The following is a 144179-nucleotide window of genomic DNA, read 5'->3' as shown; positions in this document are numbered from 1 at the left end:
AATGTTGAAAACAAAGAAGCGATCGAGAAGTCAGGGAGAATTTCTTCCCCTTGACTCTGACAAAAGATGGAAGAAGGTTTTTTGGGCCACTGATAGTCTCTCGAGCCTTCGTGTGAGCAATTCATCGCTACACATCGAGATAACATGATGAATCTCGCGACTAAAACCCGGAAAATCTTTGCAATATACGTCGACGCTAGCTTAGTGCTATACTTCCGCATTGGAGTGCTGGCAAGATCTGATGTAAGTGACGCCATCCGGTAGCAGCCGGCAGCGAGGCATGTCCCTCGTTGCTAATGTGTTGCTATGGCAGTAACTAAAAAACCACGAGGTCAATTCAAATGCTTTTTGTAATGTGAGTTTTGACACAGCGGATGATGCATTCAATACTCTTCAACCAAATAAAACACTCAAGGATTGAGCTCTTCTTCTGCCCTTTAATTAAGAAAAAATGGCTGCCCTCATGTCGGGAGGCCACTTCCTGGAAATCCACAATACGGCATTCTGTTTTTTTCAATTTATCAAACAAGATTTTTTCAGTTCAGATGCTCATAGTATAGGTGTTCTCTTTCCCTTTAAGAAATGCGATGTGGTACATTTCCACAACTACTGTACTGTGGTATGAAAAAGTAACTGAGCCTTTTGGAATTTCTCACATTTATGCATAAAATCACCATCAAATGTGATATGATCTTTATCAAAATCACACGGATGAAAAAACAGTGTCTTAAATAAAACTACCCAAACATTTATTTAAAGGTTTTCATATTTTAATGAGGATAGCATGCAAACAATGACAGAAGGGGGAAAAATAAGTAAGTGAACCCTCTTCCTAAGGAGACTTAAAGAGCAATTGAAACCAATTTTTACCAAATATTTTAAGTCAGGTGTGTGCCGTATCACTGATGAGTGGTTTAAAACTGCCCTGTCCACTATAAAATACACACCTGGTAATAATTGTCTTGATGAGAATCACTGTCTGATGTGCATCATGGCTCGGTTCGGTCAAAAGAGCTGTCTGAAGACCTGCGATCAAGGATTGATAATTTGTATAAAGCTGGGAAAGGATGCAAAATCAAATCTAAAAGTCTGGATGTTCTTCAATCGACAGTCAGAGAGGTTGTCTACAAATGGAGAGAGTTTGGCACTGTTGCTTCTCTCCCAAGGAGTGGCCGTCCATCAAAGATGATGCCAAGAGTTCAGCGCAGAATACTCAGAGACGTAAAAAAGAACCATAGAGTCTGCTAAAGACTTAGAGAAATCACTGGCACAGTCCAATATCTCTGTGCACACATCAACTGTATGTAAAACTATGGCCAAGAATGGTGTTCATGGGACGACTCCATGGAGGAAGCCACTGCTGTCTAAAAAAACAAAACAAAACATTGTTGCTTATTTAATGTTCGCAAATAGGCACTTGTACACGCCACAGAAGGTTTTGCAAACATATTTTGTGGACAGATGAAACCAAAGTTGAATTGTTTGGCAGTAACACACAGCGTCATGTGTGGAGGAAAAAATGAAACGGCTCACCAACATCAACACCTCATCCCCACCGTGAAGCTTGGTGGAGGGAATATCATGATTTGGGGCTGTTTGCTGCCTCAGCGCCTGGACAACTTGTATTCATTAATGGAAGAATGAACTCAAAAGTTTGTCAGGATGTTTTGCAGGAAAACCTGAGCCCGTCTGTCAGACAGTTGAAGCTAAAAAGAGGATGGACGCTGCAACAAGACAATGATCCAAAACACAGAAATAAATCAATTTAGAATGGTTTCAGAAGAAATTACACGTTCTGGAGTGGCCAAGTCAAAGTCCAGACTTGAACCCCACTGACCTGACCTAAAGACAGCGATTCATGCCAGACAGCCCAGGAATCTCACTGAACTACAGCAGTTTTGTAGAGAAGAATGGGCCAAGATTAGTCCTGATCAATGTGCCAGACTGATCTGCAGCTACAGGAAGCATTTGGTTGAAGTTATTGCTGCCAAAGGGGGGGGGGGGGGGGGGGCACTAAATATTAAATGTGATGGTTCACTTATTCCCCCCCCCCCCTGTCATTGTTTGCATAGTATCCTCATTGAAATATGAAAACCTATACAGTAAATGTTTGAGAAGTTTTAGTTAAAGCACTTTTTTTCATCTGTGTGATTTTGTCAAAGATCAGATCACATTTAATGGTGATTTTAGGCAAAAATGTGAGAAATTCCAAAAGGTTCAGATACTTTTTCATACCACTGTAGATGTCTCTGCATATTTTCAGAAATTATCATACATGTCATGCATTTAGAAAGAAATTTTTGAATTTGTTTTTAATAGGTTATTGTATTTTAGGAAACTACAAAAAATAAGTAGTTACTTTAACATCCATCTACTATTGAGACAAATTAGTCTTAAAATGAACATTTATTTCACATATTTCAGAGTAAACACACTTTGTTGTATGAGCCAGCATCCTCATACTCACTCATACTCACACTTGTAGCCACAGTGTAATCCTTACATACCATGAATTATTTCTGAATCTTGTAATGTCATACTAGAGAAGATGTACCACTTACACAGTCACCCCTACTGATTCAAAGATTCTGACTTCTGAGAGCAAAGCAACGTTTTGTGTGTGTGTGTTGGTTGCTTTTCATGTAGCAAGATGGAGAAGAACTAGAGTATCATGAAAGAGAAGCACACGGGTCATTCTGATCATTATTTCGGAACATCTCCATAAGGCACGTGTCAGATGGACTATTACACAAGAGTGTGAACACACACACACCTACACTCTCACATAACAGAATCCACACGTGCATAAAAACACACATGGGGTGTCCAAATGGCCCATACTTTGCAGTTCTGTCCTATGGGGTCTTTTTAAGTGGGTGATTATGTGTAAATGTTCATGTAATGATGTGTTACCTTACATTAATGTCCCTATCGAGCACTGGATGGATTCTAGGGAGCTGTATCCCCTAAGACATCATAATGGACAAGCCTTCATTGGTCCTCTGAACAGAAGGGTAATGTGAATGTGGCGCAATAGGGAGTGAATCATGCAAAGGAAGCAATTATTTTTGGTAAAACTGTTCTGAATAAACCACAAGATAGTTTAATCAACCCAGTGGCTTGATTTCTTATCCTGGTTTTATTAACTATTAAATTTGTTGCTGAAAGTGAAACGTTTCAAGCATTCTAGGACATTTTAATGCAATAGCGTGGACAGCTATAGGAGATTATAGCTACTGTACGTCATCTTGTAACTGAACAAATGTGACTACGGTCGATGTGTGGCATGCACTTGTGGGTGGCAGACTCTTTCCCCCAGATCAAACTGCTGTTTTTTTTTCTGCAGCCCTTTGTACTACACACACAGCTAGAGTGAAAAGGAGACATTTCAGCCTTTTTACTTAAAGATTTATTGAAGAATGGTTGACATGTAGTGACAGATTTGAGCCTCATCAGCTTCGTTTTGTCAGTGGCCATTATTATTATCTTCTTTTTCAAATCTAGAAGTAGCAACAATTTTACCTATAAATATTTTATCACAATATTGTGGGGGGGAAAAAAGCTAAAATACGTTCATATTGGGGGTGGTTTGGTCTTGGAACTGGAAAGTGCAAGGAAATCTCATAAGTGCAAAGGTGTTCTACAATGATGAACATGATTCACAGTGTTAAAAGGTTTGGTAACAGCCCCAGGTCAACTGTTTTCCACCAGGAACTATAATATGACAATGGGAAGGTGTTCAAATTATCACTGTACATACAAATATGCCACAAAAGATAATAGAAGTGTCTAAACCATTGCTTTTCTCACTAATGATGCGAGCGGATACGAGTTCAAATAGGTCTGTTATTTTCCTTTAGTTTAGTGCGTTTGACGTACGTGTTGCAGAACAGCCCCCCCCCCTCCCCCACACACATCTATAACTCCTGCTTCAGCTGAAGCCATTAATCTACTACCAACAAAGTAAAAAAAGATGTGGGTGCAGCAGGATATGCACACCAAAATGAGAACTTGGGTCAGCACTGCAGCACAAATTATCTTTTGAAGTTAAGTAACATCAATAAAAGTGTTCTCTTTATTTTTTTATTGAAGGAAACTTTCGAAGTTGTTTGACTTTTAATATATATTTATAACGATCCACAGGATAACAGAAATATAAAGCATTTTTATTTTCCTTTGAATGCATAAGTCTGACAGTGTAAAGGAAAGTAATTTTAGGTTTTTCATTTAAACATTTAAAGACTGGGCAGTGTTGTCACAGATTACTTGAAAAAGTAATTTAATTACTGATTACTGATTACACCTAAAAAAAGTAATGAAGTTACTTTACTGATTACTTTATGATCAAAGTAGCGAAGTTACTTTAAAAGTAATTTATCAGTTACTTTTTACCAATTCTTCTCCCTTTGATGCCTTAACAGATTAATAACAACAGAAAAATGTGATCGCATGTAATTGACTCTCCGATGATTGAATTTAAAGGGGAAGATCAGAATTTTTCACATAAGGCACTCTTCGAGTTAGCGGGGGGTTTAATTTGTCGATGGAGTTTATTTCAACCACCATCTCTAGCTTATCCACTCAGGAGCCCTAAAACTAACAAATAACTAGCTAACTCGAAGATGAAGTCTAATGTAAAAAATTCTGAACTTCGTTTAGGGTTTAAGGGTTAACAGCATATCAGTGCAAATGTAAAACAATGCAAATTGACTGCACAATAATCAACAACCTACAAATGAATTGCACAGTGTAATAAATATAAAGATGGGGGAGGGCGCGGATGCGGGCGCACAACCTGGAAATACACCATACACATACGCGGTCAATTTGGCCATAAAACGTTGTGGCAACTAAGCACTTTACACTCAATCAGACTTACAACGTATCCCAAAGATGCTAAACAAACATGTCACCTCACGGAATAATTGTGCAACACAACTATGATGTAAACAACGCTTGCCAACTTGGAGTGATGACTACACGGCGTTGCAACCGCAAAGCTACGAAATGGCCGCACATGTAGGGGGTCCAAAAATACTCACTTTCATTCATGGATGTACACAGATCAACATTCCCTCGCACATCTCAATAGGTGGCTGCACTCGGCTCGAATGTGTAGCCTTGTTGGCACAGGCCTTTCTCGGTCCCAAAAAACTTGCGCGTGTGACTCGATACCAAAACAGGAAGTAACTGTGAGCTGTTACCATGGAAATGAACACTTAGCAGACACCTTTCTCGCATTTTCTATTCAAAATGCTCTTCGTACATGACCATCTCCATTCTACATAGATTATGAGGTAATAAGAAAATAGTAGCGCACAGACACTAAGGAAACTAATCAAATTACTGGTTGGGAAAAATGAATGCGTCAGATCGTTACTGAAGAAAGTAATCGGATTACAGGAGCGCTTTACTTAGTAATGTGTTAGTGACAATGCTGCTGGTGGTCCAACTTTGGCAACTCTGCTGTGAACTAATAATCACCTGTGCATTCATTCATCCATTCATTTTCCGAGCCACTTATCCTCACGAGGGTCACGTGAGTGCTGGAGCCAATCCCAGTAACTATGGATAGTAAGTGGGGTACACCCTGAATCGGTTGCCAGCCAATCGCTTGGCAGGGAGATAAACAACCATTCGCGCACACACTCATACCTAGAGACAATTTAGAGTGTCAGCCTACCATGCATGTTTTGGGGATGTGGGGGGAAACCGTAATACCCGGAGAAAACCCACGCAGGCATTGGGAGAACATGCAAACTCCACATACTGTAGGAAGGCCGTAGCTCAGGATTAAATCCCTAATCTCAGAACTGCGAAGCGGACATGCTAACTACTCTGCCACCATGCTGCCACCCATGTATTCAATTGCAAGAAAATGTGAACCTTTTGGAATGACCTGGATTTTTAGATGGATTGGTCATGTGGTATGATCTTCATTTAAGTCACAACACACAGTGTTTTTAAATACTGGGTAGTGAAAGTTTGTAAACCTTTGAAGGTTGCAGATCAGACTTGTACAATGGTAAATGCAACTTATGGACCCATTATCTTCACAAAACTGTTCCTGTAAAATAATATTATTATGTTGTCTGTTGGGAATTGAGCTACTTTACTGGAAGCCAGTGTAACAATTTCAAAACCGGTGTGATGTGGTCCAGTTTCCTTTTATTTGTGAGGACTGTGGCTGCAGCATTCTGTACTAGCTGCAGCTTCCTGACTGATTTTTTATCAGGACTTTAAATACACCGTTGCAATAGTCCAATCTACTAAAAATGAATGCATGCATGAGTTTTTCCATGTCTTGTTGAGTCAGAAGCCCCTTAATTCTGGCTATATTTTTAGGTGGTAATAAGCAGATTCAGTGATGGACTTTAGATGGCTATATAATTTTAATTCTGAGTCAATAATAAAGCCAAGATTTCTGACTTGATTTGTAGTAATGGAACAACCTCCCATGATCTCCATTCTTGTTAAATATTTTATTATATAAAACCCTGGTACCTGCTCACATTTCTGTAGACAAATCTACTAGTCTGACACTCCGGGATTCTTCTTCACCCCATTAAGTATTCTGCGCAGCTGGCTTGCTGTCATCTTGACAGTATGGCCACTCTTGGTAAACAACAACAGGAACAGCAACAACGCAGATCTCCATTTATGGAAAACATTTCTTAAGTCAGACTGATTAACATCATGGCTTGTGGATTCATGCAAGCCAAGATTTCTCAATTGTGAGTCTTCTGAGAGCTGTTTTGTGAGAAGCATGATTCACATCAAGCAATAAATGTAGCTTAAAATTGATGTGTGTTTGTTACTGGGCAGCTGCTGCAAACAACACCTCCAATTTTGTTACTGATTGGACTACAGGTTGCCAGTCTCGTGACTCTAAATAGCTCTTGGAAAGTTGTCTTTGTATTATGTAGCAGAATTGATGCTTTCTGGCATTATGTTTTCTTTCACAGGTTAATCTTTGTACTTTTGGAGACATCTGGTTTGGAGGAGGAGATACAATTTTCATTCGAGATAGTGCCATGCGTGGCATGTTGGTAATCTCTCGTACATTATAAAAGCACACAGATGCCATTTTTTTCCCACAAATATTGGTTAAGATTAAGACTCAGCCACCAGGCTTTAAGGGCATTCATGTTTGTGTGTGAAATGTTCAAAAGGATGTAGACGAAAAAGTACGCCAGAGATGAGCTACCACCTGTGTGCGTATCCCAGCCATATGGCTTCTGGTGTAGCTTGATGATTGGGCCTGCAAGTGCAGGTTATAAAGAGTTGCAGTGAGATCCAGAGATTAACTGGAACATGTGAAGTATGAGAGCCATCTGGTCATCGGTAACCAATCTCCACCCCCTCAATTTTGGTGCTGAGAAAGGAAAGAGATTCAGGCATTGCAGATGGTGCAAACAAATAGATTTGCATTCCTCCATAAAGTATACTTTTTTTGTCTGCATTTTTATGTATGGTTTAAGTGACGACAAATAGAAAAAACAATGGAACCAAAAGTTGCAATTTTAATGTTGCAGAATTTTAATGTTGGTAACGTTGAGTATTCTTTGACGCGATGTGTGGAAGAAAAAGTTTGAACCAACGATTCAAAGCGTAAGTAAGTAAAACCTAAATATTCTCAGTCAAACTTCGTAAGACCACACTGGCAGAGGTGGGTAGTGTCAGGGAAGCTCATGTTTGAACTCCAAGACAAGTGTTACCTCCATAGCAGAAATGAATCAGACCCAACAAAAGATTGCCTGCTTCGAAGACTTTAAATAAAAACTTGATATATCAAGGAAACAATGGCGTGATCAGGCAAGGAGCCGTGAACACGCAAGAGTACAAAGAAGCACAACAGAGGCTGGAGATTTATACAGTTGAAAGGGCGTTACCCAAGGATGCTTACTGTGAAACGATACTTATGAAAACGAAAGTGAAACAAGTATCAACTCTGGTGGAAAATATCAACTCTGGTGGGTTTCCACAGAAAAACATCGTGACTTACAACCTTGAGAACCTGGCCGTGGCTGGCACCAAAAGGGAGTTAAAATCTGATAAGACAGTCAACAGAACCTCTTTGTATTATGATCAAAGAAATACAACACACGAACCTGGATGAATAGTCTAACAAATGAATATAGTATCACACCAGTTATGTGTTTTAAAAGCATGAATAAAATTTCTTTCACAGGTAGTAACGCATTACATTTCCTTGAGTAGATTTGTGAAGAAGAAACGCTACTCTTACTCTGCTAGTTTGGTTTACACTAGTTGTTCCATTTTTCCTTTTTAATCTACATATTACATTTTACTTTTTTTTGTTGTTGCCAAAGATGGCAACAGTGGTGCTGCCAGTTTCACCAATGATTTCACCATTCTATGATCACGCCGGCCAGTTCAATCACGTAGCGTCTTTAACGCACCGTAAAAAATTAAGTATTTGACATAGAGCGCTGCCGTTAACATGACTCAAAAGCACGGATTTTAACCTCTCTCCCAGTTTTTATTTGGCACCGATTGACCACGGAAAAACGGAGATATGATCCTTTTGGTTTCATAATAGGAAATATCTTTTCTCCACTAGAGGACACTCATGGTCTTTGGACGAATGATGCTTCATTTCTGTATTTTTTTCTCTCTCGCTGGAATTCAGTGATATTTTTTTCTTGTATTTCTTTGGCTTTATGTGGTTATGTAGTTTGTTAGTCTTCTTCTTCAAAGTATAATAATAATAGTTTATATAGATAACTGTGCTGAGAAAAAAAAATACCATTGTTAAAACTAAGAAAAATCAAACATCATAAGAAGTAACTCATTATTTGAGTATTATTTTCGCCAAATACGTTTGTAATTGTACTTGAGTACACTTTTTCGATGATTAATTTTGCTAACTTTAAGTAACGCTACTCTTACTTGAGTAAAATTTTTGGCTACTCTACCCACCTCTGTACACTGGCGGGGGGGGGGGGGGGGTGCTTGAGCCCCTGCCCCTTTGCCCCTACATGCCCAAAGTGCCCCTTTTGACTGGGCTTTTTTTTTTTTTGTGCGTATGTGTGTGCTGGCTGACTCTGCAGGCAGGCCACCGAGTACTTAATTGAACACCAAACACCTTTAAAAAAAGCAGCCATAACCCTCTTCTTTATTATTAGGTGCTAGAATTGTCAAACATAGATAATAATGAAATAATAGTTTTGAAAAAATTGCTGATGATGGCTCAGTGACCATCTTATGTGGTTTGTTCTCAGATGAACAACAAGTTGAGGAAGGAAGTTTTGATGTAGAGGCTGAAGGAAGAAAAGAGGCAAAGACTGAGTCACAGACAGAAAGTGTTGATGACAGTGTTGATTTCTAATCAGTATTCCCCATCCCAATTAAAGTCTGTCACAGTCAGAGCCAATTTTACTGTACAGCTGATTAAAATGGAAGTTATGTTGTTTTAAAGTGTATTAAATACTTGTTCATGTGCCCCTTTTGATCTATGAGCCCCTTCCCCATCTATCTTTCTCTGCACGGCCCTGCTTGAAAATAATGCTAACAATTTATTAAACAAATGAATGAATACATTTAAAAATCACAAAGTATCATGTTGTATCCCTGAGAATTATTGCGTCTATTGGGAATTTTTAATAGAATTGTTGTAATAAAATGCCCATTACGAGTCCCACAATTGTATTAAATGTTGGTCCTTTCACCTGTAAGTCATCTCTTTTTACTGATTTCATGCTTGAATAAATTACCCTCCAACCTATATCAACATCATTCACACGGGAAATCTTTATCAAGCAAACTGAAAGTTCAAAGTCATTCATAACCAAACCATGCCCTTCAAACGGCTTATGTAGTGACTCCTCTTTTGTGTGATGGTTTGCTCCTCCTCTCTCCTTGAACTCATCTCTCTTAATTTTCATTTTATTTGAGCAATGATTGTGCAGAGTTGCAGATATGACATTCTTTTTTTCAATATAATTTCAAATCCACAAGTTGATTTCGAGTAGCGGGACTTCTCTTTTTCTATTCAACACCAAAGCTGACGAAAATTGAATTATTCATCAAGGTTGGTCTTTAATTGGGAAATAAGAGGCTGAATAAGAAAAATGTTCTGTTCAACATTTATCACAATCTGTAAGCCTTCGCCGCAGCCATATATTTGTCAAAAAAGTGGAAAAACAACTCCATAGAGGCTTTCATTGCAAATTATTTCCTTAATTAATCTCGCACAACCTTGAAATATTTGCATGTTTAATTTGTTGCCTTTAAATAGTTTTGAAATAAGCGACATTTTCACTTTAACCTTTTTTAACATATTCCTGATTAGGTGCAGCTGTCTGATGTCGGCAAAATTCTACCTTTTGCTTTTTTTCGTATTACAATTAGGGCTGCAGCTATCGAATATTTTAGTAATTAAGTATTCTACTGAAAATTCCATCGATTAATTGAGTTATCGGATAAAACATTTTTCTGAGAGCAATTTTAAATATACATGCAAAAACAAGACATTTGACCTAATATTGAACCGTTTTTAGACAATCAATGTCTTTATTTTAGATGTATTGTTGAAAACAGCCAACAATCGCATGTCAGATGTGACTAGAAAATAAACAGCAAATTCACTGCTTTCACTCAAAAAACTTATATACTTATATATATATATATATATATATATATATATATATATCTTATTTCTTACCGAAAAATGTCATTACTCTTGAGAACACACATTACTTAAAAGTTAGGTGTTTTCCCCACGTGTTTCAATTGCATTTCCATTTGTGTCAAGATGTTTTTAAGTGTAAATTGTAAGTCCTGATAGGATTTTGAGTTTTTGCAGTGTATGATATGTATGCAATGTATGATACCCATAAGCGGATTTTACGGGGCCCCCTAGTGGCCGAAAAGTGTTATTGCATGTAATTGACTTTCCTATAGTATATGATTTTAAAATTAAGAATTTTCCGGTAAAATATTGTCTATTGGTGTAAAGCAATAAAACAAACAACAAAAATGAAATTATTATTATTATTATTTTTTTAATAATGAGTCAAAATTATTTTTCAAACATCATGTGACTATTGTAATTATATGAGCAAATCGTATCTGCATGTTCGATTAGTAATGTCTGCTGGTCACAGCACACGGAAGTCAGAGATATGCAGCGAGCTCGAGACAGCTGATAAAAAGCCTGCCAGTGGATAGTTAATGTTGATGATGCCTCTTTTCTGTTCTGTAACTAAAGATCTGTCAGTAAAAAACGTCAACCCTTTCAGTAAGTTCTCTTATTCAAGAAACTCACAAAGTAACACAACTAGCACCTTAGACGGTCATTTGCTTTGCTTAGCCAAAACCACCTGAGGAACGAATAGGCAAGATGGATATACGTAACTTTTTCAAACCTAAGCTTTCAAAAGCGACAACTACTGAGCAAGAACCAAGGATTAAAAATAAGGACCATGAAAAGCAAGAGAGCAACGCCAAAATGGTGAGCGGAGTTTCAATTTGCCCCACTAAAGACAACAAATTTTGCACCCTTATAATATTTTGCTCCCAAAGCTGTTGTGGCGGTGAATAAGACCTATTTTACATTCAATTGGATTCTCAATGTTATTCACAGGTGTTAAATAAACAAGTAACATCGTAAACATACGTTCCACACGAATATGGTGTAAAATAATGCTTAACTACACGGCGAATACGTAAACAGAGAGCGGCCTGCAGTTGTTGTATGCAGCTAACATGTGTCTGAGGAGAACTTTTCTACATGTCCGTCCATGATCAAACATAAGCAAATCTTCCTTTATTTAAAGAAAGTTTTTTAGTGTTTACTTTGTAACTGCTGTATTCGTGGCCATTTTTAACAGTTGCAAGTTGCAATTTCTGATGGGGTTTAAAATTTAACAGAACACCCATTAACATCAATTTATCAGTTTTAGCCATCAATGACTACCAAGCTAAAATTGACAGTTAGCTTTATTATGTTTTTATTTTACACCCTTATCACTCTACAGTGCTGTGTTTTTACACATTAAATAAAACCTGTATGAAAGACACGTTAGCTACGCATCGACAGTAGTCATGATCAATAGAAACTTAGCCCTCCGCAGGGCTAACGTTATGTTTGATAGGTACAGTAACGTTATTCTTATTTTTTAGTGCTACGTTAACTTAATTCTACCTTGTCCTGAGTATAGCTCCTCTGCTCTCGGAGTAAACGGAATGCCTTAGTTGGCCCCCCGGACCGGTGTCATGTTATGCAAGCGCTGTCTTACAATGAATACATGAAACGGTGGTCACTAGCTTGAAATGTTCACACACTTTTGACATTTTCTGCTTTTTCTTGGTGCCTTTCTCTTCGCTTTCGTGTGCTTCTTCGTCGTTACCTCTATATTCATACGGCTAACGTTACGTTTTCAGGGTAAAGGGATGTTAATCTTATTTATTAACGTTACGTTAACTTAATTTTACCTTGTCCCGAGTATAGCTCCTACCCTCTTGGAGCAAACGGGGTGCCTTTGGTGGAGCGAGGGTTAGGTGTGCGGTTTCGCGCGGTAGCACTGGGCCTGGGCTTCGGGGGTGGTCATCGGTCGCGGGATCCAGCCGGGGATGCAGAAGCATCAGTGGGGCCGCAGGTAGCAGGGGTTGGGCGGGTGTAGTGTTATGCAAGCGCTGTCTTACAGTGAATACATGAAACAGTGGTCTCCAGCTTGAAATGCTCCCACACTTTTGATATTTTCTGCTTTTTCTTGGTGCCTTTCTCTTCGCTTTCGTTGGCTTCTCCGTCGGTACCTCTATATTCATACGTGCTTGAAATCAAATATATCCGCCGCCTCACTCTTCTTCCTGTACGCAAGTGACGTCAGCGCGTTGTGCCGCATTAAAAGTAGTCAGGGCAAAACGTCTTGCTTAAAGCTGGCAAAATTAAACGATTCCTCAAGGCGGAGAAAATTCCTCAATTTTAAAAAATCGATTTACTCCAATTATTCGAGTAATCGTTTCAGCTCTAATTACAATATACAAATACTTGTCAATAAAAGTTTTATAAGCATGCTTTCAACATTACAAAAAACCTAAAAATGTTATGCACAACCATCATAGTGTGGTGAGAAACTGAATAGCAAAATAACCCAAGCTATAGAACTTATCAAAAAGTTCAGCAAAACTCCTTTCTAACACCAATGTATGAACACGTGCAATGAGCTGCACTCTTTAAAATTTACATTAGACATTTTTAATGCCTCACTTAGGAAATTGAAAGCCTATCTAAATCAACCTCTTGAGTAAATACACAAGCATTTTAGCGCATGAGCTGTCAGTCATTTTGATACTATACACATACACTGAAAAAGTAAGTGGCAGGGCACAGCTTGATCCAAACACATATACACATACTTACAGGCTACTTCTTAATCCACCCCCTGATCCATCTGCTTAACTGGCATTAACATGGTGAATGAAATTTGATCCATAATCTCTCCTGACCGGCTGTACACCATCTGACTGTCTTTCCTGTCACATGCACACATGCACCACCCCTAAACAATAAAATGAATGGGCATTGACGTATGATTGTGTAGTTATGAAGTTAGTCAAACAATATTTGCTTCGGGATAAAGTAGTATAGGGCATAAAGACAAGTTTCCTGAGCGAAACATGGGCAGCGCCATCTTTGACATTTTCTGCTACAGACGTCCAGTTTAGACAGAAAAACATGAAGTGCAGTTGATGTGGTGTGCAGACTAAACTGAAAAATTCAACCAGAGGAACCCACTGATTCTCCAAAAACCGATTCAGCACGACGTAGATGAGGCGCCGTGAGTTTTTGTGCTGTGTGTGGTTGTGTGAACTCATAAAAGCGCCTGTATATATGGTTGGAAGAGGGAGGTTTTGACCAGCTACAGGATGTGGCTCGCTGCTTTAAACCTGGAGGATTGTTTGTTCTTATCACTTCGTTGATCGTTCGTGGACAAAATTCTACCAACTATGCACCCCGTGTTAACATGAGGCGTAGACTGATACCCCGGCCACTTGAATGACCAAAATGAGGTGAAATTACGAATAATATTACAGTTGCCGAATGCAGAAGGGCTGACAAGGATTTTGTTGTTACAAGGAAATGCTGCAAGGTATTTTTCATCTGGTTAGATTATAGTTATGGTACTATGAGCTCATCACACATGTACATATAAACGCAAATAGTATGTCATTCTTTTTTATTGCAGCTATATATCGCAATAAAACTTTTGGACAACATGATTCCGTTTCTTGCTTTAATAAAAACTTTTGGTGCGTTTGCAAAACAGGGAAATTAATCACAATTTATAGAATAATTAGCAAAATATTAACAAAGGTGGAGCATAAATCAAGTCTTCCATCATTAAGGTAGAATGCACGTATTCTTGATGTATGTCATCAACATAAGTGTTGTTGTGTGGCACATCAAGTTGTCCTCTTTCACCTGTAAACAAACGAACAAAAAATGTATAACACTTGCATTTATGGATTTAGGGTAAAAATCCCGTGTATGACTTGTAGTAGATGAGTGCTTGTTTCCCTTTTTTTTTTTTTTTCCCTTTTTCTTTTCTTTTTTTTAATCGTTGAAGGTAATGCAAAGCTAATGATGTCTCAGCTGTGACGCAACACACAAAAATGTAGTCAAACTGAACATAATTGTACTAGGGCTGTCAAAATTTTTCGCGTTAACGGGCGCTAATTAATTTTTTAAATTAATCACGTTAAAATATTTAACGCATTTAACGCATGCGCGGAACGACCCACTCATGCATTGTCGCAAACAGACTACAATGACGCCGTTTTATGTATATTGAGAACTAAGAGGCAGAGACAAGCGAGTGGACTGGACACAGGCATTCATTGGGGCTGCGCTATTTATTAGCATAAGCTTTGGCATCTCTTCCACAACAATTATAACTATTGTGGCGGGCGACGTGGGGAAGAATGACAGGAAATGATCTTTTTCTTATCACCCTGTACCACCACGCAGAACATACTGTATTAGGGATGTCCCGATCCAGGTTTTTGCACTTCCGATCCGATATCGATATTGTTTTGCATTTCCGATCCGATACTGGCCTATACCGACCTATCTGAGCATGTGTTAAATTTTAAAGTTATTTAGCCTCCTTACTTACTTGTCAAACTCATGTTGAAAAAGGTTTTAGTACCCTTGATAACAACTAGCCAGCTGAATTAGGTGAGTTTGGATAACACACAACGGTTGGTAAAAGGAAACTGCCCTGTTTATTCAGTGACAAACACAAAACATTATAAATAACAAACAGAAATGGCATAGTCAGTCAGTAAAACGTGCAAATGATATTGTAAACTGTCTTAAAAAAGCAAAACACACCAACAACCTCAGTGGAAAATCCCACAAATCCCCCAAGCTATTAGATGCCTTTAATGTTTCATCCATTAGTTACAAAAATTGTATAAAAAGCCTCTCAGGTTTAAATAAACGACTATTTCAGTATCACGTTAACATTTTAAAACAGTAAATAAAATACTCAAGTCCCCATTCTGTATCAGCAGCTTTAAACTACATTCAATTCATTTAATTTTGCGAATCAACTGTTAAAGTTGTTAAAATTGCTCCCGTTATTCCATAATTTCCCTTCTGTCTACTTTCGACATGTGAAAGTTTTAAAACTGTTTTGAAGATAGATTCAAGATTTTGCCGATTTAGGAGTATTTTAGATAAAAAGTTAATTAGGTTCGCTTGGAAGGTTCACAACAGCCTACTAGGGAAGTCTTCTGCTTTAAGATGGCGGCTGTTTACTAACGCATCTGGTTTTCAATACTTCAATGTTGCTAACGCAGTCGAGTCTGTCGTGTAGCATCTGGTTCTATATACATATGATATCTATTATCTCCAGTAAAACGACGTTGACGTAATTTGTAGCGGCTGTCAGCAGAAGTCAGGTATTGTTGTGTTTTTTATCCAGCGGCATGAGTTGAGCTGAAGCCATGAGTTGAGCATTGGCATTACCCGGGTCTAAGACAAGTTATGTTTACTTTCGGGATGCAATGCGGTCAGTTTCTCATTGCGTCCCGAAGACCGCGCTGTGTATTAGTTCAGCTTTACTTGACATATTTCAATAATCGGAATTTGGATGTTTGTGAATCGTTCTCGAATCTTCAGCGGCCGAATCGCGTGTTGGATGGTGCGTCTTTACTCACGTGAGATAATGGCTCGTCATCCAGAATGAATTCTTCGGCAATGACTCTTGTTATTCCCTGGGCCTTGGGACTGTCGAGTGCCAGTTTGTCACGCATAGCAAAAGTTTCTGCCAGTGTTCGTTGCGTAGGACCTTTCTTTTTGTCTTCGGTTTTCTTAACATACTCCTCATATTGTTTGTGGTGGTATTTCGCTAAATGGTTGATTAGGTTGGTTGCATTAAAACTTCTTACAGCTTTATTATGGCATATGTTGCTCTCTGCCTCTTTGTCTTTGTCGTCCTTTAAGGTGAAATGATCCCACACAGCTGACATTATTACCGATAAAGTCTCTCGGTAAATTGGGAGACGGTAATATAAATGTAGTGTGTTGAAGGTGTGCCGTAAAACGCGGACAGGATTTTAGGGAAACCGAAGCAAAAACTGGAATGGATTATGTAAAATGGTGCGCTGGAAAACCCGGACCAGATTAAAAAAAAACTGGATCGGAAGTCTGGATCGGAATTTTTCCCGTGTTCCGATCCGATACCGATGCACATTTTTTTGCCCATTTCGGCGTCTGATCCGATCCAAATATCGGATCGGGACATCTCTATACTGTATACCATTTGCAGCCACCACTGACAGCCATGGTTGCCCAACTTCCCAACATGCATTTGGGCGGAACAGTTATGTCGCTACAGTATCATTTACTGAAAGCACAACAAAAATACTATTCCTATCTTTCAAAAAAAAAATAATGTTCACAAAAAGAAATGCGCTCAATGCAAAGAGAACTGGCATTCCCAATCAAAATAGCTATGCAAAATAATACTCAGACTTTGGTCAAACTCTATTCAAACATTTCATTTAGCTCAACAAATACACTAGATGACAATATTTAGTCACAATATACAAACTATCAGAGGTCTTGTACGTTGTGAAGTCAACACTCAAATGAACGTAAGGTACAATGAACTCGGAAACTACCATGTCAGTCGACGGGCAAAACGCATTAGAAAAACTTGGGTAGATCTCTAATTAATTTAAAACTCGCCCTTGACACCTTGTGGTGTACTTATCAATCACTACCTTCCACAATGGCAAGCTATTAGTTTATTTTTTGATTGAAAATTTTACAAATTTTATTAAAACAAAAACATGCAGAGGGCTTTTAATTAGGGCTGTCAAAATGATCGTGTTAACGGGCAGTAATTAATTTTTTAAATTAATCACGTTAAAATATTTGAAGCATTTATTGCACATGCCCCGCTCAAACAGATTAAAATGACAGCACAGTGTCATGTCCATTTGTTACTAGTGTTTTTTGGTGTTTTGTCACCCTCTCCTGGCACTTGGGTGCGACTGATTTTATGGGTTTCAGCACCATGAGCATTGTGTAATTATTGACATCAACAATGGCGAGCTACTAGTTTATTTTTTGTTTAAAAATTTAACAAATTTTATTAAAACGAAAACATTAACAGGGGTTTTAATATAAATTTGATATAACTTGTATTAACATTTATCTTGAAGAACTACAAGTCTTTCCATCCATGGATCACTTGTTAATAATGTTAATGCCATCTTGTTGATTTATTGTTATCATAAACAAATACAGTACTTATGTACAGTATGTTGAATGTTTATGTCCGTCTTGTGTCTTTCCATACCAACCATAATTTAGAGTAAAATATGGCATATTTTATAGATGATTTGAATTGCGATTAATTACGATGAATTTATTTTTAAGCTGTGATTAACTCGATTAAAATTTTTAATCATTTGACCGCCCTAGTGTTATTTATAAAATTACTATAACTTCTACTCACATTTATCTTTTAAGAATTACAAGTCCTTCTATCCGTCGATCCCTTTCACAGAAAGAATGTTAATAATGTTAATGCCATCTTGTGAATTTATTTTTATAATAAACAAATACAGTATATATGTAAAGTATGTTGAATGTATATATCCGTCTTGTCTTATCTTTCCATTCCAACAATAATTGACGGAAAAATATGGCATATTTTAGAGATGGTTCGAATTGCGATTAATTATGATTAATTAATTTTTAAGCTGTGATTAACTCGATTAAAAATTTTAATCGTTTGACAGCCCTAAATTGTACCTGTTATTGCTTTGTGGTGGCACTGTCTTGGTTCCACATCTGCCGTCATGAACACAAAATTCCAGTATTCGCGTATTAGGACAAATTCAACTTTGTTGCTGTGCTGGATGCCTCGGCGCTTTTCAGGTTCCTGATTGGGTTTTCATCCACTGCCATTGAATCAATAAAATACAAATTATTTTGGTTGTGGTGACTCTTAGCCATTTCTCTATGTTGTCCTCCTATGTCGTGATGATGGCAGATGGACGCTGCATTTCCAAATGGTCTTTTTTTAGGGATTATGTTGAGTAATGCCGCTCCAGCTCCATTGTTGTTTTGGTTGGAGAACATGTAAAACGGAAGTCGTGAGCAGAAAAGTAAAGCGGAAGTACCTTGGAAACATGTCTATAGGATTCATTCTTGTGCAGGGTTCCTCAACCATTTTTGGACTGGTGTGATGTGAGCCTTTTTTCACGGACCAGCAATGTGTGGAAGAAAAATAGAGGAAATATAAAAAATAGACAACGAGGCTAAAAACAAATGTTAAGGCCAAGGAATTTACCTCTCTATACGTTCATTCAGTAGGAACTTGTTACATTGAAACAAAATGGTCCCATCTATGTGTGATGGGAGTTTGGCAAATACTGCAAATATCCTTGGTCGCAGTCATAATAATTTCTTCTCCATACGTGAAAGGGTTCTTGGCTTTAGCAATACAGCCCGCCACAAGATATGATGCTCTTAGTACAGTCGCTTTGTTTACATCGTGGCCCTGAGTAATTGTTTCTGTCCTTCGTGCTCGCGCTTTTTTTCTTTCAAAAACTTCAAAAGTGTTCCAGGGTGCTTAGTCTCTTATGTACTGAAGCAGCTTTGAAGGCTTCATTGCCTCATTTGCTGGCTTTTGGCCACATACTATGCAGAGCGGACTGTAGACGGATTCTTGGTAATGTCTGTTAAAAGACGTTTTCGTTTTCTTCACGGTTGTAGGCTCTTCTTCTGGCTCCTCGGGTGGCTTTTTCCCTGCAAAAAATGCTGTCTACAGATGTCTGTTTTTCAGTCATCTTCGCTAGCTAGCTTATTATTATAACAAATCTGATCTGCCTACGTTATCAAAGAGCCAGTGCATATACATATATAAAAAAAATAATAGATGCTAGTTCCAATGAATTTATCCATTTTTATTACTATATCCATAGCAGGGGTCCTCAAATACAAATCTTGAAGGTCCACAATTATTTTTTTCATACAAGCATGGGTCAATTTATTAATGTCGGTCAGGTACAAGGCAGGTCGAAGGTGGTAAACGTGGTTTTCTTTTGACCCGAACAAAAATACAATGAACATTCTTATTAAATAAAAATTAATTAACAAAACATTTTTTTTGACTTAAAATAAAAATACAGAATAAAACATGCAAGTACAATGTTTACACATGTACACTAAATAATTAACAAGATCTGTCATTAAGGTGCAAAAAATAACTATTGACAGTGCATTTTGTAGCTGTAAAACACTGCTGGACAAAAACGAAAATATGCAAGTAGTACAGTATATGTTCACTTGTTCAGAACATAAATGACAAGCTCTGTCATTAAGGTGCAAACATAACAATCATTGACAGTAACTTTAACTGTAAAACACTGCTCAATGAGAGAAATGGCATTTGGGGGTCACAAAGCTGTTTACTCACATCATCAGCCAGTACTTTAGTGCGTCTTGTGGTTGATGAATCCAAGAGTGAGATTTGTTTGATTGTTTTGTTGTCATTTCCTCCTTTTCTTTACCTTTGAACATTGCTGTCATCACTTCAGTCGTACACTCTTTTATTATTTATCCATCAGAAAACGGCTTCTTATGTTTGGCCAAAACCCACGATGCTCTGAGTGAGTGCTCCGTTGCAATTTGTTGTTGTCATAGATTTAACCATAACCTTGCTTGAGTCTTGACATGACTGCTTCGACCTGTTAATTTTTTGCCTTCTCAATTCTGATTTAGGAGGAAACTTCTCTTCAAAAGAGCTGTGCTTTTTCACATAATGGCGTTTCACATTTTCGCTTTTTATCAGAGCAACTGTCTTTAAGCATATAAAGCACATAGGTTTGGTACTTGCGGTTGGTAAAATGGACGCATATTTGTCATTCCATTCCTCATTCAAACGGCGATTCTCGTTGTCCGCTTTTTTTCTATTGGTCAACTTTGAGCATGCCATTTTGTTTGATTCAGTCTTCTACAGATTGCAAAGTGCCGGGTGCGACTCGAGTTTCACACTGCTGTGGTCCGTCCACGCTAGCTAGCAGCATGCAGAATCTCTCAGCCAATCAGCGCATCCATGCACGCTCTCTCAGCCAATCAGCGCATCAATGCACGCTCTCAAGTGGGAACTTGGAAGATATTTCACTAAAAATGGAACAGAATTTAATGATAGAATAATAGCGCATAACGATAGATTGGCGATTCATACAAATGATATATGTTGAAAAATATATATTTTTTGTTTTTTATTTGTTTTTTTCGTTCGTCTGTAGATCCACAGAGAGGTGTGCTGTGGTCTGGTCGTGGACTGCGGTCTGCTAATTGAGGACCCCGGATCTATAGAGTAAACAAGCCTATCAATATGTAATGAGAATGACATCATTCTGGCCGAATTAAATGATAATTTCTGTGCGTCCTGGTAGCAAATGACCCATGGACCAGTACCTCCAACCTGCTCTAGAGTCTAGACCAGGTGTCTCCAAACCGGTCCTCAAAGGCAGCTGTGGGTCCTGGGTTTTGTTCCGACCGATTCAGCACTGACAATTAGCCCAATGAGGTTTCTGCTAAAACCAGCAGCACATGACTGCAAGCAAATGATTACACTTGGAAGACACCAGATTGGTGAAAAGTTGTTGTCTTGTTTGGTTGAAATGAAATTGTGCACCCAATGCGGTCCTATGTGGAATAGTTTGAAGACTCCTGCTCTAGACCAGTCAAAAACAAAACTCCAGGGACAGCAGAGCATGGTTTTTGACAAAAATTGTGATTGCTGCAGAATCCTGCTTTCTAAATAACAAAAACAGTCAAAATATTAGCTCCCAGCAATGGCTGGACATGTCAGCACATGTGAGAAGCCAAATACAAAAGAAATCATACCATAATTTGAAGCTTCTTTTTGTCATCTCATGACAAGCCAGTCAAGCCACTTCAATAGGAAAGTGTGTTAGTAAAGCACATACCATGTACTAGCTTGCCAATGTCAATATGTGTTTGCAAAGCCCATTGGGAGGAGAGCGTAAACATCGTTTCATCAAAAAAAGCTTACAGCAGGTTTTTGTTCTTGTTTTAATCAAGAAGTTATGTGTTGCACTGATAAAACCGCTGCTATTGCAAAACCCACACTAATCTCTTTGGGGGTCCCCACTAGCTTACCACAATTACGTCTTACTTCGTTGACATGGTTAGTCTTTTCATTATTTGATGAGCAACAATCTTGTATTTTTTTGAGCTAACACAAAGCCAGCAGTATTTTTAGTGCAACCTTTAACAGGAACATAACACAATTGTCTTGTGAACACCGTGTAGTATGCGCCTCATATGTAACTCCCGTGGGTTCACTACTATTTACTATATGACTTTTAATATACAATATTTGACTTTTTTTCATGTATCAGTTTAACAATTTAAAATGATTGACAACAAACAGCATGGTGCAAAAAAGTGACAAGATGCACTCAGGACTACATTAAAAAGTGTTTCTTGGTAATAATAGGTGTAATTTATTTACAGTGGCACATTGACATACAATGGTTTTGACACACAATCTTTTCGACATCCGACTTAAAATTTGACTCGCCATTTGTTTCTACATGCTCGACATGCTCGAAATACGACGATTTATGCCAGCGCTGCAGTTTCTTTGTTTTCAACATAAAAAATCAACATGGGTTCCAAGTACGTTAGTGCAGGTGGTGAAAAAAGGAACAAAGACGCTTACAAATGAAGATGGAAATGATCGAAAAATATAAGCGTGGTGTGCACATCCGTAAACTGGCTCGACAATACAGCCATAGAATCTCCACTATCTCGACGGTCATTCTCCGACCTCCATTCACCAGTCTTTATAAGTTAAGGTCACAATTATTACTGTGGTAACATCACCAAAGAAACCGCGAGCTTCGTCAGGTTTTTAATCATTTATATCAGATCTTGTGCAACAAAACACGCCTACTTTCTGCCAAAAACAACAGGACATTAAAAGTGAAAGTAAAATCTCTATCTTATCGTTCAGGTACAGCACGCAAAACACATCCGCTACATTAGAACCTGATTTGTTACATTATTACAGGAATTATTAGCATTATTATTAATGCTGCACAGATACCAGTATCGGCAGGGGGCGCCGATCCGGCCCGAAATGGTGGTATCGATATCGGCGTGTACCAACAAATAGGGTGCCGATACCATTTACTGGCATCACTTGAACAAAGGTGTACTGTCCTCACCAAGACGCTATGGCTCAGTCCTGTTATACAGCGAGCTAAGCTCCCAAATGACGATGCAGGACATCGGTATGATTTTTTTTTTACTTTATTTTGCCGTTGTTCTTAACGTCATAAAGATAGAATTAAACAAACAACTTTGTCCTCAGTAACAAACATGTTTGCAACAACGCCAATCCGCAATGATTAGCTGCTAATACAATTATGAAAATCACAAATTACTGAGGACGAAGTTGATTGTTTCATTTCTATTTTTAGTTTCATTTTTCAAGTGATTAAGTGTCACGAGTGGAAACACACAGCAACAATACAAAAGACGATACATATAGGCGTTGCTTCTGTAGATATTTTACAAGCATAAAAAATGCAGTTAAGGTCACAGCTGTGTTTTCCTTTCTCGCTCACTCGCTCGGACGCTTCGTATCTGCGCGTCTTCTTCTGGCGTGTAAGTGCGCTCTTCTTCGCATGAGCAAGTGCAAGTGCGCCCCCACTTAGAATAGAATAGAATAGCCCTTTATTGTCATTATACAGTTGTACAATGAAATTGTGGAGCATCTCCCTTTACAGTGCAGGATAAGTTAAAACCTCAAAAGTGACTTGCAAGTATAAAGTATAAAATCTAAATAAATGTAAATATAACATGTGCATGAGGAGAGGATTTATGATAGACAGACAGGATGCTGTGATCAATTATTATTAAATTATTATTATTATTTGTGACCCATACCTGGTATGCCATGAAAAATTCACTTTGTATTAGTCTTTTTCCTGTTTCACAAAGGTAAGCAGCAGCCTGACAAAGCCATGATAGCAATGATTTCACATTCAAGTACGTAGGTCTTCGTATAAACAGTATATATGTATGTATGTATATATATATATATATATATATATATATATATACACACACACTGTATTTTTCGGACTATAATACCCCTTTCCCACTGGCCAAAAAACCCGTGTCAACCCGCTAACAATCGGCTTTTGGTGGCAGTGGGAAAGGTGCAGCGACACGCCTCGACCCGTGTCAATCAACCCGCCAAGCGACCCGCGTTAAAATCACCTCGGCTCTGATCGCCATGCAGTGTGAAAGCAAAACCCCGGGTCAACAGTCAACACCCTAATCTACGTGGTGATGTAGGCTAGTACGTGATGCGTCATAACAAAAAACAAAAACCATGTGCTCTAGCCCGGATCCACATACGGCGAACAGTCGGTGTAGCAGCGTTAGCAATAGCCATAACAGATGAAACAAAGGCTCTTCTCCTCCTTCTGTGACGTACATGACTCCTTTCAATTTCAAACCAAAATTTACGTCGCCTACGTTGCCTCAGCACAAGCACAGTGTTGATCCTTTGCTGCATTTCGACCATTTTGCGGGCAGTAAAAAGCATGAAAACAGAGAACACAAACGGAAAGGAGGCTTCCATGTTGCTTTGCATTGTTAACTTCCTTGAACTGAATGAATTCGGTCGCACTTGTCGAAGCGCATCTTAGCGTGGTGACGTCACGCACCTTACGCACGGCTGTGGAGGGGTGGGGGTTAGACGGGTGAAAAAAAAAAAAAAGACACGGCTTTTTTCGTCAATGGGAAAGGTGCCAAATGCCAATTGCTAGTGGGATAATAGTGGGATGCATCGGCTTGGAAAAACGCGCGTTGACCCACTAGTTTCAGTGGGAAAGTACACATATATAGTACAGTATAAGTCGCAGTTTTTTTTTTTTCATAGTTTGGCTGGGGGTGCGACTTATACTCAGGAGCAACTTATGTGTGAAATTATTAACACATTATGATATCATTTCACATGTTATTTTGGTGTTTTGGAGTGACACTGATAGTTTGGTAAACTTGTTAGCATGTTCTTTCTTCTATAGTTATCTGAATAATTCTTAATTTCCCCCCTACTAAAAGCTTTAAATAGGTTATTCGGAGTGTCCCTTTCATACATCTTGTCAGATGAACTGCTTGTATATATGACCGTGTTCTTGTGTGTACCATGATACGTTGTGTAAATAAACTGAAACTGAAACTAATAGCTATGGCCACGTTCGCGTTCTGCCTTTGGCAATGTGTGTTCAATTGTATCATTGACTTTTATATATTGAAATGCATGCTTTTAGTTTGTGGCGCTTTCACGACCACGTGGGGGTGCACTCGCACTTGTTTATGCAAAGAAGAGCGATCACACGCCAGAAAAAGACGGACAGCTACGCAGTGTCTCTGTCTGAGCGAGTGGGCGAGAGAAAGAGAGAGAGACACGGCTGCGAACCTACGTTCATTGTTTATGCTTGTAAAATATCTGTATAGAGGCAACGCCTGTGTGGATCATCTTTTCTGTTGTTGTTGTATGTTTTCCACTCGCGATCGGACACTTACAGCCAGTTGTGTGGTTGTTTGGACGGTGTGCTAATGCTACCGAACGAATGCTAACCGTTTGTGTCATTGCTGTAATAGCACTTAATTATCATTTATTTACGTTGATGTGAGCCTGTTTGGTATCGTGGCCGAAATTGATTCAGCAAATTATACGGACGTCCAGCATCGTCATTTGGGAGTTTAGCTCACTGTATAGCCAGGACCTAGCTGTAGCGTCCTGGTGAGGACAGTATGTTCGCATTTAGTTGTTCATGCACTGTACACTGTACACTTATTCAGCATGTTGTTCTCTATTGTATTTTTATATTAAATTGCCTTTCAAGTTGACATATCTGTTCTATGTGTTGGATTTTATCAAGTAAATTTCCCCAAAAAATGCGACTTATACTCCAGTGCGACTTATATATGTTTTTTTTTTCTTCGTTGGGCATTTTATGGCTGGTGCGACTTATACTCAGGTGTGACTTGTCCGAAAAATACGGTATATATACCGGTATATATTTTGTTCTTTCTTTCTTTCTCTATATTTTCTTCAAACGGCGTGGTATCGGCCGATACTGCACAGCCAGGTAGCGGTATCGCTATTGGGGCCAAAAAATGGTATCGGTGCAACACTAATTATCATATTATTATTTTGATTTTTATTTATAATTGATTTGTTTTGCTATGTGTTATTGCCATTTGTAATGGTACCAGCAGTATTTGATAAGAATTTAGGAATTTAAGGCTGTGGAACGAATTAATGAATTATAATGTATTCTTATGGGGATATCCTGCTCAACATACGACCATTTCGACTTACAAACAAGGTCCTTGAAGGAATTAACTTCGTATGTAGAGGTACCAGTGTAATTTATGGTAAGTGTGTTTAATGGGTAAATTTTTTGAAATATTATTTTTATGTTATTTTTGTATTACTGATTGTCTTTGTGGGTGAGTCTGGACAGTGACAAACAAAGGGTCAATTTAGTCAAGAATATTTATTATTTACATACCATTTACATAATCTAACATATTTACCATATGAAGCAGGTGTAGAAGGACCGTTCTCAGGCAGATGTATAGCCAGCCTACCTACATCTGCGAGCAAAGACAATTTACTCTGTGTGTTCGCACTCGTCGCACCAACAAACTCATAATCAGCTTGCAATAACTAAAAAATATAGGATACAAATGGGTCTCATAAAAGGAAATAGAGTTGGACAATGTCAAGACTAAGAGACTCTTTAAAGAACATGAAAGAACTGAAAGGACAAAAAAAAAAAAATCAACATTAATATATCTGCTGCCATTTTTCTACGTTATATCAGAGGTCGAATCAGGCTCAACACGATCACACACTATCATACTAAAGTTATGGATGCATATGGTGACGACAATAATAATAATTAATACACATCAAATAATATTTTTAGTTTACTCAAGGTAAAAATAGTGCCCCCCACCAAAACAACATTTAAATCATTTACATATTTAAGTTGTTTTGCCTTTAAAATGATTACCATAAGACAGGAACTCATCCATGTGATGGCGTTTTGAAACTCAAAAATAGAATTCCTTTTTTAAGGTTTGAAAATTTAGAACCCTTCTAAACACATGCACACTTTTGTCACTGAGGTGAGAAGCCATGTTGAAGTAGGCGGCAGAAAAGAGTCTGAATTTATTAAACCCACGCAAAGCATTGAAAGTGCGTCAGCAAGTAATGAATCGTCAACATGCAATAAATAACCTTTGTGTGTTTTGAGTTTCAGGCAGAATTATCAGTTCTGTGGGTGGAAGGAGGCGCTGGTGAGACAAGGAGGAAGACAGAAGCACTAAAGTAAGTCTTAATGGGAATTTTATTTGTTTGGGAGGATTCAGCACAGCCCCTCTGTGATAATAATTAACACATCGAAGCCAACCCTGAAAAAAGTTGGAGTCAGATGACAGCTGTTTAAAAAAAAAAGAAGTTAGCCCAGTTTTAAAAAATAATAGCCCTAAAACATTTTTTTTTCTCAAGTAACTTTACAGTGTTTTGCTCATCCCCAAGAGCTGTCTTAATCACTTATTGACGTTTGATCAAATTAAGCTCCACTTATTTGTCACTTTGAAGACAAATCCAGTGGATTGAATAAAGGGAACATTATATAAAAAAACGCCATTTAAACATTTAAAACATTTAGTATAGTGAGAAATATAAACATTATGTCTCACTATCAAGGGCGTAGGTTTGGTCTTAATATTGATAGGGACGATATAACAGTATAACCTTCATGTAAACTTTTTGCTGGGGACGGGACATTAATAAGACCAAACATATTTGGTGAATGGGGGTCACGGCTACATTTCTCACCAATATGAACCTAATTAATTGATAGGCTAAATGATTAATGCAAAATAAATCTGTATTGACCTATACTAACTTTCACACTGCAAATTTATAAAGTCTTAATCTGATATTTTTTGTTAAATCTAGTGAAATAATTTTCTCCATCTTTTTTTGAATGTTAAAGGCTAATTAACAGATTAATGCGTCAAATTCTTCCACTTATTTTAAGTAAATATTTGTATTTGTTCGTATTGAGCCCATACATCTAAAAGTTGTTCATTTTTCACTTAAATCAAGAAAAAAAAAATCTTTCAAATAATGTTTTGAACAAAATTCTTGAATTAAGAACATTTCTGACAAACAAGTTTTTCTTTTAAGATTAAATATACAAGCTTTTTCCTTAAAATAAGTCTGTTAAGCATATTTTCAGCTAGCTGTTTTTCTTATTTCAAGAAATCTCAGAGAGTAAAATCGACTTGAAGCACTGTAGCAGTAGCAAAATTAGTGGAGTGTTCCCCACCTCCATGACATTGACGTGTTTTTACATTACTTACAGTGGCTGCTGCTCGCAGAAAAAAACTTCTAATATCCCTCGTCTTTGAAGGGGGCGAGGGAGGCGGCATAATATATTTCTGTCGGGCTGTGAATGGGTGTGTGTGGGTGTGTGTGTGGGGGGGTCAAGTCATCAGCCAATCAAACGTGATGTTTTAGGGGAAAAAAATGGACTGGCATATATAGTGAGTGAAAAGGGGTCAGTGTAAGTCTGAACATAATAAAAGTACCGTAATTTTCCGAAAATAACGTGCACTTTTTTCCCAAAATTTACTCGTAAAATCATGGGTGCGCGTTATTCACGGGTACAGGGACGGAGACGGAAAAAATTCATCATGATTCATGTTCCATTGTAAGCATGGACCAGCACAATATTACACAATATTACCTAATCCGAACGACAGTGATATAATAATCAAGTTTCATGTGGTAAATAATTGTTTTCATGATATTCATACACATCTAAAAAATTTTTTTTTTAAATTTTGTACTATTCGTTTATTATTTACCGGTACATTTTTCTAACCTTTGCGTTGCAACATGCCAGCACACGGCGATGTTGTCTTGAAGATAACGTATACGGCGATCCATTTCGTATAAATGTTGACCGTGTGGCGAGTTAGGACAGGAGTCTGAGGAAAAGTGTCAAATCACTGAGCCAAGCCGCGTTGTTTTATTTACATTGAAACTCACAAAGTAACAACGTACAGTGGGGCAAATAAGTATTTAGTCAACCACTAATTGTGCAAGTTCGCCCACTTGAAAATATTAGAGAGGCCTGTATTCGTCAAAATGGGTAATCCTCAACCATAAGAGACAGAATGTGGAAAAAAAACCAGAAAATCACGTTGTTTGATTTTTAAGAATTTATTTGCAAATCATGGTGGAAAATAAGTATTTGGTCTATACCAAAAGTTCATCTCAATACTTTGTTACGTACCCTTTGTTGGGAATAACGGAGGCCAAACGTTTTCTGTAACTCTTCACAAGTTTTTCACACACTGTTGCTAGTATTTTGTCACATTCCTACATGCAGATCTCCTCCAGAGCGGTGATGTTTTGGGGCTGTCGTTGGGCAACACGGACTTTCAACTCCCCTCCTCACCCAAAATGATAACAAGAACAGGGAGCAAAAATCCCAGATCCTGCACCGCCAGACGTGTCCTCCTGCTGAAGAAAGTACACGTCCAGGCCCGTCTGCGCTTCGCTAGAGAGCATTTGGATGACCCAGAAGAGGACTGGGAGAATGTGTTATGGTCAGATGAAACCAAAATAGAACTTTTTGGTAGAAACACAGGTTCTCTTGTTTGGAGGGAAAAGAATACTGAATTGCACCATACCCACTGTGAAGCATGGGGGTGGAAACGTCATGCTTTGGGGCTGTTTTTCTGCAAAGGGACCAGGACGACTGATCTGTGTAAAGGAAAGAATGAATGGAGCCATGGGTCGAGATATTTTGAGTGAAAATCTCCTTCCATCAGCAAGGGCATTGAAGATGAGACGTGGCTGAGTCTTTCAGCATAACAATGATCCCAAACACACAGCCAGGGCAACAAAGGAGTGGCTTCATAAGAAGCATTTCAAGGTCCTGGAGTGGCCTAGCCAGTCTCCAGGTCTCAATCCCATCGAAAATCTGCGGAGGGAGTTGAAAGTCCGTGTTGCCCAACGACAGCACCAAAACATCACTGCTCTATAGGAGATCTGAATGGAGGAATGGGCCGAAATACCAGAAATAGTGTGTGAAAAGCTTGTGAAGAGTTACAGAAAACGTTTGGTCTCCGTTATGGCCAACAAAGGGTACATAACAAAGTATTGGGATGAACTTTTGGTATTGACCGAAAACTTATTTTCCACCATGATTTGCAAATAAATTCTTTAAAAGTCAAACAATGTGATTTTCTGTTTTTTTTCCACATTTTGTCTCTCATGGTTGAGGTTTAACCATGTTGACAATTACAGGCCTTTCTAATATTTTCAAGTGGGAGAACTTGCACAATTAGTGGTTGACTGAATACTTATTTGCCCCACTGTACGTCTTGCACGCAAATCGCGGGACATTTGTTTACTTACGGCTGTTCCCTTAACTAAACTCTTCCCCCCGGAAACTACACAACTTGCCAACATTAGTTCCGCTGGTGAATTCTGTTAAAACCCGCTACAAATCTTTACTTTGTGAAAATTCTTATCGTATATTGTGAGCAATTTTACCACAGAAAATGAATATTCTATTTTTGAATAAAAATATTTGACAAAAGGATTAAAAAAATGCTGCAACCGCGTACTTTATAAAATTTCGAGACACGACACTCATATTTATTGGTGCTAAAATTAGGGTGCGCTTTATACACGGGTACAAGAATTTTCCCTAGATTTTACAGGTAAAGTTGGGGTGCACGTTATACACGGGTGTGCCTTATATTGAGGAAATTACGGTACTGTAATTCACTTAATAATGGTAGGATCAATTCTATCCTTACAACATAGAGGAACACAATCTAAATAACTGAAGTTATTAATGGAAATAAAGTTGCTTAAAAGTTGGTGGGGATAATTTGAGCATCCTGTAAAGTTGGTAGTGTTATGTCCCTACCGTCCCTATGCAAACCTACGCCCTTGCTCACTATTGGAAGGAAACAACACATTCATGAAGCGTTGCGACACTTCTAATTTATGACCAATTTCATCAGCTAAGATTTGTTTGAAAAAAATTGACAAATTTACTTTCAAGTGTTTTCTGCCCAACAGTGACTCTAATATAACTTCTTAAATGAAAGTAGCTGACTATCTTTGCATATTAGACTTGATCTTCAGTGAGTTATGTTGATGAAGGGTCTTGAGTCTGCATTTCTCAGCTCTTTGCACAGTACAATTTAGTGCTGAATGAGTATGAGCAATTTCTGAAGATGATGACAGACTGCAGCGATAGTGAAACACGAGCCAATAAACTGCAAGAGCCATATTCATGCACTTCACCAACTACGCAACATTCTGAGCACCTCAATTGAAATCCACGTCCCTAAGGGGGACACCTGTACTAAGTGTTCGAGACGCCTATCAGCTACTGTCAGTGAGACTGATAAAGTCTTTATTATCATGACCGACTAGATAGTCATCAAGGGCAAAATTACATTTAAATTTTATCTGCAAAAGGTTACTGCCTTTGCGGAGACTATGATTCACATCAGGGTATGTACGTATCTGTATTGTTACTGTCATGTCTCGTCATTCTTGTTAGGGTTTCATTGTTTTTTTCATGTAGGACTGTCTGCTTTTAATTTAGCAGTTATATTCCTCCTTGTTTCAGCTTTACTAACTGCTAGGGTGGCCAACTGTCCCTTGAAAAACGGAATCGTCCAGCACAGGTAGTCTCTGGGTTACGACCTACCCGACTTAAGTGATTTCGACTATATGACGCCGGAGTCTCGTTTTTTTTTTTTTCTTCTTTTTTTAATACATAGGCCGGAAAACACTCAGGTGATTTGAAGTTGCGCTCTGAGACCCCCAATTTGGCCAAATTTCAAAGTTGTCCGATATGCATGTGTGATACATCATTGGAAACCTTATAATCTCAATTTTCTGGGGAAAGAAAAAGTTTGAACAGTAGGGCATTTAAATTATTTTTTTTTTTAAACAGCAAAACCTTATCTGGAGGTGAGGGCACGCGAGAGCAGAATTACAGACGCCATGACTTTAACGAGATATTATCGCGCACTTACCTTGTTTCGATCCAAAAACTCCATGTAGCTGTGAATGGCCACAGATGGAATTTTTTGGTATTATACGAGTGAAACATGGTAAAAAACAAGGGTCGCGATGCAGAAATCGCAGACATCAAGGAGGGGTCGAGTTTTTCTTTTTCATATATTTACCCTTTTAAACAATTTTTTCCCCCAATTTTTCTTTGTTTGGATCCATTATTTATCATCTAACATATTGGAGAAAATGTGACAGTAACAAAAAAAATACAATTAAGCGATAGTTATGAGGTAGATATCCATGACTTTTTTACAGACACTATTTTTTTCGTTGTGACGTAATTTGTTTAGTTGAATAAGTTTAAAATATGCGAGTGAATAATTTTTAGTCTTTTTTTTTTTTTTTTTTAAACAAAATACTAGACATCAATTAATGATTCTAAGCTAAAAATGACAAACATGTTGAATAATAAATATAGTTAATTACCTTCGCTTTATGTCTGGGTTGAAACAAAAGCGGTTGTGCGACGTCTGTAAACAGGGGTTTCCAGGGTAACATGGACAAATTAAAAATAGTTTGGGGGCTTAATGAGCCATGAATCTGCCATGGCAGCATATAGACATATTGTTCTATCAAACACAAGTTGTTTTGGCTTAAAATACAGCAGTTTCTTTTAAAGAGGAGTGCAAGAGCAGAAACTGCTTTTTCAGTCTTGTCTGTGTTTTCCGCCATAGACAAGTTTCCGAGGTACTTCCGTTTTACTTCCGCATTTCTGCTCGTAACTTCCGTTTTTCAATTTTTCCATCCAAAACAACAGTGGAGCTGGAGTAATAGTACTCATCAAATTCCCTTAAAAAAGACTATTTGGAAATACCATCTGCCATCATCACGACAGGGGAGGACAACATGGTCATGAAGGCAGATGTGGAACCAAGCTCGTTCCACCACAAAGACAGGGTGTTTTTGTAGCCATGTTGCCGCTGTGTTATGGAAGGTATGTTCTTCCTATCCCTGCATTTTCATGTGTCCAGTGCTCAAAAAATACTAAAGCTAAAATCTTGAGCATTAAACGACTTGTTGCCTTTGATATTGTCATTACTATGATGATTGTAATTATGATGATCTTTCATATTATGTACTACAACTACTGTACTACTGATGCTGCAACACATGCTATGTGCTGCTAGCCTGTTGCTAATCAGTCCGTGAAGGATGGCACAATTATGTCAACGCATAAATGCAAGTGTTACAAGATTTTTGTTTGTTTTTTTTACTGGTGGAAAACAATGTTAGGCAAGGGAAGACAAGTTAATGCGCCTGACAACAACACTTACTGTACGTTGATGGACCTATATCGAGACTACGTGTGTTCTACCCGGGGGGGCGAGAGGCTGGGGCTGGGAGATGGTGGCTCGCCTTGCGGCGGACTGTCAGCTCGATCCCGAGATCCAACTATGAGCTTTTGAATTGCTCCCACGAAGGCTCGTTACTGTATGACTGGCCGAAAAAAACTTCTGCAAGGATTAAGACATCTTTTGTAAGAGTCAAGCGGAAGAAGTTCTTCCTGGCTCTTCGATCGCGTCTTTGTTTTCAACATTTCAGTGACGACAGCTTTGAAAACCTGGGAGGATACTACCTAGGTTTTTCAAAGACGTTAATAGACCCTTACTGGCAATTTGACACGTTTATTACTTGATGGCGACCTGTTTTTTAGTTGTTGTTGCTTGCCTGTCATAAGACAGCTGACAGGTTGTCTATTAATATCAATTTGATAGCTCTCCTGTATATAACTACTTGTCTGTTTTTGCAATTACTGATAAATATATCACAGAATAATGAAATCACGATGCTTGACATACGCCTACCACTCTTCCTCACGTAGAGCTGCCAACCGGCGTCATCAGCAATGTCTGCTGTGCCGAGTAAAGCCTGAGTTATGCTCCCGTGTTGCGGTGACGGCGCAGCGACTACGGCGTCATTCGACATTCGATGGCTCTCCGGCCAGGTGACGCGTTGCTCTGTAATTCACCGCCAAGCCACTAGAGGGGTCGGACCAAATGTGGAGGCGGGCCATATCCGGCCCGCGGGCCGTAGTTTGGAGACCCCTGGGTTGAATTATACAGTTTTAAATTTAATATGACAGATGTTAATTTCATTCTAGTATCTTTGTACTAAAAATACACTGCTGATAATTATTGTTTTTAATAAGGTTATATCACTCATATGTACCAAATTCTGTGTTTAATAAAATTATTTTCATATTATAATGATCACAAAATAATCACTTTTCACATACACAAAAAAAACAAAACAAAACTATAAAAGGGGGACGGTTATCGGGCCAGACGGCACTGCCAATCAGGTGTCCCTTATTTTTTTTTTTTCCAAGGAGTTGGCAACCTTACTAACTGCCCTTATGTTTCCTAATCATGCTGATTGTATCCACCTGTGACCAAGTGTATAAATAGTCAGTGTCTTCCCTGTTCTGTTGGCAGTTCATCTTGTATCCTGCCATGTCCCGAGCCACCACCTTTTGGAAGCTATTGCCTAGGTTTGTGTTGGAGCCAATGCCTTTTCTGTTACCTTGTTAGTTCTTTTTTTTTTTTTTTTTTTTTTTTTTTTTGGTCTCCACTCCAGCCATTGCTGTGATGTTTTTCATTGTCACTTTTTGAACACTTTGGACTCGTCATCAAACCTATCTGTTCTGAGAAATTGTGCATTTGGGTCCTCGTTGCATCCTTGTCAGTTTTATATACAGTAGATAAGTGATGTATGAATGGGAAATATATGTATGTTTTAAGTATTTCTCCAGGTTTTCCTGAACGCTTATTTTTAATCCAAACATACAGTACTTTGTGTCCGTATCAGATTCCTGCTGTCAAAGAAAACCTAACTGTAGAATTTATTTATTAAACATTTTACTCTAATGCACTCCCAGAATTATTTTAGCGGTTCGGTTTTGACTTTTGAATTTCTTTCAGTTTAAAGCAACACCAGGAACCTTTTCAACCTTTAGAAAATATTTTAATAACATTTGCCAATGGTGCCAATATGTCGACTGACAACTAGTTGTATACAAAAAAAGATGTCATTCATCTTTTTATTTGAGCTTCTGGAAACATGGACATGATCAAATAGTTCTCAGCCAAATCAAAAATAACAATTCGATTAGTCATTTTCATGGCCCAGAGTTATGTTTGGCTGTATCGTAAGCACGTCCTCCATCTCTTTTACAAGAACCACACGTACATCAATGACACCTCTTTTATATCTTGTGGGGGTCTGTATCGCTTTCATCAGCACTAATCAACTTTTAGGAGGGTGGCAAGAACCCTGCCACACACAAAAAAAACTACAAATGTGCCGGCTGTTTGATGGCGTATTTCACTTCCCCCTACCCCACTCATTATAAAAACAGAAGTTGATGCGATTGCTTTCGCTCGAATTCTGCAAAGATGGCAGAGCAACAAAAGAGACAAAAAGTTTTGTCTGAGGAAGATAAAAAAGGGAGGCTACCAGAATGTACAGAATAAACATTGGCCCGGCTTTCACCTGCTGGCGTGACGCACACTACCACACAGTTGCTAATGGTCATATGCTATTGTTTAGCCTCAACTGGAGTGATGCACACTAGCCACACAGTTGCTAACGGTCATATGCTATTGTTTAGCCTCAAATGGAGTGATGCACACTAGCCACACGGTTGCTAAGGGTCATATCTATTGCTAAGCCACAACTGGATTAATTACCTTATTAGCATTCATCCTTCACAAAGCCACTGAAAACAAATTTTGTGTAATCCATTTGCAGGCAACTGGGAGATTGATTTTTGGTTGATGATTTTACGATGCTGTGCGGGTGTGCGCTGGTCCTCATGGGAAACACAGTCTTCCTTAAGGCAGAACACTACTGCTTTTGTCTATCGGCATCACTCAAATGACCAAAACTGAAAAGTTTTGTTTTAATATATACAGTATCTTGTTATAGGAATAAGACTTCTAAAAACATATTTATGTGCACTTGATATTTTATCTACACTTACATACACCCCCACACATGTATCATGAGAGGATGAATGTACAGTGTGTATTATTCAACCATTGTTTTATGAATGTTATTTACATTAATAGTATTTTATTTACATTTCAAACTATCCTTTAACGTTCTAATGATAACATATGCATTTTTAGGATTTTATATATGCACCAAAAAAAAGGTATGTTAAAAATGGGTGAGGGGCGTGACCCTATTTCGCAGTTTTACCACTTTACGCGGTCTGTTCCGGTCCCCATCAACAGTAATAAGTGAGGGATCACTGTATATGTGATAATATATGTACAGCACAAAGATGATTTGGTAAAACGATACTTTGTAAATTACTGTATTGGCCCGAATATAAGACGGGTTTTTTATACATTGAAATAAGACTGAAAAAGGGGGGGGTTGTCTTATATTCGCGTTCTAGACATTATACCCATTCACGACGCTAGATGGCACCAGATATCATTGAAAGCGACATTCTGTCATGACAGATCTGTTACTCTCCCCATTCACGACAATAGATGGCGCCAGATATCATTGAAGCGATGTTCTGTCATGACAGATCTCAGCTACTCCCAAGTTTAACCAGTTTGCATTATTTTATTGCAATGTTTTTCTAATTCAAATTTGTTTCAAGACTACAGTTAGTTAGAATTTGATGGTTAATGCAGTTATTGCAATTTAATTGTTTTATCACAATAGATTGGCTTCTGGTTTTTGAAATGTAAATAAACCATTCATTTACGAATGTGATTGCACTTTAGTTTACATATTTAAATGTTCAGATATTAAGATTTGAATGAGGCAAATTAACATGCTTTTTCTCTCAAATATGTTGTTATCATCTGTTTTGGATGTACTGTAATTATTTTCTGTATAAAAATTAATTTGGTGTTCAAAAAGTCATATTTTTCAAACTTGAGTCTTGAAAAAGAGGGGGTCGTCTTATAATCAGGGCCGTCTTGTATTCAGGCCAATACGGTAATTCCTTCCTAAAAGACACGCACACACAAAAAAATCAACATATGCTTGAGAGACAACTGACAGTGATCATACACTTAACCAGTAGGTGGTACCGTGCTCACATGAAGCTTCGAGAAAGGGCTCGTTTCTCGAAGCTTTTCTTTAAGCAAATGGTTCAAGGGGTTCAATGCCTCACAAGGCTTCATCTCACCATCCTGACTTTCCGGCATACGTCACTTCCCCCTTTCCTCATTCATTATAAAGACAGAAGTCAATGCGATTGCTTTCGCACGAATTCTGCAAAGATGGCAGAGCAACAAAAGAGACAAAACATTTTTTGTCTGAGGAATTTCAAAAAGGGCGGCTACCAGAATGTACAGAAGAAACATTGTCCCGGCTTTCACTCGCTGGCGTGACGCCCGCCCCATCCCAACCGAATTGGTCAGCGCTAACAAGTTCAGGTGGGTTAGCCACACTAAGCTACACGGTTGCTAAACGTCATATGCTATTGTTTAGCCACAACTGGATTCATTACCTTATTACTATTCATCCTTCACACAGCTGCTGGAAACAGAAAGATTGTTTAATCAATCTGCAGGCGACCAGGAGATTGATTTTAGATTGATGATTTTACGACACTGTGCAGGTGTGTGCTGGTCCTCGTGGAAAACGCAGTTTTCCTTAAGGCAAAACACTACTGCGTTTGTCCACCGGCGTTGCTAAAATCGAACAAAACTGAAAAGTTCCAAGTGTTGCTGTAATGTATATCTGAATGAAATAATAGTGGTTATCGTCATCAGCTCGTTAATGTACTGGAGTATAGGTGGGAGTTTTGCCATCACTGCAAATGTGGTTTGTGGACTTGGAAAAGGTATTCAACCATGTTCTCTCCGGGTGCTCCAGTAGTTTGGGTTCTGGCAAGCACCACTAGGACCATACGGCCACTTTACAACTGGAGTAGAGACTTGGCTAACATTGTTGGCAGTAGCTCTTACTTATTCTCCATGGATGTTGGAATCCTCAAGGCTGCTCTTCTATACCAGTCTGTTCATTAACTTTATGGATCAAAATATTGGCCCGACCAAGGTATAGATGGTGTTCAGTTTGGTGGCAGATGACGATGTGGTTTGGGCTTCATTGAACTGTGGCCATCAACATCTGCAGTTTTAGACAATGACAACAGTGCGGGTATACCTTCGGTGCTCACAATGCTTAACAAGTAAAGTGAACATTCCCTACATCCCTATTGTAGTTTGACAGGGACATGTTGCATAACTGCACTAGTGTATAATTATTTTTCAAATCTTGTCAAATCCTTCTAAATTTCCCTGCTATCAGACCTCCCAATGCTATTGTCTACTTTTCTCAAGTCTCATACTGGGGGAAAAAAGATAATTGTTTCCTTTTTTGAAATTTGGTGAGTTCCCCTAATTTAATAGGGATAAGAAAATGATGAAAAAAAGGAACATGCGGAGGCTTTAAAAGGCCTCTGGTATCTGTCCATCAAACAGCAGGTATTCCCAGCAGGTGTTGGCCGGTGCATCAGCCATGTTATCATCTGTTATCTTGTCTTAACAGCAGTACTACTGCTGGGCTTAGGAGGGGGTGGGTGTTATCTCAGTTGAAAGGAACAAACACCGCTCCCCTCTGAGCAGGACATAGTGGATCCGGCATCACGGCAAGATACTAGACCTACTGCAGTTAGACATGGCCCCCGGTTGGTGGCAGAAGGACTTAATTACCTATTAGTGATTCATTTGGGACTCTCCACAGAGAGTTGGCATACACAGAGAGAAAACAGCTGAGCAGAAAGCTGGGGGATGGTGTGAGGATTAGCTTAACTATCACACAGTCAAGACCATTCCATAAGCACAGAGCATTGCAGGGGATAGGCGCCACATGAGTAGGAAGGAGATTGGCTCAAGCGATGGCGCGTCTGGATGAGAGAAATGGCTACATGCTTGACAATGCCCCGAAACTGCCAATTTGGCCATTTTCACTTTGGGGTGTATTCTGTTTTTGCTGCCAGTTGTTTGATGGCTGTGTGTCGAGTTACCGAGGGCACTATGAGGCAGTTTACATGGTGACTCTCCGAGAATACGAAAAATTTCAAATTTGCATTTATATGGGCCCGTCTCCCATCGAACAGTGTCGCAATTGTGCATGAAAACAATGTAGTAGTCATGCCAAGCCTTAGGGGGCAGTCCAGATTTACGAGGTGACAGCTAATGATGCACTTTGACCCCACCAAGCTCCTCAACCTGGAAAAAAATATGCCCGCCCACTCGAAGCAATGGCATTTTTCTTTTGTTCAAAAAGGCACAAAAATGGAAACATTCAACATATTTAATTTAAAAATATTATTAAAACCGTAAATAAAGCCGACATGCCGCCATTTTTGTTGTTTTTAATGTTTAGTAGTACCGCTGCGCACGCCCAATGTGACATGTACGAGTGCTGACGTTATCGGCGCGGTCTCGCGCCGCGGGAGCCTTTGATATGGATGCGGAGCAAGCCCCCACAAATCCCGCAATCAAATTCTTCCACTTTGGAGGCAGGATTCAGAATTTTTTGTCTTCGCCGACACCATATGCACGCGAGGCCATTCCGATACTCAGTCATTGCGTCTTTGTGTCGCAGAGTCGCCATTTAAACTGCCCCTATATCTCGATGGTGTTTTGGCTGTGTCCTATAGAAACTCGATTGCATATGTCTAACCCTAAAATTCAAACGACCATCCCAAAAATGTTAATCATAAGACCACAAGCCCTGCGGGTGGTGAGAAAGATTTTTTATTCTTTCATGGGCATTTAATGTTATTATTAAAATTACAATTGAACCTTTTTCCACCCTGGTCATACTTTGTCTTTCTGGACACACATTCAGACTGAAATGAAGGACACGATGGTTCTGTTTACTTGACCTCGGTTATTCAAGTCCTACAGTGATCAGACTGAGAGAGAAATTGGAATTAATAATGTAGACTGACTCTAATATGTTTACTCAACTCAAATGATGGCTTCAATAAAATATGAAGAGTACAGTATGCCATTAGGCTATATTTTGTGAGAGATGTACTATTCCTCTATTTGCCAGCCAAATCCATCAAAGGATGTGGGCCGCTGTGGGTCTCTGGTCACCTCTAACCAAATAGAAAAGGGGATTCGGGTCACAGCATCTATCATTTTCTATTTGGAAAAGGTTTCACCTTCCCTTGACTTTTAGACTAAGAACACATCAAAAGGATTTGATTCAACAAAGTGGCAAATAAGTGATGAAAGTACAATAGGATGTGTATTATAACCCGGCTGCCTGGTACCATTCTTACACTTTCCGGACTAATTTTCCGTCCTACCACAGGCCATGTCATTGATTGACCATGACAACCCTTAATTTCCGCATTAAGATCTCCTGTTTTGAATTGGGAAATTACAATTGTGTATTCATGGATGGGCTATGCATATACTGCTTGACTGATTGAATAAATTATCCTCCATTTTCTGGAAAGGTTATTTTATTTATCATTTTGTTTTTCGAGGTTGACTGTCAATCAGTGGTGATTTTTGTTTATAGATGCAACGTTGCAAGATTGAGTGTGGTGACCCTTTCCCGCCCTCACTGAACCTAAGAAAATCATTTATAATCTCACAAGGATACGGTAGGCTACACCATATGTAATACAATGCAGTAGACTGATTTATGCGACATGCCTTGCCAACCTGAAGCCCAAGAGTCCGCAGAATCCTACATACAGCAGTCATGGCTGCAAATACTGATGACTTCCATTTTTGGGTTTGATTATGTCAGTAGATACATGCAATGGATAATAAATACAGTATATTTCAGAATTCAATAAAGGCTGGTATAGAGTTCTTCCTTCACGCTGCAATTCATTCTGTTGCTACATATTCTGTGGGAAAATTGTTTCACTGAGTGATGGATAGCCTTCTTCTTGGCGATAGTTAAAGAAATGAGTATGGTGCTTCAGTATTTAATCAAAGAGTTGGTGAAAATGGGATTTTCGAAGCTTGGATAGCTTGTCATTGCAGAAGGCATGAACAGGTTGGCAAGTCCAAATGGCACATAGATAATCTGTTTTGCTTAAGGAACTTTATCTGCGCCAAGCATTCCATTTAAAGTCTTTTCCTTATGATTTGTGTATCTTGTGGATGATTAAAAAAAAAAAAAAAAAATAGATTTAAAGTTTGTTCGGAAGTCATGAAAATCTGTTCTATATTTCATAATGCTTCATCCAACCATCAATCAGGAATTAACCTTCTGACCAATGAACAACTTAAATGTACCACAATGGAGTTTGATATACTCCCATTGTGGTTGTTTATCATGTTTATATTCTCATTTTATGGTCACATTCATGCATCGCATACTATTTTGATTGGGTAAAATATGATGCAAATGTTTTTGTTTATTGCCTGCGCAGTGCACGTTGCCTGTAGATCTGTTATACTTACTTATACCAAATGTGAGTCAACCTTCCACTGAGCAAACCACTTTCTCCTCCCATTAAAGAGAGGGCTGGAAGTTGAAAGAAATGAAATAAAGACTGTAAATTGAGGGCAACCCAGTCCAAAACCTAGTCTAAAACTACACTTGGCCTTTAGTCAGAGTATGAAAATAGGGCCCTGTGTGTCTTAACCTCCACCGAACCCCTTAGACTTACTCACCGAACCCCTGGGGTTCAATCGTACCCAGGTTAAGAACCACTGGCTTAAAGACTAACAGCACATTTGACATATTTATGTAAGATAAATGCTAACTGCCCGGTTCTTTGCTGTTTTAATAAATAATCGAGACGGCTTTACGTCCATATCTATAAAGAATTCAAGGATTTAAAGTGTGTACGACAGGAGAAAAAAAAGTCTTAAATAGGATTATTATGTGAATTAGAATCATATTTTGAGACGATTCGACTATATACAACAATTTAGCAAAGCGCTGATGAAGAGAAATTAGTCTTTTAATCTGCCGGTTAGCCACACCTACCATTATAGGGCTCTAGCGTCCTCGACAGGTGCATGACGTCAGCAGAGTCACAATTTCATCTGATTTAGTATGCAGCCCATTGAGGGGGAATTATTCACAACGAGGAAAACGCGACGAAGAGAGACGCAAAATGTCATTGTTTCAGTCTCTCTACTCCAATATTTTTACAGGATATTCTTTTTATCCAAGTATTTTTCCCCAATAGCTAAATAAATGGCATGGTCATGACAAATAACAGTCTTGTGCTAAATGGAATATGAAATAATAAAAATGCATTTATTCAAGACATGGCAAAATTACTCCACAATGGTCAAAACTGTCGACTTCACCTTTACTGTTGCACCTCCCGAACGATATTTTATGCCACCTAAATTGGGCTTATGTCATTTCCCTTCCCTGGCTTCGGAGAATGTAAACAAACCAAGAGGCGTGACAGCTAGCCGACATGCTAACCTGAACCGAATGATGTTTCAAAGTCTTCGAAGCGGAAAATCACACCTAGCTAGCCCGGATCATTTCATATGACGACTGGGTTGTTGATGGTCTTCGCCGATCAGCAAACCGCCCGGCGGAGAGCAATTTACAGCTCGTTCCCCTGCTACTATGGACAGGAGAGCTCGCTGGGGAAGCAGCTGGACAATGACCGGTGAACAAACCGGCCGACGTCGGAGGAGCGTGTAGCTGCCAAATTGTCAACACGAATATGGCAAAATAGTTCTTTACTCCACGGCAAAGTCGGAGACAGCGAGAGACTCGCTGTTGCAGTTGTTGTGCAGCTAACATGTTCAGCTAAAATGCTTTTTACGGTACATGCCCATCCATGATCAAAGTTTGTAGTGTTTACTTTGTAATCGCTGTATTCGCGGTTATTTTTAACTCAAAGTTGCAATTTCTGATCGGTCGGAAAATTTGACAGAACACCGGGCACATCAAGAGGGGAATAAGCCGAGTATAGTGCTCTCCTGGCGGGGGGATGTGCGACAAGCCGCCGGTCGTCGGCCGAGGGGACAATGATCATGTCAGCCACAAAATGCAAGCCACCTACATATTACATGATCCCAGTATACACGATGTTTACTCACTTCCTTGTAAGTCCCATGGTCCCACAGTAGTAGGGCTTGTTTTGGCCAATATCCACCGGTGAATGGTAACCTTTTGAAACCCCAAAAAGGCGCACACGCTTCTCCCTCATTACAGCAAGATTTTTCTGCAGCCGTTTGGCTGGCGTGATGCGAAAAATAAACGTATTAATCCGCAAAATCAGCTGAATCCTTAGTCCTTCTCATACAACAGTACGGCTGTATAGTGAAGAGGACTGCTTCCTTTGTACACGTCACAGCACCCTCTTTCTCAACTCGAGATTGTTGCTGGAAGTCACTCATTTTCATCGCGCGGGATTAAAAAAACTAAATAAATATAGCGATTGCTTCCACATACATCCAAGCGGTCCATTTCATTCAGCAGCATAAAATACCGCGTGTATTATGAAATAAACATGCGTTTTCATGTCACAGGCACTTTAAGTATTTATTCACAAGAATTTTCAACGGAAAAACCTCTTTGTGGTGATAAGGCGGCGCTACAGTGGCTTAAAGACTAGCAGCACATTCGACATATTAACGTAAAATAAAGTCTCATTATGAAATCTACGGGCAAACAAATTGAAATACTGTACAAAGCCCAATACATGTTCTTTTTTGGTAATGGCTCACTCTTCTCGCCGGTCTATGTGTTACCTAGTTGCCTTCCTTTAAAAAATAAATAAATAAAAGAATTAACACCATGACTGTAGAAAGCAGCGATGAGTCTGATGAAATAGGACAGTCTCACTGATTGATGACTCTGATTAACAGCTGATTGGATGTGTAAATCTTCACAAAGGTCGTGTCTTACCTGCTAGCCTGTGGCCTTTAAGTACTCTGTACTTAATCACAGTTAGATTAACACGGCTGAGGTGTTTCATTAAATTTACACCAGTTGTAATTATGGAGACCATTTACAAATGTTGGAAAACAAAACACATTAATTAAATGAAATTGTTTCTACTATAAAGGAAAAGTATGACAAAGCTGTCTTGAGATTTGAATCACCCTACGAGATTTTTGCTTTTACTTGTGAGTTTAAGTCATCTGCTACCACACTGTGCTCAACTCATTTTACACAAAGCAGCAGTTTGTATTCACAATTAAGCTAGGTCCATACCACAGGTCTTAATGTACAATTCTGATTTTTTTGTCATATGTTTTTTGGCATGCCCGTTCAGACTGCCTTTGTCCATTGAGCCCATTCAAGTGGTACGTGTGCGCAGAAATTCGCAGTCCGAGATGCGCTGTGCAAACTGACCCGTATGCGCAGAAGCGTCAAAACAAATGCTGGCTCAACGTCATTCTAGAGCAGTGGTTCCCAAACGGGTCCTCAAGGACCCCTGTGGGTCCTGGTTTTTGTTCCTACCGATCAAGGGCAGACCGTTTAACCAATGAGGTTTCTGCTAAAACAAGCAGCACCTGACTACAATCAACTGATTAAACTTGTAAAACACCAGATTGGTTCACATGTGTCGCCCTGTTTTGTTGGAAAGAAATCCAGCACCCACAGCGGCCCGATGTGGAATAGTTTGGGAACCCCTGTTCTAGAGTGATCACATTTTGATTTCCAAAAGGTGGACACAAATAACTGACATAAATAATCCCTGTTTAGTCTTATATTCAAAGTTCATATGGATTGATAGCATGCACTCACTGTGCTTGCATGACGCACACATATACAGAGTTTGCCCCGACTCACTGCAGTGTAAGAAATCATGAAATATTGCACATTTGGAGCACAGCCCCCCCGACCCCATGCTCCATTTTGTTTTTGTTTTATGACTCACCTCTTCCCTAAAAGCCACGTTTAAGCTAGGCGCTAACGCTAATGCACAGCTCCATCGCTAACGTAGCGCCCTGTCTCTCTCTCTTTGCTGACGTAATTGCTGCTTGAATTCCGATTTGGGGGACTTGACAGTTCAGACCCCAGCAACATTCTGGAAAAATGTGGCCCAGATTGGATTCTAACCACATATGAAAGTAATCTACAGTGTATCACAAAAGTGAGTACACCCCTCGCATTTCTACAGATATAAAGTATATCTTTTCATGGGACAACACTGACAAAATGACACTTTGGCACAATGAAACGTAGTCTGTGTGCAGCTTATAAAACAGTGGTAATTTATTTTCCCCTCAAAATAACTCAAAATATAGCCATTAATATCTAAACTCCTGGCAACAAAAGTGAGTACACCCCATAGAAACTACATACATCCTTAAATGTCCAAATTGAGTACTGCTTGTCATTTTCCCTCCAAAATGTCATGTGACTTGTTACCGGACTGCTGTCAGCATTGCTGCAGAGATTGAAGAGGTGTGTGTGTGTGTGTGTGTGTGTGGGGGGGGGGTTAGCATGTTAGTGCTCAGACCATAAGCCGCAGTCTACATCAAATTGGTGTGCATGGCTGTCACCCCAGGAGGAAGCCTCTTCTAAAGACAGTACACAAGAAAGCCCGCCCGTCTCATCAGACCATAGGACATCTTCCAGTAATCCATGTGCTTTGTTAACATGTCATCGGCAAACTGTTTGCGGGCTTTCTTGTGTAGCGTCTTCAGATTATTTTGAGGGGATAATAAATTAACTCCATTATATAAGCTGCAAACAGACTACGTTTCATTGTGTCAAAGTGTCATTTTGTCTGTGTTGTCCCATGAAAATATATATATAAATATATGCGAGGGGTGTACTCACTTTTGTGATACACTGTAGATGGGATCGAAATGGTCTACTTTTATGTGACCTGTCCCATTTTGACCGTCAAATTAATGCCTGACTCGAGTCGGAAAAACACGAAAAAAAAAAGATTTGTGCATTACGACCTGCGGTATGAACCTAGCCTTTGTCAATATTCTCCAAAACAAAGGCTTTAAGATGTCAATTGCTACCATAATTAAAGCAACAACATCAACTCCGTTACACGTAAAGGACTGCGCCGTGTGAGACAAATGAGGACAGCCAGTCACACATTTGCAATGATAATGTTGATATACCACACGCAGTGAGGTAAATAAATGTCCTTGTTAACTAAATGCTCACGACCACAGATTTGTAAACAATAACATTTTCTATAAGAAGAAAATGACTTTGATCTTTAAGTTCAGGGACAGTGAAATGGCTACTGTTAAGTAAGGATTTTTCTTGCTACTTTGTTTATTCAAAGTCTTTCCCTCTGTATTCTTTTGTTTTGATCAGTTTCTGTGGGATTTTTGTTGGTTAGTTTTTTATTTCTTTTTTTAAAGTTGATTTGTGGCACTCTAAATTGGTAAATCCCAATTGTGTCCCAGATCCCTGTTGATTGATGGTGAGAGCTTCTCATAGCATAGAGTAGAAAAGTGATCCCAGACAATATGAGCCAGACCTCAGATAAAGTGGCTTACTAACTTTATGCGGCTGTTTGCCTATCGGTTATGCTTTTCTACCCACCTGTGATAATTTTTCATAGGCAGGGGAGTAAAAAAAAAGATATTGGAACTGCTTGTTGTCAAGGCGACTGCTGATATTACAGTATTTTTGGTGAGAACATATACCGTGTTTTGAATGAAAAAGAATAGGTTGAAAAGTGAAATTATTTAAAATAGAAGCATAATACATGAAGAAAAAACAAAATTTTCAGGTTTTAAAAATGCCCCTTTTGTGTTCAGTGCTTTCTTTGATGCCTCTCAGCTTAATAGTCACAGTATGACATTTTGTTGTTGCTACAAGCAAGGTTAGCCACATAAGATGTGTTTGTTGCTTATTTACTGTGAAGGTCTTCATTCCATTGTGTTATGGGCACATTTTCAGTAAAAGGTTGGCTGGTGGGCAGCGGAGCCCATTAAGTGGGGTTTGCAAGTCCCAATAAGACCAAAATTTCAGTTCTCATGGCCTTTCCTAAATGCTGACGGCTACCAGCCAGAGGCAGATGCTGGTCTTTCAGTGAGGGGAAGCTCAAAGTGTGTCTGCCTGTGAGTGCTTTGAGACGGTGGAGGGGCTCAGTGCAGAGGTTAGATTGGGCCTATAGACCCCAATCACTAACGTCACACAATCACATGATTGCTGTATTGTGCCGCCATATTGTCCATCATTCTGTGTCCGTATTGTCAATGATCGTAGTTTCTAAAGGTGGATTCACTTGCAAATTATGGAAGCCCCGGTGCTTTCAGACGCTGTAAACTCATTGGATGAGTTGCATAAAAGCCGTTATTTGGAAAAGCTTCGGTCGATCCAGTCGCCAGATCCATACTTGATACCCAAACCGATGTTTCCTCCCGTCCGGTCCCGTCCCGTGCGTCAGAGCTCGTCCTGAGACCACAAAATTTCCAATCGTAGTCCAGTTTATGACACGATGAGGAGTCGGGTACGAAAAATCGGCACCGGCCCGAATATAAACCGACATTTGGTCAGCTGAGCGTCACCGTTGTCACGATTGTAAAATGAAACTTGATCGGCGGTTCGACAACGGGCCGGTGTGTGCCGAAAAATAGCTGCCCCGCGTGAAATGTCCCCCCTGACGGGAGCGCTTATTTATAACGCTTTGTTGACGTGAAAACATCAAATGCTTTCATGGATGCATTACAGTAATGGATTTACGACTGTAAGATCAGCTTTAAATAATTAAATTACACAAAATATTAGTACTGCATTTTAGTAACAAATCGTGGACTGGGCCACATAACCATCTTTGAACAGAAATGTATTAGTCTACAGGTTTTCACAACCATATCCCAATGACAATCACACAGGTATGACATTTATTAGTTCAAGCAGAGTAAAATAATACATATTCACGGTACAAGAAAGTCATTTCCGTGTGGGCGCTCCCGTCAGGGGGGACATTTCACACAGGGCGGCTATTTTTTGGCACAGCACCTGTTGTTGCGCTCACCTTCTTGCTGCGCGCCCGTGGCGACGACTTTCGTAGTCTCCGTCTGATGATGTCTGCGATCGTGTTGGCATCATATTGATGTTGTCGCCGCTGTCAAACGGCTGTCGACACAAACGCATGGACCGAGATAAACAAACCGTGCTGCTTTACAGATTTGCCCTTTTAACAATGGGCACACAGCAACTACTGAAATGACGGTTTAACTTCTCTGTTACTGCAACCAACCGCAACACATGCCTTCACCATTTTGATTAATCAATGTTAACGATTGTCAGGAAGATTTTTGGGTTCGTTTACTAGGTGGTGATTCCTTAGGCAAGCAGAAAAACACGCAGTAATAGGAGGAATGTACGTAGCGGTAATATGTAAACACGATGAGCTGACGGACAATATGGCGGCACCAGTCAGGGGGGTGGAGTTGTGACGTCACGTGATTGGGGTCTATAAGATCCGGCCCGCAGGTATTTAAGTTCGACCCGGCTCGATCAATTAACTTGATTTGCAGGCCCGAGCCCGACAAAACCCAAATTTTTATGTTTTATTTGTAGGCCCGATAAGCCCCCGAAATTTTATGTTTTATTTGTGAGGACTGTGGTTTCATTTTGTGTGATCACATTTGTGACGATGCCTTTGCATAATGATTATAAATCCTGTCTTTTGTTATGAATTCTCCCAGTTAAACAAGACTGTAAGATGGATATTCAATAAACATTTATATCTTTTATATTTGTGTGTCTGTTCCATCAGGCGGACTGTGGATTTGACATTTATTTTAATCTCTTCGAGTTGGCAGAAAAAAAATGTTTAAAAAGTCTAGATATTTTTATGATATTTATAAATGCATTTACAGAACAAAATAATGCTGGAAAAGTCAAATATATTTCTCGCATGAGAGCAAAGCGCCGCATTCGTTTACATTCAGCAAAGCCGACACAAGTTTCTGTATAGCATTTTCAACAATCAGTTTGAAGCCTTTCCATACCCCACTCCTACCGCCGTGCATGTTTTTCTTTACAATTCCCCCGTCTTTAGTTTGTTTTTCACTTATTGCTGGTGGAAATACCAGGATGCGGACTCGTGGAGGGTGCCAGCGCGGGAGGGGAAGATTAAAAAGAGGGCGGGGACACGGTGTTCAAGTGCGCAGGCATGTACAGCGCCTTCTCTGTTTTATCCAAATTATTTATTATATCCATACTTCGTTTTAGTATAAATATATGAATATACAGTATATTTATTAAAAGAAAAGTTAGCGAGAAAGAAGTTGACCCGACCCGATGGAAATAATTGGCATTTTGGGCCCGAATTTTGGGTCGGGTTCGGGCTCAAGATCTATGCTCTAGCTCAATGGCACCCACTGCTCGGTAGAGAAAGAAACTAGAGTGCCAGAAATCAAGTCTCCAAACACAAACTATAATAGAAAAAAACACCAGAAATAAGCTTGATTTTTGGCTAGTCATTTTTAAAGAAAACAAGTGGCGCTAGGATGATTATGAAAGTCTCCGGTTCAACTCAGAACAGCGGAATGAAATTTGAAAAATGCCTTCCACAGATGTTAATACGACAAGCTCACTGATTTGCACATTTAGCAATCAATCAAATGGAGTAATTGAGCTTTTTCTGAAAGCATACATTTCAGACATATCTTTGACTTTAACACAGCTATTTTTTGCTTTAGTTACATCTCAAACATCTGAATAATGTTTTCCTTTTACAAAATAACATAAACAGCGAGACAAATGGAGCTTTTGATAGCAAAGTAACAATTTATTTACAAATAACTAACTGAGAGATGACGCTGTTGTGGCCGTGACAGCCGGGGTAAACCTTTCTCTCATCGCCGCCTGTCTCTGCTCGGCGAGCAGCACGGACTCAACGGCATCGTCTGCTGCACTGATGGTCGCGGTCGTTCTGCTTGGTCGTCCAGCGCCTGGCATCCCGAGCGTCCTCTCGGTTGTTCTGCTCGGTCGTCCGCCGCCTGGCATCCTGGACGTCCATTCGGTCGTCTTCCGCTGGCGCTCCGGCCGTGCGGCCCGGCTGTTCGTTCCGTTAAATCGGATTGCGGGTCTTACCAAATGCGCTACTGCCCTCCAGGGGCTACTTTTATTGCTTTAAAATGGATTTTCAGCGTTGTGCTTTGGAGCTAAGTTGAATCAGAACCCAGAGATGTCTGTTGTGAAAAAAAATGTAAAAGACGTATAAATACGTCTTTGGGACACTGAAACAATTAAAAATAGAACGTATTTATACGTTTTTGGGTGCAAATGAGTGAAGCGATAGTTATGCGGTAGATATCTGTGACTTACTTACAGACACATTTTTTTTGTGTGTTTTCATTTGTTTAGAAGTTTAAAATATGCAAGTAAATAATTTGATCGTGGTTTTTTTTTTTTTTTTTTGTTAACTGAATATTAGACATCAATTAATGATTCTAAGTTAATGATGGATTTCGAGTAATGAATATAATTACTTTTTATGGCTGGGTTGAAACAAAAGCGGTTGCATGGTGTCTGTAAACGGGGGTTTCCGGGGTAAAACGGACACATTAAAAATAGTTTGGGGGCTTAATGCGCCATGTAACTGCTATGGCAGCATATAGACATATTGTTCTATCAAACAAAAGTAGTTTATTTTAAAGAGGGGTGCAAGAGCAGAAACTGCTTTTTCAGCCTCGTCTGTATTTTCTGCCATATATACATATACATACATATATACATATTTTCACTATTTTGTACTGTATATTCAGAATGGTTGGTCGAGCATGTTTGGTTGTCAATGGGACATCATCATTACAAACTTTGACAACAGATTTGGGGATTTTTTGTTCTTTTTGAGTCCAAAATGTTGTGGTTATAATTGGTCAGTCAAGAAAACAACAGTTTGGACATGAAGGTTATGGTGTCCATAAAGAAGGGCTCCAACGTGGCCATTGTGAAGAATTTTTTCTTTGAAATATAAGGGCAACATCAAAAGCATGCAAATTCTGCCAAAACAGACTTAGGTGTTAGGACTGTGAAGCTGCGCGGATAAACGAAAAGCAAGCCGCATACTAACCAGTGATAAAAAGCTAATTCAGAACAAAGGTTGAGCGCATATTTAATCAATGACATGACATGTACAGACTGTACACATTTGATCACTTATTTTCGAACATTTTGAGGGAAACTGAGCTGCCCTTGCAGTCTTAGATCCATCGCCTATGGTACCAGCCACCAAATTAAGTGGTCGTTTAGGAGAAAACGCTGATGTAGGAGTAATCCGTTTGGACTAGGGAGGATTACCGGGCTGAAGGCGGAAGACTATGCCTCATCAACATTGTATGAAATGCTTGCTTATTCTGACTTTCTGGGATTGCTGCGTGTTTCCCAATTTGGCAGACCAGTCTGCGCCAAGCTGGGTGCTCCAGCACAGCGTGGGTGTGTGCTTTGGAGATACGCCCGTTGGACTGACAATTTAGTGGCATAGAGGCGATTCTAAACTTGCACCTGCTGTGAGCACGTCTAAATATTGCAGTAGTCTGTAAGGAGTTTCTTCTCAAGGTTTTTTATGCACTCCCTAAAGTTGCGTGAGAAGTTTGCTCATCTGGGAGGTTCAGCGTAGAACTGCTGCTCCTGAAGAGCAGTCAAATGAGATGGCTCGTGATCTGATTAGGATGTCTCTCAGATGCCTCTTTCTGGGACTGTTCAACCATCAACTTTTAGTACGGACACGTTTGAGAGACTGTTTCTTGCCTGATCTGGGAGCACTTTGAGGTTCCCCTAGAAGAGGTGGTAGAAGTTTATTGTAGCCCCTAAAAGTGTTTTTACTGTATCATTATACTATGAAAACAAGATAAGGCTCTGTTCTTGTTGTTATTCATGTTTGTCTAATAATTTGTTTTCTCTTGTCGAGGTGTCTTTTGTATCCCAGTTGCCTTTTTCTTTCATTAGGGCCCGAGCACTAAGCGTGCGAAGGCCCTATTGGATTATTATTATTATTACAAAGGATTATTATTTTTTTAAAATAATTTTATTTTATTTATTTATTTATTTTTTTTCTGGGCAAATGAAAACGGCCAATTTGGAGGCCTGAACATGCACGAAAAGTCACCAAAATTTGCACATACGTGCGGAAAATTTTAAATTTCGATAATTTTGCAACGTTGCAAAAAAATTTAACAAAATGGCTCAGTGGCGCCCCCTTGAAATTTTAGAATTGGCCTATAACATTAGGGTCTATCAGCGTAGAGCAATGAAATTTGGGGAGTCTATACCTTGTCCAAAACCACTCCAAAAAAGCATTTACAACCATATTCCAAACCCAACAGGAAATCGGTTATTTTGGATCAAATATGACATTTTTATCGATTTACAGGGTGCACATTTGAGACCTTTTCGCCAAGGGAGTTAGTTGGATCATCTTCAAAATTGGTGAGACTGTTCAGGAGACATATGAGATCTTAAGTTTTTAAAATGGTGTGTTTTTATTCACGGGTCTGACCTGGGCGTGGTGCCAAAGTCGGTCATTTTTTTGGCAAAATGACAAATTCAGTAAATGACTAATAGTTCCTTGACACAATGTTCAACCTTTTTCATATCTGGCATGTATGTGCGGTATTCCACCCTTAACACAAGTGCATTGAAATATTACCCCTTAGGCCTAGCGCCCCCTAGTGAGAACAGGAAATGTCATTTTTTACGAGACAGGTTCCTCCTCCAAGGGAAAAAAATCTGTTGGCCTCAAACCTGCATCAGGGGAGCCTTAAGACCTGTGTTCAAGTGCCTGATGAAAAATATTGAGGTTTCGTTGAAGCGGAGGGGTCCAAACAGGAAAGTGAAAATGACCATCAACAATTTGTCTCGCAAAAAACTTTGAACAGTCATAACTCAGCAGATATACAACATATCTGCACCAAACTTCCCGTGCTTGTTGAGAGTCATACCCTGAAGGGTCTTGTAAGGGTCATTTGCATCAACTCTACAGTGCCAACTAGTGGCGACAGAAAGGAGTTTTAAAAAAGGCCTTTCCTATTGGGTTTTTTCAACGTAGAGCAACGAAATTTGGGGAGTCCATACCTTATGCAAAACTGTTCCAAAAAGTCTCTTGCACCCATTTTCCAAATCCAACAGAAAATCGGGTATTTTGCATCGAATGTGAAATTTTTATCCATTTGTAGTATAGTTTACATTTGGAGGCCTGAACATGCACGAAAACTCACCAAATTTTGCACATACATGCGGCTTTGCATGGATTTCGATAATCTTGTGATGTTACCAAAAAATGTAACAAAATGGCTCAGTGGCGCCCCCTTGAATTTTTCAAAAAGGCGTTTCCTATTAGGTTTTTTTAACGTAGAGCAATGAAATTTAGGGAGTCAATACCTTGTGCTAAACTGCTCCAAAAAGTCTCTTGAACCCATATTCCAAACCCAACAGAAAATCTGGTATTTTGGATCGAATGTGAAATTTTTATCAATTAACAGGGTGCACATTTGAGACATTGTCACAGAGGGAGTTAGTTGGATCATCTTCAAAATTGGTGAGACTATTCAGGAGACATAGGAGATCTAAAATTTTCAAAATGGTGCGTTTTCATTCATGGGTCTGACCTGGGCGTGGTGCCAAAGTCAGCCATTTTTTTCGGCAAAATTACAAATTCAGTAAAAGACTAATAGCTCCTTGACACAACGTTCAATCATTTTCATATCTGGCATGTATGTGTGGGATCCTACCCTTAACACGAGTGCATTGAAACATTACCCATTAGGCCTAGCGCCCCCTAGTGGGAACAGGAAATGCCTTTTTTTTTTACTAAACAGGCTCCGCCTCCAAGGAAAAAATATATATTCACCCGAAACCTGCATCAGGGGAGCCATAAGACATGTGTTCAGGTGCCTGATGAAAAATACTGAGGTTTAGTTGAAGCAGAAGAGTCCAACAGGAGAAGTGAAAATGACTGAAGCCATTTCGTCTCACCACAAGTTTTGAACAGTCATAACTTCTACAACATATCTGCGCCAAACATCTCGTGCTATTTGAGTCATACTCTGAAGGGTCCTGTAGGGGTCGTTTGCATCAACCCTACAGCGCCAACTAGTGGCAATAGAGTCATTCATTTTTCTAATATATGTCCAGTTCTTTTCAGGTTGGTCATTGTAGTTTCAAGACCTTTTGAAATACTTATTTTACGGCCCATGTCCACATGTCTCTGTCTGTTGCCGTAACAACCCTTTATTCGCTTTTTGTAGTACTCTGTCCAATGGGTGTTTTTATCTCTTAGGTGTGTGAATGTAAAGAGGCAACTTTCGAGCATGTTAGATTCTAATGAGATGATTAGAGAGGACGATCTGCCACCACCCTGACCTGCACACTGTCGGAGTTGCGTGACGTCCGAGTTGTGCTAGATTGCGAGGGCCTGCAAGCAGGCCTAGTTTGATATTATTTTGCCTAAATTCCCACCGAGAAATTAAAAGATCACTTCTGTTCACGGTATGCTGTTGTTTAAATTTTAATCCCGCTTTTCCTTTAAAAAATCAGAAGAACCTTAACTTTGATATGCCGTTTGGTAGAAATATACTTTCAACAGATGGGCAGAATTGATGTCACATATGGCCCTATTCTGATTAGATTGCTTTCATTGGTGACAAGCCTATTTTCAATCATGCAGATGTACCCCTACATTCATTTGGCGAATAGCGTGTTGTTGATTTTGATCTTTTTAACGAATGCCTGTACATGCCCTAGTGATCAATTTGGCTGATCATCTATCACCTGCCAGCCAATGTATACATTGATTTTACTAGCTGAAAAATCATTTGGTGTTTTGTTCACAATGAAGCATAGCAATTCAGGAGGCATAATAGCAATTAAACCTTCAATGATTTTACACTTTTATTTACCTTTTTGCACAGTACTGACAGATATTTAGTGTCTGTCTGAATTATACTGTAAATACAATAATTTGGATAGCAGCTGATGTGCATTCCAATGTACTATTAGAATAAGTACAATAAATCTATATGAACACAATCAAGGCAAAGTAGTTATATTCTCTTGCTTCAAAAGGCTGTAATTGCCACATAGCACTCAAACCACTTATTTGCTTTAATTGCTTTTTTTTTTTTTTTTTTGCTTTGTGTTATAAATGCAGCTATTTTAATTTCCACTAGATGTGATTTTTGGTATCCACCTTCTGGGTGGTAAATCTACACTGCTGCCAACACTAACACAATAGATGAAGGTTATGACACCAATAAAGTAGAAAAGAGTGGTTGTTTTCTTTTTTTTGTAAAGAACAATATACAGACATAATAATATGGTCTTTTGATTTCATCAATCAAGCTGAAATGCCTGCCTATACATATTATACAGGCACTGGTTGGCCATATTGGCTCAGCTGGATATGCACAAGATATTGAACATTTTGAAATTATTGGTATTGTCAGTGAGTAATGGTGATGCTGAGCTTTCTTTGTTACTGTAAGCCATGTAATATTGTCGCTTCATTGTTTATTTACAGTCAGAAAAACAGTATGTGGTCACTAGTTTATCGTTTTTATATGCAGCTGTAGGAAGAATATGTGCACTCTATAGGAGTGAGTGAATCTTTACATGAATTTGTTTCCAGTGTGATTTGATAGAAAAAAATCTCTTCAAACCAGAAGCACACAAACACTTATGTTTCCACATTTGGGCTTGTAAACAGTGCAGGGTCGAAAAAGTATGTGAACCTTTTGGATTTAATATCTGTTTGACCCTGCTTTGGCTGCAATAACCTCAACCAAACATTTCATGTCATTGCACATCAGACCCACACAATAGTAAAAGGAATTCTGTACCATTTCTCCTTACAAAATGATTTTGGTTGAGCAATATTCTTCTCTGGAGGTCGTGCCACAGCATTTCAGTCGGATTGAGGCCACCACTTTGACTGGGCTTTTTTTTTTCTGTTGAAGCCATTTTGTTTACTTCAATCCTTAGTGTACCACCGTAATTTTCGGACTATAAGCTGCTACGTTTTTCCTTCATTTTAAATCCTGCGGCTTATTTGTTGATTTGTTTGGATTAATAGGTAACACTTTATTTCACAGCGGGGTCATAAGACTCTCATAAGATCGTGATAATTATGACATGACATTATTATGGGCATTACTGATTGCTTATGACAGATGTCATTAAGTGTCATCCGGCAAATTATGTCACTAACTCCATTTATGTCAAGCGCCGATCTTTTACATCCATTCAAAAGTAAGATAATTTGCCGGATAACATTAAATGACATCTTTTATAAGCATTCATTAATTCTCATGACAGTGTCATTTCATATTTATGATTGTCACATGACAGTCTTTTGGCGCCACTGTCAAAGTGTTACCAAATATCATAACTAGCAATTAATGAAACAACTGGAACAGTAACTGAAGAAATAAAGTGTATCACAAAAGTGAGTACACCCATAAGTGGAGTTTAAGGGGGGGCCAGCCCCCCCCCGGTGGCCAAAAAGTGTCATTGAATGTAATTGACTTTCCTATATATGATTTTAATGTAAAAAATATTCCTGTAAAAGTTGTAAAGCAATAAAACAAACAACAAAAATTAATGAAATAAACAAAAAAAAAATTATAATGGGTCAAAACTATTTTTCGAACAGATCATGTCACTATTGTAATGATATGAGTAAATCGTATCTGCATGTTCGATTAGTAATGTCTGCTCGTCACAGTACACGGAAGTCAAGAGATACGCAGCAAGTTCAAAACGGTTGATCAAAAGCCCGCCAGTGAACAGTTAATGTTGATGCTTCTCTTCTGTTCTGTAACTAAAGATCTGTCAGTAAAAAACATCAACTCTTTCAGTAAGTTGTCTTATTCAAGAAACCCACAAATACATAGTAACACAACTACCACCTTAGACGGTCATTTGCTTTGCTTTGCCAAAACCACCTGAGGAACGAAGAGGCAAGATGGATATACGTAATTTTTTCAAACCTAAGCTTTCAAAAACGGCAACAACTACTGAGCAAGAACCAAGGATTGAAAGTGTGGACCATGAAAAGCCAGAGAGCACCCCCAAAATGGTGAGCAGAGTTTCAGTTTGCCCCACTGGCAACGCTAATTGTACAACAGAGCCATTTGCACCCTTATAATATTTTGCTCCCAAAGCTGTTGTGGCGGTGTATAAGCGCTCTTATACATTCAGTTAGGTTATCAATGTTATCCACAGGTGCTAAATAAACAAGTAACATTATAAACATACATGTTCAACACGAATATGGCGTAAATGAATGCTTAACTACACGGCGAAAACGTAAACGGTGAGAGAGCGGCGTGCAGTTGTTGTGTGCAGCTAACATGGCGGGATGTGTCTGAGGAGAACTTTTCTACATGTCCGTCCATGATCAAACGTAATTAAATATTCCTTAACTTAAAGTTTGTAGTGTTTACTTTGTAACCGCTGTTTTCTCGACTATTCCTAACACAAAGCTGCAATTTCTGATGGGGTACAAAATTTGACAGAACACCTGCGGGCGTACCATATTAAATGGATGACGATCATGGCGAAAAAGTATAGCTGTTCTAAGCAGCCTGATTTAGAATTAGCCTAAAAAAATGATGGGAAAAAAATGCTTATATTCAATGTATTATTATGAATATTCGTATAAATTAATTTTGTTGCTGACACTGCGTTTCGGCGTCATTAACATGCTGTGCCCCTTGCCCCAAAAGTCAAACTCCGCCTATGAGTACACCCCTCGCATTTCTGCAGATATTTAAGTATATCTTTTCATGGGACAACACTGACAAAATGACACTGTGACACAATGAAAAGTAGTCTGTGTGCAGCTTATATAATAGAGTTGATTTATTTTCCCCTCAAAATATAGCCTCCAATATCTAAACCCCTGGCAACAAAAGTGAGTACACCCCTTAGTGAAAGTTGTCAATATGAACATACAACATGTCAACTGTCATTATTTTGTGTGGCCACCCCTATTATCCAGAACTGCCTTTACTCTCCCTGGGCATGGAGTTGACCAGAGCTTCACAGGTTGCCACTGGAATGCTCTTCCACTCCTCCATGACGACGTTGCGGAGACTTTGCGCACCTCCACCTTCCGCTTGAGGATCCCCTAAAGATGTTCTATTGGGTTCAAGTCTGGAGACATGCTTGGCCAGTCCATCACCTTTACCCTAAGCCTCTTCAGTAAAGCAGTGGTCATCTTGGAGGTGTGTTTGGGGTCATTGTCATGCTGGAACACTGCCCTGAGACCCGGTTTCTGGGGGGAGGGGATCATGCTCTGCTGCAGTATTTCACACTAGATGTTAGAGTTCATGTTTCCCTCAATGGAATGTAACTATCGAACACCTGCAGCACTCATGCAGCCCCAGACCATGACATTCCCACCACCATGCTTGACTGTAGGCATGACACACTTATCATTGTACTCCTCACCTGGTCGCCGCCACACATGCCTGAGACCATCAGAACCAAATAAATGAATCTTCGTCTCATCAGACAATAGGGCATGGTTCCAGTAATCCATGTGCTTTGTTGACATGTCTTCAGCAAACTGTTTGCAAGCTTTCTTGAGTACCACCTTCAGCAGAGGCTTCTTCCTGGGGTGACAGCCATGCACACCAATTTGATTTAGAGTGCGGCGTATGGTCTGAGCACTAACAGGCTGACCCCCCACCTCTTCAATCTCTGTAGCAATGCTGACAGCACTCCTGCGACGATCTTTCAAAGAAAGTTTTTGGATGTGACGCTCAGAACGTGCGCTCAGCTTCTTTGGACGACCAACCCGAGGCCTGTTCTGAGTGGACCCTGCTCTTTTAAAACGCTGGATGATCTTAGCCACTGTGCTGCAGCTCAGTTTCAGGGTGTTGGCAATCTTCTTGTAGCCTTGGCCAACTTGATGTAGCACAACAATAAGTCTTTTAAAATCCTCAGAGTGTTCTTTACCATGTGGTGCCATGTTGGAACTTTCAGTGACCAGTATGAGAAAGTGTGAGTACTGCACTGCAAATTTTAACACACCTGCTCCCTATGCACACCTGAACCTAGTAACACCAACGAGTCGCAGGACATTTTGGAGGGAAAATGACCAGCAGTACTCAATTTGGAAATTTAGGGATGTAGTTTCTAAGGGGTGTACTCACTTTTGTTGCCAGGGGTTTAGATATTAATGGCTATATTTTAACTTATTTTGAGGGGAAAATAAAATTTAAAATAAATAAATAAATAAATAATTAACTCTATTATATAAGCTGCACGCAGACTACTTTTCATTGTGTCAGTGTCATTTTGTCAGTGTTGTCTCATGAAAAGATATAATTGAATATATGAAGAAATGAGAGGGGTGTACTTACTTTTGTGATACATTGTAATTAGCACAGACATAAATTTTGATATTTACATTAGGGCTGTCAAACGATTAAAATTTTTAATCGAGTTAATTACAGCTTAAAAATTAATTAATCGTAATTAATCGCAATTAATCGCAATTCAAACCATCTATAAAATATGCCATATTTTTCTGTAAATTATATATATATATACTGTAAAATAAATTGTTGGAATGGAAAGATAAAGACACAAGATCGATATATACATTCAACATACGGTACATAAAGACTGTAGTGGGCATTTCACTCTACTGTCATTTAAATCTGTCTATGCTGTCCTCACTCCGAAGCGTCTACTTTTTCCAAAGCTAGACAGCTAGTGAACGACGCCTTAATAATTAGACTTGTTCCTTTTTCATCTGATTTATTAATAAAATGGCCTCAAACCATTGTCCTCTTTAGACCGTCGTAAAACTACAAAAAGTACACAAGCATTGCATTAGCAACAACGTTAGCTTAGCACGCTATACAGGTTCACTAAACATAAACAAAAAGTGTCTCATACAAAAAATATAACATTTCGCTTACTAACATAATATGTACATTCTTTACAACAACCATACTTACGGACAAATCTTGTCCAAGGATCATATAAGCACAACATTATCAGCCCGAGACGTCGTGCAGCCATAATGAACTGGCAAGAAAACAACAAACCATGTCGCAAAGCGACCACAAGAGTTCGCTGTTGGACAGCACAAAAACCCTTGATGTAAAACTTACCAAAAGGCAGAATACTTTCTGAGCGGGACATGTGCGTTAATTGCGTCAAATATTTTAACGTGATTAATTAAAAAAATTAATTACCGCGCGTTAACGCGATAATTTTGACAGCCCTAATTTACATTTGTAACACTGCAATGCATGCTAGGAGGCATGTTGGACAACAACAGTATTGACAGCAGGTGTCAGCAGAGGTTGACTGTCTCCCCAAGGGAGCAGTGATGGCCAAATGAAGCTTCTTGAAGCAATGAAGTGTTGCAGCCAACTGTTTCAAAGCTTTATGGCGGTTCATTTGGTCTTATAACAGACACTTAGAATACAGTGAGGACAGCATATAGTGCAGTGCGGCTTAACTATGAACAAATGTCGTTTTCGTGTCAAATTTGGTGGGTGGCGGCTTATAGTCAGGTGCGCCCTATAGTGTGAAAATTACTGTAATGGTCCTTTTTCATCGCTCCCACTTTGTTAAGCTTCAATTGACTAATTATCCTCAAAATGTCTTAAAAACTTGAGAATTAAGTTTACACTTGTGAGTTCCTTCCAAACAACTGAACTTTGGTTTTATCTGTTCATGCAACTATTTTCCAAGTGTTCCTTCCCCCAGGTGCTATAGTACTTCATGTTCCTGCTAATCAACAATGTTTTAAAATCCTATTGCCTCTTAACCAGAAGCCCCCAAAACTATTTGGCCAAACAGCCAGAGGCCTCTTAATCCAGGTGCATCGATATGGCTATGCGCCATGTGTTTGACATTCAGTCTGACATATTTATCTGATATCTTGCCATTCAAGGATCTTATCTGACCAGTGTGACCCAGGCCTAGGGATATATCGTACAAAGATACGTCAGATTAACAGTGGTTCTTCGACACATGATGTTTTCGACAGCAGACGTACAATTTGACTCACCATTTGTTTCTACATCAGACGCCATGCTCGACATACAGCACCACTGTTTCTTTGTTTTTCCGCAAGATGGACGCACGGCGGATTTTCTTGTGAGAGAAATCAACATGCGTTTCAAGAAGGTTAGTGTTGGTGGTGAAAAAAAAGGGAAAAGGTGATTCATACAATGGAAATGATAGAAAAATATGAGCGTAGTTTGGGCGTCGTGAACTGGCTCGCGAATATGGCCGTAGAATGTCTACAATCTCGACGGTCCTCCTCCGACTTCAGTTCGCCAGTCTTTATAAATTAAGGTGACAATTATTATTGTGGTAATACCACCAAAGAAAGCGCCAGCTTCGTCAGGTTTTTAATCATTTATTTCAGAACTTGAGCAACACAACACGCCTACTGTCCGAACTGTTGACGGTGTTCTCAACAATACATTAAAAGGGAAAGTAAAATCTCTCCCGCACCTTTCTCACTTTCATGTCAGCCACACGGTGTGTTCAGGTACAGCGCGCAAAACACATCGGCCACATTAGAACATGATTTGTTACAATATTACAGGAATTATTATTATTATTATATTATATATATATATATATATATATATATATATTATTATTATACAGTAAGCTATTATTATTATTATTATATTATTTTCAATTTATTTGTGTGTAATTGCCATTTGTGATAGTACCAGCAGTATTAAGGATTTGGTGTATGTTTTCGAGCTTTGGAACGAATCAATGCAATTACAGTATAATCAGTGCTGTTAATAATGGCGTTAGAGTATAACGGCGTTACTAACGACGTTATGTTTGTCAGTATTGAGTAATCTAATTAATTACTTTTCCAATCTTTGCAACACCGTTACCGTTACTAAGGACATAAAGGTATAGGTGTATAGGTGCCTCAGAGCGTTAGCATAGCATTCACATTCTCGCTAGCATTAACATTTAGCGTGGCGAGCGTCATGTTAAACGCTCGGGGAACTTTTTACATATAGTTCGTGGCGTTCAGCTGGGTTCAATTAATTGAAAATAATGGACTGTTTTCCTTTTCAGTATGCATTATCATCACCAAGTGGGCGTTGTCCTTGAAACGCTACAATATGATAATAATTTGTTTTGGGTTTTTTTTTATTACTAAAAAAGTCACTTGCACTAAACTTTTCTTGAATTAAAGTGACCCTCTAACTTAAATCCATGTAGGTTCTACTAAACCACAATTGTTCTGTTGTACTAAAATATGTTGTTAGAAACACATAAAATGTTAAATCAATGGCAATATTTTATAATATTTAATCCATATTTTGACCGTTAGTTGGCACCATGGTTTGCGGGCTCGCAGTGATAACGTCACTGGGATCTTTCCAAATGTGTAGCGTGTTCAACAATTGCTTATTGCTGCCTAAACTCGCGAAGTAAAATGCCACGATGAGCTGCTTTTGGATGCAATTTACAGTCAAATGGAAACAAGGGGACTGAAGTGAGTGGTCAAGGTGAAATTATTATTTTTAGTGAGTAAATGTGCATAAGTGGAAGCTTCTCCCCCTTTTTGGTCCCTGTATGCACGTATCCTACCCACCACGCGTTACAACTGGCGCCCGAACATTTTTCCTGGATCCTCAGTCAAGTAAGGGATCCGTCTATTTTCTGGATCCGATGATCCCACCGCGTCTGCAATATTGGTTTCGGATCTGTCCATTTTTTTGATTCGTCGGTCCCACAGCGGCTTTTCGGATCAGTCTATTTTGTGGAATCGACGGCCTGATCATGGCTGCGACATTGCCATGGGATCAGCCTAATTCCTGGAACGAGTGAGTAAAAAACGCGGATTTGGATTACTATTGCTATTTTTTATGTTGACTATTCTTCGTGGGAGTTTTCCCCAAATCATACTAAATAATTAAAGCACTATGGCACGCTACAGTGACGACAGTGACTCTAACGTGGACCTTACAACAATGTTGGAGTTCGTCAGCGAACGCGTGTTTGCGTACTGCTGAGCTTCAGAGTGAAGAGCGGTCAAGGTGGAAATATTATTTTATGTGAAAAAATGTGCATAAGTGGAAGCTTCTTCCCTTTTTGGTACTTTTATACACGTATCCTAGCTACCACGCATTACAATATACAAGACACGGATTACACAAGGTGTGCTCTTTGGCCTATACTGTGTGTAAAGCACACGACAGCTCTGGATGCTAACAATCTACATAATTATATTGGGATAAGTTTGAAAACGCAATATGCTTACCTTAAATATCTGCTAATAAAACCAGAGTTCCAACAGCATACACTGTCGCTTCCAACCGGAGTTCCCAAAAGCACTCTCTCGCATCACCAGTTTTGCCCAACTTTTGTCTTATCAGGTATTTGCTGCACGTATTTTTTCCTGAAGCTCGTCTTGTGATCGATCGACAGTTCTGTCCTGCTCTTCACTTCTCAGATCTGTTCAAATAGGAAGGGTAGAACTGACGACATGTTAGGAAAGCTAATGAGTGACACGCTGGAATTTCGGCAATGGGACCGGTGACATTACGCACTGCGACGTAACAAGAATGGCGACCTATCACTTAAAATAGTTTTACAAACTTTATTAAAACAAAAACATTAAGAGGGGTTTTAATATCAAATTATTATAACTCATACTAACATTTATCTTTTAAGAATTGTCTTAAAAATATAGGATCCCTTTAAGTATTTTTAAACCATGTGTAATTTTTTTTTTTTTTTTTTTTAAATCAAAACAAGTAGAGCGAAGAGATTTAAGAGATTTAAGCCTTTAAAATAAACTGCTGTATTTTAAGCCAAAAGAACTGTTGTGTTACAAAGAACAATATGTCTATATGCTGCCATAGCAGTTTCATTGCGCATTAAGCCCCCGGACTATTTTTAATATGTCCATTTTACCCTGGAGACCCCCGTTTACAGACACCGCTCAACCACTTTTGTTTCAACCCAGCCATAAAAAGAAGGTAAGTCACGATATTTATTATTCGAAATGTCATTTTTATCTTAGAATAATTAATTTATGTGTAAAATTTAGTTTGAAAAAAAAAAAAGACTATAAAATTATTCACTTGAATTTTTAAACTTTTAAACAAATTACGTCACAATGAAAAAAATAGTGTCTATAAATAGGTCACGGATATCTACCTCATAACTATCACTTAATTGCATTTTTTTTTGTTACTGTTGCATTTTCCCCGATATTTTAGATGATAAATAATCGATCAAAACAAAGAGAAATTGAAAAAAAAAGAACGTTTAAAAGGGTAAATATTTGAAAAAGAAAATCTCGACCACTGCTTGATGTCTGTGATTTCTGCATCGCGACCCTTGTTATATTACTGTGTTTCACCCATAAAATCCCCAAAAAGTCCAGCTGTGGCCATTCACAGCTGTGTCTGGACACTCGGTGATCCATGTGAGTTTTTGGATCGAAAGAAGGTAAGTATGCAAAAATATCTCGTTAAAATCGTGGTGTCTTTAATTATGCTCTCTCATGCTCTCACTTCAAGGGTTTAGGGGTTTAATTCTGTTTTTTTGGTGACCTCAGCATTGAATCTCTGCTTTTTGCAGATGATGTATCGCTGTTGGCTTCATCAAGCCGTGACCTCCCAACTCTCACTGGAGCGGTTCGCAGCTGAGTGTGAAGCGGTTGGGATGAAGATCAGCACCTCCAAATCCGAGATCATGGTCTTCAGTCGGAAAAGGGTGGAGTGCCCTCTCCGGGTCGGGGATGAGATCTTGCCCCAAGTGGAGGAGTTCAAGTATCTTGGAGTCTTATTCACGAGTGACGGTACGAGGGAGCGGGAGATCGACAGGTCGGATCGGTGCAGCGTCTGCAGTAATGCGGACTCTGCAGCGGTCCGTAGATGTGAAGGAGCTGAGTCAAAAGGCAAAACTCTCGATTTACCAGTCGATTTACATTCCTACCCTCACCTATGGTCACGAGCTGTGGGTCGTGACCGAAAGAACAAGATCCCGGATACAAGCGGCCGAAATGAGTTTTCTTTGGCAGGGTGTCCAGGCTCTCCCTTAAAGATAGGGTGAGAAGCTCAGTCATCAGGGAGGGACTCTGCGTCGAGCCGCTACTCCTCCGCGTATAGACGCCAATCACGTGACGTCACAACTCCGCCCCCCTGACTGGTGCCGCCATATTGTCCGTCAGCTCATCGTGTTTACATATTACTGCTACATACATTCCTCCTATTACTGTGTGTTTTTCTGCTTGTCTAAGGAATCACCGCCTAGTAAACGAACCCAAAAACCTTCCTGACAATTGTTAATATTGATTTATCAAAATGGTGAAGGCATGTGTGGCGGTTGGTTGCAGTAACAGAGAAGATAAACGGTCATTTTAGTAGTTGCTGTGTGCCCATTGTTAAAAGGGCAAATCTCTAAAGCAGCACGGTTTGTTTATCTCGGTCCATGATGCGTTTGTGTCGACAGCCGTTAGACAGCGGCGAAAAAATCAATATGATGCAAACACGATCGCAGACATCATCAGACGGAGACTACGAAGCTCGTCGCCACGGTCGCACAGCAAGAAGGTGAGCGCAACAACAGGTGTTGTGCCGAAAAATAGCCGCCCTGTGTGAAATGTCCCCCCTGACGGGAGAGCCCACACAGAAACGACTTTCTTGTACCGTGAATATGTATTATTTTACTCTGCTTGAACTAATAAATGTCATACCTGTGTGATTGTCATTGGGATATGGTCGTGAAAACCTGTAGACCAGGGGTGTCCAAACAAAGGGGGCCAGATTTGGTGTGGTAAAAATGTGGGGGGCCAACCTTGGCTGACGTCCTTTACGTAGAACAATATATATAAGCAAATTTTAGCAAGCCATTTTTTGTGTCACATTTGCTTTATTTATTTATTTATTTTTATTAATAATTTCAACAATCTCGCAACTTGCCTTTGTGGCGTTCTCTTTCGACTCTCGGTCTCTTGCGAAATACTGCTGCTGTGAAAATAAACTAGCTTCAAGTTGCTTCAAATTCTCGTTGCGTATCTTCCCTGTAATCTTGTCGTACATGTCAGCCTGTCTTGTTTGGTAATATAACCTCACATGAAACTCTTTAAAAACAGCGACTATCTCTTTGCAAATGAGGCAGATACAGTTGTTACGTATTTTAGTGAAGAAATAGTCCAATATCCACCTATCCTTGAATTGTCGGCCAGTGCAGTCAACTTTCCTTTTGTTGTTGTTGATTTTTCCCATTTTAGAAAATTGGAAGTAAAGGGTAATGTTAGAGTGCTGCTGCCTTTTAGTGGGTAAACGAGGAGCAGCATTTAGTGTGTAAGCTACTTCATATGCTGGTAGCAGTACTGCTGACCAATTTATCAAGTCTGTGTGCGGGCCAGACGTTATTGATTTTGTGACAGAGGCTGGGGGCCGGATGAAATTTGACCACTGGCCCCATTTGGCCCCCGGGCCGGACTTTGGACATGTCTGCTGTAGACTAATACATTTCTGTTCAAAGATGGTTATGTGGCCCAGTCCACGATTTGTTACCAAAATACAGTACTAATATTTTGTGTAATTTAATTATTTAAAACTGATATTACAGTCGTAAATCCATTACTGTAATGCGTCCATGAAAACATTTGATGATTTCACGTCAATAAAGCGTTATAAATAAGCGCTCCGTCAGGGGGGACATTTCTCGCTGGGCAGCTATTTTTTGGCACACACCGGCCCGTTGTCGATCAAGTTTCATTTTACAATCGTGACAACGGTGACGCTCAGCTGATCAAATGTCAGTTTATATTCGGGCCGGTGCCGATTTTGAGTACCCAACTCCTCATCGTGACATAAACTGGAGTATGATTGGAAATTTTGTGGTCTCAGGACAAGCTCTGACGCACTGAACGGGACTGGACTGGAGGAAACATTGGTTTGGGGATCAAATATGGATCTGGCGACTGGATCGACCGAAGCTTTTATGTCTTTTAATAATGGCTTTTATGCAACTCATCCAATGAGTTTACAGCGTATGAAAGCATAATTCCATAATTTGCAAGTGAATCCACCTTTAGAAACTACGATCATTGACAATACGGACACACAATGACGGACAATATGGTGGCACAATACAGCGATCACGTGATTGTGTGACGTTGGTGATTGGGGTCTATAGAGGAGCCAGCTGAGGTGGCTCGGTCAACTGGTTCGGATGACTCCTTGTTACGGATGGGGAGTAATTTTTCCTTTTGTTCAGGTATGTATGTTTTTCCTTTCACTTTATACTGGTTTATGTTGGTTTTCACCTGTATTTTTCCTTGGCAGTGGTTTCCACCTGTGTGATCACAGAAGGCCTCCACAGCTGGAACCACTTCCTCATTAGTTCATCATCCAATCATCTGTTCGTCCTGCCACTTTATAAGTTGAATTGTTTGCTTGGTTCAGGAGAGGCGGTGGCAGCTCTCAATTTGGTTGTCTTGGTTTGTTGAAGCCTGTTATGTTTTGACTTTGATTCTGTTTGTTTCAGTTTGCTTTCTGCCACTTGTTTATTAGTGATCTCTTTTGTCTTTTTTCTTTAGGTTGGCGCAGAGCACAGAGGTAGGGACTTTAGCTATACACCTGCAGGTATACATTGTGTCTCCCACCTCACGTAGGTAACCCTCTGTATTAGTCCATTAGATAGAGCGGCAACACCATCCATGTATTTTGGGGCACAATAGGTGCCTGTCACGGTAGTGTTTTAGTTTGGGGATTGTATTGGGCTCTAGTTTTAGTTGGGATTTTTGAACTGTTTATTTGGTGTTTGCTGCATAGTGCAGGGGGTTGGGTAAATGTTTGTGTGCTCTGTGTCCATTGTTTCTTTTCTGTTAAATAAACTTTTTATTTGCAATTTTGATTTGTCACTGCCTCCTCCTTGCACACCTGCCATCTTATGTTACGCTTGCGGCCCCTGACCACCAGGGGTACTCGTAACACTCCTGGACGCCTCCCCGGAGAGGTGTTCCGGGCATGTCCCGCCGGCGGGAGGCCCCGGGGACGACCCAGGAGACGCTGGAGAGACTATGTCTCCCGGCTGGCCTGGGAACGCCTTGGGATCCTGCCGGGGGAGCTGGTTGAAGTGGCTGGGGAGAGGGAAGTCTGGGCTTCCATGTTAAAGCTGCTCTCCCCCGCGACCCGACCTTGGAACAAGCGGAAGATGATGAATGGATGAATGGAGTATCAGTTGCGCTTTTGGGGGAAATTTACTTGATAAAATCCAACACACAGAACAGATATGTCATCTTGAAAGGAAATTTAATTAAAAAAAAATACAATAGAGAACAACATGCTGAATAAGTGTACAGTGCATGAACAACGAAATGCGAATATACTGTCCTCAAAAGGACGCTACGGCTAGGTCCTGGCTATACAGCGAGCTAAACTCCCAAATGACGATGCTGGACGTCCGTATAATTTGCTGAATCAATTTTGTCCTAGATACCAAACAGGTTCGCGTCAACATAAATAAATGATAATTAAGTGCGATTACAGCAATGACACAAATTGTTAGCATACGTTCGCTAGCATTAGCACATCATTCAAACAACAACAACCACAGAACTGGCTGTAAGTGTCCGCTCGCGGGTGGAAAACACAACAACAACAGAAAAGATGATACACACAGGCGTTGCCTCTGTAGAGATATTTTACAAGCATAAACAATGAACATAGGTTCGCAACAGTCTCTCTCGCTCTCTCTCTCCCGCCCACTGGCTCAGAGACGCTTCGCAGCTGTCTGTATTCTTCTGGCGTGTGAGCGCTCTTCTTCGCGTAAACAAGTGCGAGTGCACCCCCACGTGGGCGTGAAAGCGCCACAAACTAAAAGCATACATTTCAATATAAAAAAGTCAACAATACAATTGAACACACATTGCCAAAGGCAGAACGCGAACGTGGCCATAGCTATTAAGAGTTATTCAGATAACTATAGCATAAAGAACATGTTAACAAGTTTACCAAACCATCAGTGTCACTACAAAACACCAAAATAACATGTGAAATAATATGTGTTAATAATTTCACACATAAGTCGCTCCTGAGTACAGTGATACCTCAGCTCACGAACGCTTAAGCTCACGAACTTTTCGCCTCAAGAACATTAAATTCGCAAGCATATAGTCTCTGCTGACGAACTAGTTTTCGGCGGACGAACCAAACCACGCGGTCGAACAGCGCCACGAGAAGCTGACGCACGCTCACGGCGTCCCAGTTCGTCCCCTCCCTTTCATTGAGTGCGGACGTGGTTTGTGTTTGATAGACATTTTGGACCATATTGAGTTTACTTTTGCTATTATGGGACCGAAAAAGACCCCACCACTGGCTAGTGTTAAGCCTAAGAAGACATTAAAGAAAATAAGGTATATTTTTGTGTAGTTTTAAGGCTTATTTAGTAGAAAATTATGTTTTATGGGGACCTGGGAACGGATTATTCTCATTTTAATGGTTTCTTATGGGAAATAAATGTTCGGAAGACGAACTTTTCGCCTTACACACACTTTCTGGGAACCAATTATGTTTGTGAGCTGAGGTATCACTGTATAAGTCGCCCCCCCAGCCAAACTATGAAAAAAAAAAAAACAAAAAAAAAACGACTTAATAGTCCGAAAAATACGGTATATTAGGAGTGTGACACACAAGTCACGGTTCAGTACAACAAGAAAAAGGTTTTTTCTCACAGAATTTGAAAATTATGTATAAGTTTGTACACTGTTACACTCTTATACAGGTGAAATTAAAAAAAAAAAAAAAATGTAAAAAGTGTTACCTGTTTTTTTGGAATGAAAAAGACAGTTCAATTCAATCAGTTATTATAAACCTATTCGATTTCAAAGACTTTATAGAATTGATCATGTAATAATGTGTAGAACATGAAAAGTAACGTCAGTTACTTTGCCGAGTAACTAATTACTCTAATGATGTGGTTACTGAGTTACTAACTCAATTACTTCTTGGGAAAATTTGTAACTGTAATTAATACTTTTTAAAAGTGAGATTAACAACACTGATTATAATCTATTTTTATGGGAAAATCCTGCTCGACATACAATCATTTCGACTTACAAACAAGGTCCTGGAATGAATTAACTTCGTGTATTGAGGTAGCAAATATTGATATTCATGAAGCATGAGCGACAGATAAATAAAAACCCATTTGATTTCTCATACATTACATGAGTGTTACTTAAAATTTTGATAATCTTTTATTTAAAATATAAAGAATTGGATAGTAGTTAATCCTGGTGGCTCATGAGGAAACAAAAGAAAAAAAATAATGGGGGGAAAACACAAAGGAGTGGAAGCAACTATGTCGTTGTAATTGTGATTCTTGTGCTGCCAACTCTGTTTTACAATGCAGTCCCAGGGAAATGTAGCTAATGTGTTTCTGAATAATTTAAGAGCAATTGTGCTTGAGGACATATTGGTTCATACGTCTTTTCATGGCCTACGCTTCACCCTGATGGTATTACCAAAACCCCTGTGGATTTTTTTTTTTTTAAAGCCTGTCCTCCTTACCTCATTGTGATGGCGAGAGAACATGTGAATCTAAAGAAAATTTGCTCTCCCGTGATTTATGAATGTAGTGCATAGGACAGCAAAATTTATTTAAGTTTACCATGCCTAGAAGCCACTTATCCTACCCACGAGAGAGGGCAAGTTGACTGTTGTACATTTTTATACACAGTGCTCACAAGTACACAAAACAATCAAAATATATCAAGAGTCTGCCTTCTGTATTCCACTGCTGCACTTTCACATTATTTCCCCCACCATTTTCCACAGGATGTACGTCTTGCTCTTACATCCCCGCATTCCCTGATGAACTGTGATTTTCAAACACATTTATTTATTTATATAAATATGTATTATTAAGCAAACATTTTAAATAAGGAATAGAAAATGCAAATTTTGGTCATAAAAGATCAATCGAAACCCAAGAAAATAGTGCAGGCATCAGTGGTATGTTGTCAGAGTGGTTAATCTAATAATAAAAAAAAAGAAGAAAAAAAAAAACATACAGTACATTTATGATCTTTTCTGTCAAAATTGGCAAAAAGTTCTTTTTCCCGTGCCCCACTTGTTTGTGGAGTCCCCCAAGGATCAATTTTAGGGCCCCCAAATTACGTAGCTTCTGTATATTTATTTTTTATTGGTTGTCCTAAAGTGTTCTGAAGCTGAATGACTTCACATCTATTGTTTCAGAAGCAGTGTTGTTTTTGGCAGCCCTTTTAATTTCCATCTTAGTTTTACTCTTTTGGATGAAAGTTCTTAATAGTCTTATTCATATTAATAGTCATATTTTAGTCATCTCAAAATTTGTTCATCTTCGTCTAGTTTTTGTTGACAAAAACTCAATTCTGATTTTGTCTAGTTTTACTCGACGTTTACTAAAAATGTTTTCGTCTGTAAAATTTTGCTCCAAAAGCAAATCAATAAAGGTTCCCAACTATTTCGAATGAACATTGACAAACGAGCACATATTGTAATAATAATAATTATACATTTTATTTATAACACACTTTACAATTGAAAAACAAATCTCAAAGTGCACAATACCATGTAATAAAATAAAAAGATTGTATTGAAATATTGTAGCGTCTACAAGGACAACGCCAACTTGGTGATAATACACACTCAGCAGGAAAACAGTACATTATTTTCAATGAATTATGCCCAAAAGTTGTCTGAGAGTTTAAGTTTAGCATTAGTGTCATGCTAACGCTACGAGTTACATTTAGTGTGTGGTGATCACTCAGCACAGGCCTTTAAGGGCTAATGCAACATTTGTTTTCTAATTTTGGCCAGAGAGATTATGCAATTTTACCGTTTGCGCCAGTTTGGAGACTAGAGAAACACTGATGAGTAAAGGTGGGGGGTGTAGCGCGTCACATGAGTACCACAACCAGACACTGCTACGATGCAGGCTAACTACAGTGGGATGTAAAAGTATCTGAACCTTTTGGAATTTCTCACATTTCTGCTTAAAATCACCATCAAATGTCATCTGCCCTTTGTCAAAATCACACAGATGAAAAAACTGTGTGCTTTATCTAAAACCTACCAACATTAATGGGTGTTCATATTTAATGAGGATAGTATTTAAACAATAACAGAAGGGGGGAAAATAAGTTAAGTGAACCATCACATTTAATATTTTGTGGCCCACTCTTTGACAGCAATAACTTCAACCAGATGCTTCCTTGTAGCTGCAGATCAGTCTGGCACATCGTTCAGGACTAATCTTGGCCCATTCTTCTCTCCAAAACTGGTGTAGTTCAGTCAGATTCGTGGGATGTCTGGCATGAATCGCTGTCTTTAGGTCATGCCACAGCATCTCAATGGGGTTCAAGTCTGGAGTTTGACCTGGCCACTCCAGAACGTGTATTTTGTTCTTCTGAAACCATTCTGAAGTTGATTTACTTCTGTGTTTTGGATCATTGTCTTGTTGCAGCATCCATTCTCTTTTTAGCTTCAACTGTCTGATGGACAGGCTCAGGTTTTCCTGCAAAACATCCTGATAAACTTTTGAATTTATTCTTCCATTTATGATTGCAAGTTGTCCAGGCCCTGAGGCAGCAAAACAGCCCCAAATCGTGATGATTCCTCCACCATGCTTTACGGTAGGGATGAGGTGTTGATGTTGGTGATCTGTTCCATTTTTCCTCCACACATAACGTTGTTGGTTACTCCCAAACAATTCAACTTTGGTTTCATCAGTCCACAAAATATTTAGCCAAAACTTCCGTGGAGTGTCCAAGTGCCTTTTTGCGAACATGAAACGAGCAACAATGTTTTTTTTAGACAGCAGTGGCGTCCTCTGTGAAGTCCTCCCATGAACACCATTCTTGGCCATAGTTTTACATATAGTTGATGTGTACAAAGAGATATTGGACTTTGCCAGGGATTTCTGTAAGTCTTTAGCAGACACTCTAGGGTTCTTTTTTTACGTCTCTGAGTATTCTGCGCTGAACTCTTGGCGTCATCTTTGGTGGACGGCCACTCCTTGGGAGAGAAGCAACAGTGTCAAACTCTCTTCATTTGTATATAACTTCCCTGACTGTCGATTGATGAACATCCAGACTTTTAGAGATGGTTTTGTATCCTTTCCCAGATTTATACAAATCAACAATCCTTGATCACATGCTTCAGACAGCTCTTTTGACCGAGCCATAATGCAAATCAGACAATTTTTACCAGGTGTGTGTTTTATAGTGGACAGGGCAGCTTTAAACCACTCATCAGTGATTGGGCCCATACCTGACTTAAATTGTTATGTAAAAATTGGTGTCAGTTGCTCTTTAAGTATCCTTAGGCAGAGGGTTCACTTATTTCCCCGCCCTTTTGTCATCGTTTGCTGCTGTCCTCATTAAGATTTAAAACCCTATAAATGTTTTGGGTGGTCAGATCACATTTGAGGATGGTTCTATGCAGAAATGAGAGAAATTCCAAAAGTTTCAGATACTTTGTCATACCACTGTACATATAAAATGTCACACATTGTGAACAAGTGACGGAAACTATTGTACATTTTCGTCTCGTTCTCGTCTCGTCAGATGAAAACTGGCATTAGGCTCGTTATGTTTGTCTCCCAAACACGTTTTTAGCTCGTTATCATCTCGTAGTCATCATGAAAATATTTTTCATTTACGAAATATTCCAGTTATAGTCATCGTTGACGAAAACAACACTGGTCAGAAGTATAAATTAAATCTCAAGGCTGGGTCCCTTATCAATAATTGTGAGGATAAAAGTCAGAATTTTTTTCCCGAAGCTGACATTTGATGCTCAAGTGATAAAAATACTGCCTTCTTTGTGCACCTCGGACAGTTAATTAAAATCAGATCATTTCTCTCTGTAGATTTGTAAAAGGTCATCCATGCTTGCTTTCATCATTTTTCCAGACTTGACTATTGTAATAAACTCTGCTAATATTGATAAACATAATCTTCACTGACTCCAACTAATCTACAACTTTTCCGCCACCTTGTGAAGTTGGAAAACCACTGGAATGGGACTAAAAAGCAGCCCTGGACTTTGACTCAGCCCAGCCCACAAGAATCGCTTTACGAAGGGAAACACAGACCCTCTAGGGGGGTCCGGGGGCATGCACCCCTGGGAGATTTTTTTTTTTTTTTTTTAAATTACATTTTATTGTAAAATGCATCAATTTCGTGCACTTCGGGAAAAAATGGAGCGGCTATGAAGAAATACACATTGCATTATTATCCATTTTAACTTGAATACTCACTGAGAAATTAACAGCACAGTCCAGGTCTCAATGTAGAACCAGAAAAGGCAGAAGACTGCCTGAAGCACAAAGAAAACATGGACTAATTTATAATAAATCACAATGAAAAGAGGCTGTAATTATACATTTTAACTTGAATACTCAGTGAGAAATGAACAGAACACTCTCAGGATCTCTATGTAGAATCAGAAGAAGGCAGGAGACTATATTTCTTCTAAATTAATATTGCTGCTGCATGTTCATACATTGTTTTACAGCTAAAATATTTTCTCTCAGGAGAGGGATAGTAGGACTTGCATACTGTAACTTGACACAATTGCAAACGAGGACATGGACTAGCTGGCACTAACCCTTTAATTGCCATTTATTTCATTGAAAATGTAGCTACCTGGCGGATAACAATTGCCAGTGTACCTAGCAAGTAACCCTTTTCATCCGTACTTACTTGCCCTGCGCTTGTCTGGGGAACTTCCACCAGCTCATCATTACCCTCTCCCTCGTCTGTTGTCTCTCCCTGTACCAGCTGCACATGAGAGCTGCTGCCGCTCTCACTCTCGCCATCGCCGGGGGCTGGGCTGTTGCTAGCCGGCATGGCCGTTGCAGCCAGACTGCTGCTTGCGAACATGTGTGTCAACTTGTGACATTTCGATGCTTCGCTCTTGAGTTTCTTCAGTTTTTTCTCTCTAAACTTCTCCGCGCCACCCTTCTCTTTTCTTTTTTTGCCACCACCATTCATATTGTTTATCCACGCTCGTCGCTATTTTGCTTCCACAAGGAGTAAGAATTTACCAAAGTAGGCTACTCTGTGCTTTCTTCGTTCTTCTATCAGATTGCGGTTAAAAGCCAGGCGCATTGCTGCCAACTATCGGATTGGATGCGAACTGTAGATAATCATAGAGGATAGGGGGGATAAAAACAGCGATGTACATACGGTGGCCGCCGGCCGTCCAGAGCACCGGCCGTTCTGTGATCCTCCAGAAGCTACAGATTACCAGTCCGCCCCTGCTGCTAAGTCATTGGCTGTCAATAAGGGAGTGGTTATTTTGTCAATTAGCTGGGAAATTAGTTTTCAAAATGATGGAGAATTGCAATACACTCATCAACAATATGCAACTTGTTCAGCAGTCATCTTGAAATAAGCGGTTTTAGGTTAGTGGTTCGAGACTACATGTACAATAAAAGCAAATGTGTCTGTGATGGCACAATTATGCAAACATCTTGCTTCAATACAGGTAGTTCACAAAAATGCACTTTGCAGTGTATGCTTACACTTGATGGCCGGGCATGCTAGAGACGTAAATGTTTGTATGTAAGCAATTAAAAGTCACTTTTCCTTAATGCCAAAAAAAAAAAAAAAAAGCATTTTAGGGCTAATGAAAATATATTATTTCATTCACTAGCTGCTGACTTTATGGTTGTGGCGGGCTCATTACTCTGGCAGTTTAGATTCATATAGGACCCATTCTCCAATTTTAGCTGATCTATTAGCTTGACCTCACCTTACAATGTAGACAGGATTTGCTTCCTCCAAAAGTCTGCTTAACTCATTAAAAGCCATTGAATGTATAATTAATGCTCAATTATGCTAACGTTATTACATTTTCATATCCCTTTCTGAGTAAAATTAAATACATCATATTGAAACTTGAATTATTTACAAGGCATGGGATGTAGTTTCACAATCGGGTCGAAAAGAGATGCATTAAGAGAAATGCAAGCGTTTGGGGTGAACGGTGGTACATTTAATCTTAACTAAATTTTTTCTGGTCATTATAAGAAAATTGTTACATTGCACAAACACCACAAAGGACCAACATGTTGAGAAATTCATTAATTTTAGATTATGTCATCATTACGGTCAATGGCAGAGGAATTCCTAAGGGTTTTGTGAATTTACGGTCCAAAAACTGTCAGTAAATACCAGCTGCTACAGTTTTTAAAAACATTATAGATACAAGCAAAAAATAAATAAATAAACACTGGGGTGTTTAAGATGAAGATTACCAGAACTGTTGCTGGGAAGATTGGAGGAAACCAAAGTCCCAGAAGAGAATCTTTTCAAGCTCAGGGAGAAACCGCTACAAATACAGCAATCAATGAATATCCAGAATGAAGAGCAGACAATTTCACTCTAATTTGAGAAGTGTGACATCATTTCCAAGCTGTCAATTTGTGGGAAATCACTGACGGGGTCATGATGCCCTGTGTTAGTCCATCTACATCTATTTTACTCTGCTCTGTCAAACTACAGTTTGCTATCAGTCATATTATAGGGACATTTCTCCATGTCATTGCATTACCATATTGTAGTCCTTCTAAAATAATTAGCATATTGTGATAAAGTTAATTATTTTCTGTAATGTACTGTAATCATTAGACCTTCATATATTTTAGATTCATTACACACAACTGAAGTAGTTCAAGCCTTTTGTTTTAATATTGACGATTTTGGCAAAAAAAGTCAAGAAAAAACAAAAATCCCCATCTCAAAAAAATTGCATATTTCATCTGACCAATACAAAAAAGTGTTTTTTAATACAAAAAAAGGCAACCTTCAATTATATCAGCTATGCACTCAATACTTGGTCGGGAATCCTTTTGCAGAAATGACTGCTTCAATGCGGCGTGGCATGGAGGCAATCAGCTTGTGGCACTGCTGAGGTGTTATGGAGGCCCAGGATGCTTCGATAGCGGCGCTAAGCTCATCCACAGTGTTGGGTCTGGTGTGTCTCAACGTCCTCTTCATAATATCCCACAGATTCTCTATGGAGTTCAGGTCAGGAGAGTTGGCCGTCCAATTGAGCACAGTAATGCCATGGTCAGTAAACCATTTACCAGTGGTTTTGGCAGTTCTGAAATAAATTATTAAAAACCTGATGAAGCTGGCTTCTTCCTTGCCAATGTTACAGTAATAATAATTGTCAACTTTACCTTTAAAGACTGGCGAACGGAGGCCAGAGGAGGACCGTCGAGATCGTAGACATATTCAGTCCGTATTGTCGAGCCAGTTCACTGACGCGCACACCACGCTCATCATTTCCATCTTAACTTCAATGGTAAGCGTCATCTTTTTCCTTTTTTCACACACCTGCACAAAACTTCTTGGAATCCATGTTGATTTGTCCGTGCTGCTGTCTTGTGGGAAAACAATAAAATTGCAACGCTGTTGTAAATCGTCGTACTTCGAGGATGTCGTCATATGTAGTGACAAATGACGAGTCAATTTTTACGTTAGATGTGGAAAGGATCGTATGTCGATGCATTTATATGTGGAGGTACCACTGTACTTGTAAAAATGCGTTAAAGCATGCCAGGTCTGTTTAGCATTTAGGTTAGCATTGAGTAACATATACCACTAGAGCAGGGGTTTTCAACCCAGTCCTCAAGGCACACTGTGGGTCCTGGTTTTTGTTCCAGCCGATCCAGCAGAGACAGTTGAACCAATGAGGCTTCTGCTAAAACAAGCCACACCTGACTGCAATCAACTGATTGCACTTGTAAAACACCAGATTGGGGAAAAAGTGTTGTCATCTTGTTTGGTAAGAATGAAATCCTGCACCCACAGTGTGCCTTAGTGGAATAGGTTGGGAACCCCTGCACTAGAGCACCAGTTCTTTACACCTGTCATTTTTTGTAGTAGCAGACATGTTTTCACATAGATTAAACCAGTCTTCTAGAGCATGTTGTCTTTATAGCCAATGATATATAGAAACACAGTGGTACTTCAACCTCAGACCAAAGAGCTCTGAGAGAATCTACAACCCATCTCCATGGCAACTGATAGAAAGTGTAACATGATCCATCAGATCCAATTAAGAGAATGGAATGGGATTAGATTTTAATGGATTTGATTACATTAAGGATAGATTAGGTTGATTGCATTATTAGCTTTAGAAGGACAGGACGATTGCGTGCCAGACAATTGGCTGGGCGGTGCTACCCATCTTGAAAGCGGAGATCGGGAGCACTAGATACTACATTGTGGTATTTCTCTCCTAACAATTAACAGATGCAAAAAAATAAAATAAATGTGACTCTGTCTCAAAAATATCTTATGTATAATTTTATTTGGGCTGAACCATTTGTGTGCCTCATAATGCACAGATAACCACACTCTCAGTCAACCTGTTTTCTAAAATTGCTCATCTTTTATATTTTCGCTAGGGGTTTGGGCCTATCCCAGTCTTTAAGGGTTAAAAATTACTGTACTTTTCGGACTATAAGCCACTACTTTTTTTCCCCATCATTTTGAATTCTGTGGCTTATAGTCCAGTGCGTCTTATTTGTTGATTTATTTGGCTTAATAGGTAACACTTTAATTTGACAGCGGTGTCATAAGGACCCTCATCCTTTTGACATATCATTATCATGGGCATTACTGAATGCATATGACAGATGTCATTAAGGTTAGGTTCATACTGCAGGTCTTAATGCAAAAAAATGATTTTTTCGTGTTTTTCCGACTCAAGTGAGCCATTAACTTGACGGTCTGAACGTGACAAGTTGCATAGAAGTGGACCATTGCAAATCCGATCTGGGTCACTTTCGTAGGTGGTTCAAATCCGATCTGGGCCACATTTTTCCAGAATGTGGCTGGCGGTCTGAACTGTCAAGTCTCCAGGGCCGGCCCAGGCCATTTGGGGGCCCTAAGCAAAAAAATGCCAACGGGCCCATATTTTTGTAAAAATGTATTAAAATTGTAACTTTATGTGCATCTTTCTTGATTCTTGATTTCATAACTATATACATGACATTGCCAAGCATTACCTTGAATTATACATTTGGGGAAATCATCATTTTGTGAAGAGAACGGCACTCCACCTCCAATTCCAAGATACTTCTCAATAGCTTCTTTGAATCATCCAAAGTACAAAATATGATTACATGGAACAAAATTCAGCCCAGGAAAATATTCGTCAAGAAAAACGTGTACTTTGGGGAGTGTGCAACTAATTAAGTAGATTCGTCGTAGGTAGGGATGGGAATTGATAGGATTTTTACGATTCCGATTCCATTATCGATATTGCTTAACGATTCGAATCTTTATCGATTCTCTTATCGATTCTAATTTGGGGAAAAAGAAGAACAAACGTTTTGATTGGCATCGAGTTTGTTTAATCGGAAGTCACAACCTTACAAACTCACAACGAGCTCAAAAGAGGCCCAAAGCCTCAATGTTAACTGTGGCAATAAGTGGCAAATACACAAGAATGTGTAACATTTTACTTAAACATTTATCTAATAGAAATAAAAAATATTGGTATATATTGGCAGATAGGTTGTTGTTCTGCCTTTGGCAATATATGTTAAAGCAGGGGTCCCCAAATTTTTTCCTGTGAGGGCCACATAACTTTTCCCTTCTCTGATGAGGGGCCGGGGTCAGTTTGTAACAGAAAAAGTGTGACGATTGCAGAAGTGCATAAATGTAAAAAAATATTGTTTTTCAGAAAGCCACAATCAAATAACCCTTTCTGGATCCTTCACGGAATGAAAGTAAATAAAATAAAAAAAATAATATAATATAATAATAATAATTAATAATAAAACCACTATTATTTAAATAGATAATAACTAAATAACCCTCTCTGAATTCTTCAAGGAAAAGGCCAGGAAATAAATAACACGACTGAGGAAAAAAAAAATTCAAAATGGCTGGACCAAATGTGGAGGCGGGCCGTATTTGGGCCGCGGGCCGCAGTTTGGGGACTACTAGGTTAACGTGTATTATTTACCATTACATTGAAATGCATGCCTTTTAGTTTTTGTGGCGCTTACACGCTCAAGTGGGGGCGCCCTTGCGCTTCCTCACGCGAAGAAGAGCGCGCTTACACCCGAAGAAGAAATGCCGCATCCAAGCGAGTGAGCAAGTTAGTGAGAGAGGGAAACACTTCTACGAGCCTACGTTCTTTGTTAATGTTAATATCTACAGAGGCAACGCCTATATGTATCATCTTTTGTGTTGTTGTTGTTGTGTTTCCACTCGCGATCGGACACTTAAATCCAGTTGTGTAGTGGTTTGAACGATGTGCTAATGCTAGCGAACGAATGCTAACCATTTGTTATTACTGTTATTAGCAGCTAATCATCGCTGATTTACGTTGATGCAAACCTGCTTGTTATTGGGGACGAAATTGATTTGTTTCATTTCTATTCTTAGTTTCACTCTTCAAGTGATGGTTGAATAAAGTCAGCAAATTATACCAACGTCTTCTGCATCGTCATTTGGGAGTTTAGCTAGCTGTATAGCCAGGACTGAGCCTTAGCCTCTCTGTGAGGACAGCGCAGTGTATTCCCTCCCGATGCAGTTATCTCCACCTTGCAATGACTGCAAGTCCCTTTGTTGTAATTTTTCCTCGTGAAGTGAAGACACACTTTCGAGCGTTTGAACCTACGTGCTGTCATTGTTATGTTTATGGCTGCAATGCTTGTGCTTACCCGTCGTAACCTTTCATTTTCACACTCTTTCCTGGTGAAGTGTAGTCAAACTTTGGAGCGAGTGGTTCTTGGCGCCATGCTAGTTTGATGCGTCTGGACAACAAGACACGTCACGACGCAATATGCGTCTTTATGAATCGTTAAAGGGATCGTTAAGGCTTTTTCATTGTGATGTCGAGGCCTGGAAACACTCGGAACCGGTTCCGAATTGGAATCGGATTTCGATTCCCATCCCTAGTCGTAGGCTGATACATGGCATACTACTTAATAATAATGTCCGATATAAATGAAATGACTAGGCTATGTCTACACTAGGACAGATAATTTTCTCCAGGGTATTTTTATACCTGTTCACACTTCGTTTAAGGTGCGTTTAAGGGCCTCCCGGCTTCTGCGAGGTTCGCCTGCATTTGCGCAAACTACGCATGCGTAAAAAGGGGAAGCCTCATGTGTTACGTCATCTCCCACGTGGTTTATCTCTGAAAAGGAAACTCATTCCTAGCCCATGGAAAATTTCGAAATTACTACTCCTTCTAGACTGTCATTATTTTGTGATCACTGTTTTATTTCGTGATCGCAATTAAACGCATCACACAGGATCGAGAGTGGAAGGGAGAACACGCTCTGCTTTTACATGCAGGCGCCATGTTGTGACTGAAATAAATCTTTATAAAACAACGGAAGCCTGACATTATTACTTGGGATGTTACAATCGATGCTCAGTTGTGCTCTCGCCACTTGGAAAATAACAAATAGAAGCATATGCTGTGCCGCTGAGTATATATCCTGGAAGCAGCAACCAGGACTGGACTGCTTGTGCATAAAAGGGGCGATCCTTCATGTCATTTATAATGACAAAGGATAAGAACCTTCAGCTTATACAGTTCAAAATACTGCACAGATGGCATATTACTCAATCTAAAATGCACAAAATGGGGTTCTCCCAATCCGATAAATGTACAAACTGCAACGAAGATACTTCAGATACATACTTTCATGCTCTTTGGCAATGTAAACCAATACAAGATTTCTGGGCACAGGTAACGAAGAAACTCTCTTTCCTATTGAACTGCAGGATTCCATTGTCTCCAACTCTTTGTCTGCTTGGCGATCTGAATACAGTGAATATCTCTATCCATCAAACCCGTCCACTACTAGCAAGTCTAACGATAGCCAAAAAAACAATATTGTTGAATTGGAAAAACAAACAAAACATTAGCATTAACCAATGGCTAAATCTAATCATTGAATATATAACATTAGAGAAAATATCTGCCAAACAGACAAATAAAATGGACAAATACGAACAACAGTGGGAAACGGTCGCAAGAATGATGAACATAGAATAAGGATTCTCTCTCACCTGCGAAGGAATGCCACAAAAATAATATAAATGTACACATAAATTGATGTATGCGGGGTGTCCAGGGAAGTTGTATGCATCCTTCTGCAGCTGGAAACAGGACATGTTTAAATCCAAACTGTTTTTGTACACTCCCAACAGCATGTAATAAATACACTTTCTTCCTTCACAGTTTAGTCGGTCAATGGGCTTATTTTACAAGGATACTCACAGACAATTTGGTTTCCAGCTGCTGGGGAACATATGCAACATTTTTTTGGAACACCCTATATATTATCAGACTTGGAACAATTAAGGAACTATGCGTAAATAATACACTTCACCGGTCCTTGGCATACATCTAATGGTGTTTGATAAACCTCTTCTTCTGTCAGCTTTACAGGTGGAGTTTGTTGGCGTCCTGCCCTGGGCCGTCCCGTCGCCGGTCTTGGCCCCCGGGATTTTCGGCCGGGGCTTGTCTGGTTGCGTCTGGCTGTGCGGGGGTCCCGTCGGGCGCACGCTGGTGTCGTGGGCGGGTGGGGGGGCCGCGCGGGTGCCGGTCCGGGGCCGCGGCCCTTCCCCGGCCGGCCGGGGTTGGGTGGGGTGGAGATGGGGTGGGGGCCGGGGTGTGCATGCGGCAGCCATGGTTCCCTCCCAGGTCCGCCCGGCCGGAGCCGCGTCTCCCTGTACCGGGTGCCGGGGAGGTGCCCTCTGGTGTCATGCCGCGTGCCCCTCCTGGCCCGGGGGTGGGTTGTGGGGGGCGCGCTTCCGTCCCCTTGGTCTGCTTCCGGCCCTGTCCGCCTCCCTGGGCCGCGGCGGCCGCTGCTGCCCCCCGGCCGGCGGGGTCGTTGGCAGGGCCTCTTGGGGCCCGCGGGGCCTTGGGTGAGGCTTGCTGTCCCTTGCCGGTGGGGTGGACGTCCCCTGGTCGCCGGCGCTTGGTGTGGCGCCTGCTCGGAGTGCGTGGGTGGGTGCTCGGTGGGTGGGGGGGGTGGGCGGTCGCGGAGGCGCCGTGGGTGGTCTGGGGCGGAGATTGATCGGGGCCCTGACGCCTCTTCTGCCCTGCGGCCGGTGGTTCTGGTGGACGGGGCCACGCCCGCGGGAGCCTGCCTCTTAACTCACGCACTTCTCACTTCGGCACTGTAAATATTTTTCACCTTGGCACTTACATGCTCATACATTTCTCCGGGGAGAGTTGGGACGGGGCTTAACAGTCCCGGCCCGGCTCCCCCCTGTTTTTAATGCACCACACACCAAGGTTGTGGGATGGTTGGGACCTGTTGGGGGTGGGGGTACCTCACGGCTGCCTCCTCACCACAGGCCCCGCCATCTCTGCACCTTTTTTAAATGCACCACACATCATACTCCACAGGAGAGCTCTGGCAAAGGGCGGTGGGACGGGCGGCTGGGCAGAAGCTCCATGCTGCGGTCCCACTGCCCCAAGCCAAGCTCTCCTATTTTAATGCATACATTGCACTACCCTCCCCTCACACCCCCATCACGGTGCTGGGTGATGGCTGCCAGTCGGGAACCTGGCAGCCACAGTAATAGGGTGGTAGGTGGGTCCCACACTTTTTTATATGGCGTGGCTCCTGGGGTGTGGCCTCCCCTCTGCCTCGGCTGCCGGCCGCGGGAGTAGGTTGGGGGGTCGGGTCTCCGATCTTGCATCGCCCCGTGGCAGTTCCTGGGCGTTCTCCTGCCTCCGCCTTCCCCCCTCTTCTCTGGCTGGGCATCCGCCCTGCGCTCCGTCGCGGGTCGCTGACTGGGCGCCGGTGTATCAGCGGGGTGTCGCCTGCACCGGCGGGGGACCCTGCCTTGCCTGGGGCTTGGTGGGCCGCTGGGGGTCCCGTGGCGTGCCGTGCCGGTTGGGGGGCTGCGGCTGTGGCTCGTGGCCCGGGTGGGCGGGCGGGGGTGGGTGTAGGCGTGGGGTTGGTAATGCATCCCCTCCTGCCATCCCTGAAGGCCGGTTGATGGGTGCGCGGGTGGCCCGGGGGACCACCCTGGGTCCCGGGGGGGGGGACAATGGCTCCTTTGCTGGGCTGCGGGAGGAGGGATGGGCTGCGCATGGCCCCCCGCCCCCACGCCCGCCCTCCCTCCCCGGGCTGGCTGGGTGGGGGCCGTGGCCCTGGGTTGGCGCCCGCGCGGCTTCTCCGCCCGTCTGCGTGGCTGACGCACGCCCGGTGGGGCCTGCGTGCTGCTGGATGTGGTAGGGCATTCTCGGGTCGGGGGTCCCGGTGCCGGGATTGGCGATGCGGCGGCGTAGGGTTGGTCGCCAACGGGCTTACTCATAAGAGATTCACACGATTACTGGGTTCTAGATCACAGAACTGATTTGTGTACACTCTACCCCTTTCAATCACTTAGCTTATAGGCTTATAGACACCCCCACCCCCATTCTCCTCTTTCACTGGCCAATAGGCCCCCACATGGTGTAAACCGGAAATACATCTCGCTGACGATAGCACCAGCATATTAGTAACTAGTTTAGATGTTCAGTGTATTTCTAGTTGTTGTTTGTGTATGTGTTTCTTTTCCTTCTTCTCTTGTATTTCTTTTCTTCTGTCCCCCCATAATCCCTTCCTGTTCGCTGCTTTGTCATAATAAAAATGTATTTTGAATGATCACAATGGGAGTATGTCAGACTCTCAATGTGAAACATTAAAACTGTTCAGAATCTGGGCACTTAGACTTCCATTCTCTGTGTCAAACAGCTGAACAGGACAGGTTTAAAAAAAAAAAAAAAAAAGGGGGGCGATCCTGGAAGTGGCAACAGTTTTGACAGGCAGAAATGTCTGGGGGAAAAAAACTGATCGCACGCCTCTTTGACTGGGGGTACCACTCAGGTCACTTTTCGGGGTTGAATTTTCCTCTACGCATTTTTATATACAGTACTTATGTTCGGTTGGCAATGAGTTGGGAGGGGCCAGCCCCGCAGCTGGCTGATCGGAGACAACTCGGGAGACGAGCTCTGTAAAAAACGCTCATCTCCAACTCATCCTCGATGGGAGGACCCCGAATGGGCACTGAATTGAGGTATATTATTGAGACGTAGTTTGAAGGTGCAAGAAAAATATGTGGGAAAAGAAAAAAGCAGGAATGCCACGTCGTGATCGTCCGCCTCCATTATTTTCGATATTCTCATGCTGCACTAAAAACAGCGACGGCATGACGTCCCTTGCTGAGTATCCAAATTTTGTACGGTGACAGCAGTCCATATTAGGCGGCATGTTGGCGGCGGGTAACGTTACCCTCCAACATTAGCCGTCTAACAACTAATCCAGATAATAGGCATACTAATGTAGCCGACATGTGGTATAGTCCAAGTAATTACACGTTTAAGGCCATTATCCGTCCTAGTGTAGGCCGACAGGTGACAACTTGCTCGGCTTTACTTGTTTCGCTCTGGTCCTTCGCCCTGCGGCTAATGGCAATTACCAGTACGACATATTAAAAAGCTCAGCTGACAACAACGTTCAATTCGGAGAGTCTTGCACAACAACAACATCAACAACACGCTCTATGACCTTGATACTGTTGTTTCATTTCTTCTCCGATTTTCTTCTTTCGTTTCACTGCTCCAGAAGGATAAATAATTAATTAATAATTGAATATAAGACTGAACGGGGATTATTAATGTCTGTTATTTGTGTCCTCTTTTTGGAAATCAAAATATGACCACCCTGGAATGACATACAGCTAGCATGTGTAATTTGTTTTGATTGCTTCTGCGCATGCTGGTCACTTTTCTGAACGCATCTCGGACTGTGAATTAGTCCGCATGCGTGATACTTGAACGGACTCAATGGACGAAGGCAGTGTGAGCGGGCATGCCAAAAAAAGATATGACAAAAAATCGGATTTGTGCATCAAGACATGCGGTATGAACCTAGCCTCAGTGTCATCTGTCAAATTATGTCACTAACTTCATTCATGTCCAGCTCAGATCTTTTACATCTATTCAAAAGTGTGATAATCTGCCAGATAACACTAAATGACATCTGTCATAAGCATTCATTGATGCTCATGACTTGTGTCATGTCATAATTATGATTGTCAAATGACAGTGTTATCAAATACCATAACTACCAATTAATAAAACAACTGGAACAGTAACTGAAGAAATAATTAGCACAGAACATGAATTTTGATTGTTACTCACTTTTACCTGTAGCGCTGCAATGCATGCTTGGAGGCATGTTGGACAAGAACAGTGTTGACAGCAGGTGGCAGCAGAGGTTGACTGTCTCCCCCAAGGTAGCAGTGATAGCCAAATGAAGCTTCTTGAATCAATGAAGCTTCATGGAAGTTAATTTGGTCTTATGACAGTTGTATGATGCCGCTGTCAAACAGAGCGTTACCGGTTAATATCTTTTGGTGTACATATCCCATAATACAGTGAGGACAGCTATTGTCCAGTGTGGCTTATCTATGAAAAAATGCCATTTTCGTGTCAAATTCGATGGGTCGCGGTTTATAGTCAGGTGTGCCTTATAGTGCTAAAATTACAGAAGAAAGGGTTATTTTAGTTCTACAGCCATGTTATATACACGCTACACTACACTGTCTGAAAAGAAATTGGGTGAACACAGAATTTCATGGCAACCAACTTGGCTCATTTTGGCAATTAAACTATATGTTTTGGTTTTTTGAAAAAATATTTTCCCTCATTTCACGACAAAGAAATTAAAATTTACAGAATTTTTGTCACTTGTTCTATTTTTTAAAACATTTTCCCAGAATTGAGCAAATGGCAGATTTTTGATACATCTTTATGATACTAGTTACTAGTTAAGAAGGCTAGTCAATGTATGTGTACTGAAGATAAAAATACTAACTTTGGGGCCGTTTACATGGTGACTCTCCAAGAATACGAACAATTTCAAATTTGTTCAAATGGCGACGCAAATGCAAATGCAATGTCGCAATCCCGCATGAAAACGATGTAGTATTCATGCCAGGCCCTAGCGGGCAGTGCAGATTTACGGGGCGACAGAGAATGATGTACTTTGACCCCACCAAGCTCCCTCAGCCTGGAAAAAATGTGCCCGCCCACTCGAAGCAATGTCATTTTTCTTTTGTTCAAAAAGGCACAAAAATTGAAACGTTCAACATATTTAATTTAAAAATATTATTAAAGCAGTAAATTAAAGCCGGCTTCCCGCCATATTTGCTGTTTGTAATGTTTAGTAGCACCGCTGCGCACGCCCAATGTGACGTGTACGAGTGCAGCGCAGTCTCGCACCGCAGGAGCCTTTGAAATGCATGCCGAGGAACCCCCTTCAACCCCCCGCAATCGGATTCTTCCACTTTGGAGTCAGGATTCAGAATTTTTCGTCTTCACCTTCCGTCTTTGCCGACACCATATGCACGCGAGGCGAGTCCGCAACTCAGTCATTGCGTCTTTGTGTCACAGAGTCGCCATGTAAACTGCCCCTTTAATGGGCCGTATTGTTCATACTTGAAATGTTATATGGAATCCAACTTTTTTTTTTTTTTTTTTTAAATGAATGACTTAAAAAAAGTGTAAATTTCCCTAATGTGCTATAAATTACCATTAATAATACTTGACAGGCTCTTAGTAACTTTAAATAAACTCAAACCAGATGTTTCACAGGTATCGATACATTTCTTCATTCAGTTAACCCTTGAGAGTCGAAGGACGCGCCGGCGCGTCCTCAGCGCACGTCGTCTTTGAAGCGCCCTCACGTTTTAAATACGTCACCCACATGCCGTTGGTTGGTCTCGTTTTAAAGTGCGGAAGTTGCGGTTTACTCTCGTTATTATTTGAAGTCAATCGACCAATTAAAACATGAGATATTGTCATTTAAGTTTTATAGTTTTATTGTCCTCTCAAAAAAACATTAAAACGCTGCATGGATCATTTGTTTGTGTCTATATTTCCATCATTTCTTGTCCTTTTTCAAAACGGAAGCTCCATGAAAAAACCACAAATCAAACGAACCCTTTCGAAGTCACAGTGGAAGCACAAAATGCGTTTTTTTAAATAAATATAACTGCCATGCGAGGTTCCACCGAACGAGAGGGAGGAGTGTTCTGAAGCAGCGAGGTGGCGAGCCGACGGCCGTTTGGATCGAGCAGCGACTTTGTGTGACTTTGAGAATGAACGGAAAACTAAATTTAGCGCAAGCAATTGTGCTATTTGATCAACTTGAGGAAGAGGATGGTCCAAATTCGTCATCATCGTCTTCTTCGGAAGAGTCCTCGAGTGAAGATAGTGACGGATTTGAACACGTGGGTGACGCCATCGACGAGCAGAGGTAAGCAAACTCACTTTTTTTTTTTTTAGGCTGGAAAAAATTCCTTTTGAAAGTTTCTTTTGATATTGCATGACAAAGTTCATTTTGATGCAATATAAGTGTGCGTTTGTGTATATAATAATAAAATGTGCATATCAGATCAAAGTCGTACGTGAACTGTGTGTATCCAAGGCAGGAATTTATAATTGTGGTGATCTTCTTTCTATATGAAGATTAGGGATGTAGCACATATTCAGCTATGGTATTCTTTCTATTGTCATACATATAGATTTCCATTATTATTTATTGCTGTATATATTTTTATTTTATACTTTATTATTTTCATAAATACTGACTTTTTTTCATGTACATTTATAGTGACAATGAAAGTAAAGTGAAATGAAAATGGAAGGGTAGAAAGAGGACCAACACCCCATTGAAGTGTGGGCTGTGTGATGTCGCCCTGTTTCGAATTCCAGGACGAAACTGCTTTTCGGAGTGGCGTGCCTGAAAAAAATTTAACTTGTTTATTGTAAATATTTTTGAAAATACTTTTTTTCCCCCAGTGTTTTATATATATATATATATATATATATATATATATATACACACACACACATTTTTTCCCACAATCAGTCTTCTCAATTTGTGTATATAAATGTGTGTTCAAGAAGCTTGATTGTGTGTACATAGTTTTCATCAGGTGATGGGCCGCAATACCTAAACTCATAAAGAGATGGCCTCTAAACACTTTTTGTGTTAGATGGTATATATTTTTTCACTGTTCGGTCTGCTGTATATAACCTGTTTTGACTAGAGCATGTATAAAGGCAAAAAACGCCTATGGCTACACCTGTTGTTTATGTTGAATTGTCAAATATAAGACTATTTATTCTAAATTTTTTTGGTTGAATGTTCATCCTAACATGTTGAATAAATATTACAAAGTTTCAAAACGGTTCGTTACGCATGTTTGGTTGTCAATTGGACATCAAAATTAAAAATTTTGACAAAACGATTGTGGAATTTTTGGTCTTTTTGGGCCCAAAATGATGATTTATAATTGGTCAGTGACGGAAACAACAGTTTGGACATGAAGTTCAAGGTGTCACAAAAAAAGGGACCAAACCAGGCCATCGTAAACAATTCTTTCTTTGAAATATAAAGGCAACTTCAAAGGTATGCAAAATCAGACAAAATAGGCCCAGACCTTAAAGGGTTAATTATATTTACAGTTAAAGAGTTCCCTATATATCCTTCTCAACTTGCTAACATCTCCTGCCCATATTTTCAAGTATTAACACTGTGCTTCACAAATACAAATGGTCACAACAACGTAACTATCCTAATTGAGCGGAACTGCTTGAACCGGCTGCCTGCTCCACCTTTATAGTGAGTCATCACCTTTCACCTCACATCCTGATAAAGCTTGCTGTCACCCATTAAGACAGGGAGCTGTAATTGTCTAATGTTCACCTGAGCGCGCACACGCACAGAGGACAAATTACAGGCCACAATCAACCACTAAAAGGCTTTGATGGATAGGTGTGGGAGAGTCGCCTCATTTTCTCTCGTGGTGCGCAAAGGGCTCCTCGGCGAATTACAGCAACCCACCGGGTCAAAAAGCTATCTATCCCACCTTCACACGGCTATTAATCTGACTGATCTTTCGTTGTCCTCCTCTCCCATGTTCTGGCCGTCTGTCTGTCGAATGTCAGTCCATTTTCACGCTTTCTGTATTGCCGTTCTGTAGACTAGTTAACGGATTAATGCGTCAGATTAGTCCACTTACTTTAACATTACTACATGTAGTCCCCGGTTTAACAACTAGTTCCGTTACGACATGTTTTGTGAACAATATCAGTGAAAGTCTTGGCTCTATGAGTTCAGCTAATAATAGTAACCCAATTCATTTGTGCATGAAAACAATCTTTGTTTAAACTTTCTTAATGCTTAATGATGACCTCTCAATATTGAATCGATATCTTATTCATACATTCATGATATTGGCTACCTGAATTAATGTTTTGAGAATCTCTTTATTGGAGTTGCAGAAACTGTGGAATATGTGTATACGTAAGATTTAGTGTAGCTCGTGCGCAAACCATGTTTCATAATTGGCTGTCATATTTTGATGACTTAAAGCAAAAAGTCTAAGCTGTGAAGGTAATATTAAATGATCGCTTAAAGTAAAGATGATAAGTGGTATCTATTTTACCAGTCTATTGAACATGTTTTTTAATTAGGAAACTGAACTATTACTATTTGTAGTGTCTTGTCAGCACTAAAGAATAAAGGCGGATACACAGAAAAGACTGAAAAAGCATTTTCTTCTCTTGCATCCCTCTTTAAAATAAACTAACTAATAAAATAACTGTATTTTAAGCCAAAAGAACTGTTGTGTTTGATAGAACAATATGTCTATATGCTGCCATAGCAGATTCATGGCATATTAAACCCCCAAACTATTTTTAACTTGTCTGTTTTACCCCGGAAACCCCCGTTTACAGACCTCGCACAACCGCTTGTTTCAACCCAGCCATAAAAAGAAGGTAATCAATTATATTTATTATTCAAAACGTATGTCATTTTTAGCTTAGAATCATTAATTGATGTCTGATATTTCGTTTAATAAAACAACAACAACATAAAATTGTTCGCTCGCATATTTTATACTTTTAAACAAAGTACGTCACAATGAAAAAAATGGTGTCTGTCTGTAAAAAAGTCATGGATATCTACCTTATAACTATCGCTTAATTGTATTTTTTTTTTTTTAGATGATAAATAATCGATTCAAACAAAGAAAAGTTGGAAAAAAAAAAAAAACGTTTAAAAGGGTAAATACGAAAATGAAAATCTTGATTTACTCCTTGATGTTTGCAATTCCTGCATCGCAACCCTTGTTATATTACCACGTTTCACCCATAAAATCCCCCAAAATCCAGCTGTGGCCATTCACATCTGTGTCTTGACACTCGATGATACATGCGACATGGAGTTTTTGGTTCGAAACCAGGTAAGTACGTGATCATTTCTCGTTAAAGGGTTTTGCTGTTTAAAAAAATATATTTTTCAAAATGCCCTCCTGTTCAAAATTTTTCTTCCCCCAGAAAATTGACATTTTAAGCTTTCCAATGATGTATCACACGTGCATATCGGACAATTATGAAATTTGGACAAATTGGGGGTCTCAGAGCGGAACTTCAAGTCAACTGAGTGTTTTCCGCCATATATATTTATACATGGCAGAAAACACAGACAAGGATGAAAAAGCAGTTTTTGCTCTTGCACCCCTCTTTAAAATAAACTGCTGTATTTTAAGGCAAAAGAACTGTTGTGTTTGATAGAACAATGTGTTTATATGCTGCCATAGCAGATTCATGGCGCAATAAGCCCCTGAACTATTTTTAATTTGTCCGTTTTACCCTGGAAACACCCGATTACAGACATCGCGCAACTGCTTTTGTTTCAACCCAGCCATAAAAAGAAAGTAATCGTATATATTTTTTGAAATGTCTGTCATTTTTAGCTTAGAATCATTATTCAAAGTTTAATACTTAGTTAAAAAAAAAAAAAAAAAAAACTTTAAAAAATTATTCACTCGCATATTTTAAACTTTTTAAAAAATTACGTCACAATAAAAAAATTGGCGTCTGTAAAAAAGTCACGGATATCACCTCATAACTATCGCTTAAATAATCTAAAAATAATCGCGTTTCCGAAGCTCAAGCCTGAAAGGGGACGAACCCGGAAGTGATACGTCACACCGGGAACAGCGATGGCAGGTCCATACAAAGCCCTCCAAACAATGATTCAAACACCGATATAAGCGATAGATTGAGCGCAAGGGAGGAGATCTAAGTTTTTGAAGAGTTGGAGGAAGAAGAGGAGGTTGGAATTTTATGTTGGACCTAACATGTATTAGCCAGACGCTAATCAGGATGCAAACAATGTGCCTAGACTACCTGACATGGAATGGATACAAGACCCATCGAGATTACAAGATTGGGAAGATATCGGCTGTTATTATTTTCATGATTTGAAGATGCAGGCATTTGCACATAATTTTATGTTTTTGTTGTTTTTGTCTATCTGATGACATTGTTAAAAAAAAAAAAAAAATCAGACTTCATGTTCATTTTGGCAGATCCGGCTGCTCTCGTGCATATGAAATGTGCATATAAAATAATAATATAAAAAGATGAAAGAAGAAGATGAGTCGTTGATGGCTTTCTCCACTTTATTGTGGCAACAATAAGAAAAAAAAAAAAATAGCGGACTGCCGCCACATTCGACCGCAAAGTTTTGCTTCTCGCTGATCTCCTCCTCGCCTCCTACTACTCCAGCGTCTCTTAAACGGATCGTGCATAGTGTCTTGTTATGAGCTTTTTGTTTACAAATGTATCGAACACACGACGCGCTGACAACTTTGTTTCTTTATTACCACATGGAGCTTACAGTACGAACACAGCTCGGGGCTCTCGGCAGGAAGTGGCGTCTAATAACGTGAGGAAATGTAGTTTTTTCACACAAGCGAACAGATTACAAAGCACCACTTCAGTGTTGTCCCGAGACCACATTTCCCATGATTCACTGCGTGACTTGAGCCACTCGCTGATTCGCTGCGAGATTGATTCAATGCCAACACGCTAAATTGTCACCTGTCAGCGGCTCTCGCGAAACACAAACTAGAAGGCAATCAAGCGATCACCGTGAAAGAAACCGTACAAATGCAATGCAATGCTTGAAGCATGAAGGTGGAAATACATAATACAAATACAAATAAATGTGCACAAACTCACCGGCGGTGTGTGTCTCTTACTGCAACGTGACCGTGAATTACCGTGACGCCGACCCGCTTAAATGCACATCCACACCCCTTTCCCGATTGACAGTGGATTAACCCTTTCGGACAAGATCGTAGATGACGCACAATTTAAACACGCTTAACCTAGCGAACGCAACAACAACTATGATCGGGGATTGCCACGAGTTAACTTTCGGCTAACGTCGCTAGCTTATACTGTTCATTCCACAACAGTTGGCAGCTCTGCGCTGACAAAGTCATCAGTCATCTATCCAAAAATCACACTTACTTTTTGGCAAATCCTTGATCATAAGCAGACCGGTTAAGGAAGCAGGCATCTTCGAAGTGTTTGCAGCAGAGAACACTACTCGATGATGGCGTGAAATTCATTCGCTTCGTGCGAACGAAAGATGTCCATTTACGTGCCCTGCTATCCTTTGGCCACTCATACAACTTTTGGTTTGAGTGAGAACAAAACATCGGCACTCACCGCCGTGGCATCTTACCGAGAAGCAATGCAACAAACAATACTGTTCTATACTTCCCTCGCACTTCCCGGTGTGACGTAATTTCCGAAGATTTCCGAAGAAAAGCATTTTCGTTGTCAAGGGCGTTGCTATGGAGTAAACAAAGAATCTGGAAGGGTTGCGTTAAAAAAAAAAAAAGAAAATATGATTATAATTGTTTAGCCATTGATATTATTCAAAAACATGGTTGGCCAACCTTAGTTCACATTTCCGCTTTAAGTTCACTGTGGCCACGCCTTATCACAACAAAGAGCTTTTTACGTTGAAATTCCACAGCAATGAAGCGTTTTACTTTGAAATTCTTGTGAATAAATGTTTGAATCACTGAATTCTTTATAGATATGGACGTAAAACGGTCTTGATTCTTTGTTAAAAGAGCAAAAAAACGGGCTGCTACGCATCTATTTTAAGTATATATGCCCAAGAATGACGCCAATGCCGTAGCGGTTCCCATTCTCCTATTGATTTTTTTTCACAACGTTTCAAAATGCATACAAGTTAGGAAAAATATAATATTTACCTTGAATCCTCGAACAATCCATCTTGTTTGTATGCGGTACAGCCTTCGTAGTTCTTCAAAAATCCAAGATTAAATCCGACATGAGTGTGTGCCGTCTACATTGTCCATTGTCTCTATTGTCAGGTCAATAGGAATTATGAAGTCTATGGAAAATATTTTATCAAGGTTGAACTTTTTAAATGAAAATCCCATCATTGTTTCTTCAATGACATGTTTTAAGTTTTCAATTACTATGAATAAAATATTTTCATAGGCGGAGTTTGACTTTTGGGGCAGGGGGGGCACAACATGTTGATGACCCCGAAACGCAGTGTCAGCAATAGAATTAAGCAATATATTTATAATAATAACTTGACAATGAGCATTTTTTATTTCCCATAATTCTTGAGGGGAATTTTAAATCAGGCTGCTTAGACAATATTTTTCACCAAGATTGTCATCCATTGAATATGGTACGCCAGTGTCGTGCCAATGTAGTTACCTCAGTCAAAAATTGTATCCCCTGGGCGGAGCCATATGGAGGTACATTTTTGTCTTTATTATTCAATCAAAAAATGTTGCTTCAATCAAAATATATATTTTCAACCCCCCAAAAAGTCGCTTCAATCAAAAAAATGTGTTTGAATGCAAAAATTAATTTGAAACTCCAAAAAACTCCCCCCAAAAAAATGTTTTGATTGAAGTCAAGTTTGTTTTTTGATTGAAGCAACTTTTTTGATTGAAGTAATGTTGATTTGTTATTTGTGCCACATTTTGGCTAGGACATATTTGTCTTTATTATTCAATCAAAAAATTAGTTGCTTCAAAAAAGATTATCAAAAAGAAATATCACTTCAATCAAAAAAAAAAAAAAAAAAATTTCAATCATAAAATAATTTTTGAATGCAAAAAAATATTTAATATTGAAAAATTTGCATTTGAACACTTAATTTTTCATTGAAAAAGTTGCCTTTGATTGAAGAAATCCTTTTTGTGTTTGGGCCATATTATGGGTAGGACATTTGTGTCTAAATCATTCAATCCCCCCCAAAAGTTGCTTCAATCAAAGAACAAAATCATTTGAAAAATAAAATGCAAAGTAAATGACTAAGTTTCTAGTCACATGATCTCTTCGAAAAATAATTTTCACCCATGATAAAAATATATCTTTTTGTTCATTTCATTCATTACCTGGGTCTTTCCCAAAGGGAAAGCCAAGGTAGTGTTGTTCTACAACTTTATTGTACTTATTATGATTATTCATCTTATTCCCCGCGTTTTTTTGAGCCAACGCACAGCCCAAACCGTAGCACCGATCGGCACCGTTCAAGTATCGGCACGACTGGAATTTTCGCGCGACGATTGGCATTTTTCGAACCGCCACAAAAAATTTTCCGTTCGCCGTAAACGGCAATTTTCCAAAAAAAAAAAAAAAGTTTCAAAGTGGAGCTAGTTTATGTTGCAGTTTTGTTGCTTTACAACTTATATACTTATATGTGTGTGTAATATATATACATACAGTGCCTTGCAAAAGTATTCGGCCCCCTTGAACCTTGCAACCTTTCGCCACATTTCAGGCTTCAAACATAAAGATATAAATTTTTAATTTTTTGTCAAGAATCAACAACAAGTGGGGCACAATCCTGAAGTGGAACAAAATTTATTGGATAATTTAAACTGTTTTAACAAATAAAAAACTGAAAAGTGGGGCGTGCAATATTATTCGGCCCCCTTGCGTTAATACTTTGTAGCGCCACCTTTTGCTCCAATTACAGCTGCAAGTCGCTTGGGGTATGTTTCTATCAGTTTTGCACATCGAGAGACTGACATTCTTGCCCATTCTTCCTTGCAAAACAGCTCGAGCTCAGTGAGGTTGGATGGAGAGTGTTTGTGAACAGCAGTCTTCAGCTCTTTCCACAGATTCTCGATTGGATTCAGGTCTGGACTTTGACTTGGCCATTCTAACACCTGGATACGTTTATTTTTGAACCATTCCATTGTAGATTTGGCTTTATGTTTTGGATCATTGTCCTGTTGGAAGATAAATCTCCGTCCCAGTCTCAGGTCTTGTGCAGATACCAACAGGTTTTCTTCCAGAATGTTCCTGTATTTGGCTGCATCCATCTTCCCGTCAATTTTAACCATCTTCCCTGTCCCTGCTGAAGAAAAGCAGGCCCAAACCATGATGCTGCCACCACCATGTTTGACAGTGGGGATGGTGTGTTCAGGGTGATGAGCTGTGTTGCTTTTACGCCAAACATATCGCTTTGCATTGTGGCCAAAAAGTTCAATTTTGGTTTCATCTGACCAGAGCACCTTCTTCCACATGTTTGGTGTGTCTCCCAGGTGGCTTGTGGCAAACTTTACATGAGACTTTTTATGGATATCTTTGAGAAATGGCTTTCTTCTTGCCACTCTTCCATAAAGGCCAGATTTGTGCAGTGTACGACTGATTGTTGTCCTATGGACAGACTCTCCCACCTCAGCTGTAGATCTCTGCAGTTCCTCCAGAGCGATCATGGGCCTCTTGGCTGCATCTCTGATCAGTTTTCTCCTTGTTTGAGAAGAAAGTTTGGAAGGACGGCCGGGTCTTGGTAGATTTGCAGTGGTCTGATGCTCCTTCCATTTCAATATGATGGCTTGCACAGTGCTCCTTGAGATGTTTAAAGCTTGGGAAATCTTTTTGTATCCAAATCCGGCTTTTAACTTCTCCACAACAGTATCTCGGACCTGCCTGGTGTGTTCCTTGGTTTTCGTAATGCTCTCTGCACTTTAAACAGAACCCTGAGACTATCACAGAGCAGGTGCATTTATACGGAGACTTGATTACACACAGGTGGATTCTATTTATCATCATCGGTCATTTAGGACAACATTGGATCATTCAGAGATCCTCACTGAACTTCTGGAGTGAGTTTGCTGCACTGAAATTAAAGGGGCCGAATAATATTGCACGCCCCACTTTTCAGTTTTTTATTTGTTAAAAAAGTTTAAATTATCCAATAAATGTTGTTCCACTTCACGATTGTGTCCCACTTGTTGTTGATTCTTGACAAAAAAAATTAAATTTCATATCTTTATGTTTGAAGCCTGAAATGTGGCGAAAGGTTGCAAGATTCAAGGGGGCCGAATACTTTTGCAAGGCACTGTATATATGTATGTATATGTGTATATATATATATATATATATATATGTATGTATATGTGTATGTATATATATATATAAAACAATTACATTCAATGACACTTTTCAGCCACCAAGGGGGGCCTGCCCCCCCCCCCCCCTTAAAATCCGCTTATGAATATTTTTATTACTCTTGGTTTTACTGGATTGTTAAAAAGTGCCCGTTTTTTTTGGGTCAACCTGTACTAATTGTTCTTTTCAACAAGACTTGACAGAACCTTTTCTCTCAACACAGCTCATTCGCAGAGGTTGAAGTATTCATACCAACCAAATTCTACCACCCCACCCTGCACAAATATTTTTCAACTTAACTATAGTTCACGACTACTTGTAAAAAAAGTGACGTCTCCAAATGTTCCGTCCTGAAGCCTCAAACAACCTATGAGTCAAGCCTTAATACCACATAATACAGGAATCATTAGACCCTGCATGTTGTGAAAGTGTCCATGTAACTCCCCACGACATTTGTAACACTGTCACCCTTATATTTGTTTAGTTTCTGGGAATTCTCTATTGTAATCTACTTTTTCCTCATAAGGCTTCACAGGAATACACATTTTATATTCAAGGCGGCAAGGGCGGAACTTCTCAGTCAAGAGTGTCATCTTTATCCTATTATACCATGCGCTTTAAGCAAAGTAGACAATATTCAGGTTATTCAGGTTTTTTTTTTTTGCCACTTTGCGTCCATCTTGCTGCAGTTACACCTAACTGCAGCAGAGGGAGCTCTGGCTGTACCAACAGTTGGCGCTTCAGTGGTGCGTTTCTGCAAATTTAATTGTCTGAACCTACAACCATGCCTACTTCAGCATGCATGTGTGCCCGCTCACGTGTGCATGAAGATATGGAAATGTGGACTTGAAAGTATGTGTGCTTGCATCTGAGAGTTTGCGTGTGTGAGAGAGAGCTTGCTTTATACTCGAGCCAGTTTCCATGACGATAATAACCATCACGATTCCGCTTAGATTTCCCTGCATGTGTTCGTAAATTCATACAGGTTATGCCCATTAGCGCAGATAATGTTGGGCAATCAACTATCATTTTATGCTGTGTACACTGTGTGGTATGGGCAGAAAACTGCTTCTCTTATTGTGTGCACACTAAGTGGTAGTCTTTTGCATTAGATAGCACCTATCACGACTCTCAAGGGTTTGAATCCAGTAAAGTTTGTTTGAAATCATTAAAATGCATCATATTGGAATGCGCTCAAACCTAGGGATGTGACAGCAGAGTTATAGGGAATGGGAAGATCTGCTTAGATTAGCAGCCAATGAAGTCAGTCCATCTATTTTTAACACAATTTATCTGCAAAAATTAAACACAAAACAAACTATTAAGTCTTTACACCAACAATAGCGCAAACAGCCTTTTTACAAATGTGACGGGTTGCCTGCACCACTGAAAGGACCTTTCCAACTTGCTTCCATTTAGATTTAGACAGCACTGGACTTGTTAGATACTTAGCTGGCCTGAAAATATGTAATGTGTAAGCCAGTGTGCAATATTTTTATTCATTTTACCTAAACTGGGTGTTGTTCAATAATGAATAATGTGTTGGTTGCTTTTATTAATAGATTACTACAGACTGATATCTTGAAATTACACATGTGCCGATTACCGGTTTTGAGGTATACCGTGGCATGAAACAGTCAAGGTTTCAAAACCGCAAAAATCTTCTGTCATGCCGTCTCTAAGGTATTAGCTATTTTTATGTCCCAAAAATGCATGAAGAAATCCCTCGCTTGCAGCTGGAAGGCTCAACCCTCCCCCACCGGTTGTTGCTCAGTGTCAGTAAGTAAGCTGTGCTACACGATCGCTGGAGGAGGTGAAACTACTGAACTTTTCCCCCCCATCGAAGAAAATGAAATCGCTGGTATGGGAATACGTCAGCCACAGAAAAGTTACAGATGGCCGCGGCTTAGAAGAGGGCTAACCGAAATGTAAAACATTGTTTGCGGAGGGTGGCTGCCGAGGAGGCAATACCTCCAATATGATTTGTAATTTATACAAAATTAAAGGTTAGTTAACACTGTCATGAATGTTTCCCACAAGCTACTAAAGTTAACTCCAGCGTGTTTAGTGTGTCTAGCAGTGGTAAAAAGTGGTGTTTTTTTCCTCTCTGGCAACTGTCTGTGTTGGGAATGAGAGCGTGTGCATAATGTATTTTTTTATTGTCATTGTCATTGTCATCATCATCAGTATCATTGACAGTTACGGAGTGTGGTATAGTTTGGCCAAGAAGGAGAAACATTGACACAGAATATGGAATAATTTGCCCGAAAAAGACGATGAGAAAGGAAGATGGGAAAAAGCAAATGCTTATCGATAATGTAAACATGATACAAGTCATACGCACATGCTTTTTATGTAAAATAATTCAATTATTTTTGTTCTGATGGTAATAATGTTGAGCTGTGGCTGTGGGTTTAGGCTCACCTAATGGACTGCCTTTATTTCAATTTTATTTAGAATATCTTGTTATTTATTTTAAGTCAACATTACACTTATGTTCCAATTTGCTAATATGTTTTGAAAAACTTTTTTTTTTTTTTTTAAACCCAGATATCTCAAAGTAACTCTTTTTAGAGCTGTAATTGCAGTACTGTGAAACAGTGATATTTTGGCTTAAGGTTATCATACCATCAGAATATCATACCGGCACATGCCTACCTGAAATGTGTTTTATTTTTGTAAAGTCCCTATAAATTCTAAGCGATAGTGATTTTTGTGTTTTAAACATGTATGTATACAGAATTTATCACTTATATATTGCAAATCTTTAAAATATTGTTTTTCATCTGGGGTATCATCGCCTTTGATATACTACAACCAACTAATATCCACGGATAATAGCTGGATTTTAAACAGATTATTTTACTGTTTGTCCTATTTTTTTTTTTGGGTTTTTTTTTGTCACTGCTAGATTTTCATTATTTAAATATATCTTGCTAAATGTTTTGTCTGGGACAGTATTACGGACTAATTGATTACACAGGCTCCTAGTTACTCTACAGTGGAACTAGGCATGTACCGGTATGAGATTCTGATGGTTTGATAACCTTAAGCAAAAATATCACGGTTTCACAGTATTGCAACTGCAGCTCTAAAATGTGTTACTTTGAGATATCTGGGTTAAAAAACAAACAAAAAAAGACTTTTCCAATGAACAGGATTTCTATGTTTCTAAACATATTAGCAAATTGGAACATAAGTATAATGTTAAGTTAAAATAAAGTTAAAATAATTAAAATAAATAAATAAATAACTTGAATATTCAAAATAAAATAAATGCAATCCTTTATGTGAGCGTAAACCCACAGCCACAACTCAACATTATTGCCATCAGAACAAAAATAATTGAATTGTTTTCCGTAAAGAGCACGTGCGTTTGACTCGTATCATGTTTACATTATCCACACGCTTTCTCAACACAAACAGTTGCCAGAGAAAAAAAAAATACCATGGTTTACCACACTAAACACGCTGGAGTTAACTCTCGTAGCTGGTGGGAAACGTTCATGACAGTGTTTACTACGGTGTCAGGCGAAAGGCAAAATTCCAAATACTTTGCAAATAGAAAAAAAGCACGAACCCCAATTGCAAACGATTAGCACAAAAAAAAAAAAGCACAAATGCAAACTGCCACAACACGATCCCCAATTCCTAAAGCGCGATTGCAAATTGGCAAAAGCACGAACCCCAATTGCCACAACACGACAGCAAATGGCTGGCAGCACGGATGCAAAAGGCTCACAAGACGAATGCAAAGACTAGCAGCACAACAGCAAAAACCCGCAACGCAACAGCAAAATCCCGCAAAACCACGACACTTTGTATATTGCTACATGTACTTTGTGACCATCTCTACAGACCTCCGTGAAGTTGCCACCCCCCCATCAGATGCAAATTTATGTAAAAATGGTGTCAATCGTTTGCGCTGGTTTGTGCTGCAACGGTTTTATAGATACAATAGGTTGCTTTGAAATATTAATTTCTTGTGTTGCCGTCACGCATAGCTTTTCCTAAACTTAGCACCCTATTAATAACAGAGGGGTGTCCCAACAACTAGCATGATCATAACACAAACAAATTCGGGTCCATTTTGCAGTAAATTGGGGGGCTTGAGATATTAATTTCGAGTGATGAAGTCCCTCTAAGCCCCTCATTTACTGCAAAATGGGCCCGAAGTGTTGCCATTCATTTGTGCTACGTTCATGCTAGTTGTTAGGATGCCCCTCTGTTATTGAGAGAGTTGGTACCCTCCATTAGCCGCGGGAGCTACGCTAAGGAAAAGCTACGAGTGACGTCACCCATCGAAATTAATATCTCAATAAAAGCAAAGTACTGTTCCAAACAATTCTTCTGCCATTACCACATATTTTTTCGACAATATGAATAAGTCATTTAGAAATTTTATTTGGGATAAGAGGAAAGTGAGACTTCGATTCCAATTACTCTATTTATGAAAGAGGAGGCCTACAACTCCCAAACCTTAGATGGTACGATATGGCTGCTCCGTTAACATCAGCTACCCACTACTTTAACATAGACTCTCCTCCCCCCTGGGTAAAGATTGAACACAATCAATATCAAACATACCAATCCACAGTTATCTATATTCTGCTGACTTGTAAAAACTAAAAAAGGGCACAAAAATCCCTTTTTAACTAATACTTTAGTGAACACACAATCTCATTGATAGCCCTATAACCATATCTTATTTTTCTCCTTTGCAGAATAAGGATAATTTTCCACCTGGGAGAATGGATGGAGGTTTTAAATTATGGAAAATCAAGGGTATCGGAACGGAACAGTTGGGGACTTATATGAAAATGGAACATTGCTTACATTTAACTCTTTATGTGACAAATAAATCCCCTCAAGATATTTTTTCAAATATTTGCAAGTAAGGAATTTCATTTACACAAACATTGGAGATGTCACACATTCTCTTAATCTATCGCAGATCAAGGAAATAACACTCAAGCAACTAAGAAATGGTCTATTGTCAAAGTTCTACAATCTACTTATGTCCAACTGCAAGGAATCATCAGTGGATAAATTGAATGCCTAGAGAAATGACCTGAACGAAAGTATTGCTGAGAATGATTGGAATGAAGCCTGTACCCCCCCCCCCCCCAAAAAAAAAAAAAAAAAAAAAACAATAAATACTACATTAAAACTGATTTAATACAAGTGGTTAACAAGAATGTATATCACTCCCGAAATACTGCATCACATGTCTGGTAACATTCCTGATACATGCTCTAAATGTAACAACTTTAAAGGTACCCTCATACACTGTGTGTGGGAGTGTTTGAAAATTCAGAATTTTTGGATAGATATTACAAAATGTTTATCATGTGTCTTTAAAGTGAATGTACCTACCTCGGCCAAACTTTGTGTTTTGGGTATTTATCCAACAGATGCTGTTATAACCGAAAACATTTTTAGATTTTGGATTACTGCATGCACAAAGAGTGATCGCCTTGAACTGGAAGAACATGGAACCTCCTTCTTCAAGACAATGGATTAAGGAACTGTCGCAAGGCATAGGAATGGAAAGACTGACTTACATTGCGAAAGGAAAACCGAAAGAATTTGTGAAATTATGGGACACATACAGTGGGGCAAATAAATATTTAGTCAACCACCAATTGTGCAAGTTCTCCTACTTGAAAAGATTAGAGAGGCCTGTAATTGTCAACATGGGTAAACCTCAAACATGAGAGATAGAATGTGGAAAAAAAAAACTGAAAATCACATTGTTTGATTTTTAAAGAATTTATTTCCAAAGTAGAGTGGAAAATAAGTATTTGGTCACCTACAAACAAGCAAGATTTCTGGCTGTCAAAGAGGTCTAACTTCTTCTAACGAGGTCTAACCAGCCTCCACTCATTACCTGTATTAATGGCACCTGTTTTAACTCATTATCGTTATAAAAGACACCTGTCCACAACTCAATCAGTCACACTCCAAATTCCACTATGGCCAAGACCAAAGAGCTGTCGAAGGACACCAGAGACAAAATTGTGGACCTGCACCAGGCTGGGAAGACTGAATCTGCAATAGGTAAAATGCTTGGTTTAAAGAAATCATCTGTGGGAGCAATTATTAGAAAATGGAAGACGTACAAGACCACCTCGATCTGGGGCTGCATGCAAGATCTCACCCCGATGATAATGAAATGATAACAAGAACGGTAAGCAAAAATCCCAGAACCACACGGGGGGACCTAGTGAATGACCTATAGAGAGCTGGGACCACAGTAACAACGGCTACTATCAGTAACAGAATGCGCCACCAGGGACTCAAATCCTGCACTGCCAGACGTGTCCCCCTGCTGAAGAAAGTACACGTCCAGGCCTGTCTGCGGTTCGCTAGAGAGCATTTGGGTGATCCAGAAGAGGACTGGGAGAATGTGTTATGGTCAGATGAAACCAAAATAGAACTTTTTGGTAGAAACACAGATTCTCGTGTTTGGAGGAGAAAGAATACTGAATTGCATCCGAAGAACACCATACCTACTGTGAATCATGGGGGTGGAAACATCATGCTTTGGGGCTGTTTTTCTGCAAAGGGACCAGGACGACTGATCTGTGTAAAGGAAAGAATGAATAGGGCCATGTATTGAGAGATTTTGAGTGAAAATCTCCTTCCATCAGCATGGACATTGAAGATGAGACGTGGCTGGGTCTTTCAGCATGACAATGATCCCAAACACACAGCCAGGGCAACAAAGGAGTGGCTTCGTAAGAAGCATTTCAAGGTCCTGGAGTGGCCGAGCCAGTCTCCAGATCTCAACCCCATAGAAAATCTGTGGCGGGAGTTGAAAGTCTGTGTTGCCCAACGACAGCCCCAAAACATCACTGCTTTAGAGGAGATCTGTATTGAGAAATGGGCCAAAATACCAGCAAGTGTGTGAAAAGCTTGTGAAGAGTTGTGGAAAAGGTGTGGGTGGCCATTGTGAGATTAAAATAACTGTATTATTAAAAAGAAAACAAAGACAGAAAAACCATGTTTGAAAAAAAAGATACTGTAAGACATTTTCTTAAAACACCAAATTTCAAATGTCTTGACTGCAACAATAGGATAATTACGATACAAAGTGCTGAATTGGAAGGTGGCCTCATTGCTTCTTCGGAATATAAGAAGGCTTGCTGACATCCTGCGCTATTGAAGCAGCTGCTTAGCTGCATCTTTCTGATGAATAACGGATGTCAATAATAATGCACTTTCATTCAGTGTGTAGTAGTCGCACAGTATGCACAGGGTGAATGCATCTATACCAACACACAAAATCAAATCAAACATGTTAGGCACATGAAAAGATGTAAAAATTATGGCAATAGTCCAAGTCATACAAACGCACACAGAGTGGCAGCCAAGGTCTTACAGCACATCACAGGGTCAGCGGCACACATCGGCATGGATTATCACACTGTCACACTCCGCCTCACGCTAACGGATAACAAGCTGCAGACAGATGTCCACTGGGGAAGGAGGGGCGGAGGCAGCGAAAAAGAAGTGTGGAAGGGAGGAAGACCAAAGAAAAAAATTAAGTGAAGAAACACGCGTATACACATTGTACACATGTACATTTCTAGGGTATATTTGTTTGGGAGTTTGTTGTTTTGGCATTTATCCCAAATAATTTTCTCATCATGACCAAATCCAAGATGGGAAGACATAATGTTAGCATACTGTTTGGGTGAAATTGGAACTATTTGACTGCAATGAAAATATTCAAAATGTCATTTTTTTTCCACACGATTTGATGTCTTTGGTCGAGAGGCTGAATTAATTGCATGAATTATGAACAATAACAATCTCTGTAAATATTGGCATTAAAAATCATTTTTGCTGTACTTTCTACTATATATGATTACAAATGCTATAAATCTTTGGCTGTTGCAACATAATCCCTGAAACCTCTTGCTATCTAATCAATGTACAGTATATAACAAAGGCAATTGTTCTAAGACTGCAAGGTCAACTCTTCTTCCCCCAAAATGTGACAAAATTAAAGTGTTTAAATGTATGACAACATGCTCAATTTTTGTCCGGAATTAACTTCTATCACTGGTTACGATGTGGCTTGCATATCATTCATTTGCGAACCTTCACAGTCCTTTAAACCAGTACTCCGCAACCTTTTTTGCACCACAAACCAGTGTAAGGTCGACCTTTTTTTCATGGACCGGCGACGTGTGGAAGAGAATGACAGTAAATAAAATATAACACGTCGAGGCTTAAAACTAATATTAAGTGCAGGGAAAATGTTACTCACATACACTGAATCAACCTTTTTTTTTTAACAGCGACCTTTCCTAAAACTTGTTGGCAAATATTCGTGGTCGCAATTATAATGAGTTGTTCTCCAAGCTAGCTAGCCTTCAGCCACATATTATGCAGAATGGACTTGGTTGTAGGCTCCTCTTCTGGCTCAGCAGGTGGCTTTTTCCCCGTAAAGAAGCTGTGCAAAGACGACCGCGGGAGTGGGGGGAGGTCGGGGCACCGATCTCGCGTCGCCCCACGGCGGCTCCTCGGCGCTCTCCTGCTTCCGCCTCCCCCTCTCTTCACTGCCTGGGTATCCGCCCTGCGCCCCGTCGCCGGTCGCTTGCTGGACGTCGGTGGATCGGCTGGGTGTTGCCTGCTCCGGCGGGAGACCCTGCCCTGCCTTGGGCTTGGTGGGCCGTTGGGGGTCATGCCATGCCGTTTGGGGGGCTGCGGCTGTGGCTTGTGGGCCGGGTTGGCGATGGGGTGGAGGTGGGCGTTGGGTTGGTGGTACGTCCCCTCTTCCCATCCCTGAAGGCCAGTTGACTGGGGCGCGGGTGGCCCAGGGGACCACCCTGGATCCCGGTGGGATGGCTCCTTTGTTGGGCTGCAGAAGGAGGAATGGGCTGTGCTGGTCCCCCCCTCACTTCCCCCCCAGCACTCCCACCCAGGCCCTGGGGGTGGCGCCCCAGAGGCCACGCCCGTCTCTGCTCGTCTGCGTGGCTGTCCTGTGTTTGGTGGGGCTCACGCGCGGTTGGTTGTGATTGTGCACGCTCGGATGGGGGGCCCCGGTGCCGGGATTGGCGATGGGTCGGTTGCCGACGGGCTTACACTCTCAAGGGATTCACACGATTACTGGTTTTTCGATCACCGATATTGTGTACACTCCACCCTTCCCGATCACTTCGCTTATAGACTCCCCCACCCGACTCCCCTTCTTTCCCTGGTCAACAGGCCCCCCATATGGTGTCAACCGGAAATACATCTAGCTGACGACAGCACTAAACATATTCATGGTTAGTGTAGGCGTTCAATGTATTTCTTGTTGTTGTGTTTCTTTTCTTCTGTTCCCCCATAACACCTTCCTGTTCGCTGTTTTGTCATAATAAACGAAGTATGTTGAATGATCACAATGTGCGTATGTCCTACTGTCAATGTGAAACATTAAAACTGTTCAGACCAACTGGACACTTAGACTTCCATTCTCTGTGTCAAACAGCTGGACAGGGTGTTTTTTTTAAATAATAATAAAAAATAAAAAAAATAAAAAGCTGTGCAAAGACGTCGCCGCCCGCAGCTCATAGCCAACAGCAGCTAAAGTTACTGTTTACATTGACTGGCGCTGGACTGCTGTAGGTGTGCAAACACCCTAGTAATTGCGGCCAACCACTAGATGGCGGCCTATACAAATCTTTACTCGGATTAGTTTATAGAGTAGACAGGGATATTGATGTGTCAAGAGCCACAGGCCAGATTGCAGTCGTTAATAAATTATTTCTCTGTGCCCCGGTAGCAAATGCGCAACGGACCGGTACTGGTCCGCGGCCCGGTGGTTGGGGACCACTGCTTTATATTGTGTGAATGCTGTGCATCTCCAGAGTTGAGTGCATTGTTCCACTACAGTGGAACGGGACGATTTATTGGCGAATGGCCGGGTTTATCCTACACATCAGACTCTGTGCGTCTATGGGCAGTGAGAGGGGCTTGGCTGTGTCAGACAATGGCTTTTGTGCATGATAAATGGATGAGCTGTCTGAGGCTGAATCCCTTATTGATTTGAGAGTGAAATGAACGAATCAGTGATCTTGTCATATTAACATGGGCAGGAGGCATATTTCAATTTTAGAGACTTTCATATTCGTCCTAGCGACAATTGTGTGGTTAAAAATGACTGGCAAAAAAATTAAGCTTCTATTTGTTTTTTTTTCTATTGTAGCTACTTGTGTTTGGAAACTTGACATCTGGCACTCAAGTTTCTTTCCCTACCGAGCACCGGGTGCCGCTTAGCCCCTCCACTGTCACAAAGCACTCACACACAGACACACTTTGAGCTTCCCTTCTTTGAAAAATCAGCAGCCACCACTGGTATATAAAGAACACCATATAAAATATGTGTAATAGTCAATAAAGCCTGTCAACCTACGATAAAAAGCCACTTTAACAATGCAGATGCACATGTTCATGCTTATACAAATAAACACACAGACGTTTGGGAAATGTTGGCACTCTACACACTCATTAACCATGTGCATACTGTACACACCCACACACAGCCCTGGCTGGTTTTTATCAAGTAAATAATAATGTTGCCAGATGTGAAGCTGTCTTGAATGTGACCCCGTGGGACTGAAGCAGCACCTGATATGAATGTTACCGTATGCAGAAATACAATCAATGCCCGCTTTCTTGCACACAAGTGTACAAATATGTTTATAATACCTTTTGACAGATATTACTGGCATGCTACTGTGACTAATTCACCTTCAAAATGTACAGTGCTGCTCAAAAGTTTGTGAACCCCCTCAACATTTTGGAATTTTCTATTATTTCAACCTGATTTCCTAATCAATCAATTCAGTAGTTTTTTTTTGTTTTTTTAACAGTTGTGTTGTCGAGACTAAATTAAAAAGAGTTTTCATCAACTGATGTAGGTGCAAAATTGAACTGTTTGGTCACAACCAAAACTGCCATGTCTGGCGAAAAGTCAACACTGCATACCACCAAAAGAACCTTCTCCCAAAAGTGAAGCATGGAGGTGGGAATGTCAAGATCTGGGCTTGCTTTTCATCCTCAGGACCTGGACAACTCCACATAGTCCAGGGAATCATGAATTCTGAGGAATATTGTCAAATCCTAGAACATAACCTGACGCCATCTGTTTTGAAGTTAAAGCTTGGCAGAAGGTGGATCATGCAACATGATAATGATCCAAAGCATTCCAGCAATACAACCAAGGAATGGCTGAAAAAGAAGAAGATTCGTGTTCTGGACTGGCCCAGTCAAAGTCCTGACCTAAATCCCATTGAAATGCTGTGGCGGGACCTGAAGCGAGCAGTTCATGCCAGACGCCCATCAAACCTCTCTCAACTGACTGCGTTCTGCAAGGAAGAATGGGCAAAAATCCCCCAAAGTAGATGTGAGAGGCTGATTAGTCACTACAGAAACCGTTTGGTTGAGGTAATCTCTGCAAAAGGAGGCGCAATATCCTATTAACTGAAGGGGTTCACATACTTTTGCACACATGATATCTGAGTTTTTCTTAAATCAACCACTTTTGTTAAATAAAGAATGACAATATAACTATTTCTTTTGTTTCAGTCCATTATTTGGAATGTCAGTATTGTGGATTTGGGTATAACTTAACATTTAATAAGGTTATTTTAGTTTTTTTTACAAAAAATCTGACCATCGCTGTGGGGTTCACAAACTTTCGAGCAGCACTGTACATTTTACTCCTGATAACATAAACGTCATCTTGCACGGGAAGGTCAAATATAATCTGGTTAATGAAGTAAAAGTAAACATCACAAGGAACAGTTGTAACCCGCAGCATCTATTGGTTGCCAGGCAACCTCACTGCGACAACAGGACTTCTTGAGAGCTGCTTACCAGTGACCATAACAGTTCATTTTGAACCTAATTGATACACGAACCGTTGCGTATAAAATACTTCATACAGGCCCCTCGCTTTGGTTCCTTTATTATTATGATGTGGTTGTGTATAATCGAGATTAAACTGTGAAAAGACCTGTTGTTCCACAAAGGCAGAGCAGATGGTGAGAGTGAGCTAGCGGATGATTTCTAAATCAACAACACAGAAATCCGTGTATCTCGATGGAGGTCTGGAGCACAATATTCAACGTGGCGTGTGGGAATTCATGGCTGACAACGAGACCTTCTAAAGCAGCCGGAACAGCACGAAGACGCTGTTAAATCGGGCATTTTACAATCTTTATTTCACATTCTTTGTACCATCTTCTGCTGCTGCCTTTTTCACCACAATAGGCACACAAGGACAAGCCAACAATGAGGCGTTCTAAAGAGGTCAAGCCAGCATTGTGTCAATCACAAATATTAATAAATAAACTGTAGAATTGTACTGTAGATACTAAGAAATAAATCAGTTGTTACTATTATCTCTGAATTAAGCCATCAACATTAATGCTACTCTGACATCTGCCCAATCAGTAACAAGTGCTTCACGCTCAATTTTTCAAATTTCCCATCCGTCAACGGATGCTAGAGTGATAACAAAACATTTTTAAAGCAAGCACAGGTGTCATAACTAGAGTGTCAAATAAAGGCTTAGCGGCTGATATTGAGCAGCAAGATGGATCAATCTTACCAGCCTGCAGGGTAGCCACCTGATTGGTGTCAGCGCAAGTTCTGTCAGTGCACCAGTTTAGCAACATTTTTATATTAGCTGTTGTGTGCAGTGCCAGCAGAACAGTTCTGTGATCCCCGTTTTGACTTAGATTTCAGTTTAGTTTGTAAGGAAATTTATTGAACAACAGTGTTGTTAATTTTATTTTAAAAAGTAATTAAAGTTACAAATTACTTCTCCTAAAAAGTAATTGAGTTAGTAACTCAGTTACCTCCATGTAAGAGTAATTAGTTACTAGGCAAAGTAACTAACGTTACTTTTCATGTGCTACACGTTATTACATGATCAATTCTATAACGTCTTTCACATCAAATATGTTTACATTAACTGATTAAAATGAACTGTCTTTTTCATTAAAAAAAAAAAAAAATGGTCACAAAAAATCGGTCAGTTTTACATTTTTTAAGATTTCACCTATATAAGAGTGTAATGGTATACAAACTTTAATTATCAAATGAAGTGAGAAAAAAGCCTTTTTGTTGTTCCTTTTGTACTGAACCATGACTTGTGTATACTGTCACATCCCTAATATACAGTGCCTTGCAAAAGTATCCGACCCCCTTGAATCTTGCAACCTTTCACCACATTTCAGGCTTCAAACATAAAGATATGAAATTTAATTTTTTTGTCAAGAATCAACAACAAGTGGGACACAATCGTGAAGTGGAGCAAAATTTATTGGATTATTTAAACTTTTTTAACAAATAAAAAACTGAAAAGTGGGGCGTGCAATATTATTCGGCCCCCTTGCGTTAATACTTTGTAGCGCCACCTTTTGCTCCAATTACAGCTGCAAGTCACTTGGGGTATGTTTCTATCAGTTTTGCACATCAAGAGACTGACATTCTTGCCCATTCTTCCTTGCAAAACAGCTCGAGCTCAGTGAGGTTGGATGGAGAGTGTTTGTGAACAGCAGTCTTCAGCTCTTTCCACAGATTCTCGATTGGATTCAGGTCTGGACTTTGACTTGGCCATTCTAACACCTGGATACGTTTATTTTTGAACCATTCCATTGTAGATTTGGCTTTATGTTTTGGATCATTGTCCTGTTGGAAGATAAATCTCCGTCCCAGTCTCAGGTCTTGTGCAGATACCAACAGGTTTTCTTCCAGAATGTTCCTGTATTTGGCTGCATCCATCTTCCCGTCAATTTTAACCATCTTCCCTGTCCCTTCTGAAGAAAAGCAGGCCCAAACCATGATGCTGCCACCACCATGTTTGACAGTGGAGATGGTGTGTTAAGGGTGATGAGCTGTGTTGCTTTTACGCCAAACATATCGTTTTGCATTGTGGCCAAAAAGTTCAATTTTGGTTTCATCCGACCGGAGCACCTTCTTCCACATGTTTGGTGTGTCTCCCAGGTGGCTTGTGGCAAACTTTAAACGAGACTTTTTATGGATATCTTTGAGAAATGGCTTTCTTCTTGCCACTCTTCCATAAAGGCCAGATTTGTGCAGTGTACGACTGATTGTTGTCCTATGGACAGACTCTCCCACCTCAGCTGTAGATATCTGCAGTTCATCCAGAGTGATCATGGGCCTCTTGGCTGCATCTCTGATCAGTTTTCTCCTCGTTTGAGAAGAAAGTTTGGAAGGACGGCCAGGTCTTGGTAGATTTGCAGTGGTCTGATGCTCCTTCCATTTCAATATGATGGTTTGCACAGTGCTCCTTGAGATGTTTAAAGCTTGGGAAATCTTTTTGTATCCAAATCCGGCTTTAAACTTCTCCACAACAGTATCTCGGACCTGCCTGGTGTGTTCCTTGGTTTTCATAATGCTCTCTGCACTTTAAACAGAACCCTGAGACGATCACAGAGCAGGTGCATTTATACGGAGACTTGATTACACACAGGTGGATTCTATTTATCATCATCGGTCATTTAGGACAACATTGGATCATTCAGAGATCCTCACTGAACTTCTGGAGTGAGTTTGCTGCACTGAAAGTAAAGGGACCGAATAATATTGCACGCCCCACTTTTCAGTTTTTTATTTGTTAAAAAAGTTTAAATTATCCAATAAATGTTGTTCCACTTCACGATTGTGTCCCACTTGTTGTCGATTCTTGACAAAAAAATTAAATTTCATATCTTTATGTTTGAAGCCTGAAATGTGGCGAAAGGTTGCAAGATTCAAGGGGGCCGAATACTTTTGCAAGGCACTGTATATAGATATTTTTTTCAATATGCAGGTGAGGCTCTGAATCGCTTCCCTCTCCTATCTTTGCTCTAAAAAAAAAAAAAATCACACAAGGTTTATGGATAGGGCGGAAAACAGACAAGACTGAAAAAGCAGTTTCTGCTCTTGCACTCCTCTTTAAAAGAAACTGATGTATTTTAAGCCAAAACAACTATTGTCTTTGATAGAACAATATGTCTATATGCTGCCATAGCAGACTCATGGCGCATTAAGCCCCAGAACTATTTTTAATTTGTCCGTTTTACCCTGAAAACCCCCGTTTACAGACGTCGCGAAACTGCTTTTGTTTCAACCCAGCCATAAAACGAAGGTAATTAATTAATATTTATTATTCAAAATGTCTGTTGTTTTTAGCTTAAAAATCATTAATTGATGTCTAATATTTCATTTAAAAAAAAAAAACGACTTTAAAAGGTTATTCACTCACATATTTTAAACTTTTGAACAAATTATGTCACAATGAAAAAAATGCCGTCTGTAAAAAAGTCACGGATATCTACCTCATAACTATCGCTTATTTGTATTTTTGTTTTGTTTTGTTTGTTTGTTACTGTTGCATTTTCTCCTATATGTTAGATGATAATCAATCACTCCAAACAGAACATTGAAAAAAAAAAAGTTTAAAAGGGTAAATATATGAAAAAGAAAGCCTCGACCACTCCTTAATGTCTGCGATTTCTGCATCGCGACCCTCGTTATATTATCATGTTTCACCCATAAAATCCCCCAAAAATCCAGCTGTGGCTATTCACAGCTGTGTCTTGACACTCAGTGATACATGCTACATGGAGTTTTTGGATCGGAACAAGATAAGAACGCGATAATATCTCGTTAAAGTCATGGCGTCTGTAATTCTGCTCTCGCATGCTCTTACCTCCAGATAGCGTTTTGCTGTTTAAAAAACATTTCTTTTTTTAAAAAATGCCAACCTGTTCAAAATCATTCTTCACCAAGAAAATTGAGATTTTAAGCTTTCCAATGATGTATCACACATGCATATCGGACAATTTTGAAATTTGGCCAAATTGGGGGTCTCAGAGCGGAACTTCAAGTCACCTGAGTGTTTTCCGCCATACGTCATTCAAGAAAAGTTTAGGGCAAGTGACTGTTTTTGTTTTTTATTACCAAAAATAAATTATCATTATATTGTAGCATTGACAAGGACAACACCCTCTTAGTGATGACATTGCATACTCAACAAAAAAACTCCATTATTTTCAATTATTGTACCTACCTGAACGCCACGAACTGTATGTATAAAAAAAAAAAAAAAGTTGCCAGAGAGTTTAAGATGACACTCGCTACGCTAAATGCTAATGCTAGCGAGAACGCGAATGCCATGCTAACGGTCCGAGTCACCTGGCATCACGTTTGCAACGGCATCACCACTCCCTTCCCTTCTCCCCCTCCAGCTCTGCCTGCTCCGTGTTTCTTAGATATTTTGCGCGTCCTTCAACCAAATTGTAGTAATGCACCCCTTCTCATCCTCAGTAACGGTAACGGTGTTGCAAGTTGGGAAAAGTAATTATCTCATTCACTCCCAGCCATTTTCACCGGAGCAAGGCCCTTCGCTACCGGCCGTTTTACTGGATTTTGACTGATTTTGCAAGGCCCACAGAAAATTCTGTTCTATTGCCATAAACATGGAACCCACCAAAAGAAAGATTACTCTCTTCTTTCAGCAGAAAAAATGAGTTCATATCTTTTTCCATTCTTTAGAAATCAGCATTAGAAAATAGCTTAGTTTGAGCAATTTTCCAGTTTTTGATGAAAAAACAGAGAAAATGAGCTTTTTGTAAACGCATACATTTCAAACATAACTTTGACTTTAACACACCTATTTTTTGCTTAGTTACATCCCAAACATCTGGATAATGCTTTCCTTTTACAAAATAACATAAACAACCAGACAAATAGGGCTTTTGAGAGCAAAGTAACAATTTATTTACACATAGCTAACTGAGAGATGACGCCGTGGTGGCCGCGACAGCGGGTTAAACTTTTCCCTCATTGCCGCCTGTCTCGTAAAGATGGATTTTTTTTTTAGTCTTTCTTTTGTGGTGACCACTGCCTCATTCGCCTGGGGAACTTGTGTTCCTGGGGGCGAACTGGTTTGGCTGTTCGCGTTTCCGTGTGGGACACTGGAGGGTGCGGGGGACGTGAGCGGCGAGCACAGCGGCGCGGGCTCTGCTCGGCGAGCAGCACGGACTCAACGCTGCACTGGTTGAATCGGGTTGGTGGTCTTACCAAATGCGCTACTGCCCTCCAGTGGCCAGTTTTATTGCTTTAAAATGGGTTTTGAGCTTTGTGCATTGTATCTACTGTAGATACATGGGAACCTTTATATGCCTATTGTAAAAAAAAACAACAACAAAAAACCGCAAAAGACGTATAAATAAGTTTTTGGGACACTGAAGCAATTAAAAATAGAACGCATTTATACGTTTTTGGGAGCAAATGAGTTAATTAGATTACTCACTACTGACAAAAATAACACCTTTAGAAACGCCGTTATACTCTAACGCCGTTATTAACAACACTGGTGAGCAATATATCATGGTACACTAAATGCATTGCTAATTAGTGGGCTAACAATTACTATATATCATACAGGGTTTATGCGGGTCATTAAAAAGCAATACAAGTCAATAAATGGATTTTGTCAAAATTCAGGCTTTAAAAAGCATTAAACAAAATGTTCAAGGCATTAAAAATGTGTAAATTTGTCAGTTAATTAAAAAACAATTTTTTAAAATAATTTATTCATCTAAACAGAGGTGACGTCAGAGAAAGGCGCCATTTTTTCAGGGTTAGGGTTGGGGGGGTAAACTTTGTGTTTCGCTGTTGACTGCTTCTGATGGCCGGCGCACAAAGATTGGGGAATGCAAATTTGCAACATATGCACCATGTCTCCCCTTGAGTGATGTGTAGTATTTTTCATGAGTTTACTCTCATTTTTCTGGATGAGTTTGTGTGAGAGTATGTGTGTTTATGCTTCTCAGTTTTGCTTCCTATAAGAGTTATGTTATCTTAAGCCCAGGAATCGCTGTTATGTACCGGTAGGAGCGGCACGGTGGCCGAGTGTCTAGCACAGGGGTTCTTAAACTGGGTTCGATCGAACTCCAGGGCTTTGTTAAATAAGTCTAAGGGGTTCGGCGAAGGTAAAGAAATGCAGAGCCCCATTTTTGTACGCTGATTAAATCCAGGCAAAGCTTTTTAGACCAGGTTTTGAACTGGTTTGCTCCCAATTTACAGGCTTAATCAATTTCTTTTAACTGCTAGTCCTCAATCTGGTGGGAGTAGGAACTGGTTTGTGCAGTGGAAGGTAGACTTGCACTTGGGATAGAGGGAACAGAGCAAATGGCAGCGTGGTCTTAAATGTTGACCTGTTTATACTACCGTATTTTTCAGACTACAAGTCGCAACCGAGTATAAGTCGTACCAGCCATAAAATGCCCAACGAAGAGAAAAAAATACATAAATAAGGCTACGTTCATACTACAGGTCTTAATGCACGAATCCGATTTTTTGTCATATCTGTTTTTTTGGTGTGCCCGTTCAGACTGCCTTTGTCCATTGAGACCATTCAAGTATTACGCATGCGCACTTTTTCGCAGTCCGACAAGCGCTGAGCAAGACGACCCGCATGCGCAGAAGCATCAAAACAAATGACCACACATGCTGGCTGTCATCCGTCATTCCAGGGATATCATATTTTGCTTTTTAAAAAGAGGACACAAATAACAGACATAAATAATCCCAGTTTAGGCTTATATTCAAAGTATATGGATCGATAGCATGCACGCACTGTCCGTGTTACACACACATGCACATGCCCCGACTCTCAGCCGTGTAAGCATATGTTGAAATATTGCTTATATGGAGCAGACAGAAAACCGATCATTCTCAGGCTTATCCTCAACCCATTTTCATTTATTTTATGACTTGTCAAGTCCGACCCTTCCTAAAAAGCCGTGTTCAAGGCAAGCTAGGCGCTAATAACGCACAGCTGCACCTCTACCGTGGCGTCTCTCTCGCTTTTTGATGACGTAATTGCTGCATGAATTCCGATATGAGAGACTGGACAGTACAGACCACCGCGACAGTCTGGAAAAATATGGCCCGGATCGGATTTGAACCACATACGAAAGTGACCCAGATCGGATTTGAAATGGTCCAGTTCTATGCGACTTGTCACTTTCAGACCGTCAAGTTAATGCCTCACTCGAGTAGGAAAAACTCGAAAAAATCGGATCCGTGCATTAAAACCTGTAGTATGAACGTAGCCTAAGTCGCACCGGAGTATAAGTCGCATTTTTGGGGGATAAAATCCAACACATAGAACATATATGTCATCTTGAAAGGCAATTTAATATAAAAATACAATAGAGAACAACATGTTGAATAAACGTACAGTGTACAGAGCATGAACAACGAAATGCGAATATACTGTCCTCACCAGGACGCTACGACTCAGTCCTGGCTATACAGCGAACTCCCAAATGACGATGCTGGACGTCCGTATAATTTGCTGAATCAATTTGGTCCTCGATACCAAACAGGTTCGCATCAACGTAAATAAATGATAATTAGCTTGTTTTCCAGCAATGACATTAATGGTTAGCATGCGTTCGCTAGCATTAGCACATTGTTCAAACACCCACACAACTGGCTCTAAGTGTCCGATCGCGGGTGGAAAACACACAACAACAACAGAAAAGATGATACATACAGGCGTTGTCTCTGTAGAGAAATTTTGAAAGCATAAACAATGAACGTAGGTTCGCAGCCGTGTTTCTCTCTCACTAACTCACCCACTCACTCAGAGCTACGTAGCTGTTCGTCTTCTTCTGGCGCCCTCTTCACGTAAACAAGTGCGAGTGCGCCCCCACGTGGGTGTGAAAGCGCCACAAACTAAAAGCATGCATTTCAATATAAAAAAAGTCAATAATACAAATTGAACACACATTGCCAAAGGCAGAACGCGAACGTGGCCATAACTATTAAGAGTTATTCAGATAACTATAGCATAAAGAACATGCTAACAAGTTTACCAAACCTTCAGTGTCACTCCAAAACACCAAAATAACATGTGAAATGATATCATAATGTGTCAATAATTTCACACATAAGTCGCTCCTGAGTATAAGTCGCACCCCCAGCCTAAATATGAAAAAAAATGTGACTTATAGTCCGAAAAATACGGTACATGCTTTCAAATTGTGAAGAATTTTGAACGGAAAATTGCTAAATTATTAGCTTGCTAGCTTAGACACATCGGTTTTGAATTGGGAAAAAAATTCCGGTTATTATAAAGTGTTACCAATTCCGGTCACATGTTATAATAACTATGTTTTACTAGTTAATAGACCGTTAGTTAACTGTTGATAAATGATTTATTGGTGATTTGTGAAGTATTTGTTAACAGTTTGTTAAACATTTACAGGGTGTTCTTAACCTGAAACACCGTTTTTGTAGAAACGTTTCAAGTTTTTGTGTGTAACGTTTGGCATTTGTATCTTTTCAGGTTAAGAAATGCCGTTCACTTCAAAAGAAAAGGCATTTTGATAAGGCATTTTGCAGGCAGCGCTCATGTTGCACATTTATGAAAATCTGCCATAGAACCAAAAATATTTGTACTTTTCTTTGTATATTTAACCAATAAAACTTATGACCTTCAACATAAAGTGTATATAGTTTTATTAAGATCCATCAACTAGCATGGACATTTAGAATGGGGTCAACCATATTGGAACACCCTGTAAATGCTTAACAAACTGTTAACAAATACTTCACAAATCATAAATAAATCATTTATCAACAGTTTACTAATGATCTATTAACTAGTAAAATGGATAGTTATTATAAAGTGTTACCAAAATTATTTTATTATCTATTTCCAAAGTGGGGTTCGGTACCTTTTGCAAGGTTAAGAACCACTACTCAAGCACAACGGCCTCACAGTTCTGAGATCAAGGGTTCAATCCAAGTCTCCGGCCTTCCTGTGAGGAGTTTGCAAGTTCTCCCCGTGCTTGTGTGGGTTTTTTCCAAGTACTCCGGTTTCCTGCTACACCCCAAAAAATGCATGGTAGGTTGATTAAACTAAATTGTCCTTAGGTATGAGTGTGTGCGTGAATGGTGATTTTCTCTTCGTGCCCTGCAGTTGGCTGGCAACCAATTCAGGGTGTACGCCGCCTACTGCCCATAGTTAGCTAGGATAGGCTCCATCACCCCTGGGACACTCGTGAGGATAAGCGACTGGGAAAAAGAATGAACGAATGAAATTTGCTGATACCCGTAGAAACCCTGTCACAAATCATGGTTTTGTTCATTTTAAAGTCACCGCTTAGTTTATACTTTATTAGGTTACAAACGTGGACAAGAATGAAAAAGTGTAATACTGCATGAATCTTTTTTCCAAACACTTCCAGACCCACCTACAAGGTGAACATTTGTGATGAAGAAACATTTTTAAACAATTGTACCTCTTCACTTGCAAAATTTTTGTCAAAACTCACATTTTTTTCTTGTTTTTCTCATCCCTACTTCATCTCTTCATTACACAAGATTTTCATGGTTGGATCCACAAAGCTATTGTCAGTTCCAATTACCATCCATGTCTATGGACCTGGAAGTCTTTGTTATTTCAACACTCACGGCTTCAGTGTATGTAGTGGCAAAGAGAATTAGTCAACAAGTGTTTGACATTTTTCTAGGATTCTTCTTTGGGTGGAAAATCTGTCTTTATTTCCTTGTAATTATGGAATCTGGTGCTGAGTCAGCGTGATCAATTTAGCATCACATCTGGCCATTTGTTATATGCATCACCTCCTATTCAGCACAATATGGGTAACGCAATATATTGTGCCAGCTTTTTTATGAAGTAGTAATTAAATATTGTAAGAACGAAATTACAATTCTGATAACAAAAACAGAGCAGGAATCACAGCACTGAAAAATATATGTCAACATTTAGTTATATAAAAATTATATCGTTTATTAACTACTAATAGGGAAGTGGCACAATTCGCGAATGAGACAAGCAAAAATGAGTAAAGCCCAGAGGAGCTTTTGTTGCTGTGTTATCAACCCACCTCTGTGTATTGAATAACAAGCAGCATTTTGGCCTGAAATTAAAACCGTGGCTGAGAGCAAGAATCACTGACATGATCAGCAGACTCGATTCAAATTACCAAATAGTAATTGCAAATTATTCATCTTCAGCAATCGCTTCTGAATGGCACTTGATTGTATTTATGGCAAGCTCAGAGTTTTTTCGTCTGCCAAAGAGTTTAAGTGAAAATACAATCTGAAAGGCTGAACAAGAAAAAAACAATACTTTGCTACGTATCTTTCAGTTCTGTTTTAAAAGGAGTTCCAGCTGAGCAGTCATCATCTTGTGGAATAACAAACAAAGACAAAGCTTTTGGGTTCAACATATCACTTGAATAAATTAACAACCTTTTCCATAAAGCCATGGGGAGAAAAAGCTGTCTGATATATATTTAAACATAATAAGGAAAGGGCTTGTCAAGGGGGAAAAAATAAGTAAAGGACATTCCTAATTAGTTTCGGACGTTTCTTCACCTTAAGGTGTGAGGACTTGATTGGAGGTCAGTGACACCGATTCATTTGGTCTCTTCAGTGCAAATGTTTGTCGCTAGTTAGAAGTCCATAGGTGTGGTATCTACGAAGTTGAAATAGAAAGTTTTGCATCACATGCTGGCAAAAATGATAAACAACCAATTAGGGATAGAATTTTTTTTTTTTTTAGGGCTGTAGCGGCAAATACAGATGAGTAATGATAACTTGCATGATATAACATCTCTTTTAACCCTTAAAAGCCTGCTACATGAAACAATTGTCAGAGAATCCCAAAGTTTCTCTTAATGGATCAGTTTTTCAAAATTTTTGTAAAAAAGAAATAACAAAATGAATGCTTAATAAGTGCTCTAATATCTATAACTAGGATTGGGCATCATTTGAGTTTGAATTGTTCCGGTTCCACGTTTTGATTCCTGTTCCAAACGATTCTCGATTCCGATTCTTTTAATAGGCAGGGTATTGCATAGTTTATATTAATTTCTTAACTTCTCGATTAAAAAAAATATATATATATATATATGAACTATGAATTTCTCACAGGGCTATTTTTAACTTTTATATAAATATCAGTCTTTGAACTTGAATATGATGAAGTTTCTTTCCAGAGGAGTGCACTTTCACAAAGATGTTTATTTTTCAAAAGCTCAGACATTTACACATATTCTTTTGCCTATGTTTTAGAGTGTTAAGCATTTTTACATTTTATTGAGCTCTCACTAATGGGCTAACCTGGTGCAGAATATGAAACAAACAAACAAACAAACAAACCAACCAACCAACCAAAACACAACTTCTAAAACCCAGTTTAGCTTAGCAGCAGTAAAGTATAAAATCATAAACAGTTTTTATTGAGGAAAATAATCATATCCTGCCTTCTCAGGCAATAACGTGACCATTCTGGACAGATAATTTCTCCTGCAGTGGAGAACACACGTTCATTGGGTGTAGATGAAGCCCGAATGCATAAATATGAGAAAGCCAGAAAAAGTTGCAAATATTATGAGCACGCTACGCACTTTAGATACATGTTCCTTAGCTGGGAGCTACGACAAAGTATTAGCATAACTTCTTCTATTGATTAGAATGTGATGTACAGTGCTGGCCAAAAGTATTGGCACTGCTGCAATTCTGTCAGATAATGCTCAATTTCTCCCAGAAAATGCATACGATTTACAAATGCTTTGGTAGTAATATCTTCATTTATTTTGCTTGCAATGAAAAATCAATAAATCATGATCATTTTACACAAAACTCCAAAAATGGGCTGGACAAAAGTATTAGTACCCTTTGAAAAATCATGTGATGCTTCTCTAATTTGTGTAATTAACAGCACCTGTTACTTACCTGTGGCACATAACAGGTGGTGGCCTTGACTAAACACTTGCAGCCAGTTAAAATGGATAAAAATTGACTCAACCTCTGTCCTGTGTCATTGTGTGTACCACATTGAGCATGGAGAAAAGAAAGAAGACCAGAGTTCTGTCTGAGGACTATAGAAGCAAAAATGTGAGGAAGCATGGGCAATCTCAAGCCTACAAGTCCATCTCCAAAGACCTGAATGTTCTCGTGTCTACCGTGCGCGGTTTCATCAATAAGTGTAAAGCCCATGGCACTGTGGCTAACCTCCCTAGATGTGGACGGAAAAGAAAAATAGACGAGAGATTTCAACAAAAGATTGTGCGGATGGTGGATAAAGAACCTCGACTAACATCCAAACAAGTTCAAGCAGCCCTGCAGTCCAAGGGTACAACAGTGTCAACCTGTACCATCCTAGGAAAACCCCACTTCTGACCCACAGACATAAAAAACCAGGCTGGAGTTTGCCAAAACTTATCTGAGAAAGCCAAAAACGTTTTGGAAGAATGTTCTCTGGTAAGATGAGACAAAAGTGGAGCTTTTTGGGAAAAGGCATCAACATAGAGTTTACAGGGAAAAAAACGAGGCCTTCAAAGAAAAGAAAATGGTCCCCACAGTTAAACATGGCAGAGGTTCCCTGATATTTTGGGGTTGCTTTTCTGCCTCTGGCACTGGACTGCTTGACTGTGTGCATGGCATTACGAAGTCTGAAGACTACCAACAAATTTTGCAGCATAATGTAGGGCCCAGTGTGAGAAGGCTGGGTCTCCCTCAGAGGTCATGGGTCTTCCAGGAGGACAAAGACCCAAAAAACACTTCAAAAAGTACTAGAAAATGGTTTGAGAGAAAGCACTGGAGAAAGTGGCCAGCAATGAGTCCAGATCTGAATCCCGTAGAACACCTGTGGAGAGATGTGAAAGTGGCAGTTTGGAGAGGGCACCCTTCAAATCTCAGAAACCTGGAGCAGTTGGCCAAAGAAGAGTGGTCTAAAATTCCAGTAGAGCATTGGAAGAACCTCATTGATGGATACCGAAAGTGGTTGTTTGCAGTTATTTCATCTAAAGGTTGTGCTATCAAGTCTTAGGCTGAGGGTGCCAATACTTTTGTCCGACCCATTTTTGGAGTTTTGTGTAAAATCGTAATTTTTTTCCCCCATACTCTTTTGTGTTTTTTCATTTCAAGCAGAATAAATGAAGATATTAGTACCAAAGCATTTGTAATTGCAATCATTTTGTGGGAGAAATTGAGCATTATCTGACAGAATTGCAGGGGTTCCAATACTTTTGGCCAGCAATGTACAGGTAGATGAGGCAAAATAATAAGGATTTCCTTCTTTGTAAAACCGATTCTAAAACAAAAGATGCTTTTAATACTGTTGATTTTAACGGAGGCGGCAACGCGCTACGTAAAGTACGTAGCTGCTTACATTAGCCCGATGTAATAATACGACTTACTGTTGTACTATTCCCTCCATCCATCTACCGCTTAATCAGGGGTCGTGTCGCAGGGGCAGCAGAAGACAGACGTAATTTATATTTTTTACTTACCTGGTTCTGACTGGTTGGAGGACTGGCGCAGCATGTCAAATACGCGGCACTCAGCTATGCACTACTCGGCACTTGTATTCCATGAAGCTGGAGGTGTTTAATCATATTGGTCGTGCAGCCACCTTTGCATGATATAGCTGTGTTCCAAATGTTGCGCAGAGCTGACTTAAGTTCAGCCATACTTTTGAGCGCTGCCGCATCGTGTCCATGGTTGAAATCAAGTTGCAATACACAAACACAAGTAGCTACTTCTTCGTGGTGTTCGGCAGCTAGTATTTTTCCACTCAGCGATCAGAGAACCAAAACATGGAATCGAAATTTTCAAATTCAAGCAGTTCCAGGAGCATCAGAGTGTTAGTCCCGGATCCCATCGATGCTCGATGCCCAACCCCATCTATAACCTTTGCTAAATCCTGATTATTTTTTTTATCTCACGAAACCTGCATATTAAGGGTGTAACGGGACATGTATTTTTATTGAACCGTTTCGGTATGTGGTGCTCAATTCGGAACGGAAGCGTACCGAACGAGTTTCTGACGTAATGTAAACCTTACTTTTCGAGGCTGTGAGTCGATCGGATTACAGTTTCTTTGTGTAGATTATATTTACTCCGTCTTCTCTACTATAAAGAGGACCAACACGGTAGGACAGTATAACCCAGAAACATCAATGGCGCGACAACGTGGCCGCCGTGAGAACGCAGTGAAACGTGGGTGTTAAAGTCAGTCAGCCAATGCACACCAGTCACAGCGCGGCCGTGTGTTAGACGCGTCCCAGAAGTGGCTCAACACGACGCACGCGAAAAGAACGGCAGAGTTTATTATTTGACATGAGACGCGACCCTCCTGCGTCAGTACTACTACCGGTATCTAAGATCAGGCAGACCGGAAGTCACTCGTGTAAAAATACGGTGGATCCGGTCGATTTTCAAACTAATATTCAGTCGTAACCCACTTTTTGAGTCCATCAGATCTCTTGAGTGATAGATCGGGGCACAGTTGAGTTGTCTTTGTTGATTTTCTGCTGTCTTCTCTGCTATAATAATAACCAACACGGTCCTGTGTTCAATACAAAACCCTCCTACCACAACAAAACAAGTAGGAACTAATATTCACATAGGAACTTAAGTTATACAGCATAAAATATACAATATAAATTAATACTACATCACATTTGTAAAATATAAACACATAACAAAATAAATAGCCCATTTAGATCAAATAAATTGAAATGAGCTAAAACACCTGTAATTAAATAATAATACACAGATCCTGCTTCCACAATTAAATTTATTAATTTCTGTGTGGCGCTTTAACTTGAGAAAATCCACCAATAAAGCTTTTGAAAACCTTGTGTCATGAGAAAAAAATGATTCATAGAGGCATTTAATTTGTAAAATTCATGTTAAAATCTTTTTGTCATTGGGATTGCTTTTCTCTTTAGCACAGGACTTCTTTTTCCTTCTTTCTTTCAGAAAGAAAGCTGATCAATACGCAGGGTCTGAAAGGCAAATTGTTGTTGGATTACCTTTAAATACCCGCTACTTTTTGAGCGGAATTCTCGCTTTGTATAGGCTAATGTTCTTATTGTTGAAAGCACAAATGTGTGTAATAAACAACTAGCACATCTATATTTTGCATTTTGGTTTCTTACTGTACCAAAAATGAACCGAACCGTGACCTCAAAACCGAGGTACGTACCAAACCGAGATTTTTGTGTACCGTTACACCCTTACTGCATATGTGTGTTTTGACTTGCATCCACCATTTTTTGAGAAAGAAATTTCAAAATTCTGGATTAGTCTCAAAATCATGAAATTCTCAGTGTACCAATGTGATACATTTGGCAATAAATGGTTAAAATAATTTGGACTCTTCTCAGATGACATAATTCAATTCTTTATTATATTTATAGTTAAACTAAAGTTAAAATAGTTTCGAGAGGGGTTAATACAAACATATATATACTGTATGTTAGTGACACTCCTATAGTTAATCATAGATGGGCACATTTAGTTTCTGATGTGAACATGTAGTTACTCAATAAAACCATCCAGAGTAACACGTTTATCTGCTGTCTCCATGTGTCCTGTTAAGGAACACAATTGATTGATGGCCACCCTTTCTGCCTAGTATTGATCCATCCTACTCCAACATGGTCACCATAACAATATAATTCTTCAATATCTTTCGATGGGTTTACAGTAAGTTCAAGTGTAGCTTTCATACCTTAAGTCTTAACCTTTGGCAAGAAAGCAGCACCTTGCCTATCTCCAGTCCCCCAGGTGCACGGGTAATAGGTTTTCACAAAGAAATCACATTATTCCAGAGAGCTACAGTATACTGTATTCCACTGCAGCAATTTCCATCAAACAGTGGGGCTCACACTTCTCGTGGGGTTACAACTAAAGTGAAACAATCAAACGCACCCACATATTTCCTAATCCTCCAAATATTTCTATTGTACATTTTCAAATCCATTGTGCTATCAAAATACTTAACTCATTTGCTCCCAAAAACGTATAAATACGTTCTATTTGTAATTGTTTCAGTGTCCCAAAGATGTATTTATACATCTTTTTCGTTTTTTTTCCCACAACAGACATCTCTGGGTTCTGATTCAACTTAGCTCCAAAGCAGAATGCTAAAAATCCATTTTAAAGCAATAAAACTGGCCACTGGAGGGCAGTAGCGCATTTTGTAAGACCCGCAACCCGACTTAACAGAACGAACGGCCCGGGCCGCAAGGCCGGGGTGCCAGCGGAAGACGACCAAATGCACGTCCAGGATGCCAGGTGGCGGACAACCGAGCAGAACAACCGGGACCACCAGTGCAGCGGACGATGCCGTTGAGTCCGTGCTGCTCGCCGAGCAGACCCCGCAGAGACTCAAAAAAATCCATCTTTATGAGACAGGCGGCGATGAGGGAAAAGTTTACCCGGCTTTCGCGGCCACAACAGCGTCGTCTCTGTTAGGTATGTGTAAATAAATTGTTACTTTGCTATCAAAAAGCTCTATCTGTCTTGTTGTTTATGTTATTTTATAAAAGAAAAACATTATTCAGATATTTGGGATGTAACTAAAGCAAAACATAGCTGTTAAAGTCAAAGTCATATTTAAAATGTATGCTTTTACAAAAAGCTCAATTTCTCTGTTTTATCATCAGAAATTGGAAAATTGCTCAAACTAAGCTATTTTCTAATGCTGATTTCTAAAGAATGGAAAAAGATATGAACTAACTTTTTTTTTCCTGCTGAAAGAAGAGAGTCTAATCTTTCTTTTGGTGGGTTACATGTTTATATAGCAATAGAACAGAATTTTCTGTGGGCCTTGCAAAATCAGTCAAAATCCAGTAAAACGGCCGGAAGCGAAGGGGGTTGCACCGGTGAAAATGGCTGGTAGTGAATGATTTAATAATCTTTTTCTAGCTTCAGAGTTTTTGATTGGGTTTAAGTGTGGTGACTGACTATGCTGATCTCAAAACTGGCTAACCACAATGAGCACTCGTATTTCGGTGATGCGTTTCGGGTCGTTGTTTTGTGTGTATGATCAAATATATCCCTTCAGTATAGTTGAAATAAATGCTGTGTTTTGATAACATGATGGTTTGAATCTGAAATTTCTAAGATGTGAAAAGTTCAGAGCGGGCGTTTACTTACCTGTTGGTCGTTAGACAATTGCAAAGTATTTGAAGGTACTGTAGTTTTGATGTTGATTGCAGTTGTCAGCAGCGTAAATAACCAACATGGCAGTCCCCATGAAGTTAATGCAGATTGAATTATTCAGTTTAATTCTCATGCCATAAACACAATATTAACCAGAAATTTGTAATACTGTAATTTTTGGACTACAAGCTGCTACTCTCCCACCCTGCAACCTATACTCCAGTCTGTCAAATTTATGGAATTTTACAGGGTTATGAGCGACATGTTATTTGATGTATACAGTATATCCTGAAGGGAATAGTTACCTTTCTCGCACACACCATATAACTGTTTGCATTACTCTAACACACGTAATATCACTAATCAGGGAATAGTATGATTTCTCACATTTACTGTAGGACTGTACTACTTTAACACACTTAATATAAAATAAATAGCACACCATAGTTTAATGAAAAGAAGCAGAATAGATACACAACGCCATCTTATCACAGAAGCCCAACGTGCAACGTCACGAGCAAGATTGACGTATCAACTCTTGCAATCAGTTCTACCGGCCACTCCAAGGACAAAGAGCAGGGCGCTCTGTCCTAAAACAAGTAGCGTCTCGCCCAGCCAGGATAACAAAGTTGATAGCGGGCGCTTGGGACGTCAAGACCAGCTTCGGTTGCTGTTGCAACCACGTCCCGTCCACGCACGAACCTAACCGTCCAAAATTGGCCACAGAGGGATGATCCCGAAACAACACCCAGCCACACCTTAGGCCCGGCCCACTCCACCGCAGCCTTCAAAAACACTGGACACTGAGATAAAAAACGATTCGCTGCTCGGAAACTTTTCTATGTAGCCTTCTTTTGGATCCAACATTTTTCCTCCGTGGTCTGTTTTTGCCTTGTTTTTTGACTATCGTCGACGAATAAATTGTCAACCTGTTTTCGGTGAGCCTTCTTCAAACTTTTGGAACATGGAGTCAGTACAAAGGGTTAACACAAGAGGTGAACACACAGAATGTCAGCCCTCCCAGTTGACTCGCGCGGAAGCGACAACAGCAGAGCGGCACTTCGTTCGGCTGTCGCTGTTTCCGTGCGGCTTGGCCGGGGGGGGGGGGGGGCGAATTCCTTATAATACATCATAGACACCACCGTCATATACTGTAGTCAAGTGTGGCTTGTATACAGTATGAATAGGCCTGTCGAGATAATACATTTTTGTAGGCGATATATTGTCTAATAAATTATTGCCAATTTGCGATATTGTCATTGTTTTTTAACAATTCAACCACTATTGTAGTGACAATAGACCCTAATAAATCACACATTCAGATGCAATAAATTGTTTTACTTAAATAAAACACAAACTGTATTAAAAATAATAAATATAAAAAACACACACACCACAATGCATAAGGAGTAATTTGAAAGCTAGCTAAGTGAAGAATATGAAATTGGTGAGAAACCCAATGCCATTTTTGCTCTCTGCCAATTATAATTTATCAAAAGTATTTATTTGATCCAAAATGACAGTCATCTGTCCTGCAAAGTGCACATGTTTGTCAATGAATAATTTGGTTTCAAATTTACTATCAGATTTATCATAGTGGCTGTCATTTTAAAGCTATTGTAGGTATGCTATTCTTAGTATTAATCTGAAATATGCTGTCATGCCTTGAGTTGTTTTGTTAAGATTTTGTCCTTGTTTCATTGTGATTACCCATTGATTTCACCTGTTGTGGCCTGCTCCTCGTGTCTTGACCAATCCCCTGCCTCTTATATCAACCACCTGTATCTCATTGTCTCGTTACCCCATTTCTGTATTTAAGTTCCCAATGTGCCTTCTGTTCTTGTTGGGTCATTGTTTTTCTGTGTGAAGATTTCATGTCTATCCAAGTGTCTCTTCTCATCTCATGTCTGTGTCTATGCTCCCATTGTGCCTGTATCCCATAGTAAATTGCATAGCCAGTCTTTTATTTGGAATTTGGTTTTTATTTTACTTTTTTGGGGGGGGGGGATTTTTGTTTGTACTTTGAGTTTTGTCACTGAAATTAAAACTTTTTGAGTTGATCACCACCCTGCCTTGCTGCCTTTTGTTTCCTTGTGTTTGGGTCCTCCATGCCCCTTACGTGCCATGTGCGAGATTAACTCCAGAAATATGTATTTACTAGGGCTGTCAAACAATTAAAATTTTTAATCGAGTTAATTACAGCTTAAAAATTAATTAATCGTAATTAATCGCAATTAATCGCAATTCAAACCATCTCTAAAATATGCCATATTTTTATGTAAATTATTGTTGGAATGGAAAGATAAGACACATGACGGATATATACATACAACATACTGTACATCAGTACTGTATTTGTTTATTGTAACAATAAATCCACAAATGGCATTATTAACATTCTTTCTGTTAAAGTGATCCACGGATAGAAAGACTTGTAGTTCTTAAACGATAAATGTTATAGTTACAAGTTATAGTAATTTTATATTAAAACCCCTCTTCATGTTTTCGTTTTAATAAAATTTGTAAAATTTTCAATCAAAAGTAGAGTTAATATAATAATAAGAATAAAAATAACAATAATAAAAATAGAGTGAAAAGATTTACGTGTATTTTGCATAGCTAAATTGATATGGAATGCCAGTTTATTTAGCATTGTTGTTTAACTGTGTGTCAGAATAGGGCCTCATTACTATAGACTGAAGTGCTTTTCTTTTTGAGAACATTATTTTTTTTTGAGAGAGAGATAGGAATATTATTTTTGTTGTGCTTTCACTAAACGATACTTATGTTTGATTGTGAAGGAGAAGCTTATGCCAATAAACAGCGCGCCTGTGTCCACTCGCCTTTACTGTATAACATATACAGTGGGGAGAACAAGTATTTGATATACTGCCAAAACCCATTGGCAGTGTATCAAATACTTGTTCTCCACACTGTATCTGTACATATCTTACCCAAAATAAAACAAGAGACACATAACTGCCACTAAAAGAAAGAAAACTTACCGAAATATGTGTGGAGCACAAATAGCAATTTGCATTGCATTGTGAATACAGCATAAACGTCTCACAACTACTAATTCTCCCACGTTTAGAAGACATAACATGAGTATGGAACGGCGCTGCCCCCAAGCGGCCGGTGGCATTCTCTTCATTCTTAATGTCCATAAACGGCCTCATTGTAATGTTTGAGGCAATATGCCAGCGGGTGCGTTAATTGCGTCAAATATTTTAACGTGATTAATTTAACAAATTAATTAACGCCCGTTAACGCGATAATTTTGACAGCCCTAGTATTTACATGTTGAACATGACGTGCTTTTATCTTGAAATGTTCACCGGAAGTACATTCGCTAAGCTGCTAACCGTAGAAGTTCCATCCATCCGTCCATTCTCTATCTCTTAATCTGGGGTCAGTTGGCGTGGGCAGCAGTTTTATCTGGGAAGCCCCCAAGTTACACCCTGTTTAAAATAAATAAATAAATAAATAAATAAGTGCACTTGTCTTCTATTTTCGTCATGCATGTGATGTTGGTAATAATTTCCCCCCCTTTTTTTCCGCATCATTTGTAATTGCTGTAAACCAGCGAGTTTTCATGTTTAAATTGTAACCTTTTAACTGGAAGTTTGCGATTTGGAGAAGACTGCCAATGTTTTATAGCAGGCTAAAGTGGCTAGTACATTGTTTTTTCCCCATTAGCCTCAGCGTAGCAAGTTTAACGTTTTACAATATGAGCCCCTTTCACACACATATCCTGGTAAATTCCCATGTAAAGTGACGCGGGATTAAGTTATGTCATGGCTTTAACACATGGGGAAATGTCCCGGGAATAACCAGGTTGTATGCGTGAAAGTGGCTTCATTTATCGGGTTGGCATAACCACGCTTTCTGTGCGGGGAGGGCAGCTGGTGCGATTTCATAACCTGGACATTACGTAATTTTTGGTCGGCATTGGCACACATTCCGTTGGTCAGGTTGTGTTTTGTTAGAGCAGGGGTGGGCAAACCGGTCCTCGAGGGCCGCAGTGGGTCCTGGTTTTTGCTCCAACTGACCCAGCACAGATAGTATAACCAATGAGGTTTCAGCAGAAATAAGAAGCGCCTGACTGCAATCGACTGATTGCACTTGTAAAACAGCAGATTGGTGAAAATGTGTCCTCTTAATGGGTTGCAACAAAAACCCGCACCCACTGCAGCCCTTTTTGGAATAGTTTGCCCACCCCTGTGTTAGAGAGCCGGTTGTGTGAGTGTTCCCGACGTCGTACCTGCAGCCAATTCACGCTCATCAAGAATGTATTTAAGCCCAGGCGATCCAAGAGAAGGGTGCCGAGATATTAACTTGGTGGGCGCTATTTAACACCTTGTACTCTCGTGCATTTGCTAGCTTGTTCATTTGCCGCCCTTGTTTTGCTGGTATTTGAGTGTTTTTTTTAAAATTTTTTTTTTTATCAGCTCCCTGCCTACTGCTTAGGTTAGTATTATTGATCCCCGTCGACCTACTGTCACGGATCCCATTGTTATTCCCCCTCTTCTGCAATCGCGTGTATTTTTGTTTGTATTTAATAAACCCTTGAATACATCCCTCTGTTGTTTTTTGCTTTGAGGTACAACCTTGTTTCCGCTGTTGCGGACCCTAACATCGACAACAAAATAAACCACAGTTTTCCAAAGATGGACGATTGACTCTTCCTCGGCTCTACGATCCAATAGCAATTAATTTTATGTTTTCAGTTTAATGTTGCCATGTTGATAATTGAGATGTTTGTCTACCGCTTTTCATCATATCGCAAAGAAAGAGGAAATGACGATCGGCCCACCATGATATGTACGTCATAAGCCTTCGTGCGATGATTCGGGTATCAAACACATGCTTTCATGCATGCCTCATCCCGGGAAAGTCCCGGATATAATAAGACGCAACCCGTTAAATGTCCGTGTAATCTCCTTTCAGTTGACCTGGGAAATTGCTTTTACACACAAGGGCTACCTGTTTAAATCCCGGGATTTTATTGGTGTTCAGGTATATGTGAAAGGGGCTATAGATGTGTTTCCTTATTTTGTATGTCTGAACTTATGTATGCACCCAAGCAGCGATAAATCAAAGCTAGGAAAATTACTGACCTATTTTTTTTTTTTTTTAAACTCTGCGATTAATTGACTTATTGCATATCGCGACAGTATTAGGTATGAATTGAAGGAATCTGACCTTTTAGCCCGATTACTGGAATTATGCCCGCCAAACTGCCGGACCCGCGCTGGTGCAGCTCCAAGGACCCGTGCCGGCGAAACTCGACAACTCGGCCAAAAGGCCAAACTCCGCAAGTTCACCTTAGTCTTAACCTGACTGACTCCATTTTGAAAGCTGGAAAACGGCTTCGAATCACAAGTTGACAATTTATTCAGGTCGACAGTGATCAAACGGCAAGACAAAACGGCAACAGATCCAGGCGAGGAGGCAGACTGGTTCCACGGTCGCTGTATCACAAGTCAACAAAAGATTCCTGAGAAAAATAACCACAATTAATTAATCATTCAATCTTTTAAAAGCTCTGGCGAGGTGGGCCGTGTTCCGGAAGACTGATGTTATTGGCCGTTGTTTAGGCTAATCTTCTATCGCAGTTTAGTTTATGCGTCACAGTTGCTGAGTCACCGTTACTGGGGCAACCGCAGTGGGAGATTTTTCCCTCCTCTGCGTCAAAGGGGTGCTTGTGTCAGGGGGTAAAATGGGGGAAACTGGGCAACCAAGGAGATAATTGAGCCTTTCCACAGGTCACAATATTTATTATAATTTTAAAAGCTATAAAGGTTAAAACCATAAAAATCAAAGGCCAACAACAAGAGGAATGCACTAGCAGTCGTTCGTATGCAGGTGGAGTCCAATGTGCTTCGTGGCTGCCGCTCTTGTTGTGCTTTTCCACCGAGGCAGGCCTGTGGCGATAAAACAACGACCACCAGTACGGGTTCCCGGATCGCAAATACCCCTGACAATTATAACTTTTCTCCGCTGCGTGCCACGCTTTATTCATTCTATTGAGAATGGCAAGAGTGCTACAGGTGTCCTGCATCAGTGTTCTAATTGGTGTCAATCAGGCTGGAAGTTGAACTAAACATGACAAGCAGTGAATACAAAAGCAAACCACACCACACAAAACCCCAAAAAATACCAAAAAAAAAACCCAAATCAAAATAGTATTACAACACTTCCACCCTGTGACACTTGGAGTCTTATCAGTTGTGTTATCAGTTGGATATCTGGCGTTCTCCGGTGTTCCGTGTGTTGGGACAGGACCGCCATTTGTTCTGGACTGTTCTGAAGAGATTGTAGGATTTGGTGTTGCAGACGTGGGCTTGTAGATGCATTGCCTATTACCTGGTTGTATGCATGACGCACGCGTTGGGCTTCCGTGGTCAGAAGGCGTCATGTATCTCTTATGCCCTATGTCAAATATATTCAGCTTGTTTTCCTTAAACTATTATAAATGTTATCTATTTCATATTGGGTGTATTAGAGTAATACAAACAGTCCAACAGTAAATACGAGAAAAGATACTATTCCCTTCAGAACTAATACAGTTTTCTTCTAATATGCGGATGGGTGTAGCTGATAGTTATATGCGCACTATACTCCCGGAATTATGGTAATTCTGTCGTTTAACTTGATAGTTGACTTTATGTGGGGGTCTCATTAAATACATTGAGGAACAATTGTGTTTTAAACTGCTGCTTATTGTGATTTAATTTGTTTGATGCCACCATGCAGTGCTCGTAACTCAAGTTTGCGCTTGCAAGTTAAAGAAAATAAATCGTCAAAATGTTGAATCTTAATATTTGTACTGTAAGTCTGGTCATTTATATTTCAAGACACCACAGTGTCTTTATAAAACTGTTACCCAACCATCTAGTGGAAGAGAATGATCTGTATAAACCTTGATGAAAATTCCAAGATTTAACAAAGATTAGTCTGTAATGAGTAATTGCACATTGTCTGCTTGCTTTATTATGAGCCCTCATTGGATTTGTTGTAGTTTGTGTGCATATGTGTGAGCGAGTCGGAGCTCATTTCCAAGAGGTAACAGCTGCGATGTCAGGAGAGAGACATTGAGAACGAGATAGGGAGCGGAAAAGGGCTGGGAACAGATGACTCCCAGAGGTGCTTCCGGATGCCTAATAGTCTGAAAGATGCTGTCACAAAATATTGCTCCCTCTGTTCTACAGGGGAGCTTTAGGGAGATTGTGTGGGTGGAAAAGATGAGGTGGGGTGAGGATAGTGATATAAAGGTTTGAGTGCTATTTTCCCTTTGTGACTCACAGTACCCTTCTGGACCAACGAGGCTGAGTAAGAGCTTAACATCCCATGTAAGATCCTCTCAAAAGGGACAAGATCCCTGCTGTCACACCCCACCTTTTTTGAGTCACATCTTCCATGCTCTTAGCTTAGTCTCATTTATCTTCTGTTCGAGTGAACGCCTCAAAAGGCCATGGCTTCTTTTCAATTATACAGGATATGTTGCCAAATGTGCTGCATAATTTCACTTTGTGTAGGGGGGAAAACATTAAAATGCAGTAGGTGAATTGTAAAGTGAAGCCCACAAAGACAAACAAATACCCACTAGTGCCTGAAAATGTTTCCACATTTGTCTTCATTTTTCTGCTATGTTGAGGACTTCATTACTACATTATTCCAGTGAAAGGGTATGACAGGTGTGACCAAATCAACTGGCCTATCTTTGGCTTTTTAGCAGTACACACGAATGTGTTAATTATTTGCTGGTTCGTATTATGGTGATGTAAATACAGATTGCGCTCATAACACATGCTGAAAATAAAAGTGAGAAAGTGTTTGCAATTGTACCTTCATTCTGTCCAATATTTACACTTTGTTTTGTGTAAACATCTGATATGTACAACATGTGAACAAGGACTGCCAAGTTAGGCCCAAAAAAATCCCAAAATTAAAAGCATTTCTCACTTCCAAAATAATTTCTGTATGTTTGCTTAGAAGCTAAAGCAAATATGCAGAAACATAATGACAATTCTACATAGAAATAAATAAATTGGAAACATAAAAATATATTTTAAAAAAGGATTTTCTTTAGATCAGCAAGTTCAGTCGCTTTACTTCAATGACAATGTAGTTGTGATTGAGTATACAGTAATTTTCGGACTATAAGCCGCTACTTTTTTCCCTTATTTTGAATCCTGAGGCTTATAGTTCACTGTGACTTATTTGTTGATTTATTTAGGTTAATAGGTAACACTTTATTTGACAGCAGCGTCAAAAGACTACCATAAGACCGTCATAATTATGACACTATGATGGGCATTAATGTATGCTTATGACAGATGTCATTAAGTATCATCCAGCAATTTACAGTGGTATGAAAAAGTATCTAAACCTTGTGCAATTTCTCACATTTCTGCATAAAAACACCATCAAATGTGATCTTTGTCAAAATCACACATATGAAAAACAGTGTCAGCTTAACTAAAACCACTCAAACATTTATAGGTTTTCATATTTGAATGAGGATAGTATGCAAACAATGACAGAAGGGGGGAAAATAAGTAAGGGAACCATCACATTTAATTTGTGACCCAGCCCCTTTAGCAGCAATAACTTCAACCAGACGCTTCCTGTAGCTGCAGATCAGTCTGGTACATCGACCAGGACTAATCCTGGTCTATTTTTCTCTACAAAGCTGCTGTAGTTCAGTCAGATTCCTGGGATGTCTGGCATGAATCGCTGTCTTTGGGTCATGCCCCACCATCTCAATGGGGTTCAAGTCTGGAGTTGGATGTGGCCACTCCAGAATGGTTTCATAAGCACAAAATACACATTCTGAAGTTGATTTACATTACTTCTGTGTTTTGGATCATTGTGTTGTTGCAGCACCCATCCTCTTTTTATCTTCAACTGTCTGACAGACAGGCTCAAGTTTTCCTGCAAAAAGTCCTTATAAATTTTTGAATTCCTTCTTCCATTAATGATTGCAAGTTGTCCAGGCCCTGAGGTAGCAAAACTGCCCCAAATCATGATGCTCCCTCCACCATGCTTCACGTTTGGGATGAGGTGTTGATGTTGGTAAGCTCCATTTTTCCGCCACACATGATGTTGTGTGTTACTCTCAACTTTGGTTTCATGAATCCATGAAATATTTTGCCAAAACTTAGTGTCCAAGTGCCTTTTTGCCAACATTAAACGAGCACACAACGACATTTTTTTTGGGACAGCAGCGGCTTCCTTCGTGGACTCTTCTCATGAACACCATTCTTGGCCATAGTTTTACATATAGTTGATGTGTGCACAGAGATACCGGACTGTGCAAGTGATTTCTGTAAGTCTTTAGCAGACCCTCCTTCTTCTTTTTACCTCTCTGAGTATTCTGCGCTGAACTCTTGGCTTCATAATTGGTGGACAGCCACTCTCTCCATTTGTAGACAACTTCTCTGATTGTTGAGTGATGAACATTCAGACTTTTAGAGATGGTTTTGTACCCATTCACAGCTTTATACAAATCAACAATCCTTCAGACAGCTGTTTTGACCGAGCCATGATGCACATCAGACAATGCTTCTCATCAAGACATTTCTTACCAGGTGTGTGTTTTATAGTGGGCAGGGCAGCTTTAAACCACTCATCAGTGATTAGGCACACACCTGACTTAAATTGTTTTGTAAAAATTGGTTTCAGTTGTTCTTTAAGTCTCCTTAGGCAGAGGGTTCACTTCAGAAGGGTCCCCCCTTCTGTCATTGTTTGCATACTATCCTCATTGAAATATGAAAACCTATAAATGTTTGAGTGGTTTGAGTTAAGCTGACACTGTTTTTACATCCGTGTGATTTTGACAAAGCTCAGATCACATTTGATGATGATTTTAGCAGAAATGTGAGAAAATTCCAAAAGGTTCAGATACTTTTTCATACCACTGTATGTCACTAACTCCATTTATGTTTAACCCGGACCTTTTACATTCATTCGAAAATTAGATATTTTGCTGGATGACACAAAATGACATCTGTCAAGAGCATTCATTAATTGTCATGGCAGTGTCATTTCATAATTATGATGGTCTTATGGCGCTATTGTCAAATATAGTGTACCATAACTAGAAATTAATGAAACAACTGGATCAGTAACTGAAGGAATAATTAACACAGAACATGAATTCTGTTTGTTATCTCTAGCACTGCAGTGCATGCTCGGAGGCATGTTGGATGACAACAGTGTTCACAGGAGGTGGCAGCAGAGGTTGACTGTCTCCCCCAATGAAACAGTGATGGCCAAAAAAAGCTTCTTGAAGGGTTGCAGCTCATCGGTTCAAAACTTCATGGTGGTTCATTTGGTCATATGACAGTCTTATGATGCTGCTGTCAAATAAAATGTTACCGGTCAATATATTTTGGGGTAAATATCCCATAATATAGTTAGGACATGTACAGCTTATAGTCCAGTGTGGCTTATCTATGAACACATGCCGTTTTACTGTCAAATTTGGTGGGTAGCCGTTTATAGTCAGGTGCGCATTATAGTCCAAAAATAGTTTAGTTCATTCTTTAAAAAATCACATGGAAGTTATTTTTTGTTATTAAAAAGATGGTTGGAATTATGATGTCTTCATAAATTATCAAATGAGCAGAATTCAGTGACTGAAAGCACATGAGAATTTGGATGAGCTTTTCAGACTAAATTTGCTATTTTCTCCTGTTTATGTCTAAACGTATGACATAGCTTTTAATTAACTCTCAGAAATATTCTGATACTTGATTTCTTAAGACCAAAACAGCTCTTGGCATTATAAGTGTGCAGTAGAGCTCACTGTGTAAATGTAACAAGTCAGAAAACATACACAAGTTCTAGAGTTGTATGAGATACAATACAAACAGAAAAAGGTTTATCCAAGCAATCAAAAACGTCACTCCTTTATATATGAGCTGAATTTCATGCAGCTCTGTGTTGATTTCTGAATATTCATACAGACATACGAAGGTCCACAACCCTAGAGTGTTCTGTCCATGCCATGTTTTCTAGCCAGAGGCTAAACTACACTATACCGTATTTATTTACAGAGTAGTGTGTGGCTTTAGCATAAGACTGTTATCATTTCTATTCAGTACTATGTAAATGGTTCTTGTAAGAACCCTTTTTAACATCTCTGTACAAGACTGAAGGTTCTGCTGAAAAACAAAATTTAGAAACATTCCATTATCACCTAAATTGATGTGTGTTTGTTTGATAAACTGTTGAGGACATGACAAAGAATGACTCGCCAACTGAAGCTTCTGTAAATGGCCTGCATAAATAGTTTATCAAAGTTAACTTGGTATTGGGTTTTTTAATAACACAAATTGTAATTGCAGAATTACAGTATAATATCTCTACACCTCTATCCAGAGTATCTGGCATGCTATTTGTAGGGTTCAATCGTCTCTGAATCGAGAAAGAACTATTGATACTTTCTAGTTTATTAGCGACTGAACCCATCACAATGCAGAATATTTGATAACTACACAAGTGCAAGAGATTTAAAGCCAGAAGTCACTTTAGAGTAGTGATTATAACTGTGTTAATGGACACAGTCTGACATTCTTCCAGGTTGCACAGCAACCTTTAATGTGACTTGTCGGGTCAAGAACCCAGAAGAAAAGAACACCGTGAGCTGTTAAAAATTCTGTGTACAAGGTGCATGCTGGGTTTGCCAGTAGCGAGCTAAATATGCTCAGGAAGTCTTTCCAGTTACTACAAGAGTTTTACTGTTGGCTTGTAAAGGAATAGAGAAAAACATATTTCTGGAAGTGTTGAATCTTGTTTATGAATATTCAGATGGTAACCGAGCTAATTGGCCATTATTCTGTGAATTGTGGAACTATAAAGGCATTGACCATTGCTGAGGTCTGGTAAAATGTGTAGTTTATTTGCAGAAGCTGAAATGTTGAGACAGTGGTATGAAAAAAAATCTGAACATTGGCATTTCTCACATATCTGCATAAAATCGCCATCAAATGTGATCTGATCTTTGTCAAAATCACACAGATGTAAAAATAGTGTCTGCTTTAACTACACCCACCCAAACATTTATAGGTTTTCATATTTTAATGAGGATAGCATGCAAACAATGACAGAAGTGGAAAATAAGTAAGTAAACCCTCTGCCTGAAGAGACTTAAAGAGCAATAAAACCAATGTTTGCCAAACAATTTAAGTTAGGCGTGTGCCCAATCACTGACGAGTGGCTTAAAGCCCCGCGTCCCTGGTAAGAAATGTCTTGATGAGAAGCATTGTCTGATGTGCATCATGGCTCTGCCAAAAGAGCTGTCTGAAGACCTGAAATCAAGGATTGTTGATTTGTATAAAGCTGGGAAAGGATATAAAACCATCTCTAAAGGTCTGGATGTTCTTCAATCGACAAAGAAGTTGTTTCCAAATGGAGAGAGTTTGGCGCGGTTGCTTCTCTCTCAAGGAGTGGCCGTCCACCAAAGATGACACCAAGAGTTCAGCACAGAATACTCAGAAAGGTAAAAAGAACCCTAGAATTAGAGAAGTTAAAGACTTATTGAAATCACTGGCACAGTCCAATATATCTGTGCACACAACAACTATATGTAAAACTATGGCCAAGAATGGGAGGACTCCACAGAGGAAGCCACTGATGTCTAAAAAAAAAAAAAACCCGTTGTTGCTTGTTTAATGTTCGCAAAAAGGCACTTGGACACTCCACAGAAGTTTTGGCAAAATATTTTGTGGACAGATGAAACCAAAGTTGAATTGTTTGTGTGTAACACACAACGTCATGTGTGGAGGAAAAATGGAACAACTGGCCAACATCAACACCTCATCCCCACCGTAAAGGATGGTGGAGCAAGCATCATGATTTGTGGCTGTTTTGCTGCCTCAGGGCCTGGACAAACTTATAATCGTTAATGGAAGAATGAATTCAAAAGTTTATCAGGATGTTTTGCAAGAAAACCTGAGGCCGTCTGTCAGACAGTTGAAGCTAAAAAGAGGATGGATGCTGCAACAAGAAAATGATCCAAAACACAGAAGTAAATCCAATTCTGAATGGTTTCACAAGAACAAAATACATGTTCTGGAGTGGTCAAGTAAAAGTCCAGACTTGAACCCCCATTTAGATGCTGTGGCATGACTTAAAAACAGTGATTTATTCCAGACATCCCAGGAATCTGACTGAACTTCAGCAGTTTTGTAGAGAAGAATGGGCCAAGATTAATCCTGATCAATGTGCCAGACTGATCTGGAGCTACAGGAAGCGTCTGGTTGAAGTTTTTGCTGGCAAAGAGGGGGCCACACAATAATAATTGTGATGGTTCACTTACTTATTTTTCCCACTTGTGTCATTGTTTGCATACCACCCTCATTAAAATATGAAAAACTGTAAATGTTTGGGTGTTTTTAGTTAAAGCAGACAGTTTTTTTATCTGTGTGATTTTGACAAAGATCAGATCACATTTGATGGTGATTTTACACAGCAATGTGAGAAATTCCAAAAAGTTCAGACACTTTTTCATACCACTGTAACGCCTGGTTGTACGAATCTTAAAGCAGAAATGTGAAGTAATTTCATAACATGCCAAATAGGGTCACAATTAAAGTAATTAAAAATTGTCCAACAAATAAAACATGAAAAAATAATTTATATGTTGTATATTTGACAAAATAATCGCGTTTCCGAAGTTTGAGCCTGAAAGGGGACGAACCCGGAAGTGATACGTCACACCGAGAACAGCGATGGCAGCGTTCCATACGGGCGCCATACAAAGCCCTTCAAACAATGATTCAAACAGCAATATAAGCAATACATCGAGCGCAAGGGAGGAGATCCAAGTTTTTGAAGAGTTGGAGGAAGAAGAGGAGGTTGGAATTTTATGTTGGACCTAACATGTATTTGCCAGACGCTAATCAGGATGCAAACAATGTGCCTAGACTACGTGACATGGAATGGAGACAAGACCCATCGAGATTACAAGATTGGTAAGATATAGGTTGTTATTATTTTCATGACTTGAAGATGCAGGCATTTGCACATAATTTTATGTTTTTGTCTATCTGATGACATTGTTTAAAAAAATAATAATCAGACTGCATGTTCATTTTGGCAGATCCAGCAGCTCTCGTGCATATAAAATAATATAAAAACGGGGGGAAAGAAGGAGATTAGTCGTTGATGGCTTTCTCCACTGAATTGTGGCAACAATAAGAAAAAATAATAGCGGACTGCCGCCACATTCAACCGCAAAGTTTTGCTTCCAGCTCATCTCCGCCTCGCCTCGTACTACCAGCTACTACTACTTCCAGTCCCAGCGTCTCTTAAACGGATCTTGCATAGTGTCTTGTTATGAGCTTTTTGTTGACAAAGGTATCGAACACATGACGTGCTGACAACTTTGTTTCTATATTAACACATGGAGCTAACAGTAGCTGGGGCTCTCGGCTATGGGCTAATGGCGTGAGGAAATTGTTTTTTCACACAAGCGAACAGATTACAAAGCACCACTTCAGTGTTGTCCCAAGACTACGTTTCCCATGATTCACTGCGTGATCTGAGCCGCTCGCTGATTCGCTGCGAGGTTGACTCAATGCCAACACACAAACAAACCTGCTGCTGTCAACGCTCTGGGAGATCGAATTTGACAGCATTCTGCCGCGGTCCTCCTCGACAGCTGTTTGCTCGCCATTTACGCTCGTTTGCATTTGATCGCTAGTCTGATACACTCCCGCTTTTTCGGTGAGGTCTTTTATGTTTATTCGTTATTGGATCGTTTTTGTTCACCACTGTATATAAGAGCACTGAAGCAAGTAGGGGTAAGTCGCCATTTCTGTTCAACCCGTTTTCTCCTGTTTTGTTTAGCGTAAGAAGCTAGGTTAGTGGCTGTCTTTTCTTTGTTCTTTTTCATGGTCAGGGTTTAGTTAGCGGGTGGGATTCAAGTGTAGATTCCTTTTGTTTGTTGTTTTGGCCTGGGCTTACCCTGAAGCCTCGCTTTATCCACATTTTGTACATATTCATTGCGATTTTGATTGTTGTGTAAATAAATTTGTGCCACTTGTGAAATTGTGTGGCTCGTTTTATGTTACGCCCTTCGCAAGCCGTCCTTGGGACGTAACACTAGCGAACACAACAACAACTATGCCACGACTATTGCCACGAGTTGGCTATCAGCTAACCTCGCTAGCTTCTACTTTACATTCCACAACAGTTGGCAGCTCTGCTTTGACAAAGTCATCAGTCATCTATCCAAAAATCACACTTACTTTTTGGGAAATCCTTGATCATAAGCAGACCGGTTAAGGAAACAGGCATCTTCGAAGTGTTTGCAGCAGAGAACACTACGCGATGATGGCGTGAAATTCATTCGCTTCGTGCGAACGAAAGATGTCCATTTACGTGCCCTGCTATCCTTTGGCAACTCATACAACTTTTCGTTTGAGTGAGAACAAAACATCGCCACACACCGCCGTGGCATCTTACTGAGAAGCAATGCAACAAACAATACTGTTCTATGGCGGACTTCCCTCGCACTTCTCGGTGTGACGTGATTTCCGATGATTGCCGAAGAAAAGCATTTTCGTTGTCAAGGGCGTTGCTATGGGTTTAACAAAGAATCTGGAAGGGTTGCGTTAAAAAAAAAAAAAAAAACTAAAATATGCTTATAACTGTTTAGCCATTGATATTACTCAAAAACATGGTTGGCCAACCTTACTTCACATTACTGCTTTAAGCTCTAAGGGAGAAAACGGATTTCAATGCTCTCCATGAAAAAATAAAATAAAAATTGCGCAATATAAAATGTTTGCCGACCGACGTCCTCAGTCTTGATGCTTTGCCATTATTTGACAACGGCAGTACCGATACTGTGATATCAAAATATGAAGAGACATAAAGATTTAAAGAGGATGATTACGTATGTAAAGTATGTATTTATGTACCGTATATATATATTCAAGTATCATAAAGTATGATCAATGAATGTGACAAAATATGAGATAATTGCATTATTATTGGTATGGGTTGGATTTTTGCAGATTGGACTAGCTGCTTACAATATTCTAGCATGCTGCACTTCATTTGACTAGGTCATATTGGAAGGTTCATTTTTGCACTTAATAGGTCCACTCAGGGCATGTTAATGTAATTGTAAATGTTCTTTTTACAAAGTTGCTGTCCCCCCCCCCCTTTTTTTTTTACCCCCCGCTTTAAATATTCATCCACTCCTTAAAAAGTAGGGGTGTCACGGTCCATTAGGTGGAGTTGTATCAAGATTTTTCAGTATCAAAGCAATAACAAATTCCATTTGTGTTTTTATAGCCTAATAATTCAGACTGCTCAACTGTATCTGTTACACTTACCTACAGCAATCATCCATCCATATTTTTCTCCTTAAGAGATATTAGGCAGAACAACCTTGGGAAAACCACCTACTGTATAAAACCAGCTGGAGTGACAATGAAGAGCTGGGGACAGATGTTGAGGCTTCTCTGCTTAACTAGATAACTGAAAAACGATGGGTGGACAATTAAAATATTGTAGAATGATAGTTTTGTTTTGGGAAGCAACATTAACTTAACCAAGGACACTGACAATTTCAGCTGAGATTGATGATGAAAGACATTTAAAAATTTTAAAGTATCAGCTCCAAATCCAATGCAAGTGCTCAATCCATCTCCATTGGAAGGTGGAAACTTGCTGTTATTGCTGCAGGTTATTATTGTGCAGTGGGTTTGCACTGTGGATGCAATGTGACAAACTCGGCATTGTGCTCCCTGCTGGGTGATTGATACATGTTGCTAAGAGTAGATAGAACGAAATTGCTGTTGTCCATCTCATTTGCACTCATTGATCTCCTGGAAAGCTGGGTGGAAAAGGACAGGAATACATGGTTGAAGGAGAGAAAAATTAAGAACCCACTGGATGCAGGTGCTTGCCTGTAGCACACTGTATGCTCAACTCCACCTGTCCTGCATGTACAAATCCACTCTAGCTCCTGCTGCTTTTAATTCAAAGGCAGAAAACAGATTTACAGGTGTTATGATATTTTTGTCCTTTATGCTTTTATCATAACAACAACACATGAAATTGAATGTACAGCAAAGTGTTTATACAGTAGTCCTGTATTCTAAACAATTCTGAGCGACACAAAAAAAAAAAAAGACACTCGATCGCATTTTTGGCTGTCTTCGTTTTTCAGCGCTCTCAAAATCATGCATGCGCCTGCAGGTGACGAATTGAGGCTAATCTCGCATGATTCCAGGGTTCTTTTAAGCCGGAGCCATCTTTAGGCATTTTACTCCAATTCTGTTCTATAGCCCCTGGCTCTTCTGCTTCAGAGTACTCCGGAGACCAATCTGGATCTTGTTTTTCTACAGTTAGCCTGAGTAACTCCACCAAATTCGGTGATCTCTGACACACGGGTAAGATCTGATCGCTGGGTGGTAGCCGTTGGGTGTCCAGTAACAGCTGAGAATCCCTTACTAAGGTCATGATGCCTGGAGGAGCTTTTTCTGTGGGTCTTAGCTTGGAAGACCAGCAGGCTAAAATCCCTTGCGGATGGTTTCTTTGATGAACTATACAGCTTGATCGTCAGTATAACCTTTCTCCAAAAGCTTTTAAACACTAGTAAATAGCCAAGCCGATTGACTTCGGGTTCCTGATGTTACTCAGAGTTTAGAACGGCTTTTGTCATTGCACATGTCACAAGTACAGAGAAACAAAATGTGATAGACATTGTGGGTTCCTCTTTTGTTTTTCCAGTATATTTTTTTTCTTCTTCTATACAGTAATATATCTCGTCGTCAAAAACATTGAACAGAGCATTTTGATTCATTTCAATATCAAACATTTATTTAAAACACAAAGAAATTGGCTTATGAGCTTCCTCTCAGAATGAAAAACCTGGAAGTGTAACACTGTAATGGAATGTTCAACTTGAATGGATGACTGAACACTGTTGTTTTGAAATTGAGCCTGGACAAAACGCACTGTGAAATTAATTTTTGATATTTATGAATATGAATGCTACTGTGTGCCAGAGTACCGGTTCAGATAGCTTATCAACTCGACGGCATTTAAAGGAATGCAGTTTTCCCTCCATTCATCCATCTTTTCACGATTCTCCTGCTCAGTCTCACAGGTGAGCTGGAGTTTTTGTGAAATGCCGAGTAAACCCTGGAGGAATAGCCAGTCAACT

This window comes from Corythoichthys intestinalis, chromosome 20 (genome assembly GCF_030265065.1).
Source record: "Corythoichthys intestinalis isolate RoL2023-P3 chromosome 20, ASM3026506v1, whole genome shotgun sequence".
NCBI classification, from domain to species: Eukaryota; Metazoa; Chordata; class Actinopteri; order Syngnathiformes; family Syngnathidae; genus Corythoichthys; species Corythoichthys intestinalis.
This window is presented reverse-complemented; position numbering follows the sequence as displayed.